General features: G+C 50.9%; 10 protein-coding genes across 20 annotated transcripts; 4 read left to right on the top strand and 6 right to left on the bottom strand.

Annotated features, from left to right (window-relative positions):
* The first annotated feature begins 5,385 nt into the window (after positions 1-5,385).
* PRODH2 (proline dehydrogenase 2) lies at positions 5,386-15,741 on the top strand. The gene is made up of 10 exons (XM_016194224.2): positions 5,386-5,621; positions 5,702-5,898; positions 5,986-6,124; positions 6,208-6,294; positions 8,001-8,081; positions 8,157-8,312; positions 8,408-8,574; positions 11,657-11,767; positions 12,233-12,318; positions 15,513-15,741. Exons 1-10 carry the CDS (start codon positions 5,391-5,393, stop codon positions 15,680-15,682), a joined length of 1,425 nt encoding a protein of 474 aa, XP_016049710.2. The 5' UTR covers positions 5,386-5,390; the 3' UTR covers positions 15,683-15,741.
* A 2,969-nt stretch (positions 15,742-18,710) lies between these two features.
* Positions 18,711-27,227, top strand: LOC132532861 (inactive serine/threonine-protein kinase TEX14-like). The gene is made up of 15 exons (XM_060172244.1): positions 18,711-18,843; positions 23,396-23,546; positions 23,820-23,985; positions 24,061-24,215; positions 24,311-24,371; positions 24,448-24,572; positions 24,669-24,761; positions 25,077-25,406; positions 25,487-25,638; positions 25,713-25,906; positions 26,001-26,073; positions 26,159-26,226; positions 26,314-26,487; positions 26,901-26,950; positions 27,035-27,227. Exons 1-15 carry the CDS (start codon positions 18,711-18,713, stop codon positions 27,129-27,131), a joined length of 2,022 nt encoding a protein of 673 aa, XP_060028227.1. The 3' UTR covers positions 27,132-27,227.
* A 48-nt stretch (positions 27,228-27,275) lies between these two features.
* ARHGAP33 (Rho GTPase activating protein 33) lies at positions 27,276-40,645 on the bottom strand. Of its 2 annotated transcripts, none has more exons than XM_016194220.2 (21): positions 40,515-40,645; positions 37,353-37,450; positions 37,192-37,276; positions 36,765-36,845; positions 36,527-36,664; positions 36,024-36,116; positions 35,400-35,522; positions 35,235-35,312; positions 35,070-35,136; positions 34,927-34,986; positions 34,670-34,822; positions 34,491-34,593; positions 33,650-33,794; positions 33,487-33,569; positions 33,303-33,410; positions 31,975-32,120; positions 31,189-31,342; positions 30,957-31,102; positions 30,806-30,880; positions 28,955-29,638; positions 27,276-28,864 (listed from the first exon to the last, which is right to left on the bottom strand). In XM_016194220.2, exons 1-21 carry the CDS (start codon positions 40,518-40,520, stop codon positions 27,609-27,611), a joined length of 3,882 nt encoding a protein of 1,293 aa, XP_016049706.1. In that variant the 5' UTR covers positions 40,521-40,645; the 3' UTR covers positions 27,276-27,608. The 2 variants fall into 2 exon arrangements, with proteins under 2 accessions (XP_016049706.1, XP_060041762.1); XM_060185779.1 differs by having other exon boundaries at positions 40,491-40,602.
* A 3,694-nt stretch (positions 40,646-44,339) lies between these two features.
* On the bottom strand, positions 44,340-59,471 carry PROSER3 (proline and serine rich 3). Of its 4 annotated transcripts, none has more exons than XM_060185769.1 (10): positions 59,341-59,471; positions 55,680-55,882; positions 52,399-52,523; positions 52,176-52,285; positions 49,521-49,603; positions 49,281-49,417; positions 46,056-46,267; positions 44,830-45,940; positions 44,666-44,747; positions 44,340-44,525 (listed from the first exon to the last, which is right to left on the bottom strand). In XM_060185769.1, the coding sequence occupies exons 2-10, from the start codon at positions 55,880-55,882 to the stop codon at positions 44,390-44,392; spliced, it is 2,199 nt and encodes a 732-aa protein (XP_060041752.1). In that variant the 5' UTR covers positions 59,341-59,471; the 3' UTR covers positions 44,340-44,389. The 4 variants fall into 4 exon arrangements, with proteins under 4 accessions (XP_060041752.1, XP_060041753.1, XP_060041754.1 ...); XM_060185770.1 differs by having other exon boundaries at positions 52,176-52,282; XM_060185771.1 differs by having other exon boundaries at positions 55,680-55,865; positions 59,341-59,465.
* A 1,049-nt stretch (positions 59,472-60,520) lies between these two features.
* On the top strand, positions 60,521-62,788 carry HSPB6 (heat shock protein family B (small) member 6). Its single transcript, XM_007536894.3, has 3 exons — positions 60,521-60,743; positions 61,580-61,702; positions 61,810-62,788. Exons 1-3 carry the CDS (start codon positions 60,561-60,563, stop codon positions 61,981-61,983), a joined length of 480 nt encoding a protein of 159 aa, XP_007536956.1. The 5' UTR covers positions 60,521-60,560; the 3' UTR covers positions 61,984-62,788.
* A 54-nt stretch (positions 62,789-62,842) lies between these two features.
* Positions 62,843-73,174, bottom strand: LIN37 (lin-37 DREAM MuvB core complex component). Of its 2 annotated transcripts, XM_007536895.3 has the most exons (9): positions 72,901-73,167; positions 67,397-67,472; positions 67,131-67,181; positions 64,941-64,970; positions 64,776-64,861; positions 64,520-64,686; positions 63,509-63,649; positions 63,349-63,422; positions 62,843-62,970 (listed from the first exon to the last, which is right to left on the bottom strand). In XM_007536895.3, the coding sequence occupies exons 1-9, from the start codon at positions 72,932-72,934 to the stop codon at positions 62,889-62,891; spliced, it is 741 nt and encodes a 246-aa protein (XP_007536957.1). In that variant the 5' UTR covers positions 72,935-73,167; the 3' UTR covers positions 62,843-62,888. The 2 variants fall into 2 exon arrangements, with proteins under 2 accessions (XP_007536957.1, XP_060041751.1); XM_060185768.1 differs by having other exon boundaries at positions 64,776-64,970; positions 72,901-73,174.
* Positions 73,175-75,481: 2,307 nt separating this feature from the next.
* PSENEN (presenilin enhancer, gamma-secretase subunit) lies at positions 75,482-77,096 on the bottom strand. Its single transcript, XM_007536893.3, has 3 exons — positions 76,726-77,096; positions 76,261-76,365; positions 75,482-75,759 (listed from the first exon to the last, which is right to left on the bottom strand). Exons 1-3 carry the CDS (start codon positions 76,784-76,786, stop codon positions 75,620-75,622), a joined length of 306 nt encoding a protein of 101 aa, XP_007536955.1. The 5' UTR covers positions 76,787-77,096; the 3' UTR covers positions 75,482-75,619.
* A 3,912-nt stretch (positions 77,097-81,008) lies between these two features.
* On the top strand, positions 81,009-83,079 carry IGFLR1 (IGF like family receptor 1). The gene is given in 2 exon segments (XM_016194206.2): positions 81,009-81,183; positions 82,469-83,079. Coding segments are annotated over 2 exon segments (498 nt in total). The 3' UTR covers positions 82,792-83,079.
* A 141-nt stretch (positions 83,080-83,220) lies between these two features.
* Positions 83,221-111,037, bottom strand: KMT2B (lysine methyltransferase 2B). 5 transcript variants are annotated; one of them, XM_060185763.1, is made up of 37 exons: positions 110,632-111,037; positions 109,490-109,562; positions 106,975-109,238; positions 106,632-106,745; positions 105,631-105,781; positions 105,079-105,358; positions 104,863-104,918; positions 104,349-104,624; positions 103,936-104,030; positions 103,580-103,678; positions 102,476-102,589; positions 102,188-102,334; positions 102,003-102,098; positions 101,266-101,383; positions 100,673-100,786; positions 100,316-100,500; positions 100,153-100,242; positions 99,961-100,065; positions 99,779-99,852; positions 99,085-99,206; positions 97,386-97,489; positions 97,159-97,296; positions 95,442-95,600; positions 95,100-95,322; positions 94,944-95,022; positions 94,679-94,839; positions 93,325-93,552; positions 91,943-93,242; positions 91,752-91,841; positions 91,570-91,679; positions 87,339-87,476; positions 87,180-87,254; positions 86,913-87,090; positions 84,335-84,442; positions 84,133-84,216; positions 83,903-84,032; positions 83,221-83,813 (listed from the first exon to the last, which is right to left on the bottom strand). In XM_060185763.1, exons 1-37 carry the CDS (start codon positions 111,004-111,006, stop codon positions 83,538-83,540), a joined length of 8,529 nt encoding a protein of 2,842 aa, XP_060041746.1. In that variant the 5' UTR covers positions 111,007-111,037; the 3' UTR covers positions 83,221-83,537. The 5 variants fall into 5 exon arrangements, with proteins under 5 accessions (XP_060041746.1, XP_060041747.1, XP_060041748.1 ...); XM_060185764.1 differs by having other exon boundaries at positions 97,386-97,477; XM_060185765.1 differs by having other exon boundaries at positions 95,100-95,220; positions 110,632-111,036.
* Positions 111,038-111,967: 930 nt separating this feature from the next.
* Positions 111,968-117,884, bottom strand: ZBTB32 (zinc finger and BTB domain containing 32). 2 transcript variants are annotated; one of them, XM_060185762.1, is made up of 6 exons: positions 114,176-114,264; positions 113,440-113,712; positions 113,130-113,203; positions 112,950-113,018; positions 112,700-112,864; positions 111,968-112,522 (listed from the first exon to the last, which is right to left on the bottom strand). In XM_060185762.1, exons 2-6 carry the CDS (start codon positions 113,682-113,684, stop codon positions 112,248-112,250), a joined length of 828 nt encoding a protein of 275 aa, XP_060041745.1. In that variant the 5' UTR covers positions 113,685-113,712; positions 114,176-114,264; the 3' UTR covers positions 111,968-112,247. The 2 variants fall into 2 exon arrangements, with proteins under 2 accessions (XP_060041745.1, XP_007536979.1); XM_007536917.3 differs by having other exon boundaries at positions 113,440-117,884.
* Between the last annotated feature and the right edge of the window lie 4,507 nt (positions 117,885-122,391).

The following is a 122,391-nucleotide window of genomic DNA, read 5'->3' as shown; positions in this document are numbered from 1 at the left end:
TTGCAATTCGTCAATAAACATCTTTTGCTTCCTTACAGTGGATGGTGGTTTGATTTATGCTCGCTAACACTCTCTCCATTTTCTCTCTGTCCTATCCAACAACAACATCAATAACAACAATAATAACTACAACAATAAAACAACAAAATCAACAAAAAGGGAATAAATAAAGGAAGAAAAAAAGAAAAAGAAAGAAAGAGAGAAAGAAAGAGAAAAGAGAGACCACAAAGGCCGGGTGGTGGTGCACCTGATTAAACACACATAGTAATAAGGGTAAGAACTGCACAAGGACCCCGGTTCAACCTCCCTGCTCCCCACCTGCTGGGGGGAAGTTTTGCAAGTGGTGAAGCAGGTCTGCAGGTGTCAATCTTTCTCTCTCTATCTCCCCCTCCCCTCTCAATTTCTCTCTGTCCTATACAATAAAAATGGGGGGGAAATGGCCACCAAAATAAGTGGATTTGTAGTGCTGGCATTGAGCCACAGCGATAACCCTGGAGGCAGAAAAGAAAAGGAAGGAAGGAAAGAAGGAAGGGAGGGAGGGAAAAGAAAGGAGACTCCCAACAGTGAAATGGCCTCCAGTGCAGTGGGGACTGGCTTGAACCAAAGGGGGTGACACAGAACAAAGCAAGCACCATTCCAGGTGAGCTATCTTGCTGGCCCAATACCCAGTTCTTGTTATCTTTTGATGGTCATGTCTGTTTTGCTTGCATCCCTCTGCAGAGTTTCCTACATGCTCTCCTTGTAGATACTTTGCTTCTCTCTTAGTGTCTGCAGCACCTTCAATATAGTCACACACACACACACACACACACACAGACACACACACACACACTTAGTAGAAATTCCCTAAATTACCACAAGGGAGCCAGAGATTGTAAATAAAACAGCAGGATTTCCAGAGAGCTCTGTGTGGGAGATTAAAAAAGAAAAGAAGCGAGGGGTAGATAGCATAACGGTTATGTGAATAGACTGTCATGCCTGAGGCTCCAAAAAGTCCCAGGTTCAATCCCCCACCACCACCATCACCACAAGCCAGAGCTAAGCAGTGCTCTGGTGTTTCTCTCTGTGTGTCTCTCTCTCTGCATCTCTCTCAAAAATAAAATAAATAAAAATTTAAAAAAAAAGGTCTGAGAGACAACATAATCATTACACATAAATTAGTCTTTCATGCCTAAGGCTCTGAGGTCCCAGGTTCAACCTCTAGCACCACCATAAGCCAGAGCTGAGCAATGCTCTGGTCTCTCTCTGTATCTCTCTCATTAAAATAAATAAATGAATACATAAACAAATAAATAGTGGTCTGGGAGATGGCGCAGTGATAAAGCTTTGGACTCTCAAGCATGAAGTCCCAAGTTCGATCCCTGGCATCACATGTGTCAGAGTGATGTCTGGTTCTTTCTCCTGCTGTCTTTCTCATAAATAAATAAAATCTAAAAACATATATATATATGTATATATGTATATATATATGTATATGTATAACAAGTGGTCACTGAGCCCCAATGTTAAAAGGTAAGTGGGTGCGTATAACATTGAGGCAGAGAACTGAGGGAGCACAGTGCCTGGAAGGGGTTCCTAAAATAGTCAGAGAGTAATAGCTAAGACAGGGAGCAGAGATTGGAATCAATGTTGTTAGTGAGATGAGCAAAGGTCAACTCTATCCTATAGGTAATTAATTGGAAGCCACTGAACAGTCAAAAACAACAGACAACGCTCAGAGGAATCCCTCTTCTTTTTTTTTTTTTTTTTTTTTTTTTTTTTTTTTACCACTGAGGTGGCTTTTTGACCTCTAATGATGGAGGTTTTGTTTGTTTTGCCTTCAGGGCTTCACTGGAGCTGAACAATTCCACTGTCCCAGTCTCTTCCCCCATCCCTTCATTTTTCCAGATAGAGGATGAGAGGCAGTTGGGGGTGAAAGATAAAGAGATGAGCCACCACAGCATGGCTCCACTGCTCAAGAGATTCCCCTTTGCAACCCTCCTACACTGCTGGTGGGAATGTCAATTGGACCAACCTCTGTGGAGAACAGTCTGGAGAACTCTCAGAAGGCTAGAAATGGACCTACCCTGTGATCCTGCAATTCCTCTCCTGGGGATATATCCTAAGGAACACAACATATCCATCCAAAAAGATCTGTGTACACATATGTTCTTGGCAGCACAATTTGTAATAGCCAAAACCTGGAAGCAACCCAGGTGTCCAACAACAGATGAGTGGCTGAGCAAGTTGTGGTATATATACACAATGGAATACTTCAGCTATTAAAAATAGTGACTTCACCATTTTCAGCCCATCTTGGATGGACCTTGAAAAAATCATGTTGAATGAAATAAGTCAGAAACAGAAGGATGAGTATGGGATGATCTCACTCTCAGGCCGAAGTTGAAAAACAAGATCAGAAAAGAAAACACAAGTAGAACCTGAAATGGAATTGGCGTATTGCACCAAAGTAAAAGACTCTGGGGTGGGTGGGTGGGGAGAATACAGGTCCAAGAAGGATTCAGAGGACCTAGTGGGGGTTGTATTGTTATATGGGGAACTGGGGAATGTTAGGCATGTACAAACTATTGTATTTACTGTTGAATGTAACACATTAATTGCCCAATAAAAAAAAATCAGAAAAAAAAAAGATTCCCCTTTGCACGATGCTTGAACCCAGGTCTTCTCACGTGGTAAAGTGTTCCCTTCACTGGGTGAGCTGCCCACCACCCCTTGTTGAGTATTTATCATGTGGCAGGCTGTGTGTGTCCCAAAATTCAATGAATCCTCATAAGAAATCCATGAGACAAATACTGTGATGAATTCATTACTTCTGTTGTGAAATATATTTTACATTTAGGAGTATAAAATATGGGAGTCAAGCTGTAGCACAGCGGGTTAAGCGCAGGTGGAGCAAAGTGCAAGGACCAGAGTAAGGATCTCAGTTCAAGCCCTGGCTCCTCACCTGCAGGAGGGTCGCTTCACAGGTGGTGAAGCAGGTCTGCAGGTGTCTATCTTTCGTTCCCCCTCTCTGTCTTCCCCTCCTTTCTCCATTTCTCTCTGTCCTATCCAACAATGACGACAACAATAATAATAACTACAACAATAAAACAACAAGGGCAACAAAAGGGAATAAATAAATATAAAAAATTTAAAAATATTTTTAAAAAGGAGTATAAAATACGTACGACTTTCAAATATACCTTTTTTTTTTTTTTTGCCACCAGGGTTATCCTGGGGCTCGGTGCCTGGATAATAACTCCACTATTTCCTGGTGAAAATATTTTATTTTATTTTATTAAGAATTTACTTATTTATGAGAAAGATAGGGGGAGAGAGAAAGAACCAGACATCACTCTGGCACATGTTCTACCAGGGACTGAATTCAGGACCTCATGCTTGAGAATCCAATGCTTTATCAATTGCGCCATCTCCCAGACCACTGGTGAAAACATTTTATATAAAGGATATCATTTTATATAAAAGATAAGAGAGACTGGGGGAGGGGAGACCTACAGCACTGCTTCACGATTTGTGAAGCTACCCCTGCTGCAGGTGGGGACCGGAGGCTTGAACTCAGGTTATTACACATGGTGGAGTGTATGTTCTACTGGGTGTACCACCATCCAGGCCCTCAAATACAATATGAACAATTATGAATCATCACCAAGTTAAGAAAACATTAGACATGGTGGTCCGGGAGAGGAGCAGTGGATAAAGCATTAGACTTAAACATGAGGTCCCGAGTTTAATCCCAGAAGCACATGTACCAGAGTGATATCTGGTTCTTTTTTTTTTTTTCTCTCTCCTCCTATCTTTCTTATTAATAACTAAAATCTTAAAAAAGAAAAGAGAAAAGAAAACATCTGACATGGAAGCCTCCAGAAAGTCCTACCCAGTTACAGATCCTTCCATGATTTGAGGCAACCATTTCCTTCCCTTTTGTGATAGTACCTTGCACATACATGTAGTTTAGCACCCTCGTGTGTGTATCCCTGATACTTTATTGCCACTTCGCTTCCTCTGCTTTCAAATACATGACTAGAATAATACAGTATGACATATCTGACATCTGGCTTCTGTTGTTCAGCATTATGTGTGAAATTTATCCCTGTAGCTGGGTATACTGGTACAGTTTACACTGCTTATAGGGATACAGCCTAGGAAATGTGTCCTTATGCAATTTCATTATGTGGTTACTAAATAGGGTATAACTACACAAACCTAGATGGTTCAGCCTACTATATACATAGACCATAAGTAGGGGAACGCTATCTTCTATGTGGTCCTTTGCTGACCAAAATGCTTATGCGGCATATGGCAGTAATTTATTCTTCTTATTAAATTTATTTATTTATTCTTTAGATAGATGCAGAGAGGAGAGGAGAGGAGAGGAGAGGAGAGGAGAGGAGAGGAGAGGAGAGGAGAGGAGAGGAGAGGAGAAGAGAGGAGAGGAGAGGAGAGGAGAGGAGAGAAAACAAAAGCAGGTTCAAATTTGGGTCAAAGATGTGGCAAAGCAGCACACTATCTTAGTGAGTTGTTTTGCTGGCCTATGGTTTATTCTTTTTCACTTCTTTTTTAAAAATATTTATTTATTTATTCCTTTTGTTGCCCTTGTTGTTTTATTGTTGTAGTTATTATTGTTGTTGTCATTGTTGGATAGGACAGAGAGAAATGGAATGAGGAGGGGAAGACAGAGGGGGAGAGAAAGTTAGACACCTGCAGACCTGCTTCACCATCTGTGAAGCGACTCTCCAGCAGGTGAGGAGTCAGGGGCTTGAACTGGGATCCTTACACCGGTCCTTGCACTTTGTGCCACCTGCGCTTAACCCACTGCGCTACTGCCTGACTCCTTTTTCACTCCTGTGTAGTATTTCATTGTATGACTATACCACAATGTATGTATCCATTCACTGGTTGATCGAAATTTGGTACTATTACAAAAAGTGTTTTTTCTTATACATGATTCCTATGTTCAACTTCTCTAAGCTGTGGACTCAATAAGAAACAGCTGGGTTATAGTTATATGCATCTTCAGATTTAATCAGTAGCCCTATACTCCCATTTCAAGGCAACACAATGACAAGAGACAAAGAAATACAGAGAGATGGGGGGAGACAGAGGTTCCCAAGAACCCTCAGTCAAGCTGCCTTCAACCCAGAATGCCTACATTCTGACTCTACACCTCTCAGCTCTTAGTGAGTACCCAATAACTGGGAGCTGTTATCCTAGAGAATGTTGGGACTGTTATGGGGGGGTTCATTTCCCATCCCCGTTATTCTGAACTCTGTCCCCATCAGTTAATAATTAACCACCGCCCTGCCCCCCAAAGAGCCTCTGGTCCTAACAATTCACCTTTTGGTGGCCATGGCCTGGTTAATGAGTCACTACCTCTTGCTGGGCAAGGGCACATGGGGCACCTGCTGCCCAAGACCCCTTATCTGGAGTGGCTGCATCCAGGTGTCATGATGCTGAGAGCCTGGGGAGCGCTCCGTGCCCAGGCTGGGCACTCAGCCTTGGGCTGGCAGGCTCTGAGCTTCGATGGTGGTGTTTTCCGCCTCAAGGGCACTGGAGAGCTGGTGCGGGCACTGCTGGTGCTGCGGCTGTGTTCCTGGCCACCTCTGATCACCCACGGCCTGGCGGTGAGCAGGTCCGTGGGGGGGGGTTTACCTGTGTGGTCCCCACAGCCTGGCTCTAAGTCCCCCACATCATGTCACCCCAGCTTCAGGCCTGGGCCCAGCGGCTCTTAGGTGTGCGGCTCTCTGGTGCAGTGCTCCGGGCATCTGTCTATGGGCAGTTCGTGGCCGGTGAGACAGCCCAGGAGGTGAGGGGCTGTGTCCAGCAGCTGCAGGGCCTAGGCCTGCGGCCCCTGCTGGCTGTGCCCACTGAGGAGGAGCCAGACTCGGCGGGCAAGACTGGGTGAGGAGGTCAGGGCCCTGGGAGGCTGGGCGGAGGGCAAGGAGGGTGCTGGTGGGCTCTGGGGCCTGATGCCTGCTGGCCAGGCAGGGAGGCCTGGTATGAGGGCAACCTCAGAGCTATGCTGCAGTGTGTGGACCTCTCCCGAGACCTCCTGGAGCCCCCCGGTCTGGCAGGGAATGTCCTCATGCAGCTGAAGGTGACGGCGCTGACCAGCCCCAGGCTCTGTGTAAGGAACAGACAGGCAGGATGGGGGTGGGGCAAGGCTGCCCCCTGGCCCCCCCTCACTCCCCCACCCTCCTACCCTTCCAGAAGGAGCTAACTTCATGGATCAGACGACCGGGGGCTTCCTTGGAGCTGAGCCCTGAGAGGCTGGCCGAAGCCATGGACTCCGGGCAGGTAAGGACCCCAGGCTGAGGGACATTGAATGACTAGTGGGGATGTTGGGGGAGCAGAGACTCCCACACTTGGTTGTGACAGGAACCTGATGTGAAAGGTGGGAGTGGGGAGCAAAAATGCTCTGGCTTATGGTGGTGCTGGGGATTAAACCTAGGAGCTGGTAGTTTCAGGCATGAAAGTCTTTTTGCAGAACCATTATACTAGTCTCAGCAAGCCCATCTTATTTTTTGATAAATTTCATATTAAGTTGTAGATAATAGTATGATTTCCTCAAAAATATTCCAGGATACTATTAATTTAAATTTCAACCATTATTTACAGAAGTTTGCTTCCTTCCAGAAAAGAAGTATATAAGGGGCAGGTAGATAGCATAATAGTTATGCAGAAAGACTCTTAAGTCTCAGGTTCAAGCCCCTGTCCCACCATAAGCCAGAGCTGAGCAGTGCCCTGGTTAAAAAAAGAAGCGGGAGTCGGGCAGTAGGTTAAGCCACTGGGTTAAGCGCAGCGGGTGGTGCAAAGCACAAGGACTGGCATAAGGATCCAAACCCGTGGCTCCCCACCTGCAGGGGAGTCGCTTCACAGGCGGTGAAGCAGGTCTGCAGGTGTCTGTCTTTCTCTCCCCCTCTCTGTCTTCCCCTCTTCTTTCCATTGCTTTCTGTCCTAACAACGACATCAATAACAACAATAACAGCTACCACAACAATAAAAAATGGCAACAAAAGGGAAAATAAATATTTAAAAAAATTAAAAGCATGTATAGGGGGTGGGGCAGATATTATTATAATGGTTCCATGAGAAGACTTTCATTCCTGAGGCTCCAAGATCCCAGCACCACCATAAACCAGAACTGAGCAGTGCTCTGGTAAACAATAATAAAATAGGGGGCAGGTGGTAGCACAGCGGACTAGCATAGGGATCTTGGTTCGAGCCCCCAGCTCCCCACCTACAGGGGAGTCACTTCACAGGCGGTAAAGCAGGTCTGCAGGTATCTTTCTCTCCCTGTCTCTGTCTTCCCCTCCTCTCTCCATTTCTCTCTGTCCTATCCAACAACGATGACATCAATAACAACAACAACAATAACTACAACAACAAAACAACAAGGGCAACAAAAGGGAATGAATAAATAAATATTTTTTTAAAGTCCCCTCATACCCTCATCCATCCACCTGGGGGTGACAGGGCAGGTACACTTTGCCCTGGCATGGTGGGACTTCACTGGGGCTATGTGGCTAGTCCATCACTCCCTGCAGGTTTTTTTTCTTTTTAAAATTTTATTTATTAATGAGAAAGATAGGAAGAGAGAGAAAGAACCAGACATCACTCTGGTGCATGTGCTGCTGGGGATTGAACTCAGGACCTCAGGCTTGAGCGTCCAATGGTTTATCCACCGCCCCTTTCCCAGCCCACCCATCAGACTTAAAAAAATAATAATAATAGAGAGAGAGAGGAAGAGAAACAGAGGAAAGTCATACCGTACCTATCATGCATGGTGCTCCCATGCAATACTGGGAGTTCAAATATGGGTCCTTATATGTGGTAAGGTATACACTCCACTGGGTGAGCTATCTCTCAGTCCTGAAATCAACTTTTCAGATGTCTAACAATCCCAAGCTTTCCCCCCTTCCTGGTAGTGGGGGATAAGAAACTTATCCCCTAGATGGGTCCTGAGGTCCTGAGCCTCATTTGCATCCGCTGCTGCCCCTCAGGAGCTCCAGCTGTCCTGTCTCAATGATGAGCAAAACCGGCACCTCCAGGCCTCTCTAAGCCGCTTGCACCGGGTGGCCCAGGTAAGGCCTTGGGCAGGTCCTGCTACACCTGCCGGCTGGGTGCCCAGGGCCTGAGCGACACCCCTCTGCCTCCAGCATGCCCGGCTGCGGCAGGTGCAGCTGCTGGTGGATGCTGAGTACACCTTCCTGAACCCTGCGCTCTGTCTGCTGGTCGACAGCCTGGCCACACGCTGGAATGGCCCAGGGGAAGGCGGGCCCTGGGTGTGGAACACCTACCAGGCCTATCTGAAGGTGCAGATGTGTGGGTGCGGGTAGGGTGGGGTGGGTGGGAGGATACAAAATGGGTCCCTTGGGTCCCTGACCAAGAGCTTCCAATGCTGCACCAGGATACACATGAGCGGCTGAGGCAGGCAGCGGAGGCTGCAGACAGGGCTGGCCTGACCTTCGGAGTGAAGTTGGTGCGGGGGGCCTATATGGACAAGGAGAAAGAGGTGGCCCGGCTCCAGGGGACTGAAGATCCCACACAACCAGACTACTTGGCCACCTGCCAGAAGTAAGAAGCCTCAGGGACAAATAATAACATGGAAGGGGTGGGCAATGGCACAGCAGGTAGAGAGCACACAGGCTACTATGCACAAAAAGACCCAGATTCAAAGGCCTCATTCCTCACCTGGGGAGGTGGGGGGGGGGGAGACATACTTCACAAGCAGTAAAGCAGATCTACAGGTGTCTATCTTTCTCTCTCCCTCTCTACCCCCTCCCAATTTCTCTCTTTCCTATCAAATAAAATAAAAGAGAGAAAAGAAAGGAAGAGATGAGAAAAGAAAAGAGACCACAGGGAGCAATATATTCATTATACAGGCACCCGAGTCCCAGCAATAACCCTAGGGGATACTAAAAACTTAAATAAAGGGAGTCGGGTGGTAGCGCAGTGGGTTAAGCACACGTGGCGCGAAGCGCAAGGACCAGCATAAGGATCCCAGTTCGAGCCCCAGGCTCCCCACCTGCAGGGAAGTCGCGAAGTCGCTTCACAGGTGGTAAAGCAGGTCTGCAGGTGTCTATCTTTCTCTCCCCATCTCTGTCTTCCCCTCCTCTCTCCAGATTCTCTGTCCTATCCAACAACGATGACATCGATACCAACAATTGTAACTACAACAACAATAAAAAATAACAAGGGCAACAAAAGGGGAAATAAATAAATATTAAAAATTTAGGGAAAAAACTTAGAGAAATATATAACACACAGTAGTTTTCTTTTTGCCACCAGGCTTTTGTCCCGGGGGTTCTGCACCTACATGATTCCCCTGCTCCCAATGGACTCTTTATTTGTGTTTTTAGATAAGCAATGAGGAACAGAGAGAGGAGAGACACCACAGCACTGTTCCACCACTCTTAAAGCTCCTTCCCTTGCAGATGCACCTATGTGGTAACCAGGGGCTGGGGCATGGGTCCTCACACATAGTAACAGGTGCTCTACAGGGCAAACCAAATCCCAGACACACTTCTTCTATTTTTAGATTGAGTTGCTTATTATTTATTTGTTGGGTAGAGACAAAGAGAAGTTGAGATGGAAGAGAGAATAGTGAAGGAGAGAAAAAGAGACACACCTGTAGCACTGTTTCTTAACTCTTGAAGTTCCCCTCCCTGCAGGTGGAGACCAGGGGCTCAAACCTGGATCCTTGTGCATTATAACGCACCACCATCTGGCCCCTGAGTTGCTTCTTTTATGAGAGAAATCAAAATACCACACATGTAGTGCTGGGGATTGAACCTAGGGTCTCACACATGCAAGTCCTGTGCTTTACCTGCTAAGCCACTTACCTGGCTGCAAAACAGTTTTTCAATGTGATGCTAGAGTGGTCAGGAGCTAGTTAACTCAATAGAAAAAGCACAGCATCTGGAGTCCCTGAAGGGCAACAGTGGGATGGGCAGGGTGATGGGACCCTCCTAGGTTCCAAGTCTCTTGTCCTCCATCACCAGGAATGGAGAAAAAGTTAGGACTTGCTAGCTATCCAGGGGCCAGGTGGTGATGCATCCTGTAGAGTGCAAACCTTACCATGCTGAGGGCTCAGGTTCAAGCCCCTGGTCCCTACTTGCAGCATGGGGGTGTGGGGGTGAAGCTTTATGAGTGGTGAAACAGTGCTGCAGGTCTTTGTCTCTCTCTTTCCCATCGCTCACTCTCTATGAAAACACAAAAGAAAAAAAATGGCCACCATTTATGTGGAAAACTGGGAAGTGGTATGTATATACAAAGTACTGTATTTTACTGTCAACTGTAACCCATTAATCCTCCAATAAAGAAATTAAAAGAAAAAAAAGCCACCAAGAGTGGAGTTGTGCCAGCACTGAGCCCCAGTGATAACCCTGGTGCCAAAAGAAAGGAAGAGAGAAAGAAAGAAAAGAAATGCATGTTGTTAGACATCTACAGAGTAGTTTTGTCACATAGGTACTTGCTATTTGCAAAGCCCTGATTTGAATCCTGGCATTACATGACGTACCGTGAGAGGCACTGGGGAAGTTCAATGGATGATTAAGTGGTACCATGGTGTTCCTGCATTTCCTCTGTCTCTTCCTATTTGTTTTTTTAATTATTTTTTTTATTTTATTTATTATTGGATAGAGACAGAGAAATTAAGAGGGATAGAAAATTAAGAGATAGAGTGGGAGAGAGACAGAGAGATACCTGCAGCCCTGCATCACCACTTGTGAAGCTTTCCCTCTGCAGGTGGGGGCCAGGAACTTGAACCCGGGTCCTTGTGCACTGTAGTGTGTGCACTTTAACCAGGTGCATCATCACTGGCCTTCTATTTCTCTAAATAAGAAAGCAAAAAGGAGAGAAAGAAAGGAAGAAATATTGGCTCTAGACAAACACTCAGTGGAGAGTCAGGTGGTAGCGCAGCGGATTAAGCACACATGGCACAAAGCGCAAGGACCAGCATAACGATACTGGTTCAAGCCCCGGCACCCCACCTGTAGGGGAGTCACTTCACAAGCGGTGAAGCAGGTCTGCAGGTGTCTGTCTTTCTCTCCCCCTCTCTGTCTTCCCCTCCTCTCTCCATTTCTCTCTGTCCTATCCAACAATGATGACATCAACAACAATAATAATTACTACAACAACAATGAAGAACCAACAAGGGCAACAAAAGGGAAAATAAATAAATAAATAAATAAATAAAATTAAAAAGAAGAGTCTATGCACTCATTAAAAAAAGAAGAAGAAGAAGAAGAAGGACACTCAGTAGTATTGTGCACACAGCAGATTGAGTCAAATAAATGTGGTGACCTTGAGAGACCCAACTCAGGGTCTCAGGTATGTGCTCTACTGCTGAGCCACGTCCCCAGCTATTTATATATTTTTAATGAGGGAGTACAATAGAGAAACATAGAATGCTATTTGTTTTTCCATGGTGCTGGAAATTGAACCCAGAGCCTCATGCATATAAGATAGGTGCTGTACCACTGAGCTTCACATGGAGTGGGGTTTTTTTGTTTTGTTTTGTTTTTGTTTTTTCCACCCACTTGCCAAGAACAGGACTCCCCACCCACTTGCCAAGAACAGGACTCCTCAACCCCTGGGGCCTGGCCCTCACTCACCAGACTCCAGAAGCTGACCAGAGCTTTTGATTTCCCTGCAGTTACAACCGCTGTCTGGAGCTGATGCTGACCTACGTGGCCCAACGTGGCCCCAAGTGCCAACTCATGGTGGCATCCCATAATGAAGAGTCTGTTCACCAGGCCACTAAGCGGTACATGGTGGAGGGATGGGAAGACCCTCTGCCTTGCTCACATGGCTGGCATGGGCAGAGGGTGGTGGACGTGGAACAAGGGAAGAAAAAAGCATGGGTCAGTAGGCTCAGAGGGGGCTGGTGGACGCTAATCATGATGCTTTACCCCCTCTACGTCTGCGGGTGTTGTAGGCCTCAGCTCAACGTGCCACTGCCCCTTCTCTGCTCCTGGGGCTTGGGGTGAGCAGAAAGTGAGGGTTCCAGGGTAGAACCCACTGGGCAGCTTTCTGGGGAGCTCTGAGCAGTAGTCATTTATCACTGACTTTGGAAGAACCTCCCTACTTGAGTAATGGGAACCACCATATTGGTGTGTAATGGCTGACTTCCAGTTCGAGGTCCTGCCACTGTCTGGACTGATGATGATGATGATGATGATGATGATGATGATGATGATGATGATGATGATGATGCGGCCTTTTTCTGTAGCATGCGGGAGCTGGGCATTCCTCTGGACGGGCCTGTCTGCTTTGGACAACTTCTGGGGATGTGTGACCACGTCTCCCTGGCACTGGGTATGTGATGCTCCCTCCGACACACCACGCACACACTGACCCATGTCACCCCTCCCCAACCCTAGCCAGAGGCTTCCCTCACTCCCAAGCCCAGCTGGGCTCCTACCCCAAGCTTACAGCTGACCCAGCCACCAGATAGCACTGTTGCTCCAGAATCTAAGGGCATTGCAGGCCTGTGTCTCTGTGTCTGCTGTGGTCTTTGCTCATAGGTTATATGATATCTAGCTTCCTAGTTTGTTTGTTTGAAAAAAAATTAATATATTTTTATTTATTATTAAATGGAGACAGAGAGAAATTGAGTAGGGGGAGTGATGGGGGAGCAAGTGAGAAAGAGAGAGACAGAGAGACACCTGCAGCCCTGCTTCACCACTTGTGAAGCTTTCTCTCTGCGGGGGGGGGGGGGGGGACCAGGGGCTTGAACCTGGATCCTTGTGCACTGTAACATGTGCGCTTAACCAACTGTCCTCTAAAGAAAATTTCGCATGGTATGTGTATGAGAGAGACCAAAGCACTTCTCATTTATTCTTGATCTTGTTTTCTTTTGTTGTTGTTGTTGTTATTATATACAGTAATATATTACTTCATGATATATGTTACACAATAATATTATATGTAATTATATTACATATTATATAATTTCCAGACTGACCTTTTCTTTTTAATTTTTATTTATTTATTCCCTTTTGTTGCCCTAGTTGTTTTATTGTTGTAGTTATTATTGATGTCATTGTTGTTGGATAGGACAGAGAGAAATGGAGAGAGGAGGGGAAGACAGAGAGGGGGAGAGAAAGACAGACACCTGCAGACCTGCTTCACCGCCTATGAAGGGACCTGCTTGCAGGTGGGGAGCCAGGGGCTCGAACCAGGATCCTGACGCCGGTCCTTGAGCTTAGCGCCACCTGCGCTACAGCCCGACTCCCCAGACTGACCTTTTCAGATAACAGACAAGTTCCTTCAATGCACTGGGGACTGGGCTCAAACCTGGGTTGTGCACATGGCAAAGCATCACACTATGCAAGTCCAGCCCTGTTGAACCTGTTTTCATGTAGTGCTAAGGACCAAACCCAGGGCCTCTCCATGCAAGACAAGCACTGTACTGCTGAGTCACATACTTGGTCCCTACCATGTGCTTGTTTGGTTTGTTTGTTATTGATGTTGTCACTAAGGCTTCACCACTCCAGGCTGAGTTTTTCACATAGAAAAACTCTCAGAAACAGACAGAGGGGAAGGCACCATAGCACGGAGGCTTCTTTCAGCACAATAGGGGCCAGGCTCAAACCTGGGCCATGCACAAGACAAAGCAAGTGAGCTCTCTTGACTGCCCTGTCTTTTTTTCCCCCCTTTTTATAGATTTTATTTATTTATGAGAAAGATATATAGGAGGAGAAAGAATCAGACTCACTCTGGCACATGTGCTGCTGGGGGACTGAACTCAGGACCTCATGCTTGAGAGTCCAAGGCCACCTCCCAGACCACTTGCCTGCTCTGCCCTGTCCTGTGTTGTCATCTTTATGTTATTGTTACCCAGAACCTGAAACCAGAAAGTTGTATTCTCTTCAGTCAGACACTAAGGATACAAAAGCTAGATCTACCATAAAACCACAGCTTAAGGTGTTTTGGGTTGTTTGCTTGCTTGTTTTGTTTTGCTTTTGCCACAAGAGTTATTACTGGGACTCAATGGCTGCATGACAAATTCACCACTCTGGGCAGCCATGTTCTCCTTTCTTTCTTGTATTTGATAGAACAGAGAGAAACTGCAGGGTCAGAACAGGGGAGGTAAATTGAGAGGGAGAGACACTTTCAGCATTGCTTCACCATTTGTGAACCTTCCCCTGCAGGTAGGGACTAAGGGCTTGAACCTAGGTCCCAGTGAACGACAGTGTGTGACCTGAGTCTCTCCAGTGATACAGATCTGGGATGCCAATATTTAGGTTGTGGACCCATGACTACAACCTGACAGTGATGCATTTGTTCTCTTCCCAGCTCAACTAATGGTCAAAGACATTCCCTGGTTGGAAGTAGTAGAAATGGGGAGGTTAGGTGGAGGTGGATAGCTTAATGATTATGCAAAAAGACTCTCAATGCCTGAGGCTCCAAAGTCCCAGGTTCAATAATTCCCTACACCATCACAAAACAGAGCTGATCCCATCCAGTAAAAAATAAATAAATAAATAAATAAATAAATAAATAAATAAATGAAGGAAGGAAGAAAGAAGAAGGGCAGGGAGGGGTAGATAGCATAATGGTTATGCAAAGAGACCCTCAAGCTTGAGGCTCCAAAGTCCCAGGTTTAATCCCCACCCACTACCATCAGCCAGAGCTTAACAGTGCTCTAGTCTAAAAAGAGGGAGAGAGAGAAAAGAAAACAAAATAAATGGGGAGGTTAATGTTATCTATTACTCTGAGAATGGATATTTGGGGGTTCCAATGTAATATAGGAGAAATTTTCCTTTACTGCCCTCACTCCTGGAAGCTTTAAGGCCTGATTTCTATCCCCCTCAACTTGGTGGCATTATTAAACAGTAGCTCAATTTTGGCATCAAAGCAGAATGTGATATCTGCACATCCAGCAGCATTTTTATAACTTTAAGAAGAGTTTTCAGAGCCTGGGACATGGCTCACTTGGTAGAAAACACAGTTTCCCATGTGTGAGGACCAGGTTTGAGCTCCTGGCCACCATATGGTAGCACCACACAAAAGGGAAGTTTTATGAGTGGTGGAGCAGTGCTTGGTATCTCTTTCTCTCGCTCTCTCACCCTCTCTGTCTCTCACTTTGTAGAATATAAAGGAGTCGTGGTCTGGGAGGTGGTACAGTGGCTAAGGCACTAGATTCTCAAGCATGAGGTCCTGAGTTCAATCCCTGGCAGCACATGTACCAGAGTGATCTCTGGCACTCTCTCTCTCTCTCTCTCTCCTATCTTTCTCATTAATTAATAAGTAAAATCTTAAAAAAAAAAAAAAAAAAGTAAAGGAGTCAATGAGGAGTGTGGAATCATGCAGGTGTGAAGCTCCATTAGGGAGAAAAATGTTTTAATTTAAAATGTGTACTTTGGGATTTTTTTTAAAGCGGGAAACTGTCCAAATCACTTAGTCTGCCATGTTCTCAGACATGGAAGTTGAAGGTCCAGATGGAGCCTGGGGAAGCCTCATCCCAAACACAAGCCATATTTTGCCACCCACCCCTCCACCCTCAGGGCAGGCCGGCTATGCTGTGTACAAGTCCATTCCCTACGGCTCCCTGGAGGAGGTGATCCCCTACCTGATCAGGAGGGCCCAGGAGAACCGGAGTGTGCTGCACGGTGCCCGCAGGGAACGAGAGCTGCTCAGTCAAGAACTTCGACGGAGGCTGCTGAGGAAAATCTGAGGTTACCCCACTGCACTCCCCAGGAGCCAAGTGGTCAATAAAGGTCCTGAGCTACTTACTGCCCAGACTGAAGCCTCCTCCCTGGGCAAGGACTGGCCTCCACTTCCCCCACGCAACGCTAGGGGGCACTGCATCTCCAGAGAGCGTTGTATAAGCCCCTGGAGGGCAGCAAGGATATTGATTAAAAACTGCTGACAGGCCTCCCCACTGCCCTCAGCGAGCCTGTCCCGTGATGACCCTGGGTCTGCTCTACCCAGCCAGTCAGCAGCTGATGCAGAATAACAGGCACTAAAATCAGAAGAGTGGGCTAAGGCCACTCGTGTAAGGAGGAACAGATAGAAAAGACAAACCTCTCTCATTTAATAAGCATTTTTTTTGTAATTGTCACCAGGCTTATTGCTGGTGCTCAGAGCCAGCACTACTAATCCACTGCTCCCAGTGGCCATGTTTTTGGGTCCCCCCTTTCTATTTTATTCATATGACAGAAATAAATTAAGAGAGGATGAGAGAGATAGAGAGGGAAAGAGGGCAGGGGTAGACAGACAGCATAATGGTTATGAAAAGAGACTCTCATGCCTGAGACTTCAAAATCCCAGGTTCAATCCCCTGCACCACCATCAGCCAGAGTTGAGCAGTGCTCTGCTAAATAAAATTTAAAAAAAGAAAAAGAAAAGAAAGGAAAGAGAGAGATATACCTGCAGATCTGCTCCTCTGCTTATGAAGCTTCGTCCCTGCGGGTGGGGAGTTGGGGGCTTGAACCCAAGACCTAGCCCATGGTAATGTGTGTGCTCAACCAGGTGCACCACTCCCCTATGCCCCAACAAGCATATTTTATTTAATTTTACCTTGTATTTTATGTACTTGATAGGATGAAGAGAAATTGAGAAGAGAAAGGGAGACAGAGAGGGAGAGAAACCCAAAATAAGCATTTCTGGAGGCCCCTCCTGAGCTGGGCTCTGAGGCGAGCAATGCTGGAGATGCCATTGTGGCAAAGACCCTTCCTCCCCACGTTGTGTCTTTTGGTCCAGACGGACAGACTCCCCGTCTCCTGATAGTGACAGGCCAGGGTGGATAGGGCTGTGAAAGAAGATGGGGCTATGCTGGACAAAGCCTGGGCGCCTGGGAGACCAGAGCAAGATCAAGATTTCTCTGAACTTCCAAGCGTGGGAGGTAGTGAGTGACAAGGGTGAAGGAGTGGACAGGGCCTAATCTTTCTTCCAAGGGCTCTGAGACTCAGGAGAGCTTCAAAGAGAAGGTCAGAGTCGCTTATGGCTTTAGCAGTAGTCTCCCAGCGGCCATGCGATGGATGAAGCAGAATGGAGAGACGGATTGGGGGCCTGGGGGGGTCAGGGGCAGGGAATGTGTGTGGGGGGTTGCACGGATGGGACAAAGCGGAGCTGTGGGGAAGGGACCCAGTAGGAAGGAACAACGGGGGACGGAATGGAGGGACAGGTTCCAGGCAAGGGCCAAGGCTCTGGCTAGAAGGGGAGGGGGCAGAGGGGCCAACCCTGAGAGGAGGCTCCAGGCAGGAATGCGATTGGGGGAAATAACTCAAACCAATATGGGGCCCAGTATGGGCGTGAAGGCCCCAGGGGACAAGCAGAGGGAGGGGACAGGGGCAGGGACATCTTGAGGGAAAAGCTGGGTGGAGGGTGGTGTGAGAAGCAAGCAGAGGACAAACCAGGGACGTTAATCGGGGACCTCAAAGTGGTGGAGTGGCACAACGGGCAGCACACTGGCCTTCTAGAAGAACCTCACGCAAGTGTATGTGGGAGTAGGTAAGAGATGGCTGGGCGGAGAACGCAGCCTGTAGGTGTGCCTCAGAAATGACTGCTGTCCCCATCAACTCACCTCAGGGTACAGGGGTGCAACCCAGGGGAGGAAAGCGATTGCGCAAGCGCAGAGGCTGGGGGGGGGAGGAAGTCATCGATGCGCATGCGCCCAAGACTCCAGCCTGACCTGCAGTGCGAGCACGCCAGGGTCACGAGGCAGGCACGTGGTGATCACTGTGGGCACCAACGGTAGGTGCAAAGTCTCCTGGAGGGACTGGGCCCTGGAACCTTCTGAGCTTACTGGACGCAGGGCTCCCCGCTAGGCCCCGCCCCCGGGCCCAGACCCCGCCCTCAGGCCGCCCCGCCCCTTAGTCAGACCCAGGACCCTCTACAGCCCGGGCTCCTCCTCCTGCACCACGGCCCTGCCCCAGCCCTGGCCATGGATTGTCCTTCTCCCACCTTGAACCTGCCCCTTGGCCCCCTAAGACCCCATCTTCGCAGGCCCTGACTCTCAAACCCCCCTTCCTCTGAGTTTCCAGATACCCGGCTCCACCCAACCCCCCCCCCCACCCCGTACACCCCCAGCCCCCTGCAGTGTCCAACCCTCAACCATAAATCCCCTTCAGCTCCGACTCCTCAGACTCTACACAGCTAGATTCTTACCCCTTGCCTTTTAAAAAATTATTTTTTAAATTATTTATCATTGGATAGAGACAGAGAGAAACTGAAAGGAGGAGAGGGAGATAGGGAGAGAGACAGAGACACCTGCAGCAGCTCTGCCTCACCTTTCGTGAATCTTCCTCCCTGCATGTGGGGACCAGGGGCTCGAACCGGGGTCCTTGAGCATTGTAATGTGTGTGTTTAATCAGGTGTGCCGCTCCCAGACATTTAGATTACTAAAGATAGCTTTCCCAGGCCCCAAATTTACTTAACTTAATTTCTCTCTTTCTCTGTTTTCCTTTCTCTCTCTCTGTCTGTCTGTCTGTCTGTCTTTTTTTCTTCTTTACCAGAGCACTGCTCAGCTCTGGCTTGTAGTATATGCTGTGTGGAGGATTGAACCCTGGATCTTGGAGCCTTGGGCATGAAAGTCTGTTTGCATAACCATTATGCTGTCTCCCCTGCCCTCTTTCTCACACTGCCCCCCTCTCACTCACAGCCAGCTCTGTCTTTACTGCCCCAGAGACACTTCACTCTTCCCTGCCCACATGAAAACCCTCAGCTGGTTCCTGGCCAGGAGCTGATCCCAGAGCCCACAGATGCCCTCGCTGCCCTCTCACTTGCCTGTGGAGCTGGGCTCCGTTCAGGATCCAGAAACCCAGGTGGGCCGCCTGCATCGCCTGGCTGTAGCCGGGGGCCCAGGCTGGGGCCTCGTCCGGCTCCTGCGGACAGGTGAGGGTTTGGCTTCTAGGAAGGGGTGGCATCAGTTGGCCAGTTGTGTGCCAGGCACATGCTGCGTCAGACCTGTATGTGACAGTATTTAGGGTGAATGGGGTCAGCCTGAGAAAGAAACCAATTATGGGAGTTTACTAAGAAAGTGATGAGGATGAGGAAGACGCACTGGGACATGATACTTGAGTTCCACAGTGTAGGAACAAATCATGCAAAATAGTTGGGGGAAAAGCACTTCAGGAAGATGGAATGGTTACTACAAAGGCTCTGGATGGACTGAGTAATAGTCCACCTGGCACAATACAGTTTTATTATGTGCTTGGAGCCCTGGCACCAAGTGGGAGCACCATAAATGGCATCAGTGGAAGCTTCATAGATGATGGAGTGGTGCTGTGGTGTTTCTCTGTCTCTGTCTCTCATATAAAACAAAAGGTATGAAAAAGTTGACCCAGGAGCAGTGGAGTTGCACTTGGGTGAAGCTGGCTACACACACACACACACACACACACACACACACACACACACACACACACACACCTCTGAAGTCCAAACAGACTAGGTGTGTTTCAGTAGCAACAACAGCAAGCAGGGGGACTCAGGGCAACACTGAATCTGCTAGAAACAACAAGCAGAAACAGAGAGGGGCCTCAAACAAAGTACGGATTTCAGGGGCTGGGCAGTGGTGAACCTAGTTAAATGCACAGTACTATGCGCAAGGACCCCCACAAGGACTGGGGTTCAAGCCCCCACCCCCTACCTGAAGTAGGGGCACTTCATGAGCGGTAAAGCAGGACTGAAGGTATCTATATTATTTGTTTATTATTGGATAGAGACAGAGAGAAATTGAGAGGGGAGGGAAGATAGAGAGGGAAAGAGACAGAGAGACACCTGTAGCACTGCTTCACCACTCATGAAGCTTTCCCCGGCAGGTGGGGACCAGGGGCTTAAACCTGGGTCCTTACACACTTGAATGTGTGCTCTTAACCAGATGTGCCACCACTTGGCCCACTCTGTCTTTCTCTATCTCCCTCTCATCTCTCAATTTCTCTTTGTCCTCTTGAATAAAATAGGAAAAAAAAAAAGTAAAAATGGCAGCTAGGAGCAGTGGATTCATAGTACTGGCACCAGCTTCAAAGATAATCCTGGAGGCACAAAAGAAAAATAGTATGGATTTCCTTCTGTGTAATGGAAAACCAGTGGAACTATGAGCAGGAAACAGATACTAATCAGTTTCCATTTTCATTTCCTTTTGTAAATTGTATATCTGACTGCTTTCTGAACTTGTTTGATAGTTGTGATAGTTTGTTGATTATTTATTTACTTGTTTACTTACTTATTTTTGCTGTCTGAAGAGCATGACATCTTGGTCTCAGTCTTAAACCTTTAAAGGCTAGCTTCTTTTTCTTGTCAGGTGTTAGGCATTACTCCCAAACTGTGTCATCAGTGGGCATCTCTTGATGTCCATTTACATTGAGTCTACTACGCTTTTCCATTAAGTGTCTTGTTTGCAATAGGTTTGGTTTCTAATATCAGGTAAGGCAGTTTTCATATATTCTTAGTGATTTTATTCATTATTTACTTTTTGCTAATGATTGGTATTGAGATTTACCAATTTTTTAAAATTACCGATTAAATGTAATTTTTGTCCTTTTTTTAGAAAGATTTTTTAAAAAATTTTTACATTTATTTTCCCTTTTGTTGCCCTTGTTTTTTTTACTATTGTTGTAGTTATTATTACTGTTGTTATTGATGTCATCATTATTAGGTAGGACGGAGAGAAATGGAGAGAGGAGGGGAAGATAGAGAGGGAGAGAGAAAGATAGACACCTGCAGACCTGCTTCATCGCCTGTGAAGCGACTTCCCTGCAGGTGGGGAAACAGGGGCTCCAACCGTGAACCTTAAGCTGGTCCTTGCACTTTGTGCCACATGCGCTTAACCTACTGCTACCGACCGAATCCTGTAATTTTTGTCCTTTAGCCCATGAATATGTTTTATTATGTTGATATATTTTCTTATGTTGAATCATCTTAGCTTTCTTGGAATATATTGCCTAGGTTCCCTCACTAGGTCTTTGAGTTTGTTCAGGTATTTTGCATATATAATCATAAGTAGAATTGATATATATAATCATAAGTGGAATTTCATTTGCCGGTTCTGGAAATCCTCATCTAGTTTTGGAAAAAAGGTCATACTAATATAATAAAATAAGCTTTGCCATCTTCTTTGTTGGTTTTAGAACAGGTTCTATAGGATCATCTGTATATAAATTGATCATTATAATTATTGTGAAAAAGTTTGTGTGATTTTTAAAATTTTTGTTTGATAGGACAGAGAGATATTGTGTGAGAGGGTTGAGGGAGGTAGAGAGAGAGAGATCCAGGAGGTGGCACAGTGGATAAAGCATTGGATTCTCAAACACGAGGTCTCAAGTTCAATCCCCGGCAGCACATGTAACAGAGCGATGTCTGGTTCTTTTTCTCTCTCCTCCTATCCGCCACATAAATAAAATGTTTAAGAGAGAGAGAGATTGATTGGGGCTAAGCAACTGGTTAATGGCACATGTTATAATGTGCATGGACCTGGGTTCTAGCCCTAGGTCCCCACTTCAGGGGGTTGGGGAAGAAGCTTCACAAGTAGTGAGGCAGTATTACAGGTCTCTCTCTCTCTCTCCCCCTCTCTCTCCTTCCCCCCTCTCTTTCTCCTCATTCCTTTTCAATCTCTCTCTCTCTCTCCAGTAATAAAATAATAGAGACATCTACAGCACTGCTTCACCATTTGTTAAGTTTCTCTCCTGCAGGTGGGGAGACTTGAACCCTGGTCTTTGCACATAGTAATGTGTGTGCTCAACTGGGTGCAGCACCGCCTGGCCCTCAAACAATTTGTGATATATTAATTGGATAAAGACAGATAACAAGGGGGAAGGAGAGAGAGAGAAAAAGAGAGAAGGAGAGAGAGGGAGAGAGGGAGGAGAGACCTACAGTACTGTTCATGAAGCTTCCCCCTTCCAGGTGAGGATAGGGGCTTGAACCCAGGTTTTTGTTGTTGTTGTTGTTGTTTGTTTTTTCCCCTCCAGGGTTATTGCTGAGGCTTGCTGCCTGCACTACAAATCCACTGCTCCTGGAGACCATTTCCCCCATTTTTTGTTGCCCTTGTTGTGCTTATTGTTATTTTTGCCATTGATACTGTTGTTGTTGGATAGGACAGAGAGAAATCGAGAGAGGAAGGGAGACAGAGGGGGAGAGAAAGATAGACACCTGCAGACCTGCTTCACCACTTGTGAAGTGACCCCCTGCAGGTGGGGAGCCGAGGCTCAAACCGGGATCCTTATACCAGTCCTTGCGGTTAACCCGATCCCCTTGAACTCAGGTCTTAGCACACTGTAATGTGTGCACTTAACCAGGTGCACCATTGCCCAGCCCCTAACGATTTGTGTCTTTAAAAGATCCTTGTGGGAGTCGGGAGGTAGCACAGCGGGTTAAGCTCATGTGGCGGGAAGTGCAAGGACTGGCGTAAGGATCCCGGTTCGAGCCCCCAACTCCCCACCTGTAGGGGAGTCGCTTCACAGGCAGTGAAGCAGGTCTTCAGGTGTCTTTCTCTCCCCCTCTGTCTTCCCCTCTTCTCTCCATTTCTCTCTGTCCTAACGATGACAACAATAACAATAATAACTACAACAACAATAAAAAAACAAGGGCAACAAAGGGGAAAATAAACATTAAAATTAAAAAAAAAAAGATCCTTGTGAGGGACTAGACAAATGCAGAACACCAGCAAGGGTGCCATTGTAAAAGATGCTCTGCTGAGCTATATAAGATGCAGCAGATGTTTTATTCAGAGGTTCCTGATGGACCTCATTTGGAGGGATTTTGTGGCAGAACCTGAGCTGGCTTGTACCAAGTGATAGGAGTGCAATGACAAGGACATCTTGAATTTACCCTCCCTGAGCATATAGGGTAGGCCTGAAGGGAGAGGAACTTGGGCCTTTCAAGGTGTGGAATTGAAGGGTAGGTAGGTATCTCTGAACAGAAGGCTGGGAAGAGGAGGTTGGTATGGCATGGGAGGAGGGGTGTAAAACAGCTAGCCACTTGGGTTCAGCTCTTAGATGTAACACTCAAAAATCAAATTGAGAGATTGCCTGATCAGATCCAGAGTTTGCTTTTCTTGAAGAACTGAATGCTGGCTTTACTCTGGATTCCAGCTGGGAGTCCTAGACACTGCACAAGGCTCCTCTAAGGTGGGCTTCCTGAAACCCACTTCCCCTAGCCCCTGGGCACTTCTGTGTGATTATGACACTCCTGAAGTATGTGTGTATGTGGGGTAGATGTCAGTGCAGCAGGTAGATGTTATTTCTTGTCCCAACTCAACAGATTCTGAGGATTCTCTGGAGATTCTGAAGGTTCTCCGGAGATTCTGAGGCAAGAGGCCCCAGCAATTGGAGGCTGAGGGTTCCAGGATGTAAGGTGGAACCTGAAGCCAGGGGTCACCCAGTCAAGAATGGCCTAGGGGGTTGGGGTGGGGTTGGGAGTTGTTTGGAGTCTTGCTGGAAGTCCCTAGGACATCTGCCCTGGAGTGAGCCTGCCTGCCCCTCAGTTGAGCAGGTAGATGGAGAGAACTCAGCTGGGCAAACAGGACTCTTCCTCTCGGCGCTGCTGGGCCACACCTCCGCCGTGCAGCACCTGCTGACCTATGGCGCCAACCCCAACCAGTGAGCACAAGTGGCGGTACCCCCACATTCCCAGGGCCCTGAACCTAAGCCCAAAGAACCAGAGCTCTTCCCCAGAGCCCCTCTTTCACTCCCACATGACCTCTTTCCAGTCCACCTGGTCCTGCTGGGGTCTCCCTTGCTTACAGTAGTTCTCTCAAAGACCTCCACCAATCCTGACAGCTGCCCCCATGTTTACAGTGACCCCTCTCATCCCTCCATCCCTCAGTGTGCACATCCTGCCACCTCTAATCCCTGCCCTCCTCTCCCCCACAGCCGTTCCCAGGATGGCAGCACGCCTGTGCACGCCGGCGCCTTCTCAGGCCGAGGCCTGGTGATGCTGCAGCTGCTGCGGGCGGGGGGTGACCTGCGTCTGCATGACCAGCAGGGTCGAACGCCTCGGGACTGGGCAGAGCAGGGTGGCACCAGGCAGAGCAGGGAGGTGAGCAGTGACCTGGGTGGTATGGAGTGTCGGACCAGCACCCTGCCCCGCCTCACCACACTGCCTCCCTCCCAGATGCTGGAGCTGTTACAGCTCTGCCATGCCCACGTTTCAGCCCTCATGCATGGTGGGGAGCTGGTGCCCATTTTGATGCTAGGCCGGCTGCCCACCTGCTCCAGACACAGCCTGTGTGGTCCCCTGCCCCTGGTGCAGCTGGCACAAGCAGACAGGTAACTAACTGTCCACACCCCTGAAGCCAGCCCAGCATCCCCCCACCCCCAGTCCAACTAGCCCAGACTTACCCTGGGACTGCCCTGCACCCCAGGACACTGAGGCCGGAGCAGATCAGGAGAACTCTCCACATGCCAGCCTTGGGGTTTGGCCGGGTAAGCCAGAGGGATGGGGGGATGGGGACTACCCCTGTCCCCTTCATGCCTCATGGTCCTCCCTCCCTACCCCCAGCTGAGCAGCCTGTGGCCTCTGGGGTTGGTAACAGGCATACCCCTCGCGGACCCCAAGGAGCTGCTGCCAGCCCAGGGCGAGCCTGACCGCACCTACGAGAGCAGCTCCCACACCCTCATGGCCAAGTGAGAGCACCCGCCACACCTGCCCCTACCTACAGAGCTCCCTTCCCCTCCTCAGGAGAGCCACCAAGCCTCAGCCCTCCTCTCTCCCCTCCGCAGCCTCCTGTGGAGGGGCCACCCTGTGACCGTGAGGCAGTTGAAGGCAACTGGAGCCCAGCCCGACGTGTTGGTGGCTGACCTCCAGCACTGCAGGTACCCAGCCCACAGTCTGTCCTGCCTGTCGTCTGACTCCTGGTTAGTCCCTGCAGGGAGCTCTCTTATCTTACCTGTTCCCCCATAGACACTGGAAAGGGGGCCTCCTGTGTGCTGTCTTACAGGTCACAGAGAGGTGGGTGGAGAGATTTGAACTGGGTGCTAGCTCTGGTCCTGCCAGGCCATGTGACCCCAGGGATTCAGTGTCTCCTCTGCCGGGTGGCTGGTGTGGACTGTCATCCCTGGCATGTGTGGTCCATGTGCAGGGGCAGCCCTCAGCCCCGTGCCTTGTCATTGACCCACTCTCCTGCCCAGCTCCCTGCACCACCCTAACCTGCTGCTGCTGATGGCTCTCAGCCCCTCAGCTGACCTGTCTGGGCTGCGCCTCCTCTTCGAACCTGTGTGGCTGGGCTCCCTGCACACCATGCTGCACCCACAGGCCCAGAGTGAGAAGGGCCCCCATCCTTTGCCTGGCCTGCCACCTGGCCGCCTCCTACTGCAGGTGCTGGAGGCCCTGCTCTTCCTGCAGGCCCGCTGGCGTGCACACGGCGGCCTCAGCTCCCACGCTGTGCAGCTGGTGCGGCCAGGCCTGGCCAAGGTTGGCAGTCTGGAGCATGGGCGCCCTCTGCACCAGAGCTGGCCCAGGTCAGTGCCTGCCTTGCCTATCTGCCCTGTCCCCTGCCCAGTGGCTCCTGGCTCACCAGTCCTCTCGGTGGCCTCCACAGGTCACAACAGGGCTCTCCCTGGGGAGGCCTAGGGCTGCCCCCACCCCCCGAGCTGTACCCATGGCTACCTCTGGAGCTCATCTGCGGTGACCCACCCACCACCACCTCAGACCTCTACAGCTTCTGCATACTGGCCCAGGAGGTTTTCACCGGTCAGTGAGGGATCTTGTGCCCCAGCCTCAGGCACCCCTCCCACTTGGGTACTCTAGTCATACTTCCCTCACAGGAGAGCTGCCCTGGGCTGAGAGAAGTGGGCCTGAAGTAAAAGCTAAATTGGAGGCAGGTGAGAGCCCGACCCTGGACCCCCTGGTGCCAGCCCCCTACCGGGCCCTGGTTCAGGCTGGGCTGGGCCTTGGGCCTGCTGACCGCTGGGGCAGCCTGCAGAGCACTCGATACCTGCTGCGTGAGGCTGTGGCCCAGGTACAGCAAGGGCAAGTAGGGTGGGTGGGAGCCCCGTGGGTGGGAGCCCCGGCACCTCGGGTAGGGCCCCTGTCCCACCAGCCTGCTTTCACAGGACTCGGCTCCGGGGTTGGGTCCCCCTCTGGAATGCACTACACTGTGCCCTGCAGCCCAGGGCTCCCCAGCAGGTCAGAGGGCAGGGAGGGGGGGTTCCAGTGCAGAAAGCAACTGGTATGTGTCTCCCCATTCCAACTAGCTGCTCTGTCCCCACAGAGACACTGTGCTGCAAAGTGGCTCCCAGCACCAAGACTAAGCCAGAGTCTGTGTCCCCTGTTCTCCAGGTAAGAGCCAGGACAAGGGATGTGAAGAACTGAGGGAGCTGGGGCCCACCTGGGCATCCCTGCCAGCCCTGCCGGCACTCTCTACAGGTTCTGGAGACCCCTGAGGCAAAAGGTTACAGTGGCGTCCAGAGGGGTGTAACCTGGGCCTCTAGCAGCAGCCTGATGTTAGCCAGCAGCCTGAATTCCAGCCCCAGCCTCTGCCTAAGCCACGCCCCCCCAGCCAGGGCCCACCTGTCCTATTGCTTGGAGCCCCCCCTGACGGTATGAACACCCCAGGGCCCTGTGGGACCCTCCACCCCATAACTGAGGTCCCTCTCTCCAGGTCCTTCTCAGCCCCAACTTCTGTGGATGCCTTTCTTCTGACCAAAGGCCCCCAGGGGCCCCAAATATTCCCACACTGACCTGTGGCGCCGAAGCACCCTGCCTGCCTGCTGGTGTCCAGGGCTCTGTGGAGCAATTTGAGAGGGAATTCTCAGCCCTGTGTGAGGCACACACAGGACTTCCCTGCTGGACCCCTCTCCTGTGAACCCACCTTTGCCTGTTGACCCACAGGAGGCTGTAGGGTGGGACCTGGTGGCAAGATGGCCGGAAGGTCACTCTTCACGGAGCCCAAGCCCAGCCCTTGCCCTCCCACCCCCAGGCCTGTGTGGCAGCTCCAGCCTATCCTCCCACAGGCACCCAGTACCGAGCTGATAGAAGGAGGTCTCTTCTCCAGTCTGCAGAAGTGAGAAGTGGGCCCTGTTGAGGGGGAAGGACCTTGCTCATCCCTGAGGTAACCCCCAATCCACCCATTCCCACTGCCCCCTAGGATGGATCTGCTGGAGGAGATCTTAGCAGAGCTCCAAGGTGGAGACCAAATCAGAGACAGACCCAGCCTCAATCCTGCTCCTGACAATGACTCTTAGGATGCCTACGGCTTCCTCTCTGCCGACATCCCAGGAGTGATCCCCCTACTTGGCACTTAGATAAATAATAAGGAAATAAAATGATAAACCAACCCAGCTAGCTGCCTCTTTATTCAGAACTGGACCCAGCATGATGCTAACAGCCACATTTTCACCATTTTTATTCACTAATTCTTTCAGATGGTTTAGTAGGGTATGTGGGGGAAGATACCCCCTGTGCATAGGTCAAGACATGCTGGGGGTTCCTGGAGTGAAAGGGAAGGAGGGAGGATGCTCCTCAGATTTGTGCAAGAGCCCCCAGGATGGGGGAGGTGGCAGGGCAGGAAGCTATGGACCAGGTAAGGGACCCACATCAGAAGTTACAAAGTTAGAAACCTGGGGTAGGAAGTTGGGGGCTCAAAATACAAAACATGGGATTGGGTTGGACCAAGATCTTTAAGAGGGAGGGATGGGAGGTAGGTCTCTCCCAGCTCTGGCTCAGCAGTAGCTGTGGGTCTGGCCCTCAGAGTGGAGGGACCAGCTGGGAGTGGGGTAGGGAGGTGGGGGACCAGCCCCCTCCCTTCCTCGCCCCCCATTCCTATACAAGGATCCTCGGAGGTGCTCGCCCCCTCTCCCATAGGCTGGCGGGGCTGCCCGATAGAGCCGGAGTGGCTCAGGAGGGCCCCAAGGCCCAGGTACCCTGTGAGGGGTATGAGGGCCCCAGGGAGCCCGCTGCTTCTGGGGGAGGCGGGGGGCTGGAGGACCAGGATCTGAGCGGCTTCGGGGATGAGCAGGAGAAGAGGAGGAAGAGGACGAGGCAGGTGAGGGACCCCTGGGTCCTAGGGCTAGATTAACATAGAGGGGCTCAGGCCGGGTGGGGCGCTGGACAGAGTGCTGGGAAGTGGAGTACCCAAGGTGGTCATGGGGAAAGCAGGCAGGGGGTGGTGGGTAGCTGAGCAGGAAGTCGGGGGACCTGTGGAGTGGTGGTGACTGGCCGAGCATGCCATATGAGGCATTGAGCCTGTCAGGGGGCATAGAGTGAAAGGGACTCCAGGAGCGGCTGGGGCCAGAGTAGGGAGACCCCTCACCAGTCTCAATCTCATAATACAGGTTCTCTCCCCTGTCGAGTGGTGTAGGAGGACCCAGTGGGCTCCTCCAGACTGGGGCTGGGGAACTGGGCTGGAAGGGTGGGGAGCCCAGGGAATACAAGCCAGGCTTGGAGACCCCAAGGAAGGGTGGCAGACACTCCCGGGGGGGTGAGGAGAAGAAACCAGGGGTGGGAACCTGTGAGGGAACAGGACATGGAAACTGGGGTGCTGTCTCTAGCATACCCCTGAACCCCCTACTTGCCCTGAGCTGGGCACTGGCCTGGGTGGGGCCCCTAAATCCCCTCCTTGAGGTCCCCAGGGGCCTCGGGGTTCTGACCAGGCTCCCATCACTTTGTTGCCTTGGTAGGGAGGGTGGGGGTCCTGGTGCCCAGGCACCAGGGTGGGCTAAGGAGTGGAGCGTCAGCCCACTCCCTGCAGATCCTGGAGGTTCTACCTCCAGGGACAGGGAGCGGCAGAAAGGGGAGCGGGATGCAGATGGAGTGCTCCCATGCTCTTGTTGGTTCTGTCTCTGGGCCACCTGCTGAGCCTGCTCAGCCAGGGCCAGGGCCATGAGGCGTGCTGGGTTCTTGGGGGGTGGGGGTGGGGCCCCTCCAGGGCGCAGGAGGGACAGGGGAGGGGGCCGTAGTGGTGACTCCACACCAGGACCTACAGAGAGAGGAATGAAAGAGGGGTCAGCAGGGCCTCCCAGGCTGCCTCAGGACCCAGAGGGTGTGGGCTGGACTGGGCAGAACTCACCTTGCTGGCCTGGGACTCCCCGGGGACCAGGAAGTGCCAATTTGCTGCAGATCTCCTGCTGGCAGGTGTCACTCAGCTGAGTCTCAGCTCCACACAGCAGCAGGGGGATGAGGTGGGGGCGCAGACTGGGGCTGGGGTTGGGGCTGAGGGCTGGTGTTGGGGTGACTGAGGCAGGCATCCCCCCAGCCCCTAGCAGCTCCAGGACGGCAGGCGGTACTGAGACTGCCAGGGGTTCTGAGATGTCCAGGGCAGCAGGTGAGGCAGGGCTGGTGGGCCCACGTGGCGAGAGGGCCTGGGGGGTCGCCCTAGGTGGGAAGGCAGAGGCAGGGGCTGGGGGTGCTGGACTGGCTGGAGGTGCTGGGTCCCCCGGTGTGGGGCTGCTGCAGCGGAAGGTGAGGGGGTCAAAGTCAAGCCCTCGCAGCCCTTCTAGGCAACGGGGTGGGCTGAAGTCCAGCTCGTCGCCATCATCTAGCCAGGCTGAGGTCCGGTGTGAGGGGGAAGCTGAAAGTGCCCCCAGCCCAGCTGCTGAGGACTCAGAGGAGGAGGACTTGGAAGAGGAAGAAGACTCAGAGGAGGAGGACGAAGAGGAGGACAGGCTCTCACAGGAACCGGCAGGTGCTGGGCCCACTGGGAAAGCATCACTGCTTGAGTGAGGGCGCCGTAGTCTGTGCAGCCTCTGGAGGCCTGGAAGGGCAGCTAGGGGTTAGAACTTGCCACAGCCACACAACAGAGTAGGGCGAACAGCCCACAGACTGGGGAAATAAACAGCATGCAGAGGCACTATCTCACTAAGGTGCCTAGGGCTCTGAGTCCAGAGCCGGCTATTCAGACTCGGGGGGAGATAAAGGAACTAAGGGTTAAGTCTATCCCGGATTCAGAGGTGGAGGATGAGGTCTAACGAGCCCCAGGATGTCAGCAAGAGATCAACAGGATGACACAAGCAACTGTGTTTGGGAATCAGGTAGGCCTTGTCCTGTGAAGCTGAACTTGAGTGGACTCTATAGTCTGGGTGTGGGTGTGGCAGGGATGCTCACCAGAGTCCCCAGACCCAGCTGGTTGGACAGACCAGCGAACCCAGAGATACACCCACATGGGGAATATTAGTGTGACAGGAGGAGTAGGCAGAGGTGCTTAGAGCACAGTGGGCGGCACGTGTGAGGGAGTTGAGTGGGAAGGTCAGGCTTCACACAGTAGAGTACCCTGTTTTGTGGGACAGCTTTTTAAAGTTGCAATGTGACCAGCTATATGATATGACAGGACCTCAGAAGCACAGGCTGAGGCTACCAGCCCTGGGACATGCCCATGGGGGGGGGAGACACTGAGGAGGAGGGACAGCTTGGCCTGGGATTCAGGGACACTCATACTATTATTCAGTAATTTTTTTCTAAAGGAATCAGTAAAAGACTGAAAGGACCCTGAATATATGCATGACAATGTGTCATGAACCAAACATGATATTTCATCCAACTCATTGTATCTTACGCCAGTAGAAAAATGAGTAAAAGGGGGGGGGACTGAGCAGTGACACATCAGGTTAAGTGCACATAGTACTAAGTCTCAGGACCTGAACAAGGATCCCAGTTCAAGCCAGCTGGGGGGGAGGTCACTTTACAAGTGAAGCAGGTCTGCAGATGTCTATCTTTCTTTCTCCTTCTCTATCTTCCCCTCTCCACCCCCCTCAATTTCTCTCTGTCCTAGCCAAGAAATAATAAATAAATAAATAAAATCTTAAAAGAAAGAAAGAAAGAAAGAATGCCCTACTTATGATGTCCATGTCTGAAGTACACATGGAGCCCAACCCAGCTGCCTCCCCACAAGCTCCACTCAGGCACAGGTGGACCCCATGCTCACCAGCCCCGCTGGCCTGTGATGACAGAGACTCCTCGCTCTTGGCAGATCGCAGTGTGACTGTGTCAGGGCGACTGCCTGCAGTAAGAGGTAGGAGGGTCACCGGGTACTCCACTACCCTCCCACCCCCCACCCCAGTTGCCCAGTCTCTGACCTGAAGGGTGTGGTGGGGCACGGGTGCCCCCCAGCCAGGGCAGAGGCTTCTTTCGGGGGATGCTGGGGCCCCGGCCCAGTGCAAAGAAGGTCTTCCAGCTGCTGCCCCCAGTCTTCCGCGGTTTTTCACCTCTCTCTCCTTTCCTCCTGGGGTTGGAGGGAGAGTGGGGAGGCAGTCTGAGAAGATGGGACCTTCAGATGGACCCCTCTCCTCCCCAAGGCATCCAACTCACCTATCCACAGGTGAAGCCGTGGCTTTGGAAGCCGTGGGGTCTGTGGATGTCCCTAGCCGGCCCTGGGTACGTGCCTGGGCTTCCTCCAGTGTCAGCAAGCGAGTGGAGGGCCCGCTGCCCACAAGGGACTTGGGTCTGGGGAGGAGGCAGCGGCCTGGGGAGTGGGGAGAGGGGTGGTGGTCAGCCTAGGGGCCATCTAAGGCCACAGCAAAGCCAAGCGCGACAGCCCAAGCCCCGGCCCCGCAGCATGCCCACCCGGGCTGGCAAGGCAGAGGGCCGGGCGGGTCAGGTGGGATGGGTGGGTGGCAGGCAGGTGAGGAGGAGGAGTGAGGCAGAACGAGCTGATGAGGAGGCAGCTCCCAGCAGCCAGCGAGGGCAGCGGCTCTGGCTTCAGTTACCTCGGGCCAGAGGGCACTCCGATGTGCTGACTCCTGACTGGGCTGGGGTCCGGGGCAGGGCAGGGATTCTGGGAGGGGCCGGGACGGGGTCAAGTCTGGGGACCTCCCACCTACTCCCAGGTGGACCCATGGCCCCAAATGCCCCAGGAGCTATAAGGGGTGAAGGAAGAACGATGTCCGGGCCAAGAAGAGGGGATCCTGAGCGTAGGAGCTGAAATGAGAAGGGTGGGGAGGGGAGGGAGAGGCCGGGGCGGGGTCCTCAAGGAGCCAGTGGGGAGGTCCAGCTCCAGTGGGGCAGGGATGGGGCTGGGAGCCCGCTCGCCCTCCCTCTGCAGCCCTGACAATAAGGGGTCACTAGTCAGAACATCAGGGGGTAGGAGGGGCCTACCTTCAGGGTCAAGGCCAGCAGAGGTGAAGGTATCACTGAACAAGACATCCACATGGGTAAGTAGGAATTCCACTACCACCGACTGCACGCGCACCTCCCTGAAGGCTGCTGCCCCACCCAGCCCCACTGACTCCAACTCCATGGACCTGGGGGAGACAGTGGGGGCAGGGAAGAAGGTGCCTTGAGTCCATCTAGTGGGTTCTGGGTAGATAAGGTAGGGGGGCTCATGGAAGCAATGACTCACGCATCACTTCTGAGCTATCTAGAACTCTTCCCCAGTTCTGTTCTCTACCCCCCCCCCACCTTCCTCATATTGGCCAGTGTAGTTCTAGAAGCTCAGGCCAAACACTTTGGAATTACCTTTGACCCCTCTTTCTCTCAACCCCTGCCACCCCTGCATGTAATTTATGTGCTATGGCTCCAGCCACCAAACATATCCAAAATCTAAATTCTTCACTGCTCTGACCCCTGGTCCAGCCTCCATCCACCCCCCCCACCAATTACACACATACCACAGCAACCTCTTCCTGTGTGTAGCCTAAGGGAGTCTGTGAACCCGAGTCAGAGCTGGGCTCTGCTGGCTTAGAGCCATCTCACTATGACCTGCTGCCTGCAAGTCACACCTCTATCTTATTCCCCATCACCTCTTTGGCTGTCACCTCCCTCAGGCCACTCACTCTTAGTTCCAGCCACACTGGCCTTCCCTCCCTCCCGGCAATGAGCCAGCACCTGGACCTTTGTGCTGGCTGCTCCCGGTCTGTTTGCTTTCCCCAGATATCCAGAGGTTCCTCCCTCACCTTCTGTAACTCTTGGCCCAGATGTTGCCTTCCCATTGGAGTCTTTATCCCCAGCCACCTTATGTCACATTGTAAACCATGTTCTTTCTCTACATTTGTCTTTGGTTAGTTGTCCCAACAGTTCTTACACCCATCCTCTGCTATACCACCTATTCTAAGTTATGTCCTTATCTGTCTCCCCAGAAGAATGTTCTAGCCACAAAGGTTCCTCACTGCACCAAGACCCCTCCCTCATCTACCTGTCTTGGTTATCATCAAACTGCTGCTGGCCATAGAAACCTTCAAATTGAAACCTCCCTTCACTCTTATCTGAAAAACTGAAAATGCCACAACCCAGGACATCTCCCATCCCTGATTTATAATCTTTCTCATTACCAGTAGATGTTTTCCTTGTGGATGAGATTGACGGTCCATCTCCCCTAGTGAATGTGAGACCAGCATCCTGCTGTTTTACTGGAGCTGAGAGTGGGGGCTGGGGCCTAGCCAGTGGGAGGGGGCTGAGGTGGGTAGGCTGATGGGTGGCCAGCTTACCGCAGCAGGTTGGGTGCCCAGACAATGGCCAGGTTACGGGCATGCATGCTGGTGTTGGCGCTGTGTCTCGCCATGCGGGCCAGATGCCTCAGCAGGTACTCCAGGGTCCTGGGGATAGACAGAGACACCTGAGCCTTGACTCCCTGGGGACCACCAGAGCCCTACCTCCACCCTCCTAGCTTACCTGTAGTGTGGCGGGGGCAGTTGCTGGATGACATCGTGAACTCGTACCAGGCGCTCCTCCTCTCCAGGCACCGACATGGCTTCCTAGGGTTGGGGACAGGCATGATGGGGGCTGGGCCCAAGGCCTCCCAGCACCCTCTAGCCTCATCAGTGCCTCTACTCACGCTGAACTTCCCGTAGAGCTGGTATGTGAGCAAGGGGTTTGGCAGCTCTCTGAAGTAGAGCTTGCAAAGGGAGGACACACTGTGGATGTCTTGCAGGAAGGCGGGGCCAGACAGTTCGGGGATCCTCTCACTATCAAACTCATGCCTGTAGCCAGCAAGTCAAGGAGAAGTGTCAGGTGGCTCACCTGGCTATGGCCTCCTACCCCACATCCAGGTGTCCACAAGTGGGTACAGCCCTCCAAACCAACCCTGTCAACAAGGGGGTGTGTTGTGTGTCCAAAAGGGGGTGCCTCTTTCCACAAAGGACACCAATGCTTTATGGGAGGTGGTTCTATTTGTGGCTACCCAGCCAACTCCACCCTTTACCTGCTCCAGAGAAAATGCTCTCCCAGCAGGCCTTTTGTGCCCACCTGCCTAAAACTGTAACTCCCCCATTTATCACTGTGACCCTCCTGTCCCCACTCTACTATTCTCCACAGCACTTGTCACCTGCTAGTAAACTCTCGCTTCCTTGCTTGTCTTCCCCCAGCACATGAGCCCCAAGAGGGTGGGAGCCTCTGCTTGTCACTCATCAGTGTCCCCAGTGTCTAGTGCAGGGCATGTGGCAGGTGCTTGGTGAAGGCTGATCCCTCTGCTTTGAATACTAATTCTGGTCTCAACTTTCAGGCCCCAGCTGGGGTGCCACTTCATCAAGGAAGCCTTCCCTGCCCCAGTCTTGGTCCAGTCCTGTCTTTGCTAATTCCCAGTGACTCTGTGTCTCCAGCATAGGGCACAAGACCTAGACCAGAGATGGCACTCAGTAAAGGTTTGTGGAAAGAAGGGCTTGAGGGAAGGCCCTCACCGGAGCCTCTGGATGTTGGATGACACGCCTGAGAGCCGGTAGATTCCATCCACCACCCCATGTGCCTCGATAAACTCAGAGCAGCAGCGAAGCACCTGGGGAACTGGGAGAAAGCAGTGGGGGTCAGGGCTGGGCAGGTGGATCCTGGATGGGCTGGGCAGGTGGGCTGGGGGCCTCACCATCCTGGCCTGAGTTGCTGAGGTGCTCCCCGAGGTCGCAGCCAAACACCCTCTGCCTCAGGATTCCCCGTTGCCGCAGCCGCTGGCGAGAAGGGCGAGAGCGCATGAAGGTGCGGAGAAGGCCAGCCAGCTTGCCACGTGGCCGGGGCACAGCTGGCAGGGAAGAGGCAGGTCACACAGCATCAGTGTAGCCACCAAACTGGTGGAGTACGGGGGTGGGGGGGTCGGGCAGGACCCTGGCCCCTTGTTTCCATTACCTGAGGTCAGAGAGGAGACACCTTGGGCAGATGAGACACCACTCAGAGGACCATCAGCATCTGTGGAGTGAATGGTGGGTGGAAAAGGTGGGTGGGAGGCAAAGGATGTGGCAGGGCCTCCCCTTATAGCCTGTAGCACTTACCTCCTTTCAGTCCTGGACTCGGCCGCTCTGTGAAGAGCTCCACACACTCACTGGGGAAGAAACCAACCTGAAGAGAGTCCAGGGTCAGTGGCTGGGCAGCTGTTGCTGACACAGTGCCTCTGTCCACCTGTCCACCCCCCCCCCCGTGCCCAGAGCCAGGGTCACCTGGAAGCCTCTCTTGCCCCGCCACCAGCTCCGGTCCTCCGTGGGTGGCATATCAATTACAGAGACAATGTCTCCCACCTGTGAGGAGGCATGGGAAAGAAGCAGGGCTCAGAAGGAGCAGGAGGAGTGGCAGCCCAGCTGGGACCCACTAACCCAGAGACTCACCTCAAAGGACAGCTCGTCAGGTGCCTGGGCTGTGTAGCGCTTAACTACGTGGGCAGCAGCCACCGCAGGGATATTGAGTGAGGCCTCCTCGCTGAGGAGCAGGCGCCGGCCATGGTTGTCCAGCTGAGATAGAGGTGGAGGCGGTATGGGGAGGCCAGAAGGAGGTGATGGTAAAGATGGAGGAGTTCCGCCATCCCCAGAGGAAGCCATGGCCTGTGCCCCAGTCACCCAAAGCTATTTGCCCAACACCAGCATTCCTGCCCCTTCCCAAAGGAAACCCCTTCCTTCTCATAGCCCGCAGCCTCCTCCATGGTAGACACTGCACATTTGCTACTGAAAACCCTCTAGCTTAAGCTAGTCTCCGCCAAGCCTCCGGAGAGTTCTGGCCAGCCCTATTTTTAACTGCTGTACCTTGAAGTCCTCACATCCCCACAGCCTGATACCTACTAGCACACACACTTGTTCTCTCACAGGCAGGCGCCCACACAGGCACCGAAATACCAGCGCCTCCTCCACTCAGGCTCCTTTCTTCCCTGTGCCTACACACTCTCCCAGGAGATCTCGCTCCTCAGAAGTCGTGCCTCTCTCTCACTCCCAAATCTCAGCCCCCGGACCCCCGCCCACCTCCATCCAGGTGAGCACAGGCCCGCAGTTGAGGTTACTGTCCACCAGTCCCGACAGGGTCTCCAGGTACTGCAGCAGCAGTGGCACCAGCATCTGGGGGCAGATTGCCAGGATGGGCTGTTGTGAGGAGATGTGAAGAGAGCCCACTGCCCTCTGTGCTACCCTAGCTTGCAGCTGGGCAGAGCTGAAGTCCAGCCGGAGTGCCCGGGTACTGCTCTGAGGTAGTGACAGCATGCCACATCAGTGGGCTGTGCCAGGTTCCTGTGGGTCGTCATTGGGCTGAGCAGGCTGACCCACCCATGGAACCGCTTGGAATTCCCTGTGATCCTAAAATGAGAGGGGACTTCCAGAACCCTTCTGTGGTTCTAAGGTCTCTCCATTCTGGGCTTTTCCATTTTGATTGGTAGAGACTCCGTGTTGGAATATTTATCTATCTCCTCTGCCCAACCTAATGACTTCACGTGACTGATGAAGACACCATGGCTAAGGCAGGACAAGATTACCTGGGCTGCCCTTGCACCCTCTGGGGGTGGGGGAAGCTCTGGGAGACAGGAAAACCTCCGGTCAAATATGCACCGGTGGAGGTGGGTGTCCAGGGACCGGAAATCATCGTAACTTCTGAGAACTGGCCAGGAACGACCCTATGGGGTTGGGAGGGACAGAGAGGAGCAGTAGCCCTGTTACACTGAGGACCATGGTGACCAGTGTACAAGGCTACATGAGAGGCAGGGGTGGCCTCACCTGACAGGTCACCTGCACCCCAAACACAAGCTCATTCTCTCCTGAAAAGCTGGGGCCTTCACGCTCTGGAGACAGTAGGAGCTGCAGATGAAAGCAAAGGCCCAGGGGAGGGGCTCACTTTTGTCCCAGCCCTGAATTCTGGGTTAGCCCTTTGCAGGGATGGGTTGTGTCCCCTGACCGGGTCTCCCAGGGGCAGGGCCTGGTGATGTCTCTGCATAACATAGGGTCCTGGTACAGAGTATACCACTAACAATAGCGAGCACAGTTGCTGACTGAGCTCATAAAAGAGCTCTCCCCTCCCACCCTACCATTTCTGCTACTGATGGGTAGTGGCCAGCTCCAGGGATAGTTCTGTGGGTGAAGTCCCCCGATAGGCATTCAGAGTTGGGTGGGTCTCAGTTTCCCACCTGGTTGAAAAGTCCCCTACCTGAATGTGGCCGAAGTCAACATTCTCGTAGTGGAAATGGGCACAGTCAGCCAGTCGGGGGAAGGGACCTCGAGGAGCTGAGAGTCTGGGGGACGGGTGACACATCACTATGGGCTCCTGCACTTGGCCCCCTCCTAAGCTGAGCCTCTCCCTCAGCTCACCTCTTCCCAGACTTCCCCTTCACACTGGGCCCCCCAGTGGGGGGCAGGGGCTGCACTGAGCCTTCCCCTGGGCCATCCAGGCTGTCAGTACTGCGAGCCTATGGAGCAAAAAGAGGAATCAGAGGACCCCAGAGATGGAGCAGAGGGACAACGAGAGCATTGTTATCTGCCAGCCTGGGCCTAGTGGCCTGAACAGCTCCACACACTGTCCTGAACAAGCATTAGAAAGGCAGGTCAGGGGGAGGTGAGGCTCTGGGTGAGCACAAGTCTTCTTGTGTGGCCTGGTGTGTGTGTGTGTGTGTGCATGTGTAAGTAAGAAGTGGCTGAGGCAGGGAGAGAGCATGCTGTCACCATCTTTTTGATATATTTTATAAATTTTTAAAAAATATTTATTCTCTTTTGTTGCCCTTGTTGTTTTCTTGTTGTAGTAATTATTGTTGATGATGTCGTCGTTGTTGCATAGGACAGAGAAACGGAGAAAGGAGGGGAAGACAGAGTGGGGGAGAGAAAGATAGACACCTGCAGACCTGCTTCACTGATTGTGAAGCAACTCCCCTGCAGCAACTCCCCTGCACCCTTGTGCTTAACCCGCTGTGCTACCACTTGACTCCCCTTTTTGATATTTTTTAAAACTATTTATTTATTTGTTAATAATATGAGAGGGAGAGAGAACCAGAGGATCACTCCAACATATATGATGCCAGTGATCTAACTCAGTTTTCCAGTGCAGTGCTTTATCCACTGTGCTACCTCCCACACCATCTCTCTTTAATGAAAACCCTCCTGTAGGGGCCAGGCAGTGGTCCATCCAGTTTAGTGTATGTGCCACCACATGCAAGGACCCGGGTTCAAGCTTCCACTCCCCACCTGCTGAGGGAAGCTTCACAAGTAGTGAAGCAGAGCTTCCAGTGCCACTTATTCTCTTTCCCTATTTTCCCTTCTCTCAATTTCTGTTCTATGAAAAATAAAACAAAGGAAGAAAAAAAAAAGCCTGTATCCTGCATCCTCTGCAGAGTCCACACATCTCCCATGTGCCCCTCCCTGGTCTGATCATCAATATCTGGATCATCATAGCTCCCATCTAAATAGTCTTACTTTTAGCATCCCCCTTCCAGTCACACCGAGCTGTATAATTTTCACAACACACAAGTCTGCCCTTTTGTTTCAAAAAAAAAAAAAATTCACAGACCACGTATACGAATGTGGAAAAAATAGAAGTTAACCTGTTTTCAAGACCACAGAAGAACTATAGTGGTTATCTATGGGTTGGGGATAGGGACACAGACCTTTGGTAATGGGAGTGGTGAAAAAAAATAATCACAGACCTTTAAAGGCTCCCTGTTGTCTTCAAGATAAAAGTCTGAGTTCACTGGTAACTATCTCTTAGCCAGCCCAGTCTCTCACTATCACTTCTACTCCCGGAGCTCTCAAACTTCTAAATAATAATAATAATATATAAGGAATTATCACCAAATCTCTGATACCAATAGACTGTTTTAAGTTAAAAAGAAAAGAAGGGGGTGGAGTTGGGCGGTAGGGCAGCGGGTTAAGCGCAGGTGGCACAAAGTGCAAGGACCAGCTGAAGGATCCTGGTTTGAGCCCCTGGCTCCCCACCTATAGGGGAGTCACTTCACAAGTGGTGAAGCAGGTCAGCAGGTGTCTGTCTTTCTCTCCCCCTCTGTCTTCCCCTCCTCTCTCCATTTATCTCTGTCCTATCCAACGGCGATGACATCAATAACAACAATAATAACTACAACAATAAAACAAGGGCAACAAAAGGGAATAAATAAATATTTTTTAAAAAGAAGCAAAACCACCATCTTCTCTTTCTAGACTATTCCCTTCTCAGAATACACTCTTCACACCCTCTTCTCCACTTCTGAAGTCTCAAGTCTCTCACTCCTTCCTTTTGGAAGTTCTCCAGGACCCTTCTGGCTGTGTGGGTGACTCTGACTCCTCCATGCCCCGAGGCTCCTGTAGGAGGTCCCCCCCACCACAGCCCTGAGTACTTGGCAACATCACTGTCTGGTGACAAGTGGGCCACCTTCCCCACTGGATGTGACCTCTGCAGGTTCTGGGCTTGAGTCCTGAGTTGCCCATCACTGTGCAGCACAAAGCTGGGCACAGAACTGCTGCCCCTCACGGCGGCGGTGGTGGTGGTGGTGGTGGTGTGTGTGAGTCTGTGGGTGGGAGGGGGGTGCGCCTGGTTTCTATTCGGGTCCCAATGCCCAGCGTCAGAATCTGATGAACAAATCAACCAGCACCTGGTTAAGCGCTCACACTACAGTGCGCAAAGACCCAGGTTCAAGTCCCCGGTCCCCACCTGCAGGGGGGAAGCTTATGAGCAGTAAAGCAGGGCTGCAGGTGTCTCTCTGTCACTCTCCCTCCCCTCTCAATTTCTGCCTCTAGCCAATAATTAAAAAAAAAAACAAAAAACTCAACAAGCTGCCAAATGGGGATTGCCTCCAGCGAGGCTCTAGTTTCCCCTCCTTCAGATCCCGACAACCCCGACTTCATCCTTGGGTCTGGCCCTCAGCTGTCCCCCCATGGAAGGTGGGATGTGACTCTTGCTCTGGAGCCAGTGGGGCGGCCAGCGAGGGTGCGTGTCTGTCAAGGGTGCGAGACGGGGGTGAGTGGAGGGCGGAGCCCGAGCGCGAGAAGATGGAGAGGCCCCGGGGCGCGAGGAGCAGGCGGCGGCTGTGGGGAGCAGGCGGGAGGCCGAGGCTCGCGCCGGCTGGCTGGGCGGAGCCGCGACGGGGCGAGAATGGCCCCGAGGGGAGGAAAAGGGTCGGGCTGCGGGTGCGGCCGGCGGGGGAGGACGGGGGCGCGGGAGGGCCGGAGGGGCTGAGCGGGAGGCTGCTGCGGGCTGGGCGCGGCTGAGGCGTCCCGGGCGCCCCGCAGCCCCCCGCGGAGGCCCCCTCCCTGCCCCCGAGGCCGCTCGGCGGCAGCCGCCTCGGCGGGCCGGGCCGCGCGCTGAGGGGCGGGGCGGCAGCGAGGTCTGAGGCCCCGGCCTGGCCCCCGGGACTGGGCCGAGCGCCTCGGAGGGTGAGGGGCGGCGCAGGCCGCTGGCTCGGGCGGGGCCGGGGGCGGGGCGCTCGGGGCGGGGCCGCGCGCATACAGACCGACGCGCGGACGGACCGACGGCCACGTGGGCCCCCTCACCACCATGGTCGAGTCGCCTCCTCAGGCGCCGGCCGCGCTCAACCCCTCGCTCGCCGTCCTCGTAGCCGCTGCCGCCGCCATGGCGACACAAAGGGGAGGGCGCGAGCGGCGCGCGGGCGGCTGCAGGCCCCGCCCCTAACGGCTGCCCGAGGCTTAGGCGCGCGCCCTACAGGGGAGGGCGGCGGTGGGGACGCGGCGCCGCTTCTTATTGGCTTCTCTCTTTGCCGCTCCGTCCGCCATGGGGCTTTTCATTGGCTTCGGCTTGGTCCTGGTCCCAGGCTAGGTCTCTTCGGTCCCGCCCCCCGAAGTTTGACAGCGCCACGCCCACTGCTGCTTTTCATTGGCTGTCATTCACCTTCTGGGACACACCCCCAGGTCCTTTATGCTGAGCTTCCAACACCGCCAAGCGCTAAGCAATCCGTGTTCTCCTTGGTCCATTTTCAGTGACCGCTCCGCTGACACTCTTAATTGGATTCTCTCAGGACCTCATGACTTTTCCCCATCCTCAAACAGTTCTTCTTCAGTCAATCCTCTAGCTCCTCTTTGTCATCTCTAACCCTGACCGCGCCCACCGAACCATGGACCATTTGCCTTTTCTTTTCAAACTAGAGCACTGCTCAATTCTGGCCGATAGTGGTGCTAGGGATCAAACCTGGGACCTCTGGTGCCTCGGGCATGAAAGTCTTTTTGCATAACCGTTAAGCAGTCTCCCCAACCCCAAGGACGATTTTCAGTTGACTCTGATGCCCTGCCAGGAACTCTAGGCACTCTGCTACCCTGCCTTACTGGATATTTCCTTTGTCTCCTTTTTCTCTACTTAGTACAGACCGACTGGCCTACAGATCTTGACTCTTCTTATAATGGCTTTAATCCACAGTGCTAAATCATGGTCATGCCTTCCATAAATCCAACTCCTACTGTCATTGCTGTTAACAGAGCAAGAACACTGTAATATCCTTTCCAAAGGAATCAGTCATGTCCTCAATAGGGTCCTCACTTTAAAAGGTAATTTCACTTAATCTGTGGGTATGTCAGTAACCAGAACATGGGGAAAGAATCAGGGGAGACAGCATAATGGCTATACAAAAAGGCTTATGCTTGAGGATCCAGAGTCCCAGGTCCAATCTCCAGCACCACCATAAGCCAGAGCTAAGCAATACTCTGGTAAAATATAAAATAAAAACACTAGGCACATGAATCTCAAAGGTCAGTGGGAGCAACCAGGGGGTGGCATGATAGCTAGAGATGTGGACTTCAAAGTATGAGGTCCCAAGTTTGATCTCTGGAATTACATACACCGTAGTGATGCTATGATGTTCTCATTCTCTCTCACTCTCCCTCTCCCTCTCTCTCTCGTTAACAAATAGATAAATCCAGAGGGTGAAGAAGAGCTTGGCAGTGGTGCACTTGGTTAAGTACAAATGTCACAATACGCTAGGACCTGGGTTTGAACCTTTGGTCCCCACCTGCAAGGGAAAATCTTCATGAGCAGAGAAGCAGTGCTGCAGGTATCTCTCCTTCTCATTTTTTACCTCCCTCTTCTTTCTCAATTTCTGTCTCTATCCAATAAATAATAAATAAAATAAATCTAGGGTGGTGGGCACACTGGGTAGAGCGCCTATGTTACCATGCATAAGGAAGGACCCAGGTTCAAGTTCCTGATCTCTATGGAGACTCCAGGAGTGGTGAAATTCTGTATGTGTCTCTCTTTTTTCTTTTAATTTTATTATCAGATAGAAACAGAGAGAAATTGAGAGGGGAGGGGGAGACAGAGAGGAAAAGAGACAGAGATACCTGAAGCCATGCTTCACCACTCATGAAGCTTTCCCCCTGCAGGTGGGACCAGGGGCTTCAACCTGGATCCTTGTGCATAGATGTGTGTGCTTAACCAGCTGCGCCACCACCTGGCCTCTCAAAAGTGTCTTTTTTCCATCTCTCCTCTGTTTCTATAAGAAAAAGAAAGAAATGGCCACCAGGAGCAGTGGAGTCATTGTGCAGGAACCCAACCCCAGCGACTATGTTACAATGCACAAGGTCCTGAGTTTTAAGCGCCTGGTCATTACCTGCAGTGGGGGGGGGGGGGGGGGGGAAGCTTCACGAGCAGTGAAGCTGTGCTGTAGGTGTCTCTCTTCTCTCTCTCTTTCTCCCTTCAGCTAAAATAGCAGAAGAGACTATTTATTGTAGATAGGTTACATCCAGCCACAATGAGAACAGAACTAGTTCAGAATGTCAAGTCCAAGGCAAAGGAGCAAAAGGGACTGTGTTTTGTTATGAGGGACCTCTCCCTCTATCTGCCTCTTCTCTCTTGATTTCACTGTCTCTATCAAATAAATAAATAATTCATGGATTAAAAGAAAACTACTTAAAAAAAAAAACAACCCCAAACTCCTGAATATTAGGTGATAAATTCTGTGGCCTGGGAGGTTAAGTACGATACTGGACTTTCAAGCCTGAGGTCCTAAATTCAGTCCTCAGCAGTGCATGTACCAGAGTGATGCTTTGGTCCCCTTTCTCCCTCCTCTGATCTCTCTCACTGATAAATAAGAAATAATTTAAAAAGTAGGGTGCTAGGTGATGGTGCACCTGGTTGAGCTAACACATTACCAAGTGCAAGGACCCAGGTTCAAACCCCCTCTCCAACTGGAACAGTGTTGCAGGTTTCTCCCTCTCTTTCTTTTTTAATTTTTTAAAGATTTTATTTATTTGTGGTCCGGGAGGTGGCACAGTGGCTGGTTCTTTCTCTCCTCCTACCTTCCTCATGAATAAATAAATAATTTTAAAATATATTATTTATTTTTTAAATTTATTTCCTTTTTGTTGCCCTTGTTGTTTTTATTGTTGTTGTAGTTATTGTTGATGTCGTCGTTGTTGGATAGGACAGAGAGAAATGGAGAGAGGAGGGGAAGACAGAGAGGGGGAGAGAAAGATAGACACCTGCAGACCTGCTTCACCTCCTGTGATGCGACTCCCCTGCAGGTGGGGAGCCGGGGGGGGGCTCAAACAGGGATCCTTATGCCGGTTCTTGCGCTTTGCGCCACATGCGCTTAACCCACTGCACTACTGCCTGACTCCCTATTTATTTATTAATAAGAAACATAGGAGGAGAAAGAACCAGGCATCACCCTGGTACATGTGCTGCCAGGGATTAAACTCAGGACCTCATGCTCGAGAGTCTGATGCCCTATCAACTGTGCCACCTCCTGGACCACTCCCTCTCTCTTTCTATCTCTCCACCTCTTCTTTCTCCTGTTAAAAAAAAAAAAATTACTAACATTGGGTTTCTCTATGCTCCCAACCCAGGTTCAAGCATAGGCCTCTACTGCATTTAGGAAAGATTTGGTGCTGCATTCTCTCCGTCCCCATCCCCGCCTTTACCTAAAAACAAACAACAAAAACCTGTGGTATTTGGGACATCTTTTGGATATTTGAGTAGAGGTGGTGAGCAGGTGGCAAGACAGAGGAACCCGAGGTTCTGTTGCCAGGCCTAGGCTTAAAAGTGGGATTTAGAGCCACAAACTAGACAACAGCATCTGGGAATGAATGGAGAAGTCAAGGGGCCCAGGAAGGATAGTGGCTAGTGTGCTGCTTATAGAATGCTGGCTCAGCGTGTGCACTGAGCCCCAGTCATGGTCAACTCTCTGATGACCCTGTTAGCTTTGTGCCTAGAGGACAGTCCCTTTGATCTCCTTTGAGATAGGAGACAAACTCCCAAGTTGAGAGCCATATAAGGTGAGCTCCTGGAATGTTGGCTGGAACTCCTCTATCTCCTGACCTGGAAGAAATTAGTATGACCCATGACCTTTTCAGAAGAAATAATCTTGCAGAAACAATTAAAATTTTTTTTAATTGGAAAAAGAAAATTTGTACAAATTCAGTCATCTGGCTTCAAGAGAGTCACCCTCCCTCTGCAGCCACATCCTTGGAGACCTGGGAGACGACTGGACTGGAGGAGACCAAGGCCCTGGCTCTTCGGTGCTGTCCAGCAGGCGGAATAATTGGGCGTCCACTTTCCTGGACAGAAGTCAGGGGAGGAGAGGCTGCAGTTGTGCCAAGGGTGGGGCCTGGGGTTGTGGACGGTTCCGGGCAAGGGCTCAGGAAGGATGGGTACCCACCCCTCAGAGGACTCCAGATCAGATGCCAGAGACCCTCACCTTTTCTGTTGCCGCAGTTCTGCCCTCTGGACCCTGAGTACTTGCAGTACAGGGTCGTCCTGGAACTCACTGCCGTCGGAGTCTGAAGGAAAGAGAGTTCCTGAGGCCCTGCCTCGAAGGTGCTGGATCCCATCAGATCGCGGCGACCTGTGCACCTGGCTCACCTTCTGCAGCCTCCAGAAGGCGGGCGGCCTGGAATAAGAGGTGCTCCGGAGGGGCGTAGCCCGCAAGGGCCCCCACCTGGCCCTGAGGGGGCGTGGCCTCAACTCCAGCCGCAGCGTCCAAAGCTGGAGGGGGCGTGGCCCTGTGCTGCGGGAGCCCGGCTCCCACCCGGCAGCCGCCTTTGTCCTTCCCAGACACCCAGCCAGCAGCAGGGGGCGTGGCCTCGGGCCACCTGGACCTCTGCGGGGTCTTTGCCGGGAGAGCCTGTGAATCCCAGAGCCGGGTCTTAACCTTGTGTGTGGCCTTCATTTTGGGCGATTCCGACTGGGGGCACGTGAGGCGAGAGGGTGTGTCCTCCGGGCTGTCAGCAAAGAGTCGGGCGCTCACTACCTGGCCCAGCGCGCCTCGGAGCAGGGGGCCTGGGCCCTCCCCAGCTGTGAGGACTGGCTCAGCCTGTTCCCCGGGCGGAGCTCGGCCCTTGGGCTGGGTGGGGCTGCTTGGAGCAGCCACTGGAGGGCCGTGGGTGACAGCGGGGCACAAGGGAGCAGCAGCTGGAGGCGCAGGGACAGAGGCAGGGGGCACAGGGGCAGAGGCAGGGGGCGCAGAGGCAGGGGGCGCAGGGACAGAGGCAAGGGGTGCAGGGGCAGAGACAGGGGGCGCAGGGACAGAGGCAAGGGGCGCAGGGGCAGAGGCAGGGGGCGCAGGGGCAGAGGCAGGGGGCGCAGGGGCAGGGGGCGCAGGGACAGAGGCAGGGGGCGCAGGGGCAGAGACAGGGGGCACAGGGACAGAGGCAAGGGGCGCAGGGGCAGAGGCAGGGGGTGCAGGGGCAGAAGCAGGGGGCGCAGGGCCAGAGGCAGGAGGCATAGGAGGAATAGCCCCGAGAGGTATCCAGGGGGCAGACTGAGGGGCCCAGAAGACCCCCTGAGGGCTGGGACCCCAAAAGATCTGTGGAGAGTAGCCTGGGGGCACAGAAGGCCTTTCCACATAGAAGGCCTCCGGGGGACCAGGTCGGGCCACATCGCCCCAAGGTGGCACGCAGCTAGGCCGACTTCTCAGGGAGGCACGGGTCTCCTCAGGAACAAGGTAGGTCTGCTGATGGATGGGGATGGGGACCTGAGGGAGAGGAAGGGCAGAGGGTCCTCAGTCCCTCCCAGGCTTTCCTTCCTCCATCTTCCCCTTAATGTCCACTTCCCACCCCTTTGTTCCTCTCTCCCCCATGTTATCTCACCGGAGGGGCGAGGGCAGGGGTCCGAGGCAGCACCCAGGTCCCATCACCCTGCCCTCCTGGAGCCTGTTCGAGCTGATGAGTCTGCTCGAGCTTCCGAGCCTGTTCAAGCTTCCGCTGCTGCCGCCACTGGTACAAAATGTCATCCTCCGGCCTCAGAGGTGCCTGAGCGGAGACTGGGGCCGTGGAAGGAATGGGGTCCGGTACTGGGGGTGCTGTGGGGTGGGGCAAGAAAGGAGAAGATAGGTCAGGCAGAGGTCTGGGTGATGAGCAAACCAAGGAGCACCTTGCACACCCCCTTCCCTGTACCAGAGGTTGTTCACATAGTCTCTCCAGATAATGTCGGAACTCCTAAAGTGGGAAAAGGTGCAGAGTCAGAAGAAAGAGCACTCAAGGGTCTTCCAACCTGTCATCAGTGAACTCTCCTGTTTTCTTTTCTTGCCAACAGGGTTAGCATTGGGGGGGGGGGAGGGAGTCAGTGTCTACATGCCTCCACTGTTCTCAGGGGCTTTTAAAAAATATATATATAGCTAATGAGAGACTGAGAAAGATAAAGAGGAAGAGCCAGAGAGAAGGGAAGACGCCTGCAGCACTGCTCCACAGCTTGTGAAGCTTCCTATTAGGTGGGGAAAGGGGTCTTAAACCAGAGTCCTCACACATGGCAAACCATGCATTCTACAGGTAAGTCACTGCCCACAGCCCCTCCCACATCACTCAGCCTTTTGTTCATCCAAGGATGTTGCCATGTGCTAGGCCATGTTCTAGATGCTGTGTGGTTACAGCAAATAAGAAAGATCCAGAGGGGACAGGAGGTAGCGCAGTGGGTTAAGCGCACATGGTGCAAAGCGTAAGGATTCTGGTCCCAGCCCCTGGGCTCCCCACCAGCAGGGGGGTCGCTTCACAAGCAGTGAAGCAAGTCTGCAGGTGTCTGTCTTTCTCTCCCCCTCTCTGTCTCCCCTCTTCTCTCAATTTCTTTCTGTCCTATCCAACAACAGCAATGACAATAGTAATAATGACAACAACAAGGGCAACAAAATGGGAAAAATAGCCTCCAAGAGCAGCAAGAGCAGTGGATTCATAGTGTAGGCACTGAGCCCCAGCAATAACCCTGGAGGCAAAAAAAAAAAAAAAAAGAAAGAAAGAAAGAAAGAAAAAGATCTGAGGGCCTGAAGTAAGTATCCGGGTTTCAGCCCCTGGTTCCCCACCTGTGTACCAGAATGATATTCTAGTTCTTGCCCTCTCATAAGTTAGTATTTTAATATTTTATTTTAATGAGAGGGATATAAAGAGTGATGTATATACAGAGACCAGAGATCTGCTCAGCTCTGGTTTAAGGTGGTGTGAGGGATTGAACCTGAGACCTCAGAGCCTTAGGCAGGAAAGTCTTTTATAAAAAATTATAAAAAGGACTGGGGATATTTTACCAAAGTAAAAGACTCTGGGGTGGTTAGGTGGGGAGAATACAGATCCAAGAAGGATGACAGAGGACCTAGTGGGGGTTGTATTGTTATATGGAAAGCTGAGAAATGTTATGCATGTACAAACTACTGTTTTTACTGTTGAATGTAAAACATTAATTACCAAAAAATAAATAAATAAATAAATAAACAATAAATAAAATAAATAAATATGGAAAAAAAAAGAGCTGGGGAGATAGCACAATAGTTATGCAAAGGACTTTCACGCTGAGTGGGGGTAGATAGCATAATGGTTATGCAAAGAGACTCTCATGCCTGACACTCTGATGTCCCAGTTCAATCCTAACACAAACATAAGCCAGAGCTGAGCAGTGCTCTGGTAAAAAAAAAAAAAAAAAAGACTTTCATGTATGAGGCTCCAAGGTTCCAGATTTAGTCTCCAACACCAACATGAGCTGTGAGCAGTGCTGTGGTTTAAAAAAAAAAAAAAAAGGGAGCTGCGTGGTAGTGCAGTGAGTTAAGCGCACATGGCGCAAAGCCCAAGGACCGGCTTAAGGATTCTGGTTCGAGCCCCCGGCTCCCCACCTGCAGGGGAGTCACTTCAGTCAGTGAAGCAGGTCTGCAGGTGTCTATCTTTCTTTCCCTCTGTCTTCCCTTCCTCTCTCCATTTCTCTCTGTCCTATCCAACAGTGATATCAATAACAACAACAATAATGACTACAACAACAATAAAAAACAAGGGCAACAAAGGGGGAAATAAATAAATATAAATATATATATATATATATATATATATATATATATATATATATATATATATATATATCAATGTGGTCTGATAGATGGCACAGTGGATAAAGTGCTGGACTCTCAAGCATGACCTGAGTTCAATCCCTGGCAGCACAATCCCCTGCAGGTTAAGGGGATGCTTCATGAGTGGTGAAGCAGTGCTGTAGGTGTCTCTCTTCTTCTATTTATTTAGTCCCTTTTGTTGCCCTTGTTGTTTTATTGTTGTAGTTTTATTGATGTTGTTGTTGTTAGGACAGAAAGAAATGGAGAGAGGAGGGTAAGACGGAGATGGGGAGAGAAAGACAGACACCTGCAGACGTGTTTCACTGCTTGTGAAGTGACTCCCCTGTAGGTGGGGAGCCTGGGGCTTGAATCAGGATCCTTCCACTGGTCCTTGTGCTTTGCACCATGTGCGCTTAACCCACTGCACTACCGCCCGACTCCCTCTCTTCCTCTTTATATTCCTCTCCCTTCTCGACTTCAATCTCTATCAATAGATAAATAACTACTAAAATCATCTAAAATAAATATATATAAAGTTTTCATAGTCTTTTGCTGAAAAAATCCAATGTGGCGCCAAATTTGCAAAAAGTCTCCTGACTTTGGAGCTTCATATTCAAAAGTTCAGAACTAAAGAGAGAATGCAAACAAGAAGACCTCCTCCTCCCAGGCCCCCAGAGAACTAGCACTGCTCAGCTCTAGCTTATGGTAGTACTGGGGATTGAACCTGGGATCTTAGAGGCTCATGTATGGAGAAATCTTTTGCATAACCACTATGCTATCTCCCCAACTCAAGAACCTGCCAGATTAGTGACAGCCACGGTTACTGGAACTATGCTAAGAGCTCTGTATATTCACCAGCTCCTAGAATCTTCACAATGCAGCCAACGAGTATAACTATTACTCTTGTTTTAAAATTGAGGAAACAGGTTCAAAGTGGCCCAACATCATTAAGCTGGTTGAGGACAGAGTTGGAATTCTCAACCACGCTGGCACTCAGTCTTTACCTTCTTGAACTTACCAGGTGCTCTAGGGTCACAGCCTTTGCTGGAGTCGGGGGTGAAGGCCATGGAGAAGGGAGAGAGGCCATCAGAGCTGACAGGCAAGGACGAATTACTGGCATCACTGGGACTGAAGGAGGAGGAGGAGGAGACCTTGCTGGAGGGAGAAGGCAGAAGTGAGGCCACAGTGGTATGGAGGGAGTAGGGAAGGTGTCTGGAGCTGTAGGAATGGGGAGACAGACAGGGGGCAGGGGAGGCACCTGCGTTTTAGCAGCTGTGCAGCTCTGTTTTGCAAGCTGAGTGTCTCTAGGTCCAGCAGGGATGAGTTCCATGTGTTGAGGTTCTGTGGGGTGAGAGGGGTCAGACATCAAACCCTACCCCACAGCTTGCTGAGAAATAGGTTCTGGTTTGCACTCCAGTTGACACCTTTTTCACAATGCTGACTTCAAATCTGCTCCTCCTCCTCAGAGAAGAGAGAATCAGTGTTCCTATGTTGGGGGAGGGAGGGTGGTCACACAGTTATTGCTCGTGGAGAAGGAGTAACCCTCCCTTCCTGACTAGCCACAAAGGTCTATCCTCTGGTCCACTGTGACTGGCTCAAAGATGAGTGACTGACAATAAACCCTAGGGCTCTGAATGAAGGGACTGAAAAAAACTCCTTCTCACCACTGGCATAACTAAGTTAGAATCCTAGAGCTGGGGGTCGGTCGGTAGTGCAGCGGGTTAAGCGCACATGGCGCTCAGCACAAAGACTGGAGCAAGGATCCCAATTCAAGCCCCTGGCTCCCCACCTGCAGGGGAGTGGCTTCACAAGCAGTGAAGCAGGTCTGCAGGTGCCTATCTTTCTTTCCCCCTCTCTGTCTTCCCTTCCTCTCTTGGGTTCTCTCTGTCCTATCCAACAACAATGACAACAATAACAACAATGATAAACACCAAGGGCAACAAAAGGGAAAAAATAGCTTCCAGGAGCAGTGGATTCCTGGTTAAGTGAACACATTACCATGCCCCAGGTCCCTACCTACAGAGGAGAAGCTTTACAAATTTTCCTTCTCTATGTCTCTGTAAGTAAATAAAAAAATAGTGAAAAACCCTAGAGCTACTGAGGGTCTTCTTAGGGAACACTTACTTGAAACTGAGGCCAACAAAGAACAGTGAGCTGAAAGATCTAGTGCCAATATGGTTCTAGCACTTAGATCCAGCCATTTTTGAAAGTTGCCACTTTGGATTTCTTGATTGCGTTAGCTAACAAATCCTCAGTATTATTATCATTAATTAGATAGGACAGATAGAAATTGAGAGGGGAGGAGAAGACAGAAAGGGAGAGACAGCGGTCCAGGAGGTGGTGCAGTGGTAAAGCTTTGGACTCTGAAGCATGAGGTCCTGAGTTCGATCCCCCGGCAGCACATGTGCAAGAGTGATGTCTCGTTCTTTCTCTCTCTTCCTATCTTTCTCATAAATAAATAAAATCTTAAAAACAAAAAAAAAAAGAAAGAAAAAAGAATGGGAGAGACAGAGCGGGGGCCAGGTGATGGCACATCAATTAAGCGCACTTATTACCAAAAGCCAGGACACAGGTTCAAGACCCTGCTCCCCATCTGCAAGGGGGGGGTCACTTCACAAGTGGTGAGGTGGGGCTCCAAGTGTTTATCTTTCTCTCCCCCTCTATATCTCCCTTCCTCTCTCAATTTCTTTCTGTCCTATCATTTAAAAAAGGAAAATAAATGGCTGCCAGGTATGGTGGACTCATAGTGCCAGAACCTAATCCCAGTAATAACCCTGGTGGCAATAAGAGAGAGAGAGAGAGAGACCTGCAGACCTGCTTCACTGCTATTGAAGCTTCCCCCTCTGCAGGTGAGGAGTGGGGGCTCAAACCCGGATAATGTGTGTACTCAATTGGGCACACTGCCACCTGACCCCCCAGAAGTACACTTTTTTTTTTTTTTTTGGTCTAAGCTTCTTTGGTTGAGGACAGACTTTTACTCTTTTTTTTTATTTTGCCTCCAGTTACTTGGGCTTGGTGCCGGCACTACAAATCTACCACTCCTGGTGTGGTGGCCTTTCCACCCCACCGCCAGCCCCCACCTTCCTTTTCATTCAATAGCACAGAGAGGAATCGAGAGGGGAGAGGGGAGATAGAGAGAGGGAGAGAAATATAGACACCTGTAGACCTGCTTCACTGCTCATAAAGCATCCTGCTGCAGGTGAGGAGTGAGGGCTCAAACCTGGGTCCTTACACATATCCTTGCATGTGGTACTATGTGTATTTAACGGGGTGTACCACTGCCCGGATCCCCAGACTCTTACTCTTTTAACTTAAAAAATTTATTATTATTATTATTTTATTGCATTAGAGACAAATCAAGGGGGGTGGGAGGCGAGCGGTAGTGCGCTAGGTTAAGATCACATAGTATGAAGCACAAGGACCTGCTCAAGGATCCTAGTTCAAGCCCCTGGCTTCCCACATTGCAGAAGGGTTGTTTTGCTTCACAAGTAATGAAGCAGGTCTGCAGGTGTCTGTACTTCTCTCCCCCTCTCCTCAAAAAACTTCTCTGTTCTATCCAATAAAATGGGAGAAATGGCCACCAGGAGCAGTGGATTTGTAGTGACAGCACTTAGCCTCAGGGATAACCCTAGAGGCAAAGAGAGAGAAAGAGAGAAAGAGAGAGAGAGAGAGAGAGAAATCAAGAGGGAAAAGGGAGAAAGAGAAGGGAGAGAGTGAGACCTGCAGTATTGATTCATCGTTAGTGAAGCTTCCCCCCTGCAGGTGGGGACCAGAGGTTTGAACCCAGTTCCTTTTGCATGATAACATGTGTGCTCAACCAGGAGTGCCACTACTCAGCCGTCAGATTCTTATTCTATCCCAGGGTTGGTGTTTTCAGTTCAGGTACACAGGAGGAAGTGGATGAGGATATCACCTGTTTTATTTCCTTAAGGGGGCCCATAGCCTTAGCCTGAGATGCGCTGGCCACTTTGGCAAGAGTTGGAATTGCTGTATTCAGTCCTCTTTCTGGTTCACTGGTTCCTGCTGAGAAGCCCCAACTGAATTAGAAGGATGCAGAAGAGTGTTTGGGTGGGTGGGGGGGGAACACTGATCAGGAAAGATATTAGGCCAAGAGAGGATGGGACTAAAGCAGGTACCTGCTACAAGACTGCTGGGGTCTGAAGATTCAGGCTGTAGCCACCAAAAGTCATCTGAAGTTGGGCCTGCAGGCTGGCGCTCCTCTCTGCTGGTTGGCTGAGCCTGGCGAAACCTGTTTATGTATCTGTGAGCACCACGAATGGGAGGTGAGTGGGAAGGAGGCAAAATAAGAACAATAACCTGTCTACAGCCATACCACCCTGAACACACCTGATCTCGTCTGATTTCGGAAGAACAATAACCCAGTAGTCCATGTGTGGCAAGTGCCATGGCAGTGTTGCTTCCTCAAACATCTTTTTTTTTAAATTCTTTTTTTCCAATAAATTTTCATTTATTTATTTATTAGATAAGAGACAGAGAGAAACTGAGAGAAAGGAGGGGGAGATAGATAAGGGAAGAGACAGAGAGATACCTGCAGGCCTGCTTTACCGCTCATTGCTCTTTGTTCTGCTTTTGTTTTTTATAAGCTATACCCTTTATTATTATTTACTATTGAATAGAGACAGAGAAATTGAGAGGGAAGGGGGAAGAGAGAAAAAGAGACACTTGTAGCATTGCTTCACTACTTGTGAAGATTCCCTCCAGCAGGTGGAGACTGGAGGCTTGAACCAGAGTCTTTGCACCCTGTAATGTGTGCTCTCAACCAGATGCGCCATCACCCAGCCCTACTACATCCTTTTTTTAAGAGAAAATTTTTTTTTTAAGATTTACTTTGGGGGCTGGGTGGTGGTGCACCTCATTAAGCATACACATTACAATGCACAAGGGCCCAGGTTCAAGCCCCTGGTCCCCACCTGCAGGGGAAAGCTTTGCAAGTGGTGAAGCAGTGCTGCAGGTGTCTGTCTCTCTCCCTCTTTGTCTCCCCCTCCTCACAATTTCTGGCTGTCTCTATCCAATAAATAAATAAAGATAATAAACTTAAAAAACATTTATTTTGGATAGAGACAGAGCAATCAAGAGGGAAGAGCATAAGAGTGCTAAAGCACATAGCTTTACCACACTGCTTTACCACTTGTGAGACTTCCTCCCTGTAGGTGGGAACTGGGGGCTTAAACCCAGGTCTTTGTGCATGGTGCTCAACCAGGTGTACTACCACCCAGCCCCATAAACTGTATCTTTTAAAATTTATTTATTTGAAAGAAAGAGCCAGATCACCACTCTGGCATATGTGGTGCTGGGGAGCAAATTCAGTACCTCATGCGTTCCAGGCCAACATTGAGTCACCTCCTGAGCGTTTCTCTCTCTTCATTAATGTAATAATGTGATGCCAGGAAATAACCCAGGAGTAAGCCCTTATTCATATGTGACATTCTACTGAGCTGCCTCCCTGAATCATTTTTTGTTTGTTTGTTTTATTTATTTATTTTGCCAGAGCACTGCTCAGCTCTGGCTTATGGTGGTGCCTGGAGATTGAATTTAGGATCTTGGAGTTTCAGGCATGAAAGTCTTTTTTTGTATAACCATTATGCTATCTCCCAGTCCCTTAGTCTGTCTCTCTTTTTTTTTTTCCCTCCAAGGTTATCCCTGAGGCTTGGTGCTGGCACTATGAATCCACTACTCCTAGAGGCCATTTTTCATTTTTACTGGATAGGACAGAGAGAAATTGAGATACGAGGGAGAGAGGGAGAGGGAGAGAGAGAGAGAAAGCCTGCAGACCTGCCTCACCACTTGTGGAGCAATCCCCCTTGCAGGTGGGGAGCTAGATTTTCGAACCAGGATCCTTAAGCCAGTCCTTATGCTTTGTACAATATGTGCTTAACCAGGTGTACCAAAGCCTGCCCCCCCCCCCTTTTAAGATAGAGACAGAATGGCAGAGAGACCACAATAGTAGGGACTGAACTTGAACCTGGATCATATACAAGGCAAAACAGCACACTATCCATGTGAGCTATTTCACCAGCCCCCTGAACTTTTTTTTCCCCTACCAGATCACTGCTCTGCTTTGCTCTGCTCTGGCTTATGGTGGTGTAGGGGGATTGAATCTAGGATCTTGGAGGCTCAGGCATGATAGTCTCTTTGCATAACCACTGTGCTGTCTCCCCACTTAATTTTTTTTAAATGTAGTTTTTATTTTTATTTTGTTATTTTATTTAAAGATTTATTTATTAATTAGGAAGATAGAGGAGGAGAAAGAAAGAACCAGACATCACTCTGGCACATGTCCTGCTGGGGATCGAACTCAGGACCTCATGCTTGAGAGCCCAAAGCTTTATCACTGCGCCACCTCCCGGACCACCCCACTTAATTTTTAATCTATGTTTTTGAGATACAGAAATGAGAGAGAAGCAGAGATGCCAAAGTACTGCTCTGCTTGCCATGGAGTTCCATTGGTGCTATCCAGGGTACTTCTATGTGCTATCAAGGAACGTACCCCAGGCATCACACACACTAAGGTGTGTGCTCTGCCTGATGAGCTACCCTACCTCTGTCTGTCCCCACTCTCCTTTTTCATACACAGCTATACGATTTTTTGGCTGTACCATAGCCAATCTTTTAGAGTTATTTTTACCAGGTCTCCTTGTAATATTATGGCCATGTAACTAAGTCCTGGGTGCTATCATTTTGGCAAGTGGATGTGGTTGGAAGTCATTCTGCTCTATGAAGGAAAGGACTACAGACTAGAGGTGGCCGAGCAACAAGACAGAAGGAAACTGTTTCTGATGCACTAGCTAGTGGCTGACATATCCGCAACTCTGGCCACTTCTGCCCGGACTGTTATATGAGGGAGAAAGACATGCTATTGTGTTTAAGCCACAATTAATCTGGGACTCTTTGTTATAGTAGCTGCACTGCAACAAACCCAAGCACCCATTATCTGAAGGGCATTATTACAGATGTTTTGCAGACACTTACAGAATAAAAGCAAGCTTAAAGCAGTCCCCGGGGCTGTGTGCCATTAATATCCTCATTTACAGATAAAGAAACTGAAGCCAGAATCATAATGTGAGTAAGAGTAAGTGACAGGGTGGGAGAGACAGCATAATGGTTATGCACAAAGACGCTCATGTCCAAGGCTCCAGGGTCCCAGGTTCAATCCCCCACATCATCGTAAGCCAGAGCTAGGAAGGAGAGAGAGAGAGAGAGAGAGAGAGAGAGAGAGAACTGAGCTTTGAATTCAGGCTATCTAGCTCCAAAGCTCTTCATAAAACATGTGAAGTGTGGTCTTAAAATAGTGCTGTATAAATATCTCTGGTTGTGATGATTATTACAGGATGCTTACTCCTCCCCTAAACCGAAAGCTTCCACCCCCCCCAATCCATTGTGGTCTGCAGGTACTTACTTGGCCACCACAGAGTCCACACTGTTAGTCAGGGTTGGTGGTGGGGATGCGCCTATCTGTCCCTCAGTGCTGCTGGGTGGGGAAGGGGTATCTGAGCTGGAAGGCCAGGGCTCCTCATACGGCTCAGAGGACTTGGGGTCTGTGGCTGGCATGTTGGGAGCTTCTGGGGGCCTGGATATCTGGGACCTAGATGGGTTCAGCATCTACAAGAGGGAGCACAGGAGAAGTAAAAAGTTAGGCCTGAGGAATCTGCCCTCTAAGAGTACAAAGACACACATGGAACCTTAGTCCTGAGCTGCTGAAACACATCCCACTGTATGAAGAACTCAAGAGTGACAGAGGTTTGATGGTAAACCAAGTGGTAGGGGCCTGGATCAGGGCAGGTCCACAGGCAGGCTGGAAGGGCTATCTATTAACCTTGAGCCTCCTTTTCTCAATATGTGCCTCCTTCCCTCAGTTTTTAAAAAAAGATTATTTTTTTTTATAAGTAGAAACTCTTTAAAAATATTTATTTCTTGGACTGGGACAGAGAGAAATTGAGAGGGGAGGGAGAGAGGGAGAGAGGGAGCAAGAGACACATACCTGCAGCCCTGCTTCACCACTCGTGAAGCTTTTCCCCTACAGGTGGGGACCAGGGGTTTGAACCTGGGTCCCTGTGCATTGTAACATGTGTACTCAACCAAGTGTGCCACTACCTGGCCCGTTTCTTTTTTAAGATTTTATTTATTTATTCATGAGAAATGATAGGAGAAAGAACCAGACATCACTCTGGCACATGTGCTGCCAGGGATCGAACTCAGGACCTCATGCTTGAGAGTCTAATGCTTCATCTACTGCACCACCTCCCGGACCACAGCCCCTGGGTTTTTTGTTTGTTTGTTTGTTTGTTTGTTTTTTTATTGAATAGTAACAAGAGAGAAATTGAGAGGAAAGGGGAAGATAGAGGAGAGAGACAGAGAGACAGAGAGACACCTGCAGCCTTGCTTTAACACTTGTGAAGCTTTCCTTCTGCAGATGGGGACCAGGAACTTGAACCTAGGTCCTTGTGTATTGTAATATGTGCACTCAACCAGGTTGCCACCACCTGGCCCTTTTTAAACTTTTTTATTTTTAATAATTAAAAAAAAATTTTTTTTTTTTTGCCTCCAGGGTTATGGCTGGGGCTCGGTGCCTACACTACACATCCACTGCTCCTGGAGGCCATTTTCCCCATTTTGTTGCCCTAGTTATTATCCTTGTTGTTGTCATTGCTGTTGTTCAAAGAAATCAAGAGACGAGGGGAGACAGAGAGGGGGAGAGAAAGACAGACACCTGCAGACCTGCTTCAATGCTCCTGAAGCCACTCCCCTGCAGGTGGGGAGCAGGGAGTTTGAACCAGTATCCTTCCTCAGGTACTTGCACTTTGTGCCATGTGTGCTTAACCCACTGCGCTACCGCCTGACCCCCAATTTTTAAATTTTTATTATCTTTATTAATTTGATAGCAACATCCAGAAATTAAGAGGGAGGGGGATATAGAGAGGGAGAGAGACAGAGAGAAACCTGCAGCACAGCTTCACCCTTTGCCAAATTTTCTCCCTGCAGGTGGGGATTTGGGGCTCAAACCCAGGTCCTTGTGCACTATAATATGTGTGCTCAAGCAGGTGCGTCACCACCTGGCCTTCCTTCCCTCAATCTTTACCCCCTTGCTATTGGGCTAGCATACAGCATTCCCTGTGGGGTGTCTCATCTTGGGTTGCCAGGTCTGGCTTCAAGATGGCCAGTAGTGGCTTTGGCCAAGGAGAGTGTCCCCAAAGGGGCTGTCTTGATTGGAGGAAACTGTCAGGCTGCAAGGAAATGAGACGGAAGGACAAAGGATGGTCACAGTAGTCCCAGGTCGGGGTGGGGCTCATTGGAGTTGGAATCAGTATGGAAGAGGAGGGGGGGATTAGGCTCTGACTGCCACCAATTCCTAGAAGAGATGGACTATAATTCCCACAAGGCACTGGTGAATATTTAAGATAATAATACTGGAGGAATGATTCTTACCAGCACTTGGAGCAGTCACACATGATGGTTCTCAATTCCAGATCAAATTTAAGAATCTTTGTATGTGTGTTGTGTTGTGTTTTGTTTTGCTCTGTTGGGGCTTTGTGTCTATGCTATTTCACTACTCCTGATGGATTCTTTTTTCCCTCTCTTTTAAATTCAGATAGAGACAGAAAGCAGGTGGGCGGTGTGGACAGAAGACATCATAGCACCATGAAACTTTCTGTGGTGTAGCTGCTTCCATGTGGTGTCTGGGACATGAACACTGGTCCTTCTGCATGTCTAAGTGTGTGCTCAACTAAGTGAGCTATCTCCTGGCCCTGAAAAAAAAAGTTATTTTTTGGGGGGCCAGGCAGTAGCTCAGTGGGTTAGTTAGTGCACATAGCACGAAGCCCAAGTACCGGTGTAAGGATCCCAGTTCAAGCCCCCCGCTCCCCACCTGCAGGGGAGTCACTTCACAGGCGGTGAAGCAGGTCTGCAGGTGTCTATCTTTCTCTCCCCCCCACTGTCTTTCCCTCCTCTCTCCATTTCTCTCTGTCCTATCCAACAACAAAGATAGCAACAACTATAATGAAAACAATAACAACAAGGGCAACAAAATGGGAAAAATGGCCTCCAGGAGCAGTGGATTCGTAGTGCAGGGACTGAGCCCCAGATATATCTCTGGAGGAAAATAAAATAAATAAAATAAATAAATAAAATGTTTTTCCTTTTTTGTGTGAAGAACTGGGACTTCACCCAAGCACTGTCTCAACACTCTGGATTGCTTTTTTGTTCAGAGGCTGAGTGAAAGAGCAAGAGAGAGAGAGAGAGAGATGCCCCAATACCAGAACTTCCTGCCATAGCACCTCCTATGTGGTTGTAAGGCCTTGAAACTGGACTAAGAGTATGGCAGGGCCCATGAGCTATCTCTTTGGTCCCAGTCTAAGAGTCTTTAAAGAGATGTGTAGGACTTGGGAGATAGCAGAAGCTGCTCTGCACAGGACTTGCATGCAAGAGATACTCAGGTTTGATTCCCTGCGTCAACAGCAGGAGCTGAGTGGGGCTCTGGTAAAACAAGAAATAAAGATGCATAGTCCTCATTCTCAGTCCAAACAGTCAGAATATTTAGAAGTGGAGGACTGGATGTCGTTCATCTTTTTCACAGTGTCTCATGATTTTAAAGTGGAGCTCAGGTCAGCAACCAGTTAGACCCTCTCACCACGCATTTCTCATCATAAGCCCTGAGGACAAGAAGAACGGAGTAGATGGACTACAATCCCCGTCAATCACTGGGCTCCACCTGATCCAAGAATTTCAAAAACAATACCCATGCAAATCTGAGAGCAATATCAAAATTGAAAAACTTAATTGTTGAGCAGACCTTGGATACTCTTAGGGGAAAAAGGTCCTGAGGTCACTAAGAAAGAGGGACGTAAGTCTTTTTAGGGCTTCCGGGATTAAATTCTAGGAGGGACGGGCCACAGGCTGCAGAGCATCTTGGGAGGTGTAGTTCTAGGGATATGGTGAGCCCCCCCCCCTCCCAACCCTCACACACTCCAGATCTCCAGCGAACCGGACTCTAGGGTGTGGTGCTGCTTTCACCCTTGGACTCCCCAGGTGTCTGGTGGTCCCCGGAAAGGGGTCGGCCTCACCTGCGGTCCATCCCAAAGCTATCTCAGTGCTTCCGCCTGCTAGGCTCCTTCACCTGACTGACTAGGCGCATCTTGGTCGCTTAGCGATGCCCTGTCAGCCCGCCTTTCCCCTCGCCAGCCCGCGCGGGGAGAAAGCGCCTTCCCTGCCAACCAATGACAGAACCGAAGAGAAAAGTAATAGAAAAGAGGTAGGAGTGGGCCTTCTCACAATTGGCTGTCGTGTCTGACCGACCGAGAGGGCATGTCTGATTGGGGAACAGTACCGTGCCACAGTGATTGGCAAGTCTTTAGGCCAATAGGAGCGACTGAGTTTTTTTTTGTTTGTTTATTAACGTTAGGAGGGCCTCTCAAAGTGCATTCCTTTTTCTATAGTCGTGGCATCTACCCACTCACCATCTACCTGCTCCTCGGGTCTCCTGTCTACCGTTTTTCCCATTACGCGAGCTGTCGGGGAATCTGCGCCTCCTCTAACGGCTGTCCCTCTGTCGGGTCCCCTCAGTCGGTCCCGCCCAGACGCCTAGCCACATCCGTCTGGCTGCAGGAGCAGCTGCTTGCAGCGAGCGCCAGGTCTGGGCGCCTGGCCCAGTGGCGGGATCCAATGAGCTATTTCAGGCCCCCGCGTGGGCCCCCGGGAGGCCCGCCTGCGCTGTTGGTGCCTGCGCCCCCTGGCTGCTGCTCACCTGGCAGAACCCGATGCCCTGTGCACCCGAGGCTGAGTCAGAGGCACAGAATTAGGCTCAGCTTGCCCCGGGGGGTTGGGCCCAGAACTCAGCTGAGATGAAGTAGGGTCTGTTCTCTGTCCTCCTGACAGCCTGGCCTCGCTACCACATTCCCCGTACCCAGGAATCTGCTCCTAAAACGGCCATGTGCGTCAACCCCAGAGCTGCCTGAGGGGCGGGGGTGGATTAAAGGGACTGGAAACTCGGCACTGTGTTCTCAGGCCCTGGGTCCCACTTGGCAAGACTCCCGCCTCCTCGGCCTCAGTTTCCCCGTCGGGGAGTCGGGGTGTCCTAATGTCATCTCTGGCATTCAGCCGGCGCTCAATAAACGACCAAGTCATTGTTGGACTCTCTGAAGAAGGCTCTATTAATGGCCGGGTCTGGCCCGGGTCCCAGTGTCCCCGGGCGGCCCGCCGAGGGGCGGACACGGGGCGCACTATAAAGGGGGCGGCGGCGCAGGCTGGGGCACTGCGGAGCCTGGGGCGGCGGCGGAGGAGCAGGATGGAGATCCCCGTGCCTGTGCAGCCCTCCTGGCTGCGCCGCGCCTCAGCCCCACTGCCCGGACGCCTCTTCGACCAGCGCTTCGGAGAGGGGCTGCTGGAGGCCGAGCTGTCCACGCTCTGCCCGGCCGCGCTGGCCCCCTACTACCTGCGCGCCCCCAGCGTGGCGCTGCCGGCCGCCCAGGTGCCAGGCCTGGGGGAGGGGCGGTGGCTTCAGGGATCCCCAGGGGGCTGGGGGGAGCGGGGCGAGGGTTGTCCGCGGGCTTTGAGCCGGGTGAAGACGCCGGCTCCTCTGGGGTGGAGGATTTCGGGGTTCCTGGGGAATGGAATCTCAGAGGTCGAATTACTGAAGGGGGCGGGAGGTCCCCAAGGATCTGAGTCCCCCTAAGGGGATTGGAAGGGATGGGGGATTAGTTTGAATTTTGGGGACAATGGCTCACCCCAGGCTATGGGAGGGTGATAACCTAGGCAATCTGGGGGCAAGCCCCCCCCCCCCCAGGCTCGGAGGGGAGGGGGAGTTGTTATTCTTGGAGAAGGGTTTGGAGACTGGTGACCAGTTTCCTGGAGAGGTAGAAGGGAGGAAGGGGAGTGGAGCTTGAGAAAGGGGGGCTGGGCCCCTCTGCGGAGCAGGGGAGGAGTAAGAGTAACTGCGGAGGCCGCTGCGTTCCCGTGACTCAGTGGGAGGACTCTGGGGAGAAAAGGCATCTTGGCCAATTCTGACAGGGGGCCCAGGGGCTGAGTGAAAGGGTGAGGGCGGAGGTCTCCGACCTAGCAGGGGCAGGGAGCCTCCCACTCTGGCGGAGAGGGGCCTCCCAGTGACTACAGGGAAGGAAGGGAGGGAGGAAGTGGGTGAGCGCAGCTATAGGGGCGGAGGGAGCCTCAGGGGGGGCTGCAGATGGGAACAGGACTCCTTGTGCGGTCGCAGAGGCCAGGGCAGCTGCAGGACCGGAACCTACAGGGGCGGAGCCTTGCTGGGCCCCAGGGCCCGGCCCCGCCCAGTGACAAGTGGGCTTTGCGCAGGTGCCGGCCGGCCCTGGCCACTTCTCCGTGCTGCTGGACGTGAAGCATTTCTCCCCGGAGGAGATCGCCGTCAAGGTGGTTGGCGAACACGTGGAAGTGCATGCGCGCCACGAGGAGCGCCCGGTGAGCCGGCGGGCGGGGAGGGGCGGGGCCAGAGCACGCATGCGCGTCGCGGCGGGGGCGGGGCCGCGGGTGGAGGGGCGGGGCCACTCAAGCCAGTCTCCTTCCAGGACGAACACGGCTACGTCGCGCGCGAGTTCCACCGCCGCTACCTCCTGCCGCCCGGCGTGGACCCTGCGGCCGTGACGTCCGCGCTCTCTCCGGAGGGCGTCCTGTCCATCCAGGCTGCCCCCGCGCCGGCCCAGGCCCCGCTGCCCGCGCCACCGCCGGCTGCTGCCAAGTAGGGGGTCTGGGCTTGCTTGACCCCGGGAGCAGCCTCTGCCCCCTTTTTTAAAGCCGACCTGACTCCACCCAGCCAGATGTCCCGAGCGCTTCAAGACCAACCTCCCACCGATCCGATAAGCAAGGCTTCTCACTGACACCCCCGGCTCACACGCCCTCCAGCGTACACACAGGCACACACACACACGCACACACACACACACAAACACACACGCACGCACGCAGCTCCTCAGCCTATATCCTTTCTAGATTTCTTTTGACTTCTCTCTAGGAAAATATCCACACCCCATTTTAGTCCTCTCCCTCTAACCCCAGAACATGATATAGGACAGCCCTGGCCCATGCCTCCAAGCCAGTCAAGCATAATGTCCCCCCACTTCTCAAATGCCCAGGACTGTGCACAGACGTCACACCCCAGACTATCTAGGCCAGGTGCCCAAGGCCAAGATTCAGGACTCTTCCCCTCATTCCAAACACTCCACTGTGTCCCATCCTACCTTACTCAAAACTCAGCCAGCCACCACCATGAGATCCCTCCTGACCCTACCCAGGCCAGGCCAAGCAAGGCTCTCAAGCTCAAGCTGCACAAAACCCGCCCTGTCACCCCAAATTCTGCACAGATACAGCAGGCCACTACTCCAACTCTAGCCAGAACACTGGAGTCACTTGACTCCCAAATCTCCAAACATATCCCTCACTCTCCAAGACCCAACTCAAACTCAACTCTTGATTCCTCACCACCTTTCTCTTGAACTTCTGAAGCCCCAACCCATCACCTGCTCCCCTCAATAAATGAGCTAAAGCTGTGCCATCTGCTGTATGTCTGGGTGGGGAAGGAGGGGCTAGAGCAAGGAGAGGTCATTGAGTTGGAGGGGGCAATTTATTGGGGTGAGGGGACAGGGGAACATCACTGTCGCTCATACATCTCCCGTAGGATCTTCATACTTTCTGAGTAACGAAGCTGGTTTCGATGAGATGCCTCCTTCCATCTGGAGTGGGGATAGAAAGGGGTGAGAAGGGAGACGGGTGGTAGCACAGCAGGTTAAGCGCACGTGGCGCAAAGCACAAGGACCGGCCCTAGTTCCCACCTGCAGGGGAGTTGCTTCACAGGCAGTGAAGCAGGTCTGCAGGTGTCTATCTTTCTCTCCCCCTCTCTGTATTCCCCTCCTCTCTCCATTTCTCTCTGCCATATCCAACAACGATGACAAAAATAACTACAACAATAAAACAAGGACAACAAAAGGGAATAAATAAATAAATGTTAACAAAAAAAAAGGGGTGAGAAGGCAAGGGAAGGACTTAGCAATTAGGGCAGAGGCCACAGGGTGGGTGGGGTTGGGAGGGGAAGCCAGCTGGAGGGCCCTCACCTCTGCCTGATGCGTTTCCAACGCTGCATGTTTCGGTAGATGAGTGTGGAGGGGGAGGGTTCTGGCTCAGAGGGCTGTGTGAACAGAAAGGGCCAGCTGGTGGTCAGGCCCAAAGCCCACAACATATACCTCATGGCCTTGGGTTGCTGTGCATACACACCTCCTCGTCAGGTGTGCCCTGTGTCTCTGGCTGCAGTGGGGATGGGATGCGGGACCTGCAAGCATCTCCAGGGGGCCCTGGGGCTGTGGGTGGAGGCAGCTTGTACACATCACGACTCTTGCTGCTGGTGATCTCTGAACCCTGGGGATACAAGGGACCCCCCACACCAGGATGAAGAGAATCAGAGCATAGTACCAACAAGGGATACATATTTCACCTCTCCTGATTTTCCCAGGGACAGCAGACATGAGGGTCTCCATTAGGAATGTAGACTTATAAGAAACATCTGAAGGGTGGAGACCATAACTATTATAGTTTTGTGGCTAGGTCTCTCTGCTCCAGAGACTCCTATCCAACCTGGAGACTTGAGCACACATATTACAGTATGCAAGCCCCAGGTTCAAGCTCCTGGTCCCCACCTCAGGGGAAGCTCAGGGGAAGCTTCATGAGTGGTAAAGTAGTGCTGCAGGTGTCTCTCTATCTCTATCTCTGCCTTTCAAGTTCTGTATCCCAAATAAACATAAAAATAAATAAAATATTAAGAAGAAGAAGAAGATAAAGAGGAGGAGGAGGTGGAAGAAGGAGGAGGAGGAGGAGAAGAAGAAGGAGAAGAAGGAGAAGAAGAAGAAGAAGACGTAGTAGTAGTAGTAGTAGTAGAAGAAGAAGAAGAAGAAGAAGAAGAAGAGTCTCTTGCTCAGACCAGGGAGCCCCGTTTGCTCCTCTAGACCAGGTGGCCATACCTTGCTTGCACTGAGGTCCCCTATCCAGCCCCTGTGCTCGTGGGGATCCCTCATCTTGGAGGGGAACACCTATCTGCCCAGGGAAGGCCTATCCCTTCTCCCTTCTCCACCAGGCAGCCATGTGCATCTGCTCCAGGGAGCTCCACCCATGGCCCCATACCGAGGGCTCCCATTTGTGCGCATCCCGGATGCAGGGGCCATTTGAGGGACAGATGGCTGTGCCTGTCTATCTCAGTAGCATGGGGGCAGTCATGACCACCTCCCCTCCCACCTCCTCGTCCTCAGGCAGTGGAGGCAGTGGAGAGCTGGGCGAACGTTCCCGTTCACGCACTGCGGGGCTGTTGCGCATCCAGGCCCGGCAGATGGGGTACAGTGGTGTGTTCTCACTGAATTGGGCCAAATCCACGCTCCGGTCAAACAGCTTGATCACGTACGTGTCTAGAGTTGGGAGAGTGAGGGATAAAGAGAAGGGCACACCCTCGAGTGCTCCCAGCCTGGCCCACCCTTGGGAGTGGCTGCCCACTCACTGGATCGCTGAGGCCCCCCTTCAGTCAGCCCATCATCCATCTCCCTCCTCTTCTTCCTCCGCTGGTGGGGGAAGCGAGCGGATGGCCTGCGTGGGGAGGGAGAATGCTGGGACCAGGGCAGGGGGTGGAGGCCTGGCTGGCTGGCTGGGGGTCCTGGAACCTTACCGTTTGCCAGTGGCCGTGATGGAACAGTCCCTGCGGGGAGAGGTGGGATGTCAGCATGTTGATCTCCCTCACCCCTAGAGGGCAGCCTGGGTACACTGACATCAAATCTGAGATGCTCACAAGGATCCCACCAACCCCTCCAGCCTGTGTCCCCACCCCTACTTCTGGGGCTCTGGATGCCAATCGTGAGGGGAATGAGGTTTGTGTGCTGTCTGCACACAGAGAGTGGTTAGAACTGTGCTGGGGAAGCTTGAGGCAGAGTGGCCAGGGCTTGGGGAGAGCAGCCACCCACCACAAGCCCTTGGATACAGAGCCTATCAGCAAGATTTATTGGGCTGGGAAAACAGCAGAATGGTTATGCAAACAACTTTCCTGCCTGAGGCTCTAAGGTCCCAGGTTGGAACCCTGACACCACTATATGCCAGAGCTAAGCAGTGCTCTGGTTTAAAGCAAATAAACGAAGGACTGGGCCAGGCAGTGGCACACCTGGTTAAATACACACACTACAGTGTACAAGGACCCGGTTCAAGCCCCTGGTCCCCACATGCAGGGCAGAATATTTACAAGTGGTGAAGCAGGGCTGCAGGTGTCTCTCTGTATTTCTTACTTTCTATGTCCCCCACCTCGCTCAATTTCTCTCTGTCTCTGTCCAATAATTGAAAAAAAGAAAGAGAGAAAGAAAGAAAGAAAGAAAGAAAGAAAGAAAGAAAGAAAGAAAAAGGAGAGTCGGGCAGTAGCACAGAGGGTTAAGTGCAGGTGGCACAAAGCGCAAGGACTGGATGAAGGGTTCCGGTTCAAGCCCCCGACTCTCCACCTGCAGGGGAGTTGCTTCACAAGTGGTGAAGCAGGTCTGCAGGTGTTTCTTTCCTCCTCTCTGCCCTCTCCTCCTCTCTCCATATCTCTCTGTCCTATCCAACAAAGATGGCAACAATAATAATTACAACAATAAAACAACAAGGGCAACAAAAGGGAATAAATAAATATATATTAAAAAAAGAAATAAAAATTTTTATTAAAAAATTAAAAAATGGAAGCAAGCAAATTGTTTCTCTTTTTAATTTTTATTATCTTTATTTATTTATTGGATAGAGACAGTCAGAAACTGAGAGGGAAGAGGACAATAGAGCGGGAAAGAGACAGAGAGACACCTACAGCCCTGCATCACCATTCGTGAAGCTTTCCCCTTGCAAGTGGGGACCAGGGGCTTGAACTTGGGTCCTTGCACAATATGAATATATATTTTTAAAAAATATTTATTTATTCCCTTTTGTTGCCCTTGTTTTTTATTGTTGTTGTTATTGTTGATGTTGTTATTGTTGGATAGGAGAGAAATGGAGAGAGGAAGGGAAGAGAGAGAGGGGGAGAGAAAGACAGACACCTGCAGACCTGCTTCACCACCTGTGAAGCGACTCCCCTGCAGGTGGGGAGCCAAGGGATTGAACCAGGATCCTTATGCCGGTACTTGCGCTTTGCACCACATGCGCTTAACCCGCTGCGCTACCGCCTGACTCCCAATATGAATATTTTAAAAAGGCTAAAGACTGGGCCAGAGGTGGTGGCACACACATTAGCATGACAAGTGAAGCAAGTATTGCAGGTGTCTCTGTCATTCTCCCTTTCTACATTCCTCTCCCCTCTTAATTTCTCTCTGTCCTATCAAATAAAGGAGAAAAAAAGAAAGGAAGGAAGGAAGGAAGGAAGGAAGGAAGGAAGGAAGGAAGGAAGGAAGGAGTCTGGCATTAGCACTTTGGGTTAAGCGCACGTGGTGCAAAGCGCAAGGACTGGGATAAGGATCCCGGTTCAATCCCTTGGCTCCCCACCTGCAGGGGAGTCGCTTCACAGGTGGTGAAGCAGGTCTGCAGGTGTCTCTATCTTTCTCTCCTCCTCTCTGTCTTCCCCTCCTCTCTCCATTTCTCTCTGTCCTATCCAACAACAACATCAACAACAACAACAACTACAACAATAAAAAACAAGGGCAACAAAAGGGAAAATAAATAAATATATAAAAAATGAATAAATAAAGCTAAAAGGAAGGAAGGAAGGAAGGAAGGAAGGAAGGAAGGAAGGAAGGAAGGAAGGAAGGAAGGAAAATGGAGCTAAGAGCAGTAGATTTGTCATGCGGGTACCCAGCTCCAATATAACCCTAGTGGTAGAAAAGAAGGAAAGAAGGAAGAAATACTAAAGACTTACTTGTTGTGGGTGTCTGAAGGGGTCTTCCCAGCTTCCTCATCGAGACGTTCCCTGGAAGAAGTCAACTGTGAGCTTGGGATTGCAAGGACCCAGAGTGGGAAGGCACTAGGTGGCCTCCCCATGGGGCACCTTCCTCCCTAAACCAGCCAATGGGAGTCATCCACCCCCCTCCCACACACACTTCACCCAACCAGATCTATTAGAACCAAAGGGTCTGGCTTGCCAGGGCCCTCAGCTCCTGAGACTCAACTGGGTCAGGACCCCACCTGTCCATGTGACTCTTTTCCAGCAGACACTGAAGAACAGCATCCAGTTGGTTCCGGGCCTTGGCCATCTCAAGCTCTAGGGAAGAGAGCACCAAGTAGGAGTCACTTAGCTGCCAGAACTCAGGCAGGTGAGCAGCCAACAGGGTGGAGGAAGGGTCCCCACCCTCATACCCCATCATTCCCAATGAAGCCATGAGCAAGCACTCTTGCTTGCTCACATATGAGCTGAGGCATGTCACCCTGCCTTGTTGAGTTTGTTTCCTCTTCCTTTAGATGGATCTCTAAATGATCCTTACCTTCTAGGACTTTTTTTTTTTCTGAGGTTTAAATATGACTATTACATATGAAGGTCTTAGCACGATCCAACAGTAACATTATCCTAAACACATCACACATATAAAGCTACTGCATCCTCACAATAACCTCTGGAAACAGGTAATGTTGTCATCTATCCCTTTTTTAAAAATTTTTATTTATTTTCCCTTTGGTTGCCCTTGTTTTATTGTTGTTGTACTTATTATTGTTGTTATTGATGTTGTCGTTGTTGGATAGGACAGAGAGAAATCGAGAGAGGAGGGGAACACAGAGAGAGGGAGAGAAAGACAGACACCTGCAGACCTGCTTCACTGCCTGTGAAGTGACTCCCCTGCAGGTGGGGAACCGATGGCTGGAATCGGGATCCTTATGCCGGGCCTTGCACTTTGCGCCACATGCGCTCAACCCACTGCACTACTGCCGGGCCCCCAGTAATGTTACTTTCCAAATAGATGCAATTAAGAAAAAAGATCACAGAGAGAGAGAGAGAGATGGAAATCCAGTTGGCTGCCTGTGAAGCAACTCCCCTGTAGGTGGGGAGCTGGGGGCTCGAACCAGGATCCTTCTGCCGGTCCTTGCGTTTTGTGCCACATGTGCTTAACCCGCTGCGCTACCGCCCGACTCCCCATCTCTTTCTTTTATAGATAATGAAACTTGAAGCACAAGAATGTTAGCCTACTTGCCCATGGTTACATAGCTAGCAATTACAAGACTAATGATTTATTTATTTATTTATTTAATGCAGAGAAATTCAGAGGGGAGGGGTTGCGAGGTAGAGAAGGAGAGAGGGAGAGGATGAGGGAGAGGGAAACATGTAGTGCTACCTCACTGCTCATGAAGTTCCCACCCTGCAGGTGAGGGCTATGGGGTATGAACCGAGGTTCTTGCCTATGGAGTTGAGCCTGTGTATTCAACTGAGTGTGCCACCACCCAGCTCCAGGGCTGATGATTTGTACCTAAGCCTTCTAAGTTTGTTTTTGTTTTTCCCAGAGAAGAGAGACAGAGAAGCAGAGAGAGGGAAAGAAATCATAGCACCAAAGTTTCCTCTAATGTGGGCTTGAACCTGAGTCATAAACATGGCAAAGCAGTGTTGTCAATATTTTGCTTGCCCTGTACCCAAACTATCTAGCTCCACTGCTGAAGTTATGAAGCAGAGGCTTCAACTGGGTAGATACTTTACCCCTCAGATCAGTTCTGTGTGTCTGAGGCAGTGTTACTAGCCGCAATCTAAACTGACAACATTAATAATAGGAAGATCTTGCCTAAAATATCCCATGTTGATTCCCCCCCCCCCCCCCAACTAGGAAATGAGATCCTGAATGCCATAGGCCTTGCCCGGACCACTTGACTATTCTGGTCCCTGCCTGGCCCTCACTCTGTTTGGCTCCCTTTGTCACATAACTTAAGGAGGTGAGGATGGCACAAATAGTTTCCTCTCATCCTTGAATGGTGTTGCTTTCCTCATTGAATTAATAGGAGCCCTGGCCCAATTCTCTGAGCCGAGAAGGACACTGGAGACATGCTTTGTCATTCCTGGGACTTTATGAGGAAACTGGGAGACACAAGCGTAGCTGGTATCATTCAGAAGAGAGTGTGGGGCTGGTAGCAATTCAGATTATAGCAAAGAGCTTTTGGGGGTAGGGGTGTGGGGAAGAGAACCATGGGTGTAGGACATACCCACATTCCCCCCCAGCCCCTGCTTCTCCCTGGACCCCAGACTGTGTGATCGGTCTCATAAATTCCAAGACACTTTTTCCTGGGTATCCCCCACACTCCTGCTACCCACAGGGTTCCATGCTGGTCTCAGTGTCTCTCTCCACTTCCTTCCCCCTGGGCTTCTCATGTCAGCCCCTCCCCAGGCCTTGCCATAGACATCTCTCTCTCTCCCAGTCACCAGCATGTTTCCTTTCATTTGTCACAGAACTTAAGGAGGTGAGGATGCTATAAATATCATTATGGGGGCCAGGAGGTGGCTCAGCAGGGAAAACACATGCCGTCCCCAGTAAGGTGCCAGTTCTACTTATCCCTAGCACCACACAGGAGCACCATGGACAGCACCAAGGAAACTGAATGGTGGTGTGGTGCTTCAGTGTTTCTCTCTCCCTCTCTCTCTCTCTCTCTCTCTCTTTCTCTCTTTGCCTCCAGGGTTATTGCTGGGGCTCGGTGCCTGCACTACAAATCCACTGCTCCCGGAGGCTATTTTTCCCCTTTTGTTGCCCTGGTTGTTTTATAGTTGTTGTGTTTATTATCATTGCTATTGATGTCGTTGCTGTTGGATAGAACAGAGAGAAATGGAGAGAGGAGGGAAAGACAGAGAGGGGGAGAGAAAGACACCTGCAGACCTGCTACATTGCTTGTGAAGCGACTCCCCTGCAGGTGGGGATCTGGGGGCTCGAACTGGGATTCAAGCTCCCAGTTCCCACCTACAGGAGAGAGACTGCATAAGCTGTGAAGCAGTGATGCAGGTCTTGGTCTATGTCTTTCTCTCTTGGAGTTTGGGCTCCTTCCTTAGACTGGAGTCCAATGGCCTCCCTGACTATGCCTACACCCCTTTGTGGCCAGGTTCCCTTCACTTTTCTATGATGTTTTCGGCATTTGCAGGCATTTTTATTAACTCATTCCTTAGAGAAAGCACTTCCTTGGCTTCCCATTTCCCTCAGCATCAACGCGAAAATCTTGACCTCGGCCTACAAGATCAGCTCCCCCTCACCTCTCTTCTTTGTCCCTATCTCCTTAGTTTCTCTACTCCAGCCAGAGCTGGACTCCCTGCTAGTTTCTGCACACAAGTGACAGGCTTTCACCTCAGGGCCTTTTCAGAGTCATTTCCTTTGTCTGATTCACTGTTCCTTCACAAACCTTTTAAATTTTAAAACATTTCCACCAAGGTTATTGCTCGGGCTTGGTGCAGTCACTATGGATCCACTGCTCCTGGAAACCTTTTTTTCTTTTCTTTTTTTTTCTCTCTCTCTCTTTCTTCTTCTTCTTCTTCTTCTTCTTCTTCTTCTATTTTGTTTGATGGACAGAGAGAACTTGAGAGGGAGCTAAAGAAGGTAAAGTTTGAAAAATAGACACCCGCAGACCTGCTTCACCATTCATGAAATGTACCCCCTGCAGGTGGGGAGCCGGAGCTTGAACCCAGCTCCTTATACATGGTAAGATGTTCAACCTGGGAGTCAGGCGGTAGCACAGCGGGTTAAGCGCACATGGCACAAAGCAAAAGGGCCAGCGTGAGGATTCCAGTTAGAGCCCCCAGCTCCCCACCTGCAGGAGGTTGCTTTGCAGGCGGTGAAGCGGGTCTGCAGGTGTCTTTCTCTCTCCCTCTCTGTCGTCTCCTTCTCTCTTCCTTTCTCTCTGTCCTATCCAACAAGAACAACAGCTATGACAACAATAACAACTACAACAAGCACAACAACAATGGTAACAAAATGGGAAAAATAGCATCCAGGAGCAGTGGATTTGTAGTGCAGGCACTGAGCCCTGGCAATAACCCTGGAGACAAAAAACAAACAAAAAAAAAGTTCAACCTGGTGCACCACCTGACCACCAAATACTTTTTTCTTTCTTTCTTTTTCAAAAAAGAGAAATACAGAGAGAAAAACCATAGCATTGCTCAGCTCTGACTTACTGTGTTGCAGGGGATTGAATCTGGGATTTCAGAGCCTCAGACAAGAAAGTCTTTTGTCATAACCATTATACTGTCTCACCAGCCCTCCCTCAAATATGACGACTACAACTGTCTTCTCTACTTTGCCTCACTCCAGATCATTTTATCTCCACCTGTTTTGTTGTAGTACCACTCATACTCATATACCACCTAACATACTACATCACTGTACTATAATTATTCATCTCACACAGTCTGAAGAACTCTCAGAAGGCTAGAAATGGACCTACCTTATGATCCTGCAATTCCTCTCCTGAGGATATATCCTAAGGAACCCAACACACCCATCCAAAAAGATCTGTGTACACATATGTTCTTAGCAGCACAATTTGTAATAGCCAAAACCTGGAAGCAACCCAGGTGTCCAACAACAGATGAGTGGCTGAGCAAGCTGTGGTATATATATACAATGGAATACTACTGAGCTATAAAAATTGGTGACTTCATCGTTTTCAGCCGATCTTGGATGGACCTTGAAAACTTCATGTTGGGGAGTCAGGCGGTAGCGCAGCCAGTTAAGTGCACATGGAGCAAAGTGCAAGGACCAGTGTAAGGATCCCAGTTAGAGGCCCCCGGCTCCCCACCTGCAGGGGAGTCGCTTCACAGGCGGTGAAGCAGGTCTGCAGGTGTCTGACTGTCTTTCCCTTCTCTCTGTCTTCCCCTTCTCTCTCCGTTTCTCTCTGTCCTATCCAACAACGACGACACCAGTAATAGTTACAATAATAAAACAGCAAGGGCAACAAAAGGGAATAAATAAATAAATATTTTTTAAAAAAGAGAGAAAATTTCATGTTAAGTGAAATAAGTCAGAAACAGAAGGATGAATATGGGATGATCTCACTCTCGGGAAGAAGCTGAAAAACAAGATCTGAAAAGAAAACACAAGTAGAACCTGAACTGGAATTGGCGTATTGCACCAAAGTAAAAGACTCTGGGGTGGGTGGGTGGGGAGAATACAAGAAGGATGACAGAGGACCTAGTGGGGGTTGTATTGTTATATGGAAAACTGGGAAATGTTATGTATGTACAAACTATTCTATTTACTGTTCAATGTAAAACATTAATTCCCCAATAAAGACATTTAAAAATATACTAATTATTATTCGTCTCCCTTACTATTCCAGTCTTGGATTTCCATCCGTTTTGCTCCCACCCAAAACGACTTCTCTCTGGGCTTCAGTTTCCCCATGTCCCACAGTCCCTACTTCCTAGGAGTCTAGGGTAGTCACAAGAATCAAGGTCTCTCCTACACTTAAGGGGGCTGGGCTCAACACCTGCCGCAAGCCCAGAGCTGGAATGAGAACCCGAGTCCACCAACAAGCGCGGGGCCCCACGTCCCCCACTGCCATGCCACCACCGTCCAGGCTCAGAGCTGTCTTGACAGACAGGTGAGAAGAATCGCTCCACATCTGGTCTGGCAGCCACTAGAGGGGCTGCAGAGAGAAGTCATCGCGATGCTCTTTATCGGGAGCCCCGCACCCCATATCTTGATCACTCCATGGGCCCCCGACCTCGGGATCCTCACCTGATTTCTCCACTTTCACCTTCACCGGAAACATGGTTTGGGACGGGGGCCTGGCTGGCAGGATGAGAGACGTCCTAAGGAGCCTGGAGTCACCAGTCAAAGGCGGAGGCAGGCGGAAAGAGGTCACCGGGAAACTCGGATGCGGCCAGCGCTTCTCCGGAGCGGTCACTGCCCGCGACCCCCGTCGCTGCCTTCAGGTCCCTTTCGGAGGCGGGGCTCTGCAGCGGCAGCGCTGCTATTCGTCCGCGCCTCTGTCGGTCCCTCACTCGGACCAATTGTCACCCAACCGCAGTTCGCAGAGACTCCCGGCTCCGAGCCCCACCTCCTGGAGCCCGACTTCCGGAAACTAGTCAACGACATCCGGGGGCGCTTCCGGGAGGTGGGAGTCTAGGCTCCCGCAGCTCTGCGCGCGCCCTGGAGCGGGGCGTCCTGGACTAGCAGTGTAGGAAACTTTCGGTTACACCAGAGGTTCACTAAACGAAGGGTCCCTCCGGTCCCCAGGAAAAGTCAAAGTTCCCTCTTCCTCAGCACGCACCAGGTGCTAGCTACCTATTTTCTTTCCAGGCACAGCCTCATTTCGTTTGGCAAATTTCAGTGTATAGTAGTGAACAGACATGAATTCTTGTCCTAGCAAAACATGCAACTTAGAGATTGAAAAGCCGGGTGGTGGCGCACCTGGTTGAGTGCACATGTTACAGTGAGGACCTGGGTTCGAGCCCCCAGTCCCCACCTGCAGGGGGAAAGTTTTGCAAATGGTGAAGCAGTACTGCAGATGTCTGTCTTCCTCTCTATCTCTACCCTCTCGATTTATGGCTGTCTCTATCCAATAAATAAAGATTTAAAAAATGGGGGGGGGGGTTTGGGCCGTAGCGCAGCAGGTTAAACGCATATGGTGCAAAGCGCAAGGACGGGCATAAAGATCCCGGTTTGAGCCCCGGGCTCCCCACTTGCAGGGGGGTCGTTTCACAGGCAGTGAAGCACGTCTGCAAGTGTCTTTCCCTGTCTTCCCCTCCCCTCTCCATTTCTCTCTGTCCTATCCAAGAACGCCAATATCAATAACAACAATAATAACTACAACAATAAAACAAGGGCAACAAAAGAGAATATTATTTTAAAAAAATTAAAGCATTTAGAATGAAAGGTGCTAAGAGAAAGACTATAGCCTGAAAGAGACACAGGGCATGCCAAGGTGGGGAGTGAAATTTTTGATAGGGGGCTAGGGAGTTCACTGAGTATGGCAAGTACGTGACACACATGAAGCCCAGGTTCAAGTCCTATTAAGACATGGGAGATGCCACAAGTCCAGGGGGGTGCTTCAGTATTGTGTTGGCTCTTCTTCTTTAGCTGAAAGCAAGAGCAGCCTAGGAGCAATGAAACTGCACATGCACAAGGCCCAGGCTAATGCAAACAAAAAGAGAAAACATAAATACTTTGGTCAAAGAAGCCCACATATGCGGAGGGTAGATAGCATAATGGTTATACAAAGAAACTCTCGTGCCTGAGGCTCCCAAGTCCCAGGTTCAATCCCCCACACCACCATAAGCCAGAGCTGAACAGTGCTCTGGTTAAAAAAAAATTTAATTAAAAAATTAAAAAAAAATTATTGAAAAAAAAAGCCCACGTATATCTGAATGCTGTGGACAACACCTGGCCCTGATAAAGTCTAGAAGGTAGCATTGTGATTCACATTGTTTCCCCTTTATTGTAGGGATTAATGGTTTACAGTCAACAGTAAAACACAGTAGTTGTACAGTGGTGTAACATTTCTCAGTTTTCCACTTAACAGTTCAACTCCCTCTAGGTCCTGATCCATCCATCTGATGACACTACTAATGTTGAGAGGAAAAAAGTTTTCAAATTTACACACTACTAACACAGAATAACAGCCCTATTAATGGAAATGTAATTCCCTTCTTGATTTCACATCTGTAGAAAATAAGAGTGCAGGACTAGGCAGTGGCGCACCAGGCTAAGCGCTCACATTAAAGTATGCAAGCAACCAGGTTCAAGTCCCGGTCCCCACCTACAGAGGGAAAGCTTTACAAGCAGTGAAGCAGGGTTGCAGGTGTCCATCTCTCTCTTTAGCTCCCCCACCCTCCCAATTTCTCTCTGGCTCTACCCAATAATAAATAAATAAATAAAAATAGAAAAAAGGTACAAAAAAAAAAGAAAGAAAGAAAATAGAGTTCTGGGAAGTTGGGCGGTAGCGCATCGGGTTAAGCCTCTGGCTCCCCACCTGCAGGGGAGTCGCTTCACAGGCAGTGAAACAGGTCTGCAGGTGTCTATCTTTCTCTCCCCCTTTCTTGTCTTCCCTTCCTCTCTCCATTCCTCTCTGTCCTATCTAACAATGATGGCAACAACAGTGACTACAACAATATAAAACAAGGGTAACAAAAGGGAAAATAAATAAATATAAAAAATAGAGTGCTATTTCAGAGGAATAGGACTGGTTTTTCAATGAAGAAAGTAAAATAATGTGGGAAACAGTAAGCAGAGCACAAAGTAAGCATTCACAGAATGTGTCTGAATAGTAGTAATCATTGTATGCTTCATTCTCCAAAAAAATTCCAAAGAGTCAATATAGAGAATTAGGGTTCTTTATTGGGAGATGTCAGTAAAAGATATGAGAACAAACCTTAGGGGTGTGAAAAGTCGATATAAAGTAGAGAAACCCATCCTAGGAGAATGAACAGGTCTACAGAAGTCTGTACAGAAGTTGTCAGGGGCTACCCAGTGGTATAGTGAAAGAGAGGTAGTCTCCAAGGGCGCCCCACCGGGGCCGGTAGATCTGGAAGATGGTGATCCAGGTGGCAAGTACAATCACCCAGAAGAGGAAGCCCACAGCTGAGCGCCAGACATCTGTAAGAAAACAGGATTGTGGAAGGCTGGCCTGCATCAACTCTGATCTCCCTCCTGGTCTTCTCTTCCATAGAGAATTCTAGGGGTGGGGCGGGCGGTAGGCTACCTAGTTAAGCACACATTACTGTGCACAAGGACCCAGGTTCAAGCCCCTGGTCCCCACCTGCAGGGGGAAAGCTTCACAAGTGGTGAAGCAGGACTACGGGCCTTTCTTTCTCCTCCTCTACCTCCTCCTCCCCTCTCAATTTCTGTGTCTATCCAATAATGGACCCAGGTTCAAACCTTGATCCCTACCTACAAGGGGAAAGCTTCAGGAACAGTGAAATGGTGCTGCAGGTGTCTCTCTGTCTCTCTCTTCCCCCTCCTCTCTCAATTTTCTGTCTCAATAAATAAATTGGTTAAAAAGAGAGAGAGAGAATTCTAGAACCTCCAACATTCCCTGCCACCAAGGGTCCCCATTCCTCCCTCCCCACCACAGGTGACCATGTGCCCTGGACTCACAGCCTTTGATTTGGCTCTGCTCAGTGTAAGCTGGGACAAGGAAGGCTTCTCGGAAGAACCAGAAGATGTTGACCAACCAGAGAAAAGGGAGAAAAGCGAACCCACCTAGAGGAAAACACAAGAAATATCTAGAGCATAATGCAACAAGGTCCTCCCTACTGTCTACCTCGAGGTCGCTGCCTTCAGAGAATCAGGAATCTGATTCCTCCACCCATCCTCTCAGCACCAGGAAACCGGCCCCCCAGTTCCCACTCCTTTGGGGGCCCAGGATTTGACGTTCCTGCCTCCTTCCTCCTCAGGGCTCGGGTGTTGGTGTTCTGGAGCCCCCGAATTTAACAACACTCGGGGTCCGTCCTCAGGCCCGAGCGTCCCCGCCGCTTCACCCCTCAGACCCCCAAGTGCTCCCTCCTCGGGCATTCCAGTCCGATCGCTTTCCTCTGGGGACCCCAGGAGCTCAGCCCTTACCCAGATAGTACTTCCGACACAGGTTCAGTTTCTCCTCGTTGGACACCCGCTCCAGGTTCATAGCTGCGCTGAGGCTGGGTCGTCGCGGGCGTCTGGGAGGCAAGACCCCGGCCTAGACGTGAACGACCACGCCCCGATCCCGGCGAAACGGTGGGAAACTGACGGGCCGCTCTCCTGGAAAAACACCCCTCCGAGACCCTTCTACCCACAACTGGCGGGATTAAGACGCTGCTTGAGTTGACTGGGGTGCGCAGAGACCCTCAACTCACTCGGGGAGTGGACTTCCTCCGGCTTGACGCCTTGGGCACTCTCAGCCACGGACGTTTGGGGGACCAGCCGCAAGCGTCTCTGGAGGTTGTAGTGTTTCGGTGAGATGACCGTGTGCGCTTGCGCGGACATGGGCCTCCTGAAGGTGAAATTTGGGAGCGTCGGCCTCCGACGCGCAGGCGCACTAAGGCGTCTCCGCGCGCGTGACGCGCTAAGTCCGCTACGAACTACACTTCCCAGTGCTCTCGAGAAACGGAAGTTGCGCGGGCCGTGGACAGTTGGAAGGCTGGAATACAAAGGCTGGGTGTTTAGCGTCTGGGATCTGGGCTGGACCGAGTGGGAGAGGATGCGCAGGGAGTGGGCCGTCGGGTGGCCGGGCGGCAAGGGCATTGTACCCGGGGTGTCAGGCTTTCGGTCGGTCCACCTCTGTCGTGGCACCCCTCCCAGGGTTAACTGTTCTTATTACTGTAAGATCCTGTCTGCCTGCACGGGACAAATACTCCCGGCATCACAAAACGACTTTCAGCCTGGAGAGCCAGGCACTGAGCCTGAGGGGTTAGCGCCCCTTGGCCCTTACTGTTTGCTACTCTGTTGATCTTCATGAGCTCCCGCTTTTTCTGGATTTTTAAAAAAGAAATATTCTATTCATTTATTAATGAGAAAGACAGGAGAGAGAGAAAGGACCAGACATCACTCTGGTACATGTGCTGCCAGGGATTGAACTTGGAACCTTCTGCTTGAGAGTACAATGCTTTATCCACTGCGCCACCTCCTGGACCACCTTCTCTCTGGATTTTTAAGGCCCATCCTAGCATTTTTCCCCCTGTCATTTTTTAAATTTAATAGTGGGCTACAAGATTGTAAAATTACACACTACACCTACCACCAAATTCTGTGTCCCCCACCTTTCCCTCTCCTAAAGTCTTAGAAAGTTTACTTGCTTATTTTTCTTTCTTTTTTGTTTGCTTTTTTGTTTTGTCTTTATTGCAAGATCTCTGCATTCACCCCCCCATCAAGGCTTGCCTCCTAGGAATTTGGTCCCACGCGCTCCCCTCCCCCCATAAATACATATTATTCTGCAAGGATAATCTGGTTTCCTTAAGGATCATCACTGCAGGACACAAGATGTTTAGGCTTGGGTAAGGATAGCTTAATAGTTATGCAAAAAGACATTCAAGCCTAAGGCTCCGAAGTCCCAGGCCCAATCCCCTTGCACAATCATAAACCAGAGCTGAGCAGTGCTCTGATAAAAAAGGAAGGGAATAAGGCGGTAGCGCAGCGGGTTAAGTGCAGGTGGCGCAAAGTGCAAGGACAGGCGGAAGGATCCCAGTTCAAGACCCCGGCTCCCCACCTGCAGGGGAGTCGCTTCACAAGCAGTGAAGCAGGTCTGCAGGTGTCTGTCTTTCTCTCCCCCTTTTCTGTCTTCCCCTCCTCTCTCCATTTCTCTGTCCTATCCATCAACGACGACAACAAGAATAAGTACCACAATAAAACAAGGGCAACAAAAGGGAGTGAATAAGTAAATATTAAAAAAAAGAGTGAGAGAAAGAAAAAAAAAAGAAGAGATGTCTCAGCCCTACCCTTTATTCCCTACCCGTTTGCATGCAACCTCACCCTTTAGGCTCAGGCACCTTTGAAATTCTGTTCAGACTCTAGTATAATTCAATCTAGGGATGTATTGGCAACCACACTATACTCTTCCACCCCCAAACTGCTCTGTGAGTGAGGGACTTGTCATGGAGAGCAGAGCAGGCAGCTTCCAGCAAGCCGTTCTTGTATTCCACCCTGCTCCTTCCTCCAGGTCACATGAGCAGCAATGTGAAGGTGCAGGAATAGTATGACAAACTGAGGTGTCAACTGGTACCTTCTAGATTTCTCAGTCTGGATAGGGGCTCTGACCAACTTTCCCCTCAGTTGCAGTATGAGGAGGCCACAGAGTAGGTAGTGGCTGAATTCAGTAACTTCTGGTTCAGTGACAGGCTTTGAATGTCAATGGTATCCAGAAATCATGCTATCAGCAGTACAACGTAGGAACCTGAAATCCCAGGTTCCTGTGTGTGTTGGTGTCAATGACAATGGCCTCTTCCAGTCATCCTCAATCCAAAACATGTACCTGAATTGGTTTCTGCAACTTCATACCTGCAACCCATCTCCTGGGCCTCGCCGGCAACTCTACAGGTATTTTAGGACCAGTCTGCCAAAATTTCTCATAACCTAAGGCTCCTTTATCTGAAGATTAACTTGACCCCATGCCCTCATAACAGTGCCCCAAGACTTTTGTGTTGCTCCCTAGCATTAGGCCTGTACCTAATTAATCACAAACACAGCACCTAAGTTCCACCCCTAACCCCTGCCTGAATGCTAAACCTAGGCCCAGGCTTTCCTCCATTCCTAGACCAATGTGATCACTTCTGATAGCTTTTTTCTTTAATATATATTTTTTTTAGAGAGAGAGAGAGAAACACCGAGCACTGCTCAGCTCTGGTTTATGGTGGTGCAGGGGATTGAACATGGGATTTTGGAGCCTCAGGCATGAGAGTCTGCTTGCATAACCATTATGCTAATTACCCCAACCCTTTGATAGCTTTCTTTCTTTTTTTCTTTTTCTTTTTTTAAATTTATTTCTTTATTGGGGAATTAATGTTTTACATTCAACAGTAAATACAATAGTTTGTTCATGCTTCTTTTCTTTTTAAAAATGTTTTATTCAGGGGGTCGGGTGGTAGTGCAGCGGGTTGGGCAAAGCGCAGGGACTGGTATGAGGATCCCGGTTCGAGGATCCCGGTTCGAGCCCCCCATTTGCTTCGAAGGTGGTGAAGCAGGTCAGCAGGTGTCTATCTTTCCCTCCTCTTTCCATTTCTCTCTGTCCTATCCAGCAATGATGACATCAATAACAGTGATAATAATAACTACAACAACGATAAAAAACAAACAGCTAGGGCAACAAAAGGGAAAAAATGGCCTCCAGGAGCAGTGGATTCGTGGTGCAGGCACCGTGCCCCAGCAATAACCTTGGAGGAAAAAAAAAATGTTTTATTCAATTTAAAGAAACACAGAGAGAAAGATACAGAGAAGGGCCAGAGCATAGCTCAACTCTGACTAATGGTGTTGCGGGGGATTGAACCTGGGACCTCAGAGTCTCAAGCAGGAAAGTCTTGCATAATCATTATGCTGTACCTCCTCTTCCTATAGCTAGCTTTCTTTCTACCCCTGACAGGTCCACAGTTCCTGGCCAGGACCTCTCCTGGAAGCTTCTTAACTCCCCAAATGCTGCAGTGGCTCCATAATGTCATCTTTAACTTGGGGACTTTTAGTGTTCCTCTCCTAATAAAGGTTTGATTTGCTGTGGTCTGCTAGCTTTCAACCGAGCTGTGGGTTGATTTCCTTTGCACACCCCCCATCTCTCCTGACAATAGGGGAAGTAGAGTTGGGCTTTTGACCACAACCTCAGAGGAGGAACTTCAAATAGCTCAGAACTAAGTAGTTCTAGGGATCCAATACCCTTGTGCTAGGAACCTCAGCATTTTCCTCTAAGAATCCTGATTATGGCAGACTGGAGGGTTCCTAGCCAAGAAGAGATTGTAGTTAGGAGCTAAGGTAAGGACAATAGGAGTTGGGGACCATTTGGGTGAGGGCTGGGTCCTCTTGTGCCAGCTCTCTGACTTGGGAACTGGATTAAATTTACAGTATGCCAAGTGCTGCTCTAAGACTTTACTTCTAATAACGATTTTAATTCTCCACAATAATCCTAAGAGGTGCTATTACTATTCCAGTTTCTAGATGGGCAAAAGAGGGTGGAAAAACAGCAGATATGTAATATGAATCCACAGCCAGGCACTATAGTCCTCACTCAAGCCACCTTGAGACCTGACGAAGCTAAACTGACAGCTGTTGATCCTGAGGGAAGAAGTCTTAGGATCCTATGCCCCCTCATCCACTGCTTCCTCCTTCTGTCCTCTTTTCCTCGAAAGTGCTACAGAGGGGGTGTGACACAGAGGCGCTCTCGACTCCACAGGATGCAGAGGTCCATCCTCTTGGGGCCCAGATTCCTCTTCCTGAAGGCGGCGCTGTTCCCGGCCCGGGCGGAGTCGCCGGAGGCTTCCAAATACTGTGGCCACTTGGAGTGCTGGAACCCTGACAACCTGTGCTGCGGCAGCTGCCTGCAGCGCTTCGGACCGCCCTACTGCCCGGGTGAGGGGCAGGGACCTGGCAAGATCGTGTGTCCAGGCAGACGGGTTAATAAGGTGTGAGGGGGACATTGGGGGTTGAGTACATGAAGAGTGAACCCACTCTTCTGAGCCACTGCAAAGGGCGGGGGGGGGCGCTGTGTCCGGTTGGGCATGAGGAAGCCGTGGGCGGCTGTGGTTAAACCAGTGTGGGCAGAGCAGCACCCAAGCCGGCGCCTGAAAGGGGCGGGACCTGCTGGTTTCGAGCCCGGCTGGGCGAGATGGGCGGGGCTGGTGGAAGGGCGCTAGGGGTGGGAGGCGCGGGGGCGGGGCCTGGCGGGATAAGGCTGCGGGGAAGCCGCTCTGCGCGGGGGCGGGGCCTGCGGGGATAGGGCTGCGGGGAAGCCGCTCTGCGCGGGGGCGGGGCCTGCCGGGATAGGGCTGCGGGGAAGCCGCTCTGCGCGGGGCGGGACCTGGCGGCCAAGCTCAAAATCCGATCTCTCTAGGTTCGAGTTTGCGGAAAACTGCGGGCCCAACGATTTCGATGATCTCTTAACGACGCCCTTTAAAAAGTGCCCTCCGGGGCAGTGCAACCTCCATTACGCTGAGCTGTGTAGCCCCTGTGGCGGCGGAGCCGCGGCCCCCGTTCCGGCGGGGAGCGGCGGCCGGAGTGGGCGTCGCTGCCTAGGTGCTGCTTGGGCCACCGGGGTTCCCAGCAAACGGGCACTTGCGGAAGGTGGGGCGGGGGGAGAGGATCGGGAGGTGACCAGCTTGGGTTAAAGTATTCGGGAGGGGCTGGATCAGGTAGGATGTGGCCCCACTGTGGGGTGTGTAACGATGGGAGAGCTTTAAACTGAGGGGTTGGAAGTGGGTGGGGCTTGTCTTCCGCTTTACTCCGACCTGCACCCTTCCCGCCTTTCCAGAGGCCTGTCCCTACCAAGGGGCCCTGCCCCCAGGAGACGTCCAGGATTTCCACTGAAAACGTCCATTCTACCTCGCCGAGTTCTGTTCTGCCACTGCTGCTGGCTCTGTTCGTCACCACAGTAGTGATCCTTCTGCTCATTCTGCCTGCCTCTTTGCTACTGCTGGCGCTGGCACCAGGACAAGAGTCCGTCCCACCCCTGTCCTAGTTTGGTTTGCAATAACCTCAACCCATACACTCTGGCCTCCTCACTGAGATCCCTGGAGGCAGAGAGGTCTCCCAGCTCTCTATTCTAATAGACGGGTTAGTTGAGGCCATGCCAAGAAAGGGAAAGAGGTGATGGGTTCTAAGTGGATTCTTTCTTCCCTGACCATTTTCTCTGTCCTAGAGCTGACCGGTTTGGCATCAAAGCCCCTGTCTCACCTCTTGGATGAGCTGGAAGTGCTGGAGGAGCTAATGGTGCTGCTGGACCCAGAGCCTGGGCCAGGTGGAGGAATGGGCTGTGGCACTACTCCACACCTGGCTGCAAGATATGGACTGCCTGCGGCCTGGTCCACCTTTGCCTACTCGCTTCGACCTACTTGTTCACCTCTGTAGGCCCTTATAGAGGTGGTAGTGACAAGGGACACCTCTGCCTCTCTGGAGTTTGGCACACACCTGGCCCAACTAGGGCAGACAGATGCACTGCAGGTGCTGTCGAAGCTTAGCTGATCTGGGTATTAAATTATCTAATACTCAATAAAAATAAAACTTCCTTGAAATAAAGTGCTTGCCACCTCTGGGCCTCATTAAGGGGCCCTCTTGAAACAGTCTTAGTTGGCTCAAAATGTAGTAGACCCACACCCCCTTCCCCCAAGAAAAAGGCCCATTCCACTATTTACTCAACACCAGATGTGGTGCAGGACTCAGGTGCTTCTGGGCAACCAGTTCTGAGAGAAGCAGCCCTCCACAGAGACTCAGCTGGGTTCCAGCTTGGAAAATTATTGATAGACACCTGTTTCTCTGAAACCTTAATCTTGAAAGATGGCTTCTCACCTACCTAGTGAAGCTGATGGGCTTTTTTTCTTGGCTCAGGATCAAGTAACAGCTTCTAATCCCGCTCCCTTTCCCCCTGGGTCACACAAAGGAAAGAACCACCTCTCCAAACATTGACAGACTTTATTGTGGAGGGGTTCCCACCTGGGATCCCACCCTCTTAAATAAAAAAAGTGCATAGAAAAGAAGGGATTTAGAAACTTTTGTACAGTATCTACATCCTGAGCCCCCCCTGGGACAAGTAGGGGGCGATTGCTGGATGGACTGAAGGGTTGGAGGCAGGGCCCTTGCCACCTGCATGCCCACATCCACCCTGAACACACAGGTGGGGGTGAGATGCTCTGGGGGGAACCAAGGAGCCCCTAGGCTAGGAGCAAGATGGCAGGAGGATTTATAGGGGGTTATGGGAGGCAGCCACGGCTTCAGTTAAGAAACCGACGGCAGCGCTTGGCGCCACAGTTGCAGGGCAGCTTGTTGCTGGCATCCTCAATGGGGAACTTGTAGTCATAGGTGAGCTCCTCACCACGAAGGATGCGGCGCAAGGCGAAGATGACAATGTGCTTCTGGCCTTCCACGTGAATGACTCGAGAGAAGCAGTTGGGCTCACAGGAGTGGTTGATGAATCGGGCGGCATTACCATGCATCGTGGCATCCACCACATCAAAGTCATCCATGCGGAACATGTAGCACCCAATGCCCTACAGGGACAGGGTGGGGGCAGTCAAGTGCTCTATTCCCATGCCTGGCCCTGTTTCACTCATGTTGTTCCCATGGTGGTGAAACCTACCTTCCCATCGTAGAACTTCTCCCGTTTGTCAGTCAGCACAGAGCGAATGACAATACCAGAGTACTCAATGACCATCTCGCCAGCATCAATGTTGCGCTTACAGAACAGGCCCCGCCCATGGATGGCAGATCTACAGAGTAGGGAAAACTCAGTAGAGTAACAGAACACAGCCCCAAACCAGGGTGCCTGTCCATCCACCCAAGGGGCATCCTCTCCTGGGCCTCACTAACCTGTAGACACCCACGGCTTCTTTGGATGTCTTCTTGAGGTGGCGAAAGCGCATGGCCATGGGTAGCTCCAGGCTAGTGGCCCGTCTGGTGGGGGACAGTAGTGTCACACAGGCTGATACCCAGGTGCAACTCATGTCTCTGGTCACATCTTTAGGAAGAACCCTTATAGACTATCTCCAGTACCCCAACCTGCTCTCCATACCTGGTTGACCTGAGCTGCACTTCATCTTCTTCCTCATCACAGGTGGCTCCCTCAGGGAGCACTCGGTGCTGAGAAGCCAGGAAGTTGAACATGTCAAAGGTGCACTTTCTGCAAATCAGAGAAGGGAGGTTCACAGTTACTCCTTCAAGGAGATGCCATTCACCTATTGTGCCAGAGCCTGCTGATGACTGGGCAGGAGGAATAGTACTACTACTATTGAAGATACAATAGGGGGCTGGGCGGTAGTGCAGTGGGTTAAGCGCACATGACGCAAAGTGCACGGACCAGCTTAAGGGTCGCGGTTTGAGCCTCCAGCTCCCCACCTGCAGGTGTGTGTGTGGGGGGGTCGCTTCGCAAGTGGTGAAGCAGGTCTGCAGTGTCTTTCTTTCCTCCTCTCTCGATTTCTCTCTGTCCTGTCCAACAACAGTAACAACAAGAGGGGCAGCAAAATGGGAAAAATAGCCCCCAGGAGCAGTGGATTTGTAGTGCTGGCACCAGGCCCCAGCGATAACCCTGAAGGCAAAAAAAAAGAAAAGAAGATACAACAGAACAGGAATAGATGAGGCCATTCATCGGATGTGAACTTTAGAAATATATATATATAAAGATTTATTTATGGGGCCGGGTGGTGGCACACCTGGTTAAGCTCATGTATTAATTACAATGTGCAAGTACCCAGGATCAAGCCCCTAGTTTCCACCTGCAGGGGGGTAGCTTCATGAGTGGCACAGCTGTGTTGCAAGTGTGTGTGTGTCTCAGTCACTATCTAATAAATAATAAATACTATATATATATATATATATATATATCACTGCTCAGCTCTGGTTTATAGTGGGTTGAACTTGGGACTTGGGAGCCTCAGGCATGAGAGTCTCTTTGCATAACCATTATGCTATCTACCTCCACCCAATACAATAAAATTAAAAAAAAAAAAAATCAAAGCACTAGGGAAAGACAGAAACAGGCTGGGGGTATGAATTGACTGCCAACACCCATGTCCAGTGGAGAAGCAACTACAGAAGCCAAAACGCCCACCTTCTGTACCACATAAAAACTTTGATTCATACTCCCAGAGAGGTAAATTTTAGAAGAAAATGACCAGAGAGAGAGTTCCAATTACATCAGGATTTGATGAAGAGGGGGAAAAAAAGGTAGGATACTCAGAAGTAGTAGTTGTGACTCAGAAAAGGCAAGACCAGGGCAGGGGTAGATAGCATAATGGTTACACAAACAGACATTTGTCCTGAGGCTCCAAAGCCCCTGCACCACCATAAATCAGCTGAGTAGTGCTCTGGTTAAAAAAAAAAAAAAAAAGAAAGAAAAGAAAAAAGAAAAGGCAAGACCATGGGGGGGGAATATATATATATATTTATTTATTTATAGAAATAAGTCAACCGGGAGTCGGGTGGTAGCGCAGCGGGTTAAGCGCCTGTGGCGCAAAGTGCTAGGACCAGTGGAAGGATCCCGGTCCAAGGCCCCCACCTGTAGGGGTTTTGCTTCACAGGTGGTAAAGCAGGTCTGCAGGTGTCTATCTTTCTCTCCTCCTGTCTTCTTCTCCTCTCTACATTCCTCTCTGTCCTATCCAACAACGACGACATCAACAACAATAACTACTACAACAATAAAAAAACAACAAGGGCAACAAAAAGGAAATAAATAAATAAATACTAAAAAAAAATAAAAATAACAGTCAACCTGGGAGTCAGGTGGTAGCGCAGTGGGTCAAGGACTGAGTAAGGATCCCAGTTTGAGCCCCCGGCTCCCCACCTGCAGGGGAGTCGCTTCACAGGCGGTGAAGCAGGTCTGCAGGTGTCTATCTTTCTCCCCCCCACCACCCCCCACCCCGTCTTCCCCTCACCCAACAATGACAAAATCAATAACAACAACAATGAAAAACAAGGGCAAAAAAAGGAAAATAAATTAAAAAAAAAAAAGAAAGAAAGAACAGTCAACCTATATCTGTACTCTTGGGAGAACTACTGCAGTTTCCAATGGAGGGAAGGGGGACACAGAACTCTGGTGTTGGGAAAGGTGTGGAATTATATATTAAATCACTAATAAAGTTAAAAAATATATTTATTGCAGCTGGCTGGTGGCACACAGGGTTCAGGCACATAGTAAAAATTTTTATTTATTTATTTATATATTTATGATAGAAAACCAAAGCAACCACTCTGGTGCCTGCAATGCCAGGAATCAAATTCAGGACCTCATGCTTGAGAGTCCAACACCTTATCCACTGCTAGACTTAATTCTTAGAGTGCCCTAGTGTCTTTTCTCAGGTCTTAAGTTTCCAAATCAGTACAGACTTAATTCCCATCCTTAAGAACCCCCACTGGGGGCTGAGAAGACAGCATAATGGTCATGTAAAAGATTTTCAATCCTGGGGCTCCAGGGTTTCAGGTTCAATCCCCACCACCAGAAACCAGAGCTTAATAGTGCTTGGTCTTTCTCCCTGTGTCTCTCATTAAAACAAAAAGGTTAAAAAAGAAAAAGAAAGAAAGAAAGGAAAAGGAGAAGAAGAAAGGCACTCCCACTGGACTCTCACAACCAGGTCTTCACATCCAAGCCTTCTCACCTTAGATAAACTTCAGCACGGGCTGCCCCATGAGGATTCAAAGGTGGTTCCTCTTGGCCCTCTCCCTGCTGGTGGTAGCGGAACTTATAGTGCTGACAGTGTTGGGCTCCAGGCAGCTGCTCTGCCAAGAAGATGACAGCATCGTGATGGATGCCCAGCAGCCTTGCCCCACTCATTCCTAGGAGGAGTCAAAGATGAGGACACACAAGTCATGCTGAAGGTCCATTTTGGAAAGTCATTCCAGTCCCCTGTGTAAAGTAGACTTACCACTAAAGGAGAGATGTCTGAGGCGGGCATGTCCTCGGGCCTCTTGCACCTTCTCAATCAGTGTTCTCCAAGCTCCTGGGGAGGGCAGGATCCAAGCAAAATTCAGACTGTGTTCTATGGGATACCTTCCCACTACCTACAATGCTACTTCCTACTCACCTTCCAAGCTCTCTGCCTCCACGCTGAACCCATCCTCACTGCTGATCTCAAAGCGCAGATGGGGACCAGCCCGTTTTGGGGTTTGATTCTCTTTGTCCTCTGGGGATTGAGGCTCTTCCTCAGAGCTTGAAGCTTCACCTGGTCCCAAGAAGCAAGTCAAAGTATGTGAAAATCACCATTCCTGTACCAAGAGCCCCCAGTTCACCACCACACTCTCTTTCTCCTGGGAACAAGCAGATACTAGGTCTGATGACTCTCTTCCTGCTCTAATTGCCCAATGAACCCTGCAGAATGGATTGCCCCCCGCACCTCCACCCTGGGCCTACGGTTCCTTTTCTGGAAAACCTCTTTGCTAGATGAGCAATTCCAGAGACTTGGAGTGTCGTGGCTCTGTGGGACAGACACACATCTCATTCAAATTAAAATCATAAACATTGTCTCTTACACAAAATAAGATACTGGAGAATTACAGTTATTCATGTGAATTTTTTTATATAAAGAAGGAGATCAAGGACAACTCTGAGGTTTGGGGCATGAACATCTCAAATATTAAACTGCTACTGCCTGAAATGGTGAGGTAGGAGGGGAGAGAGTAGGGGAAGGCAGCTCAATTTAGGACAGGATTCTGAGATTTCTCTTAGAAAAACCTCCCCTTACAGCTTACAGAGTTCACCTCTGACTTCTTCCATTTCTCATTAGCCTTTTCTCCATCCTCACCCCCATTCCGCTCCTTAAGCGCAACATGTTTGACCACTAGGTGTCTTGTCCAGGCAATCTCATTGCCTTTATTCTCACAATGTGCACTTAAAGCTGCAGTGCACTTGCTATGTATATGCCTGCTCCCTAAGGCCAGGGACCTGTCTGTCATGGTCACTGCCATATCTGCAAGTCATCTCTTTTCTTTTTATTGCCATCTCTGAGGCTTCACCACTCTAGGTTAACTTTTTCAGATAGGCAGAGGCAGAAGGTGTGTGCGGGTGTGTGTGTGTGTGTGTGTGTGTGTGTGTGTGTGTGTGTGTAGGTGTGTGTTGGGGGGTGGAGAGTGGAGGGAGAGTGAGGATGATGCTATAGCACTGAAGCTTTCTTTAATAAAGCAAGGGCCAACTTGAATCTAGGCCACATAGTAGCATATTGTTAGCTATTTTGACAGCTCTTCCTCTTCTTTTTTTTAGAGATTTTATTTATGAGAAAGATAGGAGAGAGAGAACCAGACATCACTCTGGCACATGTGCTGCCGGGGATCAAACTCAGGACCTCATGCTTGAGAGTCCAAAGCTTTATCGCTGCGCCACCTCCCAGACCACAAGCTCTTCCTCTTCTTATTTATTATTATTATTTTCTTTACCACAACACTAGTCTGCTCTGGCTTATGGTGGTACAGGGGATTAAACCTAGGTTTGGATCCTCAGTCTCAGCTTTGATCCCCTGCAAGAGAGCCTCTTTGCCTAACCATTATGTTATCTCCCTCACCTTTATTTACTATTTTAAAAGATTTATACTATGTGAGCTTAACCAGGTGCGCCACAGCCTGGGCCCCAAGATTTATTTATTTATGGGGGGGGGGAGAACTGAGAGCATCACTCACTCTGATACGTGATACAGAGATCATGCTTGAGACATCATACTTGACAGCCCAAAGCTCTATCTACTATGCCACCCCCAAGATCACTGGCTGGCTCTTATCTAAGATTAATTAATTTGTTAGAGAGAGAGAGAGAGAGAGAGAGAGAGAGAGAGAGATTGAGATAGATTGAGATTACACCAGACCACCATTCTGGTACATATGATGCCAGAGATCAAACTTGGGACCTGATGCTTGATCCACTATGCACTCCTGCCCACTCCTCACCCTCTTTATGCCATCTCTGACTCTAACAAGTAGCCTTTAAGTTAAGCACTCAGTCTACAGCACTCAGTCTACCTCACTCCTACATTCAGCAGCTGAGCTCTATATAATGGTAAAACCCACCTATCTGTAGGGATTAAAAGAAAAATTGAGCCTTATCATTTGCCTGCCAGCTTGCTTAATCACAGTACAGGGATGCATGATCAACAAAGTAGCACTCTGCTTCCAGTTTCATAATCTAAGTGCCCCATCCTGTGCACTTAAGTCCCTATATATCCCTATACTTCCTTCATTTTTATTTTTTAGGTCTTTTTAAAAATTTTATTGATGTATTATTAGAGAGAGTGAAGGGAGTACCTTTTTTTTAATTTGCTTTTTCCTCCTTTTGTTGCCTTTGTAAAAATTTGTTGTTGTAGTTATTGATGTCGTCATTGGATAGGACAGAGAGAAGTGGAGAGAGGAGGGGAAGACAGAGAGGGGGAGAGAAAGATAGACACCTGCAGACCTGCTTCACCACCTGTGAAGTGACTCCCCTGAAGGTGGGGAGCTGGGGGCTTGAACCGGGATCTTTACGCTCATCCTTGCACTTTGCACCACATGCACTTAACCCACTGTGCTACCACCTGACCCTGGGAGTGCTTACTTTTTAGATGAGTGTGAAGGGAGAGATAGAGAGTAAGAGAGACAGAGAGATACCTGCAGCTCTACTTCACCACTCATGAAGCTTTCCCGCTGCAGGTGGGGACCAGGGGCTTGAACCAGGGTCCTGAACCAGGGTCCTTGCACACTATAGTGTGTACGCTTAACCAGATGTGCCACCTCCTGGCCCCTCATTTTAATTTTTTAAAACTTTGATACATCAACCCACAAGGCAGCACACCAATGCTAGATTCCCCCCCAAACACCCCCCTACCCACTTGGTGTTCTCTGTAACAGCTGGGACAGCTAATCGTCCTTTCTCTAGGTCTCTCCTCCAGTCTCCATACTGTTCTTACCCCTCCTGTGTGTCTTTGATGGGCTCCTTTGTCTCTGGGTGAACTCAAAAAACTTATTTCACCTTTACTAGGTACCTAACATTCTGGACCTGGCAGCTCTTGGACCTTTTAGACAGACTACTTTCAGAAGACTTGTCACATCTTTACTTATTTGATAGAGACAGCCAGAAGTTGAGTGGAAGGGGGGGATAAAGAGAGAGCCAGGGAGCCAGGTGGTGGTGCACCTGGTTAGTCGCACACATTACAGTGCACAAGGACCCAGGTTAAAGCCCCTGGTCCCCACCTGCAAGAGGAAAGCTAGTGAAGCAGGTAGTGAAGCAGGGCTGCAGGTGTCTGTTGTCTCTTTCCCTCTTATCTTCCCCTTCTTTCTCAATTCCTGTCTATCTGATAAATAAATAAAATGGAGAGAGACACAGATGCAGCCCAGCTTCACCAACTGTGAAGCTTCCCCCCTGCAAGTGGAGAGCAGGGACTTGAACCCAGATCTTTGTGCATGATAATATGTGCTCAACCAGGTGCACCACCGCCTGGGCCCATATCCTCATACTTCCTTTCCTCTATCTCAAGGCTCTTCTATTCAAATTTGACTAACATGCTTCTTCCTACCTCCTCTTCCCTCCACCTTCACCCTTGACGTCCTTTTAGTCTTAAACCTTCTAAGCTGCTGCCCTCCCTCCCTCCCCCCAGATCCTTAGTTTATCTTCTGGCAGAGTGCCTAGGTGTTAATTTGGCTTTCTCAACCACAACCCAATTGTGGACCCCAATTGTGGACTTTGATACATCAACCCACAAGGCAGCACACCAATGCTAGATTCCCCCCCAAACACCCCCCTACCCGCTTGGTGTTCTGTGTAACAGCTGGGACAGCTAATCGTCCTTTCTCTAGGTCTCTCCTCCAGTCTCCATACTGTTCTTACCCCTCCTGTGTGTCTTTGATGGGCTCCTTTGTCTCTGGGTGAACTCAAAAAACTTATTTCACCTTTACTAGGTACCTAACATTCTGGACCTGGCAGCTCTTGGACCTTTTAGACAGACTACTTTCAGAAGACTTCTCACATCAAGCCGAAACTTCTATTGTATGACGGTTTTTGCTGCAAGCTGTAAGCTCCCAAGGGTTGGTATCTCTATAACTTTTTTTTTTTTTTTTTTTTTTTAACCAGAGTACTACTCAGCTCTGGCTTATGGTGGTGTGGGGGATTGAACCTGGAACTTCAGAGCCTCAGACATGAGAGTCTCTTTGCATAACCATTGTGCTATCTACCCCTGCTCTTCTTTATAACTTTTTCACCCAACTTAGTGTACAATGTATATTACCCATTTTTGAAGTGGACCCATTCCCCAGCTGAGACATAATCAGAAAGGAGGCACAGGAGAGGAGAGCTGCTCTTACCTGAGTAGTGGTGCCACTGGGACTCAAGCAGCAGGTCAGAGGGACCATCGAGGGCCCGGACAGGACCACCTTCTGAAAGTGGCAGGAGAGGGGACCGGTCCTGGAGGGGTCTGTGAGGAGAGACCTGTCAGAAGGAGAAGGCACAGAGGTCACAGTTTCCAAAAAGGGGAATGACCACTCACCTTGGGCTTTCTTCCCCAGTGGGTTCCCCAGGATCGTCCAAGTCTAGAACTCCACGCACTGTGGGCGTTTTCATCCTTACTCGACCAAACCTGAGTGGGATGGGGATGGAAGGGAAACCATAAGAAGGCTGAGTTGCTTTCTCTCACCCAATTTCCTTGCCTGTCTCTGCAGGTCCATTGTACTCACTCACCCACTGCCACTAAGTCCTGTCCCCTGGGAAGGATCCTCCAAGGCCTCCCCATCTTCTTCCAGTCGGGGGGTCTTGCTTGGGGGAGGTGCTGGTGGAGAACGGCCAGAGAAGGTAGACACCCTCTTGACCCGGATGGCCTGGCGGGGTGGGCTGGGAGGTCCACTGCTCAACACCAATGTCAGTGGAGGAGGTGGTGGTGGTGGTGGTGCAGGGCGGACCACCCCTACTACTGGTAACACACCCAGCAGGGGTCCTGGGGGCAGAGTCCAGGAAGTGGGGGTGGTAGAGGAGAGGGGAGGGGGCAGAGGTGGCTGCTTCACTGGAGGTGAGACAGGTTCACCTTCCCCAGCCATTTTCACAAACACTTGCCCCAGCTTGTTGACAAGGATGATTTTAGACGTGGCAGGTTTGGGGGGCTCAGGGGCAGGACCCAGGCTCAATACTCGGACCCCTGGGGCCCCAGGGAGCCAGGCAAACGTCCGGGTGGGATCAGCTGGGGTAGGAGGCAGACTCTGGGGGGCTTGGCTGCCATTGGCCAGGGGTGGTGCTGGAGGAAGTGGCTCTTCTTTGGGCCCAGCACCCCCTTCGCCAGGTCCCCCTAGATTCTTCAACACAAAATCCACAATTTCTGATGGCAAGTCCTCGGGAGGTCGAGCCCCATCTCCTGCAGCCCCAATGACCCCAGCCCGGCCCACTCCTGGCCCCGAAGGAGGAGTCCCTTGTCCCCGAGGCTGCTGAACTGCCTCAGCCTCACTGTCTGTGCCATCATCCACTCCATCCAGCTGTTCAATGCGGGGGGCTCCAGAAAGGGGGCCAGGGGCCAGAGCAGGGCCAGATACCACAGTCACAGGGAAGTGGACGTAGCGGGGGGTGGGGCTGGCCTCCTCCTCCGAGCTGTCTCCAGGGCCCCCATGGCTACTCCCCACTGCCCCTGCAGCCACAATCTCTTCCTGAAAGGGTTCAGTCCCCAGCAGACTGGCTGCAAAGTCCAAGTCAGCAGCACTCAGTCCTGATACCACTTCCATGTCCTCAAAGTCTGGGCCCAGGTCTTCAGGGGGTGGTGGAGGAGATGGGGCCAGGCCAGGGGGAGCCAGCTCCCCTGAGGTAGGTGTGAGGGCTCTAACAACTGAGGTAGGAGGGGGCACCCTGAGCTGAGGGGAGGTCCTAAGAGGAGAGGAGGCCCGCCGTGATGGTGGCAGCCTGGGGGTCAGGGGGCTGGGACGACGGGAACGTCTGGGAGGAGCTGGGAAGTCCGGATCTCCCACTGTGGGTATGTGGTGGGTCAGAGAAGATGGACTTCCTGTGGGGGGAAAGGTCAGTGTCAACTAGGAGCTCTTACCTCAGCCACCCCACCCCTACCTTGGACACTCCCGGGTACTTACCAGGGGAGGGTAGGGGTCCGAAGGAGACACCCCCCAAGGGCCTCCGGGATGGTGAGTAGTTGGGCACTTTGATTCGAGCCCCTGAGAAGGAGCGGGGGGCTGGAGGAGGGGCGTTGCTGGGATCCAGCCGAAATGGGGGGTCCAAGTTCTGAACAGGTGATTGGTGCTCAGGAGCTCCAGGAATAAGGGCATCTGTATCTGGTGGGGGATCTACATGATCTGGGGGCTCTAAGGAAGCAACAGAACTGTATCACAGGTGGCAGAGAATGTTTGCTGAAGACTTATCACATGTCCTCCCTTCCTTTGCATCAAATTCATCTCTGCTGTCACCCTTGAAGCAGTTACAAGGTAACACTGATTCCAAATCACCACCCAGGCTGCCAAACCTCAGTGGCTTCTGAAAATCCTCCTTATGCACCTATGTCAAGAGTCCTTTTGTGATCCATTCTTATCTCACTTCCCACTGCCTGACTGCCTACTGCTCTGATTCAGGTACCACATGCCACAAGGGGCACTGCCCTCAGTCCAGCATGGCCAGTCCTACCACTTTCTTACCTGTTCTGCACATCCCACCACACCAGATGCATCCGCCCCATCCTGGCACTTGTGGTTGGTTCCCCATTACCCAGCTCTACCCAACCAACATATGCAAAGTGATCTCTCCCTCCTCTCTGTGCTCTGTTCCAGCCAGGAAGGCTGCATCCCTCCTCCTCTCCTTATCCACAAACACATCTCTTCTACCCCCTCAGCCCACAATGAGCTCCCCTACTCCCTGTCTAATCTCCATGCCCATCCTCCCAGCCACATTTCTCAGTGCCAGCATGGCTGTCCAGGTACAAGTTAGGGAATTGAGCAGATCCAGGTTCAGACCCTGGCTCTGCTACTGTTACTAGAGGAGCATTCCATGAACACCTGGCCCAAATCAGGGGGCCATAAATGTTCCTGACATTTGTACAGAAGTCACTATGCATGGTACAGGAGGTGGTACAGTGGCTAAGGAACCAGACTCTCAAGCATGAGGGCCTGAGTTCAATCTCCAGCAGCACATGTACCAGAGTGTTCTTTCTCTCTTCCTATCTTTCTCATTAAAATAAATAAAATCTTTTTAAAAAGAAAGTCACTATGCCCCATAAGCAGGCAGCATGGGGCTTTCCTCTGAATTCCCAAGAAATGCTGAGCACAGCCCCAGCATGTGATGCTTAAACATTTAAGTTCTCTGCTATTGTCAGAATGAGTCAAAAGAGAGCAAGCATTCTGGGATTTCTTTACAGGAAAGGAGAACGAGGACTGGTTTGTTAAAAGCTTGGGAAGGGTGGCATTCAGATGAGAAAACAAGGGAGTTCTGAGGTTGTACCTGAAGAAGGGGTGGGACTGTGCACAATGGTCTGGTTTTCCTCTGCTGCCTCCAGGTGAACTGGCTCTTCCCTGGGACCCCATGGCCGATACTCCAGAATTCGGCACCGATACCAGCAGCGCCGCCGAGCATCTACTGTGCTCCAGTACAGGCGGGAGCACCTGGCAAGTAATCAGGTGGGAAAGAGGTTCAGGACAACTTGGGAAATGGGATTCAGTTGTGGAGTCCCCCAACCCCACTAAGACCCTCCCCCCCGGGTGCTCACTGGTAACCAATGGGGAAGAGCCGTCCCTCGCAGTCCGAGAGGTCAGACAGGGTACCCAAAGAGTCAATTCGTATAGAACCTAGAGAACAGAGTAAAAGTCAGGAGGGTGGGGTCAAAGAGGGAAAGGAAAAGCACAGCAGAGAACATAAGGCTTACCAATGAGCACATTGATGGCATCTGGTTCAAGCCCCGTCAAGAACTTTCGCTTGAAGTTGATGCCCTCAAAGTCCACGTAGACTCGGCGGAGGACATCAAATCCATCGGGGGTCACGATCTCCTGGGAGGTGGGTGGTGAATGGGGTTGCTGGATTGGTGGGTGGCGAGGGGGATGCGTGGGAAGGTTCTGTAGGCAAGGACTGGATAGTCGGGGACTTTTTGGCTAAAGGGTGCCAGGAGAACAAGGAGGAGACACTGAGAGGCTTGAGGGGCCAGGTCTGATAAGTCATGGGGATCCCTAAGCGGGAGGGGAAGAGAGCAATGCCCACCACCGAGGCGCACCTTGCCATCCAGCAGGTCTGTGTGTTTCTGGCAGAAAACTTTCTTGTCATCTTGGAAGATGCAGTAGCTGGCACGGGCACACATGAAGTGGAAGTTACTGAGGCAGGAGGAAAGGCAGCAGCCCACTGTGGCTCCAGGCTTCAGGCAGAGTTCACAGCGCTGTGGGTGGAAGGGGCTGCTAAAGGGAGAAGCCTGTGACGGAGGCCTTACTCTGACATCTGGCACCACCATCCCTCAGCCCGTGCTTGGTGCCCTATCTCTCCCAGCACCTTGAACAGCACAAAGGGACTTGCCCCACACCACCTCTCCCATAACTGCACCCACAGTCAGGTGTACATGAAAATTATTTCAGACTTCTATTTTTTAAAAAATATTATTTATTTATTGTTAGATAGAGACAGAGAAACTGAGAAGGGCAGGGGAGATAAAAGTGAATGAGATTGGTCCTGGAGATGGTTCAGTGGATAGGACATTGGATTCTCAAGCATGTTTCATTCCCAGCAGCACTTCATTAATAAAGTTTTCAAAAGAGAGAGAGAGAGAAAAAAAATGAGACAAACCTACAGCCCTGCTTCACCTCTTGTGAAGCTTTCCCCCTGCAGGTGGGGAGCTGAGACCTGAACCCGGGTTTTTGCGCACTGTAATGTGTGCGCTTAACCAAGTGCGACACTGCGTGGCCTGATTTCTATATGTATATATATTTTTAAGATTTTATTTATTTATTAGAAAGATAGGAGGAGAGAGAGAAAGAACCAGACATCACTCTGGTACATGTACTGCCGGGGATTGAACTCAGGACCCCATGCTTGAGAGTCCGATGCTTTATCCACTGCGCCACCTCCCGGACCACCTATTTCTATTTTTTTAAAGCAGGTTTTGGTGGAGTTGGCTAACACTGGTCAAGAGGGAATATTGGGAGAGGTGAGTCCTCTCTAGGAGAAATAATAGTGAACACTCGTAGAGCAGCTTTCACTATCTTGTCATACTGCTCTAACGTGGAAGCTGCATTCTTCATTTAATCCATTCACCTAGTGCCTTGATCCAGGCATCACAATCATCCTGCTTGCAGATGGTGAGCTTGATCCACTCTACTGGACCTGACCAGATCCACATTGGTAAGGAAAGGAATTCTAACGCAGGCATATCACCTCATGGAGGTATATGAAAAGTGAAATGCCATACACTACGCAAAGTATCCAGCACAATCAATAGGAAGTCTTCTAGCTTTTTTCCAGGCCTCAAGCCCCATCAAAGGACAAAGAGCACAAATAAGTAAAGAGCAGCTACTGCTGCAGCACCAATCCTGGCACACCCAATAAAATGCACAAATTACCAAGTATAAGGAGCCAGGTTCAAGCCTCCAGTCCCCACCTGCAGGGAGGGGGTGCTTCATAAACAGTGGAGTACTGCTACAGGTGGCTCCCTTCTTTGACTCCCTATCTTCTTTCTTCCTTCCTGTCTTACCATTTATCAAAAAAAAAAAAAAAAAAAAGAAGAAGAAGAAGAAGAAAGAAAAACAAAGTCTGACAGAACCAGTGGAGTCACTATACAAGCACTCAACTCTAGTGATAACCATAGTGGCAAAAATCAAACAACTTATGACCTGTAGTATAATGGCATTCTGTGGAGAAAATGTGACCCAAGTGCTGTCTCCAGCAGAGGAGGGCCCTAGCCAAAACCCGGAGGGCTGCCCACCTCTCCAGGTCTGTGCCCTCACCATCTGCCTCCCTCGAGCAACAGCAGCATGTACATTCTTGAGGGAGCCATCATTTTCCTCAAATACTTCAGCTGACCAAATGGCACAGTTAACGTGAGTCCACTCATTCTGCCCGATATAGAGGAGTCGTCCCGCCTCCTGGGGAGAAAGAAAGAGAAGGAATGATGTGAGGGAAGCCCACAAGAAAATAGGCCTCACAACTTGTGGCTTCACAAAGTAGCCCTCACCTTAGAGTCCGCATCTCCATATTTGAGGCAGAGTGTACACTGACGGGGATCCTCTGGGTGTGAAGAATCGGCTGGATCCTTGCCTTGGGAGGCTGAAAAGGAAGCTAAGAATTAGGATGCAGGGGTCAGGTGGTGGCACACCTAACAGAGCACCCACATTATCATGTGCAAGGACCAGGTGTGTTGGGAAATTGTGCAGATGTGCACAGGTGTTCAAACCCCCAGTCTCCATCTATTAAGTATCTCACTCTCTCGATCCTCACCCCTTTTGCAATTTCTGTCCCCAAAAAAAGTTGCTGGGATTGGTGGATTCACTCTGTAGGCAACAAGGACTAGAGATAACCTTGGTGGCAATTAAGAAAAAAAAAAAAAGGAAAAACAACACAAAAAGTAGGAAGGAGTGGGGAGAAGGGAGTCAGGCAGTAGCGCAGCAGGTAAAGTGCAGGGGGTACATAGCGCAAGGACTGGCCAGAGGATCCTAGTTCAAGCCCCCGGCTCTCCACCTGCAGGGGACTCGCTTCACAAGCAGTGAAGCAGGTCTGCAGGTATCTACTTTCCCCTCTCTGTCTTCCCCTCCTCTCCATTTCTCTCTGTCATATCCAACAACAATAATAACTACAACAATAAAACAACAAGGGCAACGAAAGGGAATAAACATTAAAAAAATTATATAGGGAGTCGGGCTGTAGCGCAGCGGGTTAAGCGCAGGTGGCGCAAAGCACAAGGACTGGCATAAGGATCCCGGTTCGAACCCCGGCTCCCCACCTGCAGGGGAGTCGCTTCACTTCACAGGCGGTGAAGCAGGTCTGCAGGTGTCTATCTTTCTCTCCCCCCCTCTGTCTTCCCCTCCTCTCTCCGTTTCTCTCTGTCCTATCCAACAACGACGACAACAACAATAACTACAACAATAAAACAACAAGGGCAACAAAAGGGAATAAAATAAAATATTAAAAAAAAAAAAAATATATATATATATATATAAAAAGTATTGGGAGTCGGGCTGTAGCACAGCAGGTTAAGCGCAGGTGGCACAAAGCACAAGGACCGGCATAAGGATCCCGGTTCGAGCCCCTGGCTCCCCACCTACAGGGAAGTCGCTTCACAAGCAGTGAAGCAGGTCTGCAGGTGTCTATCTTTCTCTCCCCCTCTCTGTCTTCCCCACCTCTCTCCATTTCTCTCTGTCCTATCCAACAACTACGACAGCAATAATAACTACAACAATAAAACAACAAGGACAACAAAAGGGAATAAATAAATAAAATAAAATTTAAAAAAAGTATTCAGAAAATCAGATGGTACTGAGGGAAAAGACCCAGTGCTGGCCTTAAAGGTGGGAAAGAGTCCACATATGATCTAAGGAACATGAAAAGGGCAAGACAGATTCTTCCCTAAACTCCATAACGGGACCTAATCTCTCAACACTTGGATTTTTTTTTTTTTTTGCCTCCTGAAACCTATTTCAGACTTCTGACCTCCAGTACTGTAAGAATACATTCATGTCAAAAAAAAAAAAAAAAAAAGTACATTCATGTCAATTTAAGTCATTAAGTTTGTGATGATTTATTACAGCAACAATAAGAAATGCATGTACTGTTTATTTAGAATAAAATGGGCAGTGTTCTTCTCTCTTTGAGGGAAAAAAAAAAGTTAAGGTTTGGAGCTCCTGACCTATATACTGTGACTTCTAGTCCTCACTTACCATTACCAGCTGAGGGGTCCCCTGGAGGTTGCCCTGATTCTGAGCTCTCTGGTTCCTGCTGCCTCCACTGGGCGTAGACATGGTCCAGGGATGGGGGCAACACAGCATTGGGAAGGACTCCGCTGTGGACAGGCAGAATCAGCATCTGATATGTCTAACCAGGGTGACTGGACTACCCCTTTTACCCCCAACACCAGCCTAAACATGTCCTTTCTCCATGTGAAAACATCTTATCTCCCAAATAAGCCAGTTCCTCTTGTGCTACCTTTGACACACATACTGTTTCTCACACCTGGAATTCTCTCCCCCCACATCTCAGCTAGGTGTTATCTCTGAGAAGCCTTAGGTTCTAGGTTCCAGCAGGTGCCTCCTCTGGTTCCTACACCCACCTGGGTTTCCTTATCATCACCCTGGTCACCTGGGTGGGTCATCAGCAACTGCCAAGCCCCAACCAACATAATTTGCTCTACCATCCCTGACACCACCTACACACACATAGCAAAAGCAAAATGAGAACTTCACTATCTGAATCTTTGCTAGTCTAAAACTGGGGACTCTCATCCTGGTTCCACCACCCTCCAGACCTTAGCACTGCTCCGGTCTCTTCCTGAACCAGTTTGACCCCTGGGTTCCCAAGTGCTTTCGCCTTGGCCCTCACTCCCTGGTCCCCCTCCTGCTACCCAGCCTTGCTCACTTTGGCAGCCGGGTACTCCGTCGCCAGTACTTGGGGTCGTGGGCGTCGAACCAGCCGAACGCAGACTCTAGCAGCTGGGGAGTGGGTTAACAGGATGAGAACTGGCTTCCCCGGGAGAGTTGTTGGGGCAGGGTCCCCACTACCACATAGGCCACCCTATAGGCAGTACCCCAAGAGCACACCTTCAGTAAGAGTCCCTTTGTCTGGCCTCCAGCCCGGCGGTCTGGGGTCTCTCCTTCCTCTGAATGCCTCATCAGAATGCCCACCATATCCTCCATGAAGCTGTGCTGTAAGGGGGTTTGTCAGGATCTGAGCTCCCATACAACCCCAGTCATCTCCTGGCTCCCACATACTCCTTTCAGTGTCCCACTCACCACGGACTTATAGTGGCCATCTTCAAAACGCTGACGCACAGCCTGCAGACCACAGGGCCCTGAGTGCAGCTGCTTTCCATCTTGCCCACACTGCAGAGAGGGATAGTCAGCAGGGCTAGTGCTGGGCTGGCCCCACCCCTCCTGCCTTCTGAGTCTCCCAGACCTGAGAGCACAGCAGCAGTGGGCTGGCCACCTTGGAGCTCAGCAGGCCCTGGAGCACCTGGCGCAGGCCCCCCTGCAGGGCCCCACTCAAAGCCTCTCTCCAGCGGGGATGAGTGGCCCCAGCACATGGTCCACAGGTATACAGCACTGAGTCTGGCAACCCCGAAAGGATCTCGTAGTCTTCATCTAGAAGAACCAGGTGAAGAGGAAAAAAAACAAGTTTGGAAGGGTATGAGGGCTCTGAGCATTTCCTAGACTGCCAAGGACATCTACCCCACCTGCTCTCTGTATGGGTGTGGGATGGGGGAGGCCAGGACGTAGCTGAGGTTGCACCCCACCCATGCATCCACCCACACACCTGAGAGCCCCTCGCACTTTGCATGTACCCAGTGGTCACACTGGGCACACTGCATCATCTTGCTCTCATAGTCATTGTCTTCATAGCAGCGTGTGCAGATTGGGCAGTAGTTTCCTGCAGGAAAGGGGGAGAGAAGAAGTCAGAGGGGCTGCACACGAGCCAGCTATCCCTTGACTGTTGCATGGGGGCCTCCAAATGCCTCATCTTGGGTACCTAGTCCCAAAAAGCTGGTTGAAGAAAAGACTATTTTTATAACTTGACAGGCCCAATGCCTCATACAGAACAGAGCTCACTAAATGTACTAGCTAAATAAGCTAGGAAAAAACTCGTGTTTTCCAACTGCTCAAGTGGAGATGTGAGGTTCTAGGAGGTATCTTAAGAGACTATTAAGACAGCAGAGTCCCAGACCCTTCACTCCCACTGTCCTTACGGGGGTTCTGTGTCCTCTAGTGTGTGCGCCCTAAAGGAAGGAAAGTTCTACGACTAGAAGAGAGTGGGAAACAACTGAGAAAGGGAATCGATTGTAACTGCTGGTGGAGGAGCCTGGTCCACTCCCTGTGTCCATCCCCCCAATTCTTTTGCCAGGTCCCCACCTTTCTCATAGAGCTGGGTACACCTGGGGCAGAGGCTGTAATCTCCAGACCACTCAACGTCCCAGTTCTTGCCAGGAGTGGCACCACAACTCTTACAGCGCACACAGGCTGAGCAGATCTGGAGGGCAGAAGGTTAGGGGAGAACCACACATGGGGTAAGAGTAGTACAAGAGGCCTAGGGAGATAGCATTGTGGTTATGCAAAAAAGGCTCCACGCCTGAGGCACCAAAGGGCCCAGGCTCAGTTCCCCACACTACCATAAGCCAGAGCTGAGAAGTGCTCTGGAAAAGCAAAATAGTGTGATGAAGATATGGGTAAGAATATTGGAAAAGAGAAAAAAAGGTAACAGATGAGGGAGAACAGGTAGAAGAGTAAAGATATGCAGGAGAGATGAGTAGGAAAGTTGAGCTAGAGGAAAGGGACCAAAGGGAAGAAGCAGGAGAGAACTGGATGGAGAACTAAAAAGAGAGAGAGGGGAGGAGTGTAGGGCAGTAAATGGCAGGGTTTCTGAGTGCAGGGCTATAAAATCTAGGAATCCCTGACACCATTCCATACAAATTCCGCACATAAATTCTCTCACTGTGAGATTTTTTAAGAGAAAATGCTATGGTTATGGAACTCTCAAAAGGATCTCCAACTTTCCTCCTCTCACCAGAGCCCTGATCTAAAACGAGTCACAGAGTGGGAGAGGGGCATGAAGTACAAGTCCACAGCAAGGTGTACGGGTAATCTCTTACCCAGTGGCGCCGTTTGCGGGTGGCCCGGGTTGGGTAGCTGGGTCCTAGGCAGGCTGGGTGGTAAGCGTGGCGGCAGCGCTCACACTCCAGGAGATGCTGTTTGAGTTGGAGAAAGAGAGCAATGGCAGACCCTGGCACAGGGATATTCCTCTCCTCCACTCACCCCATGCATCCCGAGCACAAACCTTGGACCCCCGGCCCTTGCGCCCACAGACATGACAGAACTTGCAGCGGCGACAGCACCAGGTGTCATGATGTTGTGGCAGGGGGCGCTCTGCTTCCTCCAGACAGAATGGGTGGAAAGGATCACAGCAGACTTGGCAGAATACCAGCTGGGGTGAAGGAGAGTGAACAATGGGCACAGTGTGAGGCTGGGAGATGAGGGGACAAGACCCTGCTGTGAGGGCCCAAGATATCAGGCGGTAAGGGTCAATGGAGACATGAAGGTGTGTAAAGAAAAGTAGGGACTCAACCTCATGCAGGCCTTTGCTGGCACATAGCAAGCACACCATCGGTGGCCCCCCTGGAACAGAGGTGAGCACACTCAGGCCACCCATCAGCCACACGTTCTCCAGGTCACAATCCTCCTGAAGGGAGAGAGTTCAAGGTCAGAGAGCAGCCAGGAATACAAGATGGATCCAACCTTAAAGCCCTGGTCTGGGGCTGGGGAAGACAGCATCACAGTGGTCATACAAAATACTTTCATGCTTGAGACTCTGAGGTCCCAGGTTGAATCCCTAGCACCACCATCACAAGTGGAGTAGACAGCATAATGGTTATGCAAAGAGTCTCTCATGCCTGAGGCTCCAGTCCCAGGTCAAGTCCCAGCACCACCATAAGCCACAGCTGAGTAGTGCTCTGGTGTAAAAAAAAAAAAAAAAAAAAAAAAAAAGAACCCAACAACACCATCAGCTACAGCTGAGCAGGGCTCTAGTATCTCCATCATAAAAATAAGTAAAAAGATTTTTAAATTTTATTTATGTTAGAGACAGAAAGATACTAATAAGAGAGTGGAAGATATAGATGAAGAGAGATACCTAGGACACCCAGGGTGGGGGTAGATAGCATAACGGTTACACAGAGACTCTCATGCCTGAGGTTCCAAAGTCCCAGACTCAATCTCCTGTACTTGCACCACCATAAGCAAGAGCTGAGCAGTGCTCTGGTGAAAGAAAGAAAGGAAGGAAGGAAAGAAGGAAGGAAGGAAGGAAGGATGGAAGGAAGGAGAAAGGAAAGGAAAGGAAGGGAAGGGAAGGGAAGGGAAGGGAAGGGAAGGGAAGGGAATGGAAGGGAATGGAAGGGAATGGAAGGGAAACGGAAACGAAAGGAAAACACAACACCTAAAGCACTGTTTCACAACTTATGAAGCTCCCACTCTGCTCTCGGACTTGAACCAATGTCCTTACACACTGCAATGTGTTTACTCAACCAGGTGCTCCATCACCTGGCCCCCAAAATAAATAAAATATTAAAAACCAACCAACCAAACAAACAAACACAAATTCTAGTTTCTCAAACACCATCAACAAGTTTCTTCCAACCAGTTCCTACAACTCTCCCCCAACTGAATGCCATACCTTAAAATCCACACGGACTCGGTGCACGCCATCAGGGGACTTTTGTTTTCCAGTCCAGCCATTGGGAAAAGAAGGAAAGGGGCCAGGAACCAAAGCATCCTAGGTAGGAATGGTGGTGGTCAGAAGGCTACCACTCCTACCCTGTAGCAGACTTCCTCCAGCTTTCCCAGAAAGCATGCTTTTTTGTGTGTGTGGTTGTTGTTTTAAGTACTGGCCAGTCTCACCCCTCAGGATCTGTCTTCTAGTGTGAACACACCACAGGTGACTTTGTTGCCCTGACTTTCCAGGAAGCTCCTGGAGGGTGGGAGCCATGCTTCCCACAGGGTTTGGGGTTATTGGTGTGGGACCATGCTGACCTTATCCAGGCGTCTTCGGGCCTTGAGCTGCAACACAGGTTGCAAAGTGGGTTTGCGTGGCCGGCTCTGCTCCTCAGGTTCAGGCACTGGCAACTCTAGGCAGGACATTATTAATGGTGAGCTGTCCCCCCACCTTCACACCCTGGCCCCATCCCAAGGTCCATTTTATAACCCCCAAGTGTTATCTACATATCCCCAAGGCCTTCTGCAACTAGCCAAGCTTCAGTATAGCTCTTGTTAAATATACTGCTGAAAAACCTCATGTACCAGTTCCTCCTGTCCACTTAAAACTACTTCCTTTTCTTCTCTACACTCAGTTACTTTTCTGTCAAACTCAGAGCCCTGGGAGAGGGAGTTCCATTCCTTCCCCACAAGACAGAGGACTACTATGGGAGGCAACAAGATATCCATACCATTTTCTCGGGGGGTCCGACGCCGGGGAGCAGGGGGACCCCCAGGCTCTGAGTCATCCGAGTCCTCGAAGATATCATAGGAGGGTCGCTGTTTGACGCAGCGCCGAGCTGACTTGCGCTGCAGGAGGGAGTCCTGCTCCTCGGGCCCTGGAGGGGCCACCACCTCCTCCCGGGGCCCCCCAGCTCCCGCCCCCCGGCGTGGGCCTGGAGGACCAGGGGAGGCCTCAGGAGATTCATCGGAATCCCAGGGCAACAGCGTCTTCACTATCGTCCGGCCTGTGGGAACAGGGGACTTAGTAGGATTTGAGCTCGGTCAGGGACATGGGACACTGGGATGAAGAAAAACCAGAAAGTGGGGAAGAGGATAGTACAGGAGAGATACAAAATCATGCGATGGAAAAGACAAAAGGTGGTAGACTGCAAAGATAAGAGGAAAACAAAGAAAATGTTGGTTCTCTCCATATAACAAATCTTAATACAGCAGCATAAAGAAATGTTTTGCAAGTCTTGTTACCTTTTTTAGCTAGCCGTTCCATCTTCCGAGCCTCTATCTTGTCGCACTTCCGGTATCTAGGGAAGGGAGCAGCACGTCACCAGGGTAGGGGACTGTGGTCTGGGGGAAGAGAGGAAGCTCTCCACCAGAATGCCAATCCCACTGCTCTGACAGGGCAGGAGGCCAGGGTGACTGACAACCACAGGTGAGAATGGAGGCTGGACCCCAGCTACTCACACACAACACTGCTTCTTGGTGTTAGGACCACCGAACTTGGGCTTATCCAGGCAGTTGACACAGGACCCACAGTCCTGCACACGCAGGCATCCCCGACAGTGGCCACACCGTGCCATACGCATCTTCTTGCCATGGTGGGAGGGCAGTGAGCGCCGAGGTGTATGAGCCAGGGTTGCTGCAGACCCTGCAGGCTCTAAGTCCCCCCCCGGCCCTGTGGATTCCACCTTTCCCCGCCGGGACCGTGATGGGACACTCTCCGTCTCAGATGCTGACGAAGTATCTGGTGCATCAGAAATGGGAGGATGGAGCCAAAGTTATCATTTTCATTTTCCTGTTCTCTAGATTGCCATCAATTGGCCGTCTAATCTCCACTTTCCCACCTTGTGCACATTCCAGATGCCCTTAACCTACTTATCTAAGACCTAACACTCCAATACATTGCCATCAGCCCCGAATACCCAACTTAGCTCCCACTCTCTGAAGTTCTTAGTCTGTTTGCTCACTTCCAAATTTGATACCTGTCAAGTCCCTCAACAACACACCCAACCCTACCCTCTGTGGCGAGGTCCTGCCGGTCTCGGAGAGGGAGAGCGCTGAGGCGAGGGACATCTTCAGGAACCATGGCCCGGGCCTGACCTAAGGCCACAGCAGCATGACGGCAGACATGTTTGATGCGGGGGCCTTGCACAGGGGACTCAGGGCCCTGGGGGAGTAGAAACCAAAAGTAATCGCAGGGAACTATTCCTTATGCTCCTATAACCAATCTTATTTTTACTTCTAGGGTTATCGCCAGGGCTCAGCGCCTGCACTTCTTCTAGCATTTGCCCTTCTTCCGTAGCCAGCACTAAGAATCAACTACTCCTGGAGGCCATTTTTCCCATTTTGCTGCCCTTGTTATTGTTATTGCCACTGAGAGAAATTGAGAAGAGAAGGGGAAGACAGAGAGGGGGAGAGATAGATAAGACACCTGTAGACCTGCTTCACTGCTTGTGAAGTGCTCCCTCTGCAGGTAAGGAGCTGGGGGCTCGAACCGGAATTTTTTTTTTTTTTTGCCTCCAGAGTTATTGCTGGGGCTCGGTGCCTACACTGTGAATCCACTGCTCCCGGAGGCTATTTTCCCTCTTGTTGCCCTTGTTGTTCTTCACTGCTGTTATTGCAGTCACTGTTGTTTGATAGGACAGAGAGAAATCGAGAGAGGAGAGGGAGATGGGGGGGGGAGAGAAAGACACCTGCAGACCTGCTTCACCACTTGTGAAGCGACCCCCTCTGCAGGTGCGGAGCTGGGGTCTCGAACCAGGATCCTAAAGCTGGTCCTTATGCTTTGCGCCACCTGTGCTTAACCTGCTGCGCTACCGCCCAACCCCCAACCGCCCAACCCCCAACCAATCTTCTTTTTTTTTTTTTACCAGAACACTGCTCAACTCTGGCTCATGGTGGTGTGGGGAATTGAACCTGGGACTTTGGAGCCTCAGGCTTGAGGGTCTGTTTGCATAACCATTATGCTATCTACCCTCCACCCCCGATCTTTATAGGGCTCTCCTCCCACTCCATACCGAAGGTCTCTCTCTCTTGGCTTCCAATGATTCATCTTCAGACCTGACAGAACCTCTGTCGGGAATCTGTTTGACAGTCCCTGCACCCTCCTCCATCTGCCCTCCAGGACTCGGCTGGTGAGGGAATAAACAGGGTGAGAAGTCAGAAAGTGGGGAAAGATGGGACTAGGAGACTATAGCATTGGGGAGGGATGCGAGTGAGGGAAGGTACACAAAAAGGTGGGGAACGGGGCAGACTGGTTGAGGGTTCCTTGCTGGTAATATCTAGCGAGGCAGGTTAATGGGTTGCAGGACCGAAACTGGATGACTAGATGTAGGGATCAGGCCAAAACAACATACTCACCGGCATCAAAGAAGCCACCTTTTGCTGCTGCTGCTGGTCAATCTTGAATAACTGCACCTTGGCTCTCTTGAGGAGGCTGAACATTTTCTCTTCTACACCAGATAATGGTAAGGAACCCAGACCGGCAATCCGGGTCTTTTCTAGTGATGGTTGCTGCTGAGATGGTGGTAGCTGTTGCTGTGGTGGTAGCTGCTGCTGTGGTGGTAGCTGTTGCTGTGGTGGTAGCTGTTGCTGTGGTGGTAGCTGTTGCTGTGGTGGTAGTTGTTGCTGTGGTGGTAGTTGTTGCTGCGGTGGCTGCTGTAGTGATAGTGGCTGTTGCTGTGGTAACGGAGGCTGTTGCTGCGGTGATGGTTGCTGCTGTGATGATGGTGGCTGAAGCTGTGATGATGGTGGCTGCTGCTGCTGCTGCGGTGGTGGTGGTGGTGGTGGCGGTGGTGGTAGTGGTGACTGCAGTTGTGCCTGTGGCTGCTGTGGTAGTGGCTGGGACAGCAGCTGGACTTTCGAGGCCTGTAGGGCCTGCTGCAGCTGAGCCTGAGCCTGCTGACCATTGCTCAGAGCTGGAGGACCTGGCGGGGGCACCTCAGACTTAACAGGAGTGACGACCACGGGGACAAATCGAGGCAGGCTGAGGTGGTTGGTGCGGCCCACTGTCCGTGGCTCAGGCTCAGCTGGAGAGTCATCAGTGGGAGGAGGCTCTGGCTCAAGGGCTTCAGGGACCCCAAGAGGAGTAGTAAGCACCGATTCGTAGATCTTCAAGTGAGCTTCACTTGGGGTAAACTGGGGGGCCCGGAGAAGCAGGGGTCTCCGGGGTGGAGTGACAGGAACAGGTGGGGGCGGTGGGGGTGGTGGGGCTGGTGGGGGGGCCGGAGGAGGTGGAGGCAGCTCCCGAGTCAGTGAGGTCCAGCGAAATGTTGGTTCCCTTAGTATAGACCTTCTCTTCTCAGGGAGTGGAACAGGGGTAGACGGGGGAGTTGGGGCACGTGGTGGAGAGGGGGCTGGTGCTGGTTCTGGGAGGGCTAGTGGGGAGATGGCAACTGAAGGTCGCTGTGTAGGTAAGACTTCTAGTTTGAGGGGCTTGGGGGGGTCTTCATCCATAAATCGCCGGGGTGTCTTGATGACACGGGAGGAACGGGCACTCACCACAGGCATAATAAACTGCCGGATATTCTTTAGGAAGGTGGTACTTTTGGGGACCACAGTGGGGTTGTCTTCCGGAAGGCCTCCTGCAGTGGCACTGAGCGTGGGAGTAGGAGAGGTACTTTCTGGCCCTGCCCGCGCAGCTTCTCGCTCTGCCCGCTGACTGGGAGTCAAGGGAGGCCGGCCTCTCTTCCTGGAGCAAGCAGCTGGAACCACAGGAGGAGATTCCTCCTGCTCCTCAGAGACAGGAGGTGGTGGAGGGGATGGAAGCGGGTGGGGTGACAATGAGGATGATGGAGGGCAAAGTGGGGGTGGAGATGTTGAGGGGGCTGGAGGAGGTGGAGGAAGTGGAGGGGTTGGAGGACTCAGGGGCGGTGACTCCAGCTTTGTGTCTTCTTTCTCCACAGCTAACGTCACTTCTTCAGCTACAGCTCTCTCTTCCTGCTCTTCTTCTTCATCTCTCACTTTTCTATCCTCTCCTTCCTCCTCCAGCTTCTGCTCCTTCCTCCAGCAGGTACTCTCTCCCTGTTCAGAGCCAACTCCTCCTTGGGGGGCATCCTGCCAGCTTTCCTGTTGATCTTGACCCTGACCTGATTCAAGTCCCAAGGACAATCGTCCCATCTTCATTTTTTTGGCTTTTGAAACAAACTTGATCATGAGAGGGAGACCGCCCCTGCCTCTGCCCCTGCCTCCACGGCCTCCTCGTCCAGACTGTCCTCCACGTTTGGTGGTCCCAGGCCCTGGGCCAGGTCCCTCCTTACACTTCCAGCTGCCAGTTCGGTGTTTTACAGGAGCCATAGGAGATGGGGGCTCCGGCTTGGGGATTGTCACAGCTGCTTCTGCCACCACTACTGCTTGTTGCTTCTTCCTACAGGGGCCTGCTGGCCGTCCTGGAGGCCGTCCCCTAGATCGACGGGGAGTGGAGGGCTCACCTGCCCGGTTCCGGGAACCAGGGGGTGCCTGGGCCCGCCTGAGAAGTTCAGTCAGTGCCTGCACCATACGTTCTGTGCCTTCCTCACCCCGTTTCCGAGTAGGAGTCTTTGGGGGGGTAGGCGCCACATCTGTTAGGCGAGGGGACGGAATGGGGGTCGTCTTATGCTTGCGGCCCCGACCTCGGGGGGCTCGACCTAAAAGGAGAATAGGTGTGGGGAGATGGGTCAAGCTAGCCCTGCAGACTGAGGAAGGTGCCCCAGGAGGGCAGGGCCTAAATCTTACTTGTCTGTTTCCCCCACAGCCCAGACTAGCTTGGTCTGTGAATACAGAACACACTCCGTTAACTGATGGAGACTCTAGTTAAAGTTGAACAGGGAAAAGCTGACACAATAGCAAAAATAACATTCCTATAAAGCTGAAGAGGTAGAGTTTCCCCATCACTCACCTCGCTGGGATCGGAGCGCAGAGCGCAGGGAACTGGGGGCCACATCTTCATCTGAATGAAAACCCTGAAACTCCTGATTTAGGGGACCAGGGGTGGAGGGGAGAAACAGCAGTCAGTGCCAAAGCCCCCATACCACCTAGGGCTCAGGCATTTAGGAATAAATATCCCCAGCTTCCCTCTGCACAAGCCCCTGCCTATTTACAAAAGAAACAGACCAGAAAGTAAAGGGAGTAGAAAGCAGGGTATTTAGAATCCCCAACCCCTGTGCCAGGGGTTACTGGTCTAGAAGGAAACTCAACAGGGTCTCCTCAGGTCAGTCAGGCAGTAGACACTACTCTTAGATTTCCTTACAATGCAACTCAGAAAAAAAGCGGGGTCTCTGTTTAAGCTCACTCTGGCTACAGCTTCTTCCTACATGAAGATGTGCATATGGACACCTAGGTGGGGTGTGTGCATGCATCAAATGACTTATATACGGATCCACTATGAGTCTTCAGGAGACTACTTAACTGTCTTAAAAGCCCACACTTTGTCTTTTCTGAAAAGCAGAGCATAAAACCTGAGCTCAACTCAGATCCATCAGCAAGTCTAGTCTCAACCTTCTCTTCAATTTGTGACCCTAATCGGTGGCTCTCCCCATTCTAACCTCTCTCCACTTTAGGTCAGAAGAGGACTTCGGGGTGTTGGAAAAGTCAGGGATGCGCCGGAGGTCAGGAGGCACGGCAAAGTAGCCCACGGGCGAGAGCCCAGAGAGTGCTCATGTGGGTCCGCTAACGACATGCTGCTGCTGCTGTCAACCACCTCTGGCTGTGCATGCAATACCCTTCGTCTAAACCTCTGCTGCTCTAGAGCTTTGCCAACTAGCAGGAAGGATCCGTCCAGAACACTTCAGCAGGACCTGCTCGCGGCCCAAGTGTCCAACTGCAACCCGGGCTTCTCTATTCACTTTCAGAGGCCCCTTCCACCGTCAGCTCCATGCAGCCCCTAACCTAACTCCTCCCAGGGCAATTTCTAAGTCTCCTCTCCGCAGGGGCCCCGAAGGCCCCATTGCCCCTCCGAGTCACCCCTCTGAGCCACCCAGACCCCTGGAAGCCCCGGGTCTCCGCCCCACCCGGCGCTGGGGACGCCTCCGACTGCCTCACCTCATCGTCGGATTCCCAGTCACTGCTTTCTTCCTCCGGCACGCAGCCCCGGCTCGGGCCTGAGCCCCAGCCCCGGGCCCGGCCCCGGCCCCGGCCTCGACCCCGCTGAAGACGCGGGCCGGCCCACAGACGGCGAAGCCGGTGCAGGCCCCGGCGGAGCCCCAGCAAACGGAGCAGGGCCGTGTCCTCTCCAGGCTCGGCTCCGCCCGGCCCCGCCGCGCCGCCGCCCCGCCGCAGAGCTACCCGCACTCTCTCGGCCCCACTGCCCCGTCCGCCGCGGCCCCCGCCCCCGCCAGAGCCCCGCGGCCGGCCCGGGAAGCGGCCCCGCGCGGAGCCAGGCCCCGGGCAACTGCCGCCGCCCGCCGCCGCCGCCATCTTGGCACCGTGAGAGGGGCCGGGGAGGCGGGGGGAGGGGCGGCCCGTGCGCAGGGCCAGGGGGAGGGGAAGGAGATGAGGGGCGGAGCGGCTGCGGTTCACGACAACAACCAGCGCCGCCGCGGGGCTGGCGGGATCGGGGAGGGGGCTGGGCCAGCCACGCGCGGGGCACCACGGGAGTGGGAGTCCCGAGACCGATCGGCCGTCACCCTTGGACTGCGTCTGGAGAGCGTGGGCCCGTGTCGCGGCTGAGAGGGATAAGGCGCAAGGGCTTCCGGGAAATGTAGTCCAGGCGCCCCTCTCCATCCGCGCGGTGCTGTGAGAGCTGGGCTAAGGGGGTCCCGTCCGGGCCCAGCTTGCCTTCTCAGAGGCCGCCGGGAGGTGTGGTTGTCGCCCTAGAGTCTTCCTATTGTTCTTGTCGAGGTCAGTAGCGCCTATGAACTACCGTTCCCAGGATGCAGTGTTCTGAGGCTCTTGGGAACCCAGAGGCTCGGTGCACTTAAGTTCGCTACTGCAGGAGGCGTGGGCTGGGGAAGGTCTGGAGGCTAAGGGGATTGTCTCGCTTTGAGGCACGACCCTATGGCTGCTCTGCTCAGTGTGGGGGGAAGACGCTGGAGAGGCTACGGCCTTGCAGCCCTAGTGCTGGCGGGCAGGAGGGGGGTGGAGAGCTGAAAACAAGGAAGAGTAAGAGTTCCTTTCGACCCTCAGGTCCGGGGGTCCAGTCTCAGACTCGTCGCACCGCTGTTTGCCGTGGAGACGGCAAGTCACCTAGATTCTGTCTCCCACAGGGCTTGCTGCTCTGTTTGCCGGAGTCCTCGCGGCCCGCTGTCTCCGGGGTAAGAGCGGCCCGGTAGTTGGGAGTGACTGCTAGGACGATGGCCACCAGGGGCCGCCACAGGACAAGGGGGCAAGGTTAGGTACCCACCACCGCCCCCACGCACAGACCGAAGTCTGAACGCAGTTTTCATGAGCTGAGAGGAAGCACTGGAAACTTTATTTTGGTGATGCAATTCCCCAATCCCTCACAGACAGCAGCCTTCACTCGTGTAAACATCACTGCCCTCAGCCCACACGGCCACGCCGACCCAGGAGGCTTCTCGCCGCCCGGCGTCAAGTGGGAAAAGGCTTTCCCAGCCGCAGCGCTAGGCGCGGAGTTTGCTAAACTGCGTAGCCACGGCGCGGCCAGTTCGCCGGTCTTTCCTTAACTGAACTCTTGGCCGTGGCCAAAGAAGCCCACATGGTCAGGTGGCGGAGGGAGAGGAACTACAGGGAGAAGTCGACGCCCTGTCTGGTCTCGAGGAGGAGTAGAGGAAGGTGGAGCGAATGGTCCATCCCGGTGGGAGCCGGCTGGGGGAGTGGCCGCGCATGTGGGCTTGCATGGAGGACAGGCTGGGTCGGCCGGCCCCGCACAGAGGGCAGCGGTAGGGTGCAGCCCCGTGCGTCCGCAGGTGCTTGGTCATGGCTGAGAAGTCCCGGGAGCGCTGGGGACAGAGGCTACAGGAGAAGGGCTTCTCTCCTGGAGTGGAGGAGATGGAGGGAGAGGTAAGACCGGTGAATGAAGGAAGGGCTGGTCTGTTGATCAGATAGGACCAAGGTCAGGGGAACTGGATGGGTACCAGGTGTGTATAAAGGAACCGAGGCTGCAGGCCACAGTTTGGAAGGAAACAATGTAAAATGGGCATGGTGCCCATACCTGTGTGCACTCGGTAGTGTGTCTCCATCTGATGCTTGAGTGAAAATCTCTTTCCACAGATAGAACAAGAATAGGGCCGAGGCCGAGCAGGAGGGGGCAGAGATGAGTGTTGGTGAGATGGATGACCTGCTGTGCCCACATGACCCACACAGGTTGCAAGTGCAGCTGTGGGGGCAAAAAAACAGGACTGGGAATCCGAGAGCCAAGGCATTATGAGGGAGTGAGGCAAAAGTGCCCTCACCCTACTCACCTGTGTGCCTCTGGTCAGACTCTTGCATCTCCCCAGGGCTGGACTGTGAAGGGGGCTGGGGAAGGGAAGCTGAAAGGAGCAGAGGGAAACAGGGGCCCTATTCAGGTTGGAATCCTACAGCCTCAGACCCCCACAAAAGATACTATTAAAAGGATTTGTGCAGGGCAGTGAGGGGCTTACCTGGGGTGGCACTAGAGGATGTCAATTGGTTCTGACTCCAGGACCCTTTGTGGGGGTTCAAGGGTGGTGGGATCCTGGGGGTGGAGTGGGAAGAGTTACAGCCTTTTCAAAACCTGGACAACCCCTTCTTGGGGAGGGAGGTGTCACAAATCCTCAAGAGCTGGGTTTTGGATTCTCTTATGGAGAGAGCTTCTTGTCCTGTCCCCAGCTCAAGAAACACATAATACAGGTAAGAAATGGGGTACCCTTCTACCCATCACTGCTGCCTCTTCTAAGCCATTCCCTCCCAACCAGGGAGGTCTTTACTCACCTTTGGTCCCAAGGCCAGACCTGCCAGGCTCCAGTGATGGGGGTGCTATGGGAGAAGGGGGTGCCATATCTGGGTGGTAACAACAAGATGCTCCATAGGGTAGGCTGACCTTCCCCTAAGCAAGGGGCTTCAGCCCACCAAGGCCTAGAGGTGCTACTGGTTTGGACTGAACCTGGTGGGAGGAAGGAGCCAGCGAACTCCTGAAGACTCTCCTCAGCGCTCCCTGATCTGTCCCTCAAACACATGATCACTTCTTGCTTCCCATCTACTCTCCTGCCGTCAACAGAAAACTGGTTAAGTTTCCTCTTTGATCTCATCTGCTCTCCCTGACTGTCCTGAATTGCTTCTAGCATTTCAGGGCTCTTCTTTAGTGGCATGTACTTAGGCAAACTCTCATTTTCGCTCCCACCAGCTCTAACAAGCTCTGATCTCTGCTTCTCTCTAAGTCCCCCAACTCCTCTTTCAGAGTCTTTTTTGAGTTTCTCTGACTCCACCTGGTGTTCCTTTAGCCCTGGACCTAGTGCTTCTCTCACTGTGTCCCTTCGAGCTCTCCTACATGCCTCTTCTAGGGACTGTACTCCCAAAGCACTGGCTGCCTCCTCAAGGGGCCCCAGTTCCCCAGGCTGCAGCTCTATACTCTCCCCATAAATGAAGTACAGAAGCTGGGCAAAGGTGGAAGGGCTGATGCCTTTTGTCAGAGACCAGTGGCCCCGACGGCCCAGCTGCTGGCTCACACCTGCTAGCACCAGGCTGTGGGCAGGGAACTCCTGGCTCCCCACAGTGATCAGGGTGTCACATAGTGCTGGTCGGAGCCTGGCTGCCAGGCGTACCAGCCGATCAGAGCCATAGGGGCTAGGGAGTCTTATCGGGGAGAGAGGCATTGTGTCTTGCCAGGATACCACTCTCAGAGGTTTTGAATGAAAAGTCACAGTGTAGGGTCCGTGGTGGAAAGGGAAGGAAGGGCCAGCATATTCTCAAGCCTGTGGAGATGAGGGGAGAGTAAGTGAGTGACTAGTTCTAGATCAGAACTCTATCCTAAATGGAGCAAATAAAACTCACCCAAGAGAACTTGAGCTTATCCAAAATCATAAGGGGCCAGAGTGGGGTAGTGGTGGTGGTAGAATGGTAATTAGACCAATTTTGGGATTTGCATATTAAAGACTAGGCAGTTAACTCTGTCAAATAGTGGCATTGATATTATAGTTAGCCCTCCCCACCCCCACCAGCTGATGATCTCTGACTTTAAAAAATGTAAATGCTGATAATTCTGTTTCTCCAAATCCCTCTGCAGGAAAACACATCTGAACAGATCAGGCTTTCCTTATCCCCATCAAAAGATCATCACAAAAGCCAGTCAGTCATCTTAGCAGGGGTGGAGCAAAGCACAACTTTATGGGAGAATTTAAAAACTGCTGTTTCCCACAAAGCCCACCATGGAGCTAAGGGTTCAGAGAGACTAAAATGGCAGCGAGATGGAGGAGGAAAGGCAGGCTGCAAGGCTTTAATTCATCACGTTTTTGAAGGTAAAGCCTAAAACACACCCTCAGAAAAGGAACTAGAAGAGACCAAACACTTCCACTCAGTGAAGATAAGAAAGCCAGGTGCAGAGGCACTACAAGAAAAGGTTCCCAACTCAAGGATGAGGTTTGGGAGCAGGTTTTCAGCTTGGGAGGAAATACCACAAAGGGAAATGGGAGCTGTAGAGAGGGGGACTATTTCCTCTGGAGACCAGGGTAAGGAAGGAGATGGTTTGATTTTGCTTAACTCAAAAGTGAAGAACAGGGAGTCGGGTGGTAGCACAGCCGGTTAAGCGCAGGTGGCGCAAAGCACAAGGACCAGCTAAAGGATCCGGGTTTGAGCCCCTGGCTTCCCACCTGCACGGGAGTTGCTTCACAGGCGGTGAAGCAGGTCTGCAGGTGTCTTATCTTTCTCTCCCCGTCTCTGTCTTCCCTTTCTCTCTCCACTTCTGTCTGTCCTATCCAACAACAATGACATCAATAACAACTACAACAACAATAAAAAACAAGGGCAACAAGAGGGAAAATTAATTTTAAAAAAAGTGAAGAACAGAACAACAGAATCCAACAAGGCAGAAGTTTATCATGCATCAAAACCACCATATTAGCTTTTAAGAAGAGTACTGGGAACTCAGATAAAGGAAGACAGACTTAAGTGTCTCTGTGACCAGCAAGTAGACTTCTAGGTGTGGGCTCGCTGTGAGGATCCTTTGTGGGAGGGAGGATTTCTGCTTGGATAACTAAAGGAGGGCTATAGGCTGTCAGGAAATGGATAGAAAGGGATGCAAGGGGAGGAAAAATCTCAGCTGGGGAGAAGCAACTACTCACCGGCTGTAGCCTCCTCCTGGACACCACATGCTCTCAACTGCTGTTGGGGCTCCTGGCCCCCACCCTGGGACTAGCCCCGCCCCTGACCTCACAGTCGTCTATTGGATGTCTCAAGTACCGGTCTGCTATAGTGCTCAGATGGGGTGTGGTTTCATACCCTTGGCTTTGCTTCATCCCTCCAGGACCTAAGCATTCTGCACTAGTCTAAGCTATAGTCTCATTTCATTTATGAACTTCTAGAGTCAAGGAAGTGTGTTTGAGGCAACAAAAACTTTGGAATAATCAAGACCTGCTTGTGAGTCTCATTTCTGCCATTACTAGTTGAGTCACCTTGGGCCAGTCACCTCTCTGTGCTTCATTTATCTCATCATAAAGTAGGTACAGTCTGCTTAACTCATTTGGAAGTAATGGTGAAGATGACTTGAATGTGAAAGGGGCTTGTCTGTCCATGGTGCCATTCCAGTAACACTAGGGAGTTAGGAAATAACTCACCAAGCGCACACTTTACCATGTGTGAGGACCCAAGTTGAGACCCTGGCCACCATAAGGGAGCATTATGCAAAGGGGAAACTTCACAAGCAGTGATGCAGTCCTGAGGTGTGTCTCCTCTTTATGTCTTTCACTATTTTGAAAAACAAAGTCCACAGGGAGCAGTAGAATGCATGTAAAGCCCTGGCAGCAAAAATAAACAAAATACTAGTTCTATTTCTTTGAAATGTCAGTAAAGTTCTAGCAGCTGGATGCTGTTTCTAATACCTCAAAAGTAAAAAAGAAGGCAACATTCTGAATTGGTACTAAAAAACTTTAACTGCTCACTGGGAATGACCCCTGTCATCTGGGCCACCACTGGGAACTGGGTGTGCATGACTCACATCCTCCCATCAATCTCTGATGGGGGCAACCCCAGGAAGAGCTTGCGGTGGTCTTCGAAAAGAAAAACTCCTTTTCTTGAGCTGATGACAAATGACATTTCTCTGAAATCAGGACTCCGGAGTTTCACTTCCTGCCAAGGGGTCACTGTCCCCAGAGATTTCCCCTCTTTTCACATGCTAGCATTCTTTAACCTGGAGGAAAGGATGAGGTCTGAAGAGACTGAAATTCCTTTTTCTACTCTTATTATTGCATCCCTCATCCTGTGACAGGTTTTTCATTCATTCAGTAATGTTTGAGAGATCATTTATGTGTCTGTCATATATGCCTGATGATTCCCATTATGAGTGACTCAAAAATTCAGACCAGCCTTCTCCTTTCAGACTTAGCATGTCTTTCCTCTACATTTCGTTCTAGCTTTGGTGCAGGCAGATGTTAACCCTTCCTAAAACTGGGTGTGCCAATGGGTGGGGTTGGTGGAGGGGCAATAATAGGGTGGGGAGAGGAGCAGATGAGTCAGAGTGAAAAGGAAAATGCAAATCGGCAAGCTGTATCATTTGCTACCCTGAAAGTAAAATATTTTCCATTTCTGAGCTTTCTAGCTCCTCACACCACCACACCCAGGGACTCATCAAACACTTGTTCTGGGCACATAAACACAGCGATCCCTGGTAAATATACAGAGAAGTACACGATCCCTGAGCCTATGGAATAACGGGTAAGCCACAAGGGAGAAACCCCAAGTGTAGAAGGAAAGGTACAGGGGTCTCCCAAGTTACATCATCACTGAGTGGAGTGGAGCCCCCTCACCCCCAGCTCTACATCATGTGCCTGTGACTCAGATTAACCCTTGGTGTGGCTTGCTCATTGATGATCAAGGGAGTCAGAGACTACTCAAAGGACAGTCAGCCAAATGTAGTTGGCAAGAGCTGTCAAGAGACTTTCAGGGAACCTAAAAGGGAGAAGGGGCAAGGGGACTCCCCATTCAATGAGCAAAAGCCCCCAAGAATGGGAAACCCCATCTTGCTTCCCACTTGCTATCACCTCATCTAAGGATATCCCTTTAGAGATTTCCTCCTTAGAAGCACATTCAGGGGGAACCGGGTCATGGTGCACATGACTGAGCGCACGTTACCATGCGCAAGAAACTGGATTCAAGCCCCTAGACCACAACTGCACGGGTAAAGCTTCATGAGTGGTGAAGCAGTGCTGCTTGTGTTTTCCTTTCTCTCCCCTAGACTGATGATAGTCTAGCTCCTGCCTTCCTTTCATTTTCATGCCTATGTAACTTCGTTGCTCCTGGTGTTTTTTTTTTCTTAAATAATAATAATAATAAATGGAGGGAAGGTCCAGCAAAATGATTCACTTGGATAGTGCAGTGCTCTGCCATGTGCACAACCCAAGTTAGAACCCAGCCCCCATTGCATTGAAGGAAGCTTCAGTACTGTTGTGATACCCCCCCCCCTCTCTATTTACTGCCTCTCTATCTGAAAAAGTCAGGTCAGAGTGCTGAAGCCATGGAGATGAAAAAAATAAGATTGAGGGAAACAGACAGAACCCCCCCCCAAAAAAAAAAAAAAAACCCGATGTGTTTGAACCCAGGTGTTCACACATGGTAAAGAATGTGTGTTCTACATCTCCCGGCCCCTCTCCCTGCATTTTTGAGAGCACAGCCCAAGTCACTGTGCTTGAGCAGAAACAAGCAAATAGGGAGTCGGGCTGTAGCGCAGCGGGTTAAGCGCAGGTGGCGCAAAGCACAAGACCGGCATAAGGATCCCGGTTCGAACCCCGGCTTCCCACCTGCAGGGGAGTCGCTTCACTTCACAGGCGGTGAAGCAGGTCTGCAGGTGTCTGTCTTTCTCTCCCCCTCTCTGTCTTCCCCTCCTCTCTCCATTTCTCTCTGTCCTATCCAACAACGACGACAACAACAATAATAACTACAACAATAAAACAACAAGGGCAACAAAAGGGAATAAATAAATAAAATAAATATTTAAAAAAATAAAATAATAAAAAAAAAGAAACAAGCAAATAATACTTTTAAAAGAGTAGGGATAGGGAGTCGGGCAGTAGCGCCGCAGCTTAAGCGCACGTAGCGCAAAGCGCAAGGACCGGCTTAAGGATCCCCACCTAGTCGCTTCACAGGCGGTGAAGCAGGTTTACAGGTGTCTCTCTTTCCCCCTCTGTCTTCCCCTCCTCTTTTCATTTCTCTCTGTCCTATCCAACAATGACATCATCATCAACAATAATAACTACTACAACAATAAAAAAACAAGGACAACAAAAAGGGAAAAATAAATTTTAAAAAGTAGGGACATAGGTGACCTGCTATCCTTATTGGATTATCAGGCAGAATGATGGGACACACAGAGGCTTTACTGTAGGAAGTTGTGCTTATTATGCTGGAAGACCCAGCCAGACTCATGTCCATAAAAGACTGGGCCCTGAGCAAAATGGCACTTACCCTTTTACCAACATGCCCATAGTATCTCATAGCAACAAACTTAGCAGGTTAGTTTTTCTTTAGTGTATATAGAGAGTACATCTTGTTTGGGTTACCAGCAGACTCTTGGACAGAAATAGCAGATTCTAAGGTCATCAACCAAGGCTACTTTGATTATAACAGTAGAAAGCAGTACTGCAGGTCTCTCTCTTTCTCTCATTCCCTCTCTATTTGTCCCCCTCCCTCTCTATTACCCTCTACCCTCTCAATTTCTATTTCTATCTAGTAAAATAAATAGAAAAAAAATTAAGTATTAAAACCTTTTGCATATTATACTGTTTCCCCAGCTCTACTAGAACTTTTAATCTGAATTTTATTTTCAGACAGAGAGGCAGAGAGTAAAAGATACCACAGCACTGAAACTTTCTTCAATGTGAATGGAGGCTGAACTCAAACCTGGGCCAAGTACATAGCAAAGCAACACATTATCCAAGTGTACTATTTTGTTGCCTCTAAATCTGAAAAGTTTTTAAAAGAATTTATTTACTAATGAGAAAGGAGGAGAAAGAACCAGACATCACTCTGGTGTGCTACCAGGGATTGAACTTGGGACCTCATGATTGAGAATCCAATGCTTTATCCACTGCACCACCTCCCAGACCACTAAATCTGAAATTTTAATCCTTCCTGGTAGGTTTGACCAATGGGAAAGATGTGTGAAATGTTCAGTGTGTATCCTGGCTGCAAATTCAGAGCTCCTGAGATTATTTATTTATTGGGTAGAGGCAGAGAGAAATTGAAAGAGAAGTTAGAGGTAGAGAGGGTTGAAGAGAGAGAGAGAGATGGTGAGCTGCATCACTGTTTCACTGCTTGTTAATCTTCCTCCCTACAGGGAGGGGCCAGGGTCTTTGTACACTTTAATATGTGCACTCTACTGGATGTGCTTCTGCCTTGCCTTAATTCTTTTATCTTAAGGCCCTTCAGGTATAACTCCGCCTGATGTAAAAGTGTTAACACAGTGGTTTCTCTTTAATCATAATTAAGGTTAAGCCAACAGAATTGAGCAATTAGAGGATGATTATTTGACCAAAAAAAAAATCCTCTGTACATCCCTTTAAGAACCTCTACAAACAAGATTCAATAGAAAAAAAAAAAAAAAAAACAGACGTCCAATATCTCCAGGAAACACCTCTTTTCACCAACAAACGTAAACTTCCAATAGCATTGTATATAAACTAAGACCAATTATCCAAATCTTACATAAACTTTCCAGATGTCCACCCTTCCTAGTTAAATACATTCAACACATAACAAAAAGACACCACAAAGTGAATTGGTTCTTATGTCTTATGTTCTACATGACCCAAGAACCAGGTATAGTCATAGCCAGGTAAACTAAATATAGGACACAGAGACCTTATCACACCTTTTGTGGATTAAGTGGGAAAAGAAACAGACTAGAAGTCAAAAAAAAGGGGGGTGGGGGGGTTTCCACTACATCTGTATAGTGAATGGCCTTTTTCTTCAGCTAACTCTTAAGGCCCTCAACTTCCTCACAGCGGCTGTTTTCAAAAACTGTAGTTTTTGAGTAGTACTGACCTAAACTCCAGCAGAGGGCCCCATCCTGATTTCTTCTAGAAGTATTCCTCCCCGTGGCCCAAGGAGTACAGGACATCTAGGAATTATGCACAAGAAACCTGTGTTTCCCGATTCTAGAAACTTGGACCCCCACATATCCTGACCTAAATGGCTTTGAGCAACTTCCAGGGTCTACACAAGCATCAAACCCTGTACTCATGAGAGTGGGCTCTTTTTGCACTGTAATGTGTGTGCTCAAGCAGGTGCGCCACCACCCGACCCCTGTGGGCTCTTATTTTGACTGATGTGATTGATGTCTGCACCCTAACATGTTGTTTTATTTCATTTATTGCCATGAGGGTCATTGCTGGGGCTCTGTGCCTGCACAGAGATTCCACCACTCCTGAGGACTATTCTTTTAAAAAATTTAGACAGTGGTCCAGGAGTTGGCGCAGTGGATAAAGCACTGTACTCTCAAGCATAAGGTCCTGAGTTCAATCCCTGGCAGCACATGTACCAGAGTTGATGTCTGGTTCCTCCTCTCTCTCTTCCTATCATTAACAAATAATATCTAAAAAAAAAAAAAAAGGAAACTTAGAACATGATGATAGAGGGGGACCTAGAGAGGGTGGGGGGTGGGGAAGGCGCAGAAAGACCCCAGCCGTGACCCGATGGGGGGTCACCACAGGGCAATACCACTCCACAGCCAGCGAACAACCGGACTGGGGTTCAGACCCCCCACATACACCCGCACCCCTGAAGCCCCCCGGAAGTCCACGGTTACAGCCTGCACTGGACCATCCACCGGGAGCACCTCAGCCCGGAGTCCGGGACCCTTCGCAGCCACATGTCGCAGCCCAGCCAGCAGGTGACCGACCCCTCGCAACCTGCCCGCGGACTCGGCCTCCTTCGCACGCGCTCGCAGCCCTCACACCACGGCTCCCAGTCACTTCAGGAGAGTCTCAGGCCTCACGCTTCCGCCACCAGATCGAGACCCCAGTCCGGAGACCAGGCAGGGGCGCTCCACCTCTCGCACGAGGCCGCCATCCCTCCTGACTTCCGTCCTCACACACACTGAGCTCCAGGGGCTGCCGTAGCGGCCCAGCTACCGCAGGCCGACTCTTAGCGCACGCCGGCCCCCCACCCCCGGCCCAACTTCCCGCCTCCCGGTGGCCTAAAGCCCTCCACCCTCTGCCTTCTTGAAGCTTTCACGGTGCCCAAACTTCATCCCAAGCCACAAGCAGAAGTGGAAGTAAAACCATGGCACTCACCGAGACTGTCCCTGCTCCTCTGTCCACTCAGCTGCGCACACTCACACTCTGGCGGACGCCACCCGAGTGACCGTTAGAAACCCCGAGGGCGGGGGGCGCGTGAGGCCAGAGGCTCGAGGCAGGTGCATGATACCTGGAATCCAAGACGGGCGCTGATTGGCTGCAGAGCTGGCCACACCCTCTTTCCGGGCATCCGCCCTTCAGTCGCGTGCTCAACCGCTCAGGAGGCACCAAGGACAGCGCCACTGTCGTGCCCGCCGCTGATTGGCTGCGGAGCTCGCGACCACCGGGCCCTTGCTGATGCCCAATGCTGATTGGATGCCGGCCTCGCCCTCTGCAAAAGGATCCGACCCTGAATAGCCTTGAGGACGCCCTTGCAGGTGCTCAACTTTCCTGCTTCTGTCTTGCTACCCTGAGTAGCCCTCGCCGTCTACCCTTTCACGTT

Source organism: Erinaceus europaeus, chromosome 2 (genome assembly GCF_950295315.1).
Source record: "Erinaceus europaeus chromosome 2, mEriEur2.1, whole genome shotgun sequence".
In the NCBI taxonomy this organism is placed as follows: Eukaryota; Metazoa; Chordata; class Mammalia; order Eulipotyphla; family Erinaceidae; genus Erinaceus; species Erinaceus europaeus.
The sequence above is the reverse complement of the archived record's forward strand: the minus strand, read 5'-3'. Positions and strand labels throughout refer to the sequence as shown.

Bases quoted from the DNA above. Each gene is read 5' to 3' on its own strand.
- PRODH2 (XM_016194224.2), top strand. From the start codon at position 5,391: ATGGGGCACCTGCTGCCCAAGACCCCTTATCTGGAGTGGCTGCATCCA. The intron at 5,622-5,701 runs GTGAGCAGGTCC...ATGTCACCCCAG, and splicing joins TGATCACCCACGGCCTGGCG to CTTCAGGCCTGGGCCCAGCG. The intron at 5,899-5,985 runs GTGAGGAGGTCA...CTGGCCAGGCAG, and splicing joins GACTCGGCGGGCAAGACTGG to GGAGGCCTGGTATGAGGGCA.
- LOC132532861 (XM_060172244.1), top strand. From the start codon at position 18,711: ATGCCCTCGCTGCCCTCTCACTTGCCTGTGGAGCTGGGCTCCGTTCAG. The intron at 18,844-23,395 runs GTGAGGGTTTGG...GGAAGTCCCTAG, and splicing joins CGTCCGGCTCCTGCGGACAG to GACATCTGCCCTGGAGTGAG. The intron at 26,074-26,158 runs GTCAGAGGGCAG...CTGTCCCCACAG, and splicing joins AGCCCAGGGCTCCCCAGCAG to AGACACTGTGCTGCAAAGTG.
- ARHGAP33 (XM_060185779.1), bottom strand. From the start codon at position 40,520: ATGGTGGTGAGGGGGCCCACGTGGCCGTCG. The intron at 36,846-37,191 runs GTAGGGGACTTT...TTTCATCTGCAG, and splicing joins TTGACTTCGGCCACATTCAG to CTCCTACTGTCTCCAGAGCG. The intron at 33,570-33,649 runs GTGAGTAGAGGC...CCCCAACCCTAG, and splicing joins AGCTCTACGGGAAGTTCAGC to GAAGCCATGTCGGTGCCTGG.
- PROSER3 (XM_060185769.1), bottom strand. From the start codon at position 55,882: ATGCTGAACCCATCTAGGTCCCAGATATCCAGGCCCCCAGAAGCTCCC. The intron at 52,286-52,398 runs GTACCTGCTTTA...GGGGCTTCTCAG, and splicing joins CCCCAGCAGTCTTGTAGCAG to CAGGAACCAGTGAACCAGAA. The intron at 49,604-52,175 runs GTGATATCCTCA...CTCACCCCACAG, and splicing joins CCCTTAAGGAAATAAAACAG to AACCTCAACACATGGAACTC.
- HSPB6 (XM_007536894.3), top strand. From the start codon at position 60,561: ATGGAGATCCCCGTGCCTGTGCAGCCCTCCTGGCTGCGCCGCGCCTCA. The intron at 60,744-61,579 runs GTGCCAGGCCTG...GGCTTTGCGCAG, and splicing joins TGGCGCTGCCGGCCGCCCAG to GTGCCGGCCGGCCCTGGCCA. The intron at 61,703-61,809 runs GTGAGCCGGCGG...GTCTCCTTCCAG, and splicing joins CGCGCCACGAGGAGCGCCCG to GACGAACACGGCTACGTCGC.
- LIN37 (XM_060185768.1), bottom strand. From the start codon at position 67,439: ATGCTGTTCTTCAGTGTCTGCTGGAAAAGAGTCACATGGACAG. The intron at 63,423-63,508 runs GTGTGTATGCAC...CTGTTCACACAG, and splicing joins AGGGCACACCTGACGAGGAG to CCCTCTGAGCCAGAACCCTC. The intron at 62,971-63,348 runs GTGAGGGCCCTC...TCCCCACTCCAG, and splicing joins TGGAAACGCATCAGGCAGAG to ATGGAAGGAGGCATCTCATC.
- PSENEN (XM_007536893.3), bottom strand. From the start codon at position 76,786: ATGAACCTGGAGCGGGTGTCCAACGAGGAGAAACTGAACCTGTGTCGG. The intron at 76,366-76,725 runs GTAAGGGCTGAG...GTTTTCCTCTAG, and splicing joins GTGTCGGAAGTACTATCTGG to GTGGGTTCGCTTTTCTCCCT. The intron at 75,760-76,260 runs GTGAGTCCAGGG...GTTTTCTTACAG, and splicing joins GCAGAGCCAAATCAAAGGCT to ATGTCTGGCGCTCAGCTGTG.
- KMT2B (XM_060185763.1), bottom strand. From the start codon at position 111,006: ATGGCGGCGGCGGCGGGCGGCGGCAGTTGCCCGGGGCCTGGCTCCGCG. The intron at 97,490-99,084 runs GTAAGTGAGGAC...CCTAATTCTTAG, and splicing joins GGACCCCTCAGCTGGTAATG to CTTCCTTTTCAGCCTCCCAA. The intron at 84,033-84,132 runs GTTAGTGAGGCC...CCTACTCTGTAG, and splicing joins GAAGCCGTGGGTGTCTACAG to ATCTGCCATCCATGGGCGGG.
- ZBTB32 (XM_007536917.3), bottom strand. From the start codon at position 114,320: ATGCCTCTCTCCCCGATAAGACTCCCTAGCCCCTATGGCTCTGATCGG. The intron at 113,019-113,129 runs GTAAGCCCCTCA...TGCTCCTTTCAG, and splicing joins ATCCTCTAGTGCCACCCCAG to CTTCCCTTCCCCAGCCCCCT. The intron at 112,523-112,699 runs GTATGGGCACCA...CCTCCACTCCAG, and splicing joins ACACTACCGAGTGCACACAG to GAGAGAAGCCCTTCTCCTGT.